The sequence below is a fragment of the Nelumbo nucifera genome, chromosome 1, assembly GCF_055504915.1.
Source record: "Nelumbo nucifera cultivar China Antique chromosome 1, China Antique-T2T, whole genome shotgun sequence".
NCBI lineage: Eukaryota > Viridiplantae > Streptophyta > Magnoliopsida > Proteales > Nelumbonaceae > Nelumbo > Nelumbo nucifera.
Window position 1 is genome coordinate 2,905,713 of NC_142649.1, and position 144,179 is coordinate 3,049,891.

The following is a 144,179-nucleotide window of genomic DNA, read 5'->3' on the forward strand; positions in this document are numbered from 1 at the left end:
TTTTGTTTTGGGTTTTATTTAATTATACTTCATATCTTAGTTTATTTCATTTGTACTTCAATCAAATAAAAAAATAAAAAATAAGTCAGAATTTACACTCAAAATCATTCGCATTGCCATAATTTTGCATCAGTGCAAATTTATTTACATAACAACCAAACACATCCCACGTTGTGATAAAAAACTCAACTATGTCTTATCACATTTCAGGTCCACATGCAGTGCGTGGGACTGCTATAGTCCCATATCATACCTATACCTACCCACTTTATATAATTAAGAAAGAAGATATATATCGAATTTTGCATCAAAATTTGCACTGATAAGAAGAACAAATGAGACAAAAATATAATTTTTCCATTTGCATTGAGAAGAATAATATATATATATATATATATTATTTGCACTGATAAGCAGAACAAATGAGATAAAAAATATAAGATTTTTCAACTGATTTGGATTTATATGGCAAACAAATGGAACCTTGATGACAGATGTAGTTGTAGTCTGGTACAAGTATTCTGATTATTGGCATTGCTTTAAGAGTAGATCAGAGCAACAAACAATTCTAGGTCAAATGGATAAAGAGCAATATAAATGGATCGATGGCCCTTAAATTAAACAAGTGACGATATGCTTGCTTTTTACTTTATTTTACACCAATTAATGCTATTGCTAGTAACCACCCTCATTGACACAACTTCTCGCGAGAAATTAAAATCTTCTGTTGAATAAAAACAATGATAAAGTTTTGAGTCTGAACAGGCTGCATTTTGGAATCATCTTTTTGCTTTTTAGCTTTTTAAAGAGTCAAACACTCGTTAGTCAAAAAATAAAAGTATAAACACTCAAACTCTAAATTGAATATCTTGAAGAAGTATTCTTTTATTAATTAAACCAACTCAAATCAACCAAGGCTTCCCTTTTATTGCATGTCCACCAATTAAAGATCAAAAGGGGGAGAGAGAGAGAGAGTTTAAAATAAAAACAAGTGAATGGAAAAATTTAGGCTGTATTTGGTTTGAAGGAAAAAATAGGGAAAAGGTAGGAAAATCTATACAAACCAAACAAATTCTTATTAAAAATAATTGAGTCATGACAAGTATTCGTTTTTAAAATCAAATTTTCCGCCTCTTAGAGTATTTTCATTGGTCTAGAAGGTTTCCAGCGATCGACTTCTAAGCTAAGATACAATAACTCCGAGCCTTGGCATTGTATACACTCATAGCCAAAAACAGTAAACAAACTAGTATGTTATTTATGCCCAAAATGATTCGACAGAGAGAAAATCAATGTAAAAACTAGAAGAGCAGCAAGAACAAGCTACATAAGTTATAGCTCCTTGGCAATTGAAAAGTTTTGCTAAAAGTAAAACAATCTCCCTTGGCATAGATTATAGCTCCCTAACGCCACGTGCATAGCACAACATGTCAACTGCATGCGTGCGATGGTCAAATTGAAGTTGAAGTGCACTCTTTTCATAATACCCATAGACATAAGCAGAGTGCACAAAATAAAAGATAAACCCAAGACGAGTTTTCTTCCTAGTCTATGTGGGACTTAAGTAGTGTACATTTAATTTGAACCACACAAAAATACGTACCAATAGGAACAAAAACAATTTATTATATGATTAGACCGCAAAATCATGATCAATATCATATTAGCTAACTGGTAGAAGCCTTATGGCACCATTCAACCTAGCCGATCGACCAAACAAAACTATTAAAAAATGTAAGCTGCCTAAACTTCTATTTTATTAAAAAATTAGTTGAGAGCTGAGCCATGCAATGCACTGGCTTTGTGAAGAAACTTTGAAATTGAAGAAGCTTTATGATTTAAACTTTTTAATTAATGATTTTAACAGTTAATATGGGCATTTCGGAAATTTTATTACAAATATAAGGGGGTTTTGTAGATGTCAAACTATAGGTGAGGTTTAAGTAATTTAAGAAGAACTTACTTAACTAAAAGACCTAGCTAGTGGTGCAATTTATATAACGAAACAAAACACATTAAAATTAATATATTAGTAACTTAATTGAGTTACTTAAATTAATTATGTTAGTTTAAAGAAGGTATTTCCATAGATCAATAAGTAAAGGGAGAGGTTGGTCAAGCTACAATGCAGATTTAAGTGATTAACACATTAATCTATAAGTCTATTTAAGTTAAGTAAAAGTAATTAACTTAGTTTAGACTCCATTTGGAAGAAGTACAAATACAAATATGTAGAGCGCAAAACATTATATTTTATATATATTATTTTGCATGTATTTGTACTGTATATATTTGTATTTGTATTCCTTCCAAACTGAGCCTTAGGAAAGACAAAGGATTAGGTTTGGAGAGGGAAACATACTCCCCATCCTCGACCCCAATTTCTAAGTAACTTTGAGTCGATCCCTAACTATGATGCCCATCGGAAGAAAAATGAACCCCATCCTTGACGAGTTCTGCACCAGCGACCCAATTCCCCAAATTCCTTTTCCATTTTAATTAAAAGTTTGCTTTGAAAAAGATATTTATTTAAAAAGAAGGAAAACAATTCATTAATCTAAATTTGTTTAATACATAACTAATATCTGTTTGAGTTGAAATGAATTTAAATCTATTTAAAAATATATAAACAAATAATGTTTTAAAATATTAAACATATATATTCAAATTTTATAATATAAATAATATTTTAAAAATATTTAAAATATCACAACCAAGGTCGAGTGGGGCAGAGACTGCGCTCCCCATCCCCGTTGCCATTGGGTATCTAAATTGAATTAAGTTACTTAACTAATTTTTGAGTAAGTTAATAAAACTAAGTATTTCATTCATTTTAACTAATAAGTTAATCGTGTAAAGTTTGTTGATTTTTAACTTAGTCCCTTATTTTTATTTTTTGTTACTTTTTATTTTCATTATAAATATTACTTTTAAAAAATTAAAAATTTATGTTAATTTTAGTGAAGTTTTCTCTTATTTTATTAATTAATTAATTAAAAAATATGTTTCTAATTTTTTGTTTTTTTTTATTTTTAATTTTCCCTCATTTTATCATTTTTTGTCTACAAACAAAATTGTTAATGATTTTTTCTATTATAATTCCCTATTTTTATAATTGTTTTGTGATTTTATAATTAACAAAATTATTTTTCCCTTATTTTCTCTTTTTGTTTTCAAAATCGCATAACCGGGCCTAACTGATCAAACCGTATACGACATTCAATTCAATATGATGAGCTGGTAATTAAAGCTAGTGGGTAGATGGTTTTTGGGTATTCGAACAACTTTACTATGCTCTTTTTGTTTTCAAAATTGCACAATTGGGTCCAAGTGATCAAACCAGATTGGTCCAGTTCGGTATGAATCAATAATTGAAGGTAGCGAATTGAATGGTGGTGTTCAAATAGCCCGACCCATGAACTTCATTTTCTTGATGCATAGAGATTTTAGGCCATTGGTTCATTTCTTCTTATGCTTTCTTCTTCTCCTAGAGGCTAAGAAAGTTGGGGAAACAACCTAATCCATTTGATCTACCACATAATGTTTAAAGCAGAAAAATGTTTTAGTGAAATTTTAATTAATAGCAATTAATATTTTAACAAAAATATGTTAATTAATAGTGTCTCTAATATTTATTTTCAAGATATATTTTCTAAAAAACATATAAATAGATTTGGCGGACCAAAATGGGTCAATCAAAATTTATTCGAATTGGTAACTAAATAAATTGGGGTGATCACTTTTTTGCAATCCACTAGAGGCATCTTCTTGACCCATATTTTTGCTATAGTGTTTTCTTGGTGAACATAATAGTGTTTCAAAGTCAATACAAATAATGATGTGTGGGGCCCAAAGCATCCCCATGTAGAGATAAATATATATTTTCTAATTACTATATTAAAATATTATTTATATTTGTAATTAATTATTAAACTTTATTATTTTGTTTTTATTATTTTTCTTATTGTATTATTTATTTCTTCTCTTATTTTAGATATTTTTACTCGCCTTATTTCAATATTTAAGTTTTAACTTGAACATTAATATTTTAATACATTGATGAAAAATTAAAAGCACGTTCTATGTAAGGTGGAGAGAGATAGAGAGGAATAGAGAGAGAAAGAAAGAGAGATTTTTAAGGAAAGAGACGTTAGATTTAGTTGGTTCATTGGGCATGTGAGATAGATATAAAGGTGTTTTAGGAGGAAGTTTTAGGTTGGGGAGATGGTTTAAGTGATTAGGAGAGAGAGAGAGAGAGAGAGAGAGAGAGGAAAGAGGGCTGCTAACATGGCAACATGAGAGAGCTAGGAAGGATATAAGGAGGAAAGAGGCACAATAAAGGAGAAGCCTTGATTGGGGAAGGGGAGAAAGAGGGGCCTATTGAGGGATTTTATCAAATATAAGAGTTATGACCTTAAAAGAGAAGGAGGAGGTAGAGATGGTAATGGGGGCAATTTTGGAGAGGGTTTTTTAAATTCTAGACCCTACTTGTACCCTCTCTAAAACCCATAGTGGGTTGGATTTTCAGAATTCAAACCCTCCCCACACATGAAAATTCAAAACCTTCCTAACCTTATCCTTCCCACATTTGAGGGTGGGTGGGTTGGATTGACGGATTGGGTCTAGAACCCGCATCTAATTCCCTATTATTTACTATTATATATTAGTAATAAACAAGTAAAATAGTGTGAACAAACGTCAAAATTATCATTTACATAAAATTCAAAATATTATTACATTTAACACATAATACATAAGTTCACATGCCTTCTAACAATATGTTGGTTGGGGAGGGTTAGGTTTAGCCTAATACCATATCCCGCCCATACTCATATGGGTTGTGAAATCCCAAAACCCATCCCTACATTTTTCAAGGGAAAAACCCCTCCCCGTTGGGGTGAATAGGGTCGATGGTAGGATTCATCGTATAGACGCCAAAAAGGTTGCGGAATGGGTGGGCGAATTTCAAAAATTTCCTACCTTCTTTCAACTGGGAATCATATTCCCTAAATTTAGGATACAATGTTCAATGATCCTTCTTGAACCATAACCGAACCAGATCTGAACCAAAAGACAAGGGAGGAATTATACTTGATCCAAAGAAGCAGTATCTCTCAAAGTTGGTGTTCACGCCCAAAGAAGACACCAAGATCCGCTCCTGCTGAAGATGACATAGTAATCTGTGGAACGGAACCAGCAGAGTGCGTCCTACACACTGAATCCTTTGCAAGAATCCTCTGGAAACACTAGGCACCGAATCTTTTCAGTTCCTTCTGCAAAACTGATATCAAAAACTGATTTCTTGATTTCTTTTCTCAAAGATCGAATCTTTTCAGAGAATGGCGGCAGCAGGAGGAGAACTCCTGAGATGAAGATGGTGAATGCTGCTTCTCTTCTCTCTGGAGTGTATGAGATCCTATCTCAATTCGTAGGAAGATTTTCTTCCTCAAAACCCTAGGTTCAAATTCTGTTAATTCTCTCTTAGGATTTCTCCTCTTTCTTCTTGATTAAGAAATCTCCTAATCCTATTAGGAGTTATCCCAATCCAAATCAGCATCTGAATAGGGGATGATCTTAATCCTATCTAAAGATTAGGTTAGCTTATTCCTAATCTTATTAGGAGATTACCAGATTCAAATCTGATTTGAATTTGGTCTCCTATAGTGGATTAGGTTAAAGGCCCAATCATTTTGCTAACCTTAATCTCAGATCCGCCCCATAAGTGGGTGATCATATCAGCCCAGTTCGAAATGGGCTTTTGGCCCACTAAGTAATCAGTGCTCAATTAGTTTCCAATCTACTGCCCAGTTGGGCTTCTTTTTATGGCATGGGACCCAAGCATTGATCTACACACCAACCACATGGGTTCGGCCCAGCCTTTATTACAAAGCCTAGCCGAATTCACTAGAAAGCCCAGTGAACCCCTGAGCCCATCACATGGACCCTATGAGCCCAACACTTATACTAAGTGGTCCCTGGGCCAAGCCATCTTAGAAAAACCCAGGGACTGCGGGCAGGTGCAAGATTAGCCCATCAGGTATTATCCTAAATGGCCTTACACTTAACCTCTCAGCCCATAATGATCAAGCACTGCCCGACAAGAGAGGACCCCTCCCTCGGCTGCAAAGAACAGTGCTGCACTCTCTTCTCACATGGATCCCGGGAATTAAAACCATTTGCAAACGTTTTTGAAACCGTACACACATATATATATATATATATATATATATATATATATATATATATCATATATATATTTTGCAAAACAAAATTCCAACGATTGAAATCAATTGTCAGTAGTTTGGTTTCCATCAGAGAGAGTGCAATCCTGATCATTACCTTTGTCCGACAAAGGGCTGATCCTGTCACTATGATCACCCACTCAGATGAATTCTCAAACTGTCCCAACATGCCCAGGTTTTGACCCCCACTAAGGATCTCACTGATTGGCATATTAAAGACAGCCCAATCCGACACCTAGTGAAGTATCATAATCGAGTCTAGGGGTCAAGTGTAACTTTCCAGTTTTGCCCATCTGTCTCTAAGGTCCAGGGCAATACCGGAAATCTGGTCCGATTCAAGGATTCGAGTAATCCCATACTGTATGTGCCTTGGGTCTTACCCTGGTGGCTGAGACAAGCCATCCCAACACTTGGCGGCACACCAGTATCAGCTTTGGCAGGATAAATCTCCCCAGACTTATCCAATGGCTGTGAACATTTAAAACTGACACGAGTCTCAATAAGTGTCTAGTTTTAGGGTCTTACACAGAATCATACCATACAACATGAATCAAACATGCATTTTATTTATTTACACTAAATGTCAAAAGTACATCAATCAGATTGAAGCTAAGGGCATACAAAACTGTCTAATAGAGTATCCACTGGATAGGGTAGAAATTATCGTCCATACGAGGAGGCAAGGTTCTAAATATCAACACAAGTTGATACGCCTACCACGTATCAGTGTTTTTTTTTTATGTTTTACTTATTTTTTTCAAAATCGGTTCAGAGGGGCCGGTTTAAGGCCCAACTACCCTCTAAACAGTGGTTGACCCAATAGAACCCCTGTAGGGGCATATCGGGAAGCCATCAGCACAATACGTTTCGGTCGGTACAGGCCGATGCGTGTCGATACTTTGAACCTTGGGAGGAGATATCACCTTAATGAGGTTGCATATATCAATTACATAAAATAAATATAATAATTGATTTCCTTACAAAATCTATATCTATATCTATCTCTATACTTTTATTAAAAGTGTGAATGAGAGTATGGAATTTTTGTTTGACTAGAATATCTCAAAGTTTGAATTTGGTCAATCTCTAATTGTAAGGATAGAAATGCAATTCCAACAACCACTTTTCTCCTCATTCAAATCCCTTTCATTAAGTTTTATATTTAAAGTATTAAATCCCATTAACATTTATTGAATCGTATTCTTGACTAGAATACCCCTATATTTTAATTTGATCCCTTTGGTACAAAATGTAATTTAAACTACTACACTCCTCATTCAATTCCCTCTCGTTAAGTGCTATATTTAGTGTATTAATTCATATTCTTTCACTGAATCATATATTAATTAACCATATTAAATAAAAATAATGTGACAAAGACTAATTGTTTTTATTGATGATAAAAATAAAATATAATTTTAAAACTAGCTTAAAAATGGAGTTATTTTCCTATTTGGTGGCAAGTCATCAATTCAACCTTTTGGGTCATATGTATCGATCCTTGACATCATAATTAAATGATAATAAAAATAAAAAAAATGAAAATACACAAAAGTATAACAAATACAAAAAAATGCAGAAAACATTTGGGCACATCTCTAATATCAAATATTCATCATACTAAACAAAAATAAGTATAATAAATAAGAATAATTATTGTAGACATAAAAATATAAAAAAAATGTAGAACATTTTGAAAGTATATAATTTACTATTATCATTGTGAAAAATTGCAATGTGCAAAGCACATAAACACTTACTAGTGATATTAAATGGAAAAAACAGTTTATGTGGCTCAAGCGACAATCCCTCCCATTCAGACATGTGGAACTCTAATTTTTTAGAAAAGAGGATCTCAAAAGTGGTTAACTCAACTTTCAAATAGAATGCCTACCTTAGAAGTTGTTTATGCAAACACATTCAACTTTCCAATAAATGTGGCTATTTATAAAAAAACACATAAAAAACTCAAGATAAATTTATTGAATAAATAGTAAATATTGATTAAAGTGGGTTACTGTTTACAAATAAAACATCATTTAATCTCTTAAATCATAATAAAAACAACATAAATTAATAGTGATTTTCAAACAAAATAGGTCATAATAGATTGTGAATTACAAAGACCCATATTAATTTTTCTAATTTACTTTTTTTTATAGTTGAATAATAAATTTCAAACTAAATGATATTGTAGTTGCTCCATACTTATTACGGGATCGTTGTATTGTGTTTATTAAAACTTATCATATAGTTTGCATGTTACTAAAACACTTGCTATAATTTGCAACCACTTTATTTAATTTACCTTCTGTCACGATTTTTTTTTTCTTTTTCATTTTGAAGTGATCAAGTAACCTCTTAAAACGAGTAAAAACATGTGAAAGGGGCCATCCCAACGTATTTTATTTTGAAAGGGGTGAAGTATAAAATCCTCCCTTGAGGTTTTTGACAATCATAAAAAGCTCCCTTAAGGTTCCAATTTCGCTTTAACAAAAACATCCCTTAAGCTTAATTTAGAAAGAGTACAAATGCAAATATGTACGGTGCAAATAAATACAAAACAATACAAAATATAAGGTTTTTGCACTCTACATATTTGCATTTGTACTCCTTCCAAACCAAGCCTTATAGTTTTGAAAACCTGCAATTACTTCCATTCCATCTAGGAATGACAACAGGGCGGGGTGGGGACGGGTAGCCTCTCCCCATCCCCGTCCCCGCCGAAATCCCCATCCCCATCCCCATTAACAAGGATAAGGTTATCCCCATCCCCGTCCCACAGGGATTCCCATCCCCGTAGGGATCCCTACTTCCTGTGATTTTTTATAATGTCAATCATTTTGTTTTATTTTTTATTTTATTTAAAAACAATAAAAATAAAATAATTAAAAATTACAATCATATTAGAAAAGATTCAAACATATTCAACCATATTATTTTTTAAAATATTAATATATAGACACATGTATAGATATTTACATATATAAATGTATGTGTACATATATACATATATTAGCGGGAATCCCACATGCCGGGAATCGAGGTCCCCGAGCATTCCTCGCCCCCACCCCATCCCCGCCAATGGGGAAGAAAATTTCCCCATCCCCATCCCCACAAGGGGAAATTTGTCCCCATCCCTGACCCATTCAGGGCGGATTCCCACGGGGATCGGGGAAATGGGGAAATTTGCCATCCCTATTCCATCCTTGCCCCATAAGGAAAATGTTGGCCCAATGCATTAATTTTTTAAAAATACCTATTTTACCCTCATATCTATCAATTCATATGGAGATGCATTAAAATATCCCTGAAATAACTTATGGTTAAAAAAAATTTCCAAGTTAGATTGAAAAGAGTAATGCAATTTTACTCTATAAACTTGTCAAGATCGAGTGAAGTTTAGAAGGGCAGATCTGACATTTTGAGTTATGTTGGAAGATGACGGAAATTTCGTAACTTCAAAGTATTCGTTACTGGGGCAAAGGTGGAAGGGAGCTAAATACAGTTTTTTTCAAACCTCAAAGAATATTTTATGCTTATTAGAAGCCTAAATGGAGGTTTTCATATTTTACCTAAAAAAGCTCTAGCAGCTCTTGTATGGACCTTGTAAAATGAAACTTAAGGGTAAAATCAACATTTTGTTTGATTAATTGGTCGAACCGACGTTAGGGTCAAAAACATTGTTTCCTAATTGGTCGAACCGATTTATCTCATAATTTTAGTAACAAAGCAAATCCGATCTGCTTTCCCGAATCAAATAGAAACTCAGTGCAAAGGCTCCCAACTCTTTACATTGGTTTGAATCTCATTCTTTTAGACAAAGGCTATCAATTACATATAAAACCTGCTTTACCCTCTTAAATCATATAAACATTAAACCTAATTACACTAAGTAAACAGTTGATCCTAAACAAAATATTTAAGGGTCTGTTTGGTTTACAGTCGAAATCGAAATTAGATTGGAACAATCTATTCCTATAGTCTATTTGGTTCAAACAAGAATTGAAATAGGTAATAGAACCAGCTGGAATGGAATTTCACTCCTAAAAGAGGGGGAGGGAATGACCATTCTTCCACTAAGAATGAGAATAGATTTCGATTCCGTCCAACCAAATAGTTGAAATTAAAATGAGCCTTTCCGATTCTAAACCTCATTCCCACAAACCAAACAAACCCTAAATATAATTGCCCATTATGGGTTGGGGCGATCATTAACTAGTAAGACCATGAACACAAAACCTCTTGCTGCTGCATCACGCAAGTATATGGGGCGGCAAGAAAAGAAGGTGCTGATGGGATATGCATGTAGGCCCAATGGCCCATTTTAGATTAGACCTGTTCATGGGCCGAGCCGAGCCAGGCTCGGGCCGGGCTTTTACTCTTCATTAATGGAAATATGTTAGGCCCGAGCCTGAGCCCAGCCCGACCAACGGGCCTACAACTTGGGCCCGAGCCTGTCCCTGATAAAAAGCCCGAAGCCCGAGCCCGACCTAATAAAAAAAATTAGAATTTTTCCCTATTCAATAATCAATATGAATTAGAATTTATTTACATTAAAAAAAGAATATAAATTCAAAATTTATTTACATTAAAAAAAGAATATAAAGAAAGGAAAAAGGATGTGGAGAAGAAGGGTTCGGCTGGAAAAATAAGGGAAAGAGGTGAAAAAAAGAGGAGTATTCGACTAGGGTTTTTAGGTTTAATTATAGGTCGGGTCAGGTCAGGCTCGGACCGAGCTATTTTGGCAAATCTTGAGCCCGGCTTGAATTTATTGCGGACCAGGTTTTTTGGCCTGAGGTTAAACCCGCGGACCTATATACCTGTTCAAGCTCGTCCGGGGCTGGGCCGGCCCATCAGGCCACCCGGCCCATGAACAGGTCTGTTTTAGATACATACCACCTCGCCTAGATTGTAAAAGTTGTAGTTTTGTAGTGGTCTAAAATTAAGGCTCTCTTATAATTATTAATTATAATGAACAAGATGTCAAGTCGAAGGATATTGCCTTCTACCAAATATTCAACTTCTGTGAGTCGTTCTTAGTTCTTATCATTTAATGAAGAGAGAAAAAAAAAAAAAAAAAGAGAAACCTTTTGAAGGATATATTGCTTTCTCCAACGTATAATCTTTATCATTCAGTGAACAAAATCCCCTCAAACGATTGCCTTATTAAATGAGTATCTTTGATCTCAAAATTCTCTTTTTCTTCTTTGGAAAAGAAAACAGTCCAGATTGGATGTATGGGAATTAAAACAGAATACGCCTCATTCATTCTCTCTTTATCCATCCCTTTAAGTTCTAACAGTTGGCAGCTGATGCAGAATTGATGTTGTTGTCAACATCACTCTCATCTATGGAATATTAAAGAAAGAATAGAATAAATTATCAATTTTGTTTTATGGGATATTTGAATGAAAAAATTGCTAGGGTGATAAAATGGGGAAAGATAAAAGATGAAAATATCTATAAAAAAGAATAAACAATGAGGCTTTGTGTTTTGGGGCTTAAAAGCAGATTGAATTTTGATTTTAACCGTTTTTAGAAGCAATTCTTACCAAACGTTTAAAACATTTTTAGCTTATTTTTAAAAGCAATTTCCCCATTTTTATTCTCCAACCTAAAGCTCAAAAGCATAAACTTTATCCAAACAGAACATTATATACATAGCATGGCAATCTAGAAATGACATATATCGATCGATGCCTATCCGAATCTGTATATCTCTAATGGGTTGGCATTTCAGCACTAGCATTTGACCAAACCAGATTAGACTCATCCCAAACCCATAGCAGCTTATCCAATTAATTTGCACCATAGGTGTGTTTAAATTACGCCGTGTTTTTTTTTTTTTTTGAATTTTGAAAGGGGAGAAAGTTGATTAATAAGATTTTGGTTCACATTGACCATGAATTTCATGTTCATTTTTCAGATTTATGTGGGGATCAAGGAAAACTTATTTTTTCAGGTATCACTTACATGGGGTAAGTGAAATCCATCTCCTAGGTGGGTAAATAACTTTCCCACCTGGGGGGGATTTTATGGCTAAAATGGTCATTATCTTATTTACTTAGAAAATAAAAGAACATGGATAAAATACACTTACCCAGGTATTTGCATTTACCCGAATAAGTAACTTACTAAAAAACAAATGAGGCCTTAGAGTTAGGCCAACCTGAACTGAACTCAGCCTAAATCAAAATTTCAATTGTATATTCATATATGTTGGGAAGAAGAGGAGAGAGAATGATGATTGAGCTTTTATAATAAAATTATGTGAAACTAGTTAATTTCTTCTGAGTCTATGTTTTAGAACCATAAAAAAACTTATGACCAATCAACTGGTATCATAAAAGAGGTGACCAATAAGGTGGTATTCATCAAATCCGCAGGGTGCTTTTGATTAATCAAATCTCTTCCGGTATCATAGATTTTTCCCAGATTTAATTAAAAGACGATTAACACCTGGGCTGGTCTATAGATTCACACAAATGACCAACGTCCATTAACCAGTCATCAGCTTGATTTACTTTTCTCCATGGATGTGAAAGTAGACAACATTCAGCTCAGACAATCTGCAAATGATGAATCATTCATCAATTTTCCATGGGGACTGGTCTTTCTTTTCAAGCACTCTATGATCATCAGTCTTATCTCTCCAATTTGTATATATTCTTAGTTCCTGAACTCAATAGCTAACTTATGGGCGTGCAGTGGCATATCCTATTTTCTTTGCTTTAATTTGGAAAATATTCCCCTTCCCATCTCTGGCAATAGTTGACTCTTGAGAGGAGTGAGACTGGATTTGATTCTCAAGGATAGCGCCTTACACCAATCTCACTGTGAATCGCAAAAACATCTCCCATACTTAATGTTATCATTCATGGAAAGATGTTCTCAATACACAACTGTGATGCACTGTGAAATTGGTGTGAGACGCATTTTGTGAAGAACAAATCCAAATTCATTTTTGAAGAAGTGGCTATTAAATTAGTAAAGATAATTTTAAGGAAAACCATCTAGTCGATGTTTCAAAATTTTTGCTTACAAATAGGGAATCTGGTTCAAAAGCTTTGCAAAAATGTTCCTCCAATCGCAACCTTTTCCTACCAATTCTGCTTTATAATCCAACTCTACCTACTTCTTCTAAAATGACTTTTAAACATCCAGAAATAACCTTTTCTTATTTATCATTATTATTGTTCAGAAGACCTCCCTCAAAGATGGGGTAGCTTTTCAACTCTTAGTTTTTTCTTTTTTTGTACAACTATTTTTTTATTTCTATATTTATTTAATTAAGCATTTAGCAATATAGGTTTCCAATGACATTAATGTAGAAGGCTAAATTTACGTCATAGAACTAGGAGAAATAATACAAAGGGACAATTTTTATTGATTTTGGCATAATAGATTAAATTGAAAAAAAAAAACATATATGAAATTGATGCTAGCTAGATTTAAAACTCAATGAGTATAAGTAAAAAACGGAAATTTTGAGCAAAGATTTTCTTGCACCACTCTAATTTGTGCAAATAAGGAACATTATTTATTTGATTTGGTAAAATTAAGTTAATTGACCCAATAAAAAAAGCAATTAAAATCATATATTTTATATATTTTTTTAATTTTAGATAAAATTTGGAGTGGGAAGTGTGCATAAGAGAAGGATTGAGATGAGAGAGACGGAGGGGGGAGGAGGGAGGGAGAGTTAATTTAGGAAAGAGTTTGGGTTGAGCATTGAATACTACTTAGGACCCGTTTGGATGGCTTCTGCTGTCTGCACTGATGAGCACTTCAGAGAAACTACCCAAGGTAGCTTCATTTGGAAAGTTGATTTTTCGGTTCATGTATTTTCAACATTCTGATATGTTACCAAATAAGGCTTCACAGCTTTCCTGTAGGTTTCTCATGTATTTACTCTTATTTGTGCAAAACATTATTTATGTATTTTGGTTAAAAAAATCGAACAAAAAATGAATTAATATCATATATTTTTTTGACAATTTTCCTTAATTTTAAATAGGGAAATTTCCTGATTAGTACTCTGTACTTTGGGCCTAGTGTCACTTTGGTTCTCGAACTTTAAAATGTGATAATTTGATACCCAAACTTTTAAAACGTGACAATCCTGTGCCTGTCGTTAACAAGCTGTTAACCAGTCGTTAAGTGGTATTTGAATAACACACAAATGTCCTTCAAGTGTTATTTAATTTTCTTTATCAACCATCTCAACATTGACAAAAAATTAACAGTCTCAAATCTTTGCCTTTTCCTTTCAAGAAAGTTGGGATCACATTTGAGTGGGCATTCTGCTGATCCCAACTTTCTTGAATAGAAGATGCAAGGATTTGAGACTGTTAATTTTTTTGTCAATGTTTGAATGGTTGATAAAAAAAATTAGATGACACTCGAAGGGTTTTTATATCTTTTTCAAATGCCACTTAACAGCTCGTTAACAGTAGGTACTGGATTGTGATGTTTTGAAAATTCAAATACTGAATTGTCGCATTTTAAAGTTCGGGGACCAAAGTGGCAATAGGCCCAAAGTACAGGGTACTAATAAAAAATTTTCCCATTTTAAACATAATTTGGAGTGTGACTTAAAAGTAAATAAATATATTTTGGAGTGGAAAGTGTGAATGAGATAAGCATTTAGAGAGAGAGAGATTTTAAGAAACAAAGCTGGTTTAAGAAAAGGGGAAGATAGATAATTTAGGAAACAAAAGCTATTTTGAACAATGAATACTTGGGGCTGGGGGAAAGAATTAACATGGGAGGGCTTCTACGCTGATTTAGTATGTATATTTAAGTATATATTTAAGGCTAAAAGGCAAATTGATGGAATGAAGGCCTCGCCGGCGGCAATAACAAAGTAGCATGGAAGTAAAATTGAATGGAATTAGTCCCATAAAGCCACAAACAAGCTCACAATGTTACTTCAGAGTTGCCTCACGAGACCAACCACATTAGCCGAACCTCGCAATGTCATATTAGTTTAGCTCCTTGACTCTTGAGTCACCTCATTGGATCATGTCTCACCTCTCAAGTTTCCTCACGTGAGTGTTGCGAGTAGGGGTGAGAAAAAAACCTTAAAACCGAATTGACCGAAAAAATTCATAGAAATCGAATCGAAAAATCGGTTAACTGACTTGGTCGATTCGATTTTGGTTTGGTGTTTTAAAAAAATTAAAGGTATTGGTTTGGTTTCGGTTAACTAGTATAAAAAACCGGCAGTTAATTGAATTGACCGGTATACATGTTTTCCTATATATTTTATATATATTTATGTATATTATATATATTTTATATATTATAAATTAATAAATATGCATTATATATAAATATATATATTTATAATATATAATATATTATTTATTATTTAAAATATAATATTTTATATATATTTATAATTTTTTATTATACATTTATATATATTATAAAAACTAAAAAACTGAAAAGTCGACTAACCAAACCGATGATTAACCGAACCGGTCAATCGACTGGTTTTGATTCGATTCCAATTACTAGTTTTCCAAAAACTGATACTATCAGTTCGGTTCAAAAAAAGCCCACAGTTGGGTTACCCGAACTTACATGCATCACCCCCTAAAAAAACCGGAGGTCGTGTTCTAGCAACCACACGTGTCCTAAGGGGAGAAGTATACGGGATTTGTCTCTAAACACTATACGATTTAAGAGATATTTTGAAATTTTAGGTTCATGCATGTAGCCTTGATCCCTATGGAGATAAAAGCAACCCCAGCTCTCACACTCACCCACTAAATAAGAGAAACGAGACCCTCTTTATGGTAAGTTTCACCAGTCCACTATACATAACCTGATGGACTATTATGGACTAAGAACGCTATTTGAAGATTTGGCACATTCTAAGGATCGAAGACAAGGACAAGGCAGCAATAGTAGTATGTTAGGTGATCCCCTCCCACCTTACCCACCAACTAGAAGCATAAATGTTATAAGCGTGATAGTGATTACTGATTAGTAGCACAAATAATGATAGGATTGATAGCAAGAGCAAGGAGGATCATAAATTGAGACAAGGAAGTGATGGCATTTGGCCTTGGAAGATATACTAGTTGAAGACCTAGAACACAACAGACCACTGTACATTAAAGCAAGATTAAAAAGCTTTGAGACCAAGCGAATCCAATTAGACCATCTAAACTTGGTCAATATGTTTTAGATAGGGATGGTAATTTCAACCCTACCTGGTGGGTATTTGCTCCTATTCTATCTGATGGGGTGTTTTTTTTTTTTTTACTTGAAGGACGGGTTTTGGGGCGGGGATGAGTTTTAAGATTCTATAACTCATACAGGTACGGATAGGGTTCAGTATTAAGCTAAACCCAATTGACATATTGTTAGAAAACATATAAACTTTATGTACCAACTACCAAGTGTTGGATTTAATAATATTTTTAAATTTTATGTAAAAGATAATTGATAGTTCATGCATTTTCTACATGTTTTAATCAAATAATTGGAAAATTTATTGTTTATTTGTGTTATTTTATTATTTATTGTTTATAGATGACAATAAATAATAAGAAATTAGATACATGTTTTAAATTCAATCCACCCTATCCTTTAATGAGAGAAGGGTTTTGCATTTATATGTATGTATAAGGTTTGGATTCTAAAAATTCAACCACCACTATGAATTTTGGGGCAGATATAGTTTGGAAGGTTTAAGAAGACTAATAGGATCTCAAATTTACAAAACCCTCCCCAAAACCACTCCGTTGTCATCCCTAATTTTCTAGAGCAAATGGGAATCCATCCCTAATGATATAAAAGGAATGCAAGATCAGACTTTCAATGCCAAATTCATGTTTTGAAGCATTTTATTGATAACATTGCCTAGTGCCTACTCCTACCCCTCACGGTGAAATGTGAGATGTGAGATGTGGAGACGGATTACATTGGGACGGATTTTAATGTGGGGAGATCCCATCCCGGGGAGCGTAGGCACTAGGCAGCCAAAGTATTTTATGACGGGAATCTGAATTTAGTAATATCAACTTATAAAGTTATATCCCGAAGCCAAAAAAAAAGGAAGTTATAATTATAAACATATTAATATTATAATAATACCATAAATTAAAAAAAGTCATAAAAAATTCAACGGCTCAAAATAAAATCAAGAAGCAAGAAAAGAAAGTAATAAACATAACAATACTATAAGTTAAAAAAGTCACTGACAAAAATTCAACGGCTCAAAATAATCTATTCCAACTCCTTTGGTGGGCCCATATACTCCTTTATCAGTCTTCTGCAAAGGGTTCGACCGTTCGACTATATATCATTTATAAAATAATAAAAAATGTCGCCGTTTATAGGCTTCCCGCTTCCCTTGTCTTAGTGGAACATCGGGAGCGACGGGAAGTAACAGAATTTGGTTTTTCTTTCGCTGCCTGGATACAGAGTTTAGTTGTGAGTTGTGACTCGGACTTGCGTCTGAACTTTGAACTCCTCCGTGAGAGACTGAGAGTGGTACAGAGAGGAAATGGTGGATTTTAAGAGGTTTTGGACGAGGAAGACGCTGGTAGGTCTTGGGTTGGGGCAGTTTCTCTCGCTCCTGATCACTTCGACTGGTTTTTCCTCTTCTGAGCTCGCCAGAAGAGGTTTGCTTTCTCTGGCTTGAGTTGTGATTCTTTTTCTGATTTCTCATTTCTAATGGTTCCAACTTGTCGTTTCTTGTTACAGTTTATCGTTTGTCTCAATGGGTTTTAGCTTATCTATCAGACTTTTCAATTCTCACTCTCTCTCTAACATTTTTTTTTAAATTGTTTTAGATACAGTAATGCATTTTTCTGTTGTTTTGGAATTCTTTTTCTCCATCCTTTTTTCTTTTTGTTTTTTTTGCTTTCTCCAATTTATTTATTTGCTTGTAAATAAAAATTAGGTGTTGTTAGTACAGTTGATTTCCTTTTGATTTTGCGTATTTGTTCTTTTTCGTTTTTTTCTAGGAATCAATGCACCGACCTCGCAATCTTTTCTGAACTATGTGCTCTTGGCAATATTCTATGGAAGCTTGGTGATCCACCGAAAGAAAGGACTCAAGGTTCTTATTCATCTTTCTATATGTTTTCCAAATCTTTTATAAACTATACATTAATGAAGGTGCATATGGTTTGTGATATTCATTTTTTTTTTGTGGGCTCTCCCTTTTGTTATCTTGCCTTGAACTACAGAATTGTACTGCCATTGGGAATTTGGTTTTTCTATTGTTACTCACCATGGATTGTAGAATTTTGCTATTTCTAATTTCCTCTTTGATTTTGTGTAGGCAAAATGGTATTACTATTTACTGCTTTCTGTAGTTGATGTTGAGGCCAATTTTCTTGGTGAGTTTAACATGGTAATAATTAATAAACATGCTCATATATAACTTATAATTCACCTTATATACATGGGATGGTTTTCCATGACCTGTGCTTTCCATTTTTTTATTTGATTTCAGTACCAGTTGTATTAATATTGAGACTAGTATTTTATCAAACTATTGGTTATATACTAAATTTATTGTATACTATCTACCACATTGTATTAGGGGCCATTGCTTGGTACAATGGTAAAATCTCATGCTGACAAGCATGAGAACATGGGTTGCATTCTCCATGCAGCCACTCTGTGCAAGAAAATGCTCAAGGTTAGGTGCATATCCAGTTCACACCTTCCCAGGGTAATGGCACATATATTGTATGGGTTGGCTTCAACCAATTATCTTTGCAATTTTAATGATGAGCTGTTGTTCATTACTGCCATCATATGTACTAGCTTTTCCAGGAAAGTCACTAAGAAATATTAACTACAGATTATCTTTTGAGCAAAACCATCTTTTAGTTTTGCATCCACATTCAATAAATGTATAATAGAAGTAACTGTGCCTTTCTTCCTACATATTCTTCCATTTTGAGAAGAATTGACCTGTACTTGTTAAAGGAAACTGGTTTTTAGTAAACGAATCCGTTAGTTTGCAGAAAGAATGGACCCATTTGGGTGCTTTCATACCAATATCTTCATTTCTTTCCTAACAAATGAACATTACTGATTACTTTAACTAATCTTTATCTGGTTTTACTTTAGCTTCTATATGTTTTCATGCAAAATAATTTCAGTGTTTTCATTTAAGAAACTTTTAGAAGGAAAGGTTTTCTATTCAGTCTTAATGTTTGGAGGTATTATTGACACCGTTTAAAATTTTCTTCATGCCATTTCAGTTGTGATCCTCCACAAACTAATGAATGGAAAATGCAACTTGGTCCTTTGCTTGATCTGAAAGTTATTCTGTTATTGTTGGGTATAATCAGTGAGCCTGGGATGTGGGGAGAATACAGTAAGTTTTTTTTTTTTTCCAGTACTAGCTGTACTCTTTTCTAAAAGGATGATTGGGTTAGGTCTGTTCATATTTACTGACTTCGGATTTGATACAAACCTGCACCTAACCAAGTTATTAAACAGGCCAAAATTTTGTCAAACTTAACTGGAAAGAAGTGTTCCCTTTCCCAGTTATCTGGCTTGGATTGAGGATCACCTTCTCTGTGGTTGTAAGGGAAAAATTCCTTCTTTTTCTTTACATTTCAGGTGGAACAACCAAACATAGGATTTAGAATTCCTAAAATTGAATATGAACATATTTTTTTTTCTTAAATCTCCAATTAGAATTTCATTTTTCAATTATTAATGAATCATATGAGGGCATTACTTGTATACCATCAATAAGTAATCCAATATTTTTGTTACAAAATAGCCCAAAATATTCTTCATTGAGTTTCTAGTGGAACAAAAGAAAAAGTCAAACAATACTTTTTGAGTTGTTAAGGAAAGCTTAAACCTAAACAATAAGAACTTGTTCATATCATGGTTCATAATTTTGATACCAATGGACATTTTTCCATGTAGAGTTGGAGAAATTTCAGAGATATTTTGCTAATTTTCCAATATTTTTGGAAAATCTAAAAATCAGGAAAGTTTTCTAGAAACATGGAATTAGTTGATAAACCTTAAAGAGATTGTTAGAAGAAATATAATTGCACTGTTTTCACATTTAAGGCTCAAAAACCATAGCAAAGAATTGTACAAATCAAATAGGAAAAAAATTAAGCGACTACCTCCCTCCACTTGATGAGGAAGTGGAGGGGGGTAGCTGATTCTGCTCCTCTCAAGGATGTTGTTAGGCCATCTTGGTCTCCACCCTCGGGTGGGTTTATAAAGCTGAATTTTGGTGGTAGCAATTAAGGAAATCTGGGTCTTTCAGGCATTGGAGGAGTGTTCAGAAACAAGGGAGGAAGACTTATTGCTCTCTACTTAGGTCCAATTGAGGTGGATGACTTGTTGAGGGCTGAAATATTGGCTATAAGGGATTCAAAATGCTAAGGAGCTGAACATCCAAAAGCTGTCAATTGAAGCGGATCCAAAGCTAGTTATAAGTTGGCTACAAAAGGAAGAGGACGCTGGGTGGTTGCACTACATTTATGAGAAAAGGAAAATCATGTGGCTGTTACAAGGAATGGAGGTGATTTTACATTGTGTGAAAAGAGATGCCAATTCTTTTGTTGATACATTGGCTAAACAAGGGGTGGGAAGGAACTAGTTGTTTTGGGCTTTGTTGTAAACATGCTTCTTAGTTAGGGAGAGATAAAGAGTTTGTCTCTCCCTTTCTACATCTTTGTACCTAATTGTTTTTTAAATAATGAATCCATTTTTTTGATAGATAAAGTAGGAATTTATTAATCTCAACAGAATTAATGCATTACAAACATCCCTTGGAATGGTGCAAGCTGTGGCCTCTCCTAAATAGGAAAATAAAACAGACAGAAAAATAAGATTCCCTCAAGTTCAAGAAGTGGCTTTGATTGGGGTTTGGGTTTACGAAGGGGTGTAACAGATTTAGAGTTAAATGATGTCTTGGACTTGCTTTAGATCCTTGAAGGGTTTTTTGTGGATCCTTCTTGCTCTGATGGTTGTATCTGGACTTTCTCCTCTTTTGTTGTTTTTTTTTTTCTTGTGCCTTGTTCTTCTAGGCTCTAAACCAACCTTCTAATAGTTTGGGTTGTCCTTTTCCTGTTAAGGAGGTTTAGTGTAAACCTATTCCTCTAAGGATTGGAGGCTTTTGTTGGGAGAGGTTCTTGGAAAGAGTTAATAGTTGCGATCAATTCCAATTAAAATGACCTAAGTGGTGCTTATCCCCAAATTGGTGTACTCTCTCTAAGGCTAGTGGAGAAACTCGCTTTCACTTATTAATCTCCTACCGCTTTGTTAAAACTATCTGGGAATGGTTTTTCTCACTGTTTGTGATTAGGTGGAATCCCCCACCTAATGTGCAAAACCTGTTTACTTCTACCTTTTTTTTTGATAATTGAAATATGGGATAAAAAGACTGCAATCCACCTCAGAAATCTGAAATTACAACCCCCTCCTAGTCTACTAGTAGCCCCCACCCCCCTATAAACCGCATCCTGCCTGTGAATTTGGCATCGATCCACGGTCAAGATTCATCCCACCTGTACGGTGGAGCTAAGATTTCTAGGGGTGGACTGAGCAATAAAAACCCCTTGAAATATTAATTCATTAATCAAAAGAACTGTTACAAGCATCCGTAAGGGAGGCACAGGGTGCAGCCTCACTCTTGATAGAGGCTAAAACTAGCCAAAAAGGAAAAACAAAATACAGAATTTAGCAATTATAAAACAGCCCAAAATAAGTTATCCCTATTAACCCCTTGTTTTGCAAGAGAATTAATCATTTTGTTTTCCAATCTACGAATCCAATTGCATCTTGCATTTAGGTTTTTTGTTAACCACTTGACTTTCTTTATGAGTTCTTTGAAGCACCATACAACTGAGTCCGGTCCATCAACCAAGCCACAGCCACCTTAGAGTCACCTTCAATTATTAGATTTTACAAACCAAGTTGACTTGCTAGCTGAATCCCTTGTATATCTGCTAGTAATTCAGCTTTGGTAGAATCTCCACTTCCCATTGGACCCGAGAAAAGAGCTATAATATTGCTATCCATGCCTCTCATCACCCCTCCAATACCAGATGGTCTAGGGTTACCTCCACTACTACCATCAAAATTAAGTTTTACAACTCCATCAGGAAGGATGAACCCATTCTATAGTAACACTCTGCTTATGAGGTGAACTGCTAGCCACTACCAACCAACACCTCCATAAGTCATCAAAGGTGAAAGACTGGAACAAGATGGTAGTCTTCAACCAATGTATTACCCTTGTCAAAATGCAATCCTTGACTTCTAGCAAACTCCTTTCCTTATCTTGGAAGATCCCGACATTTCTTTCCTTCTAGGTTGTCCACAAAGAAGCTGTCCTAAAACATTTCCATATTACCTTCCCTCTTTCAGTAGGCCATACAAAAGCTGAGGACTTAAACAATAGTCTTACTTCTGTTGGAAGAACCCACCTGCACCCAAAAAGAGCAGAAGGGAAATTAGCAAGTAATATCAATCCTCACGGACCTCACCATTTGATTTGCAAAGAGTACACCAATACAGGGTTAATCACATAAAAGGTCCCTTCTGCTGTAGATTGTCCAAACTCCAAAATATTAATTTTCCCATGGAAAGCTTCCTAGTAAAACACAGAAATCTTAGGGGAATAGGCTTAGTCCAAAGTTCCTTAATGGGAAAGTCCAAAGAAGTAGAGGTAGAACAAAGTGCCTTGAAGAAAGAAGCAATAGAGAAAGAACCTTTTGGAGAGGGAAACCAAATTCTTTTGTCTCGATTGGTAGGGTCTAGATAGACATTACCAAGAATGAGGATGTTCTAAAACATAATCAAGCTCATTATCCCTCAATCCCCTTTGGAAATCAAAGTCCCAATTTAAAGCGAAGGGATTGATAGGAAAAGACATATACCTGTAGATAATTTCTTTTTTGTACAAGGAAATAGAGTAATGGGAGGGAAAAAGGTCCTTTAGAGCTGAATTACCCACCAAAACATCTTCCCAAAAGCGTATTGAGTTTGTAGAGCAAACATCATACCTTATAAAATTGAGAAACAGAGGAAGGAAACCGGAATTTGCTTTCCAAGGTGAAGTTGAAGTAGTCTAATGTGACACACCAGCATTCCAACCATTATGCAAACAAGCATGAATACTGTCAATTACCTCATGCCATAGTGTGACACACCTTGGAAATTGCTTTCCAAGGTGAAGCAGAAGTAGCCTAATGTGACACACCAGCATCCCAGCCATTATGCAAACAAGCATGAATACTGTCAATTACCTCTCATGCCATAACCTTCCTCTCTCCAATGGCCATCTACACAACCATTTCCCCAACAAGGCCACATTCTGGTAAGATAAATTCCCTAAGCCTAATCCACCTTTCTCTTTAGATTGACAAACTATCTCCCACCTGATTAAAAGATCCTTTTTTCCTCCCTAGACTCCCAAATAAAATTCATCATCAACTTCTCTAACTTCTTAGCCTCCCTAGAAGGAATTCTAAAGGAAGAAAGGAAGCAAACCGCTAAGGTAGCTAGTGTGGCATTAACCAGGGTAACTTTTCCTCCTAAAGAGATGTAATTCCTTTTCCACGTTGCCAATATTTTTCAAAAATTTCCAACACCGGAATCTAGAACCAACTCTCCTTTGGGTTTTCACCTAAAGGGAGACCTAGGTAGGACATAGGCCAAGAAGAAATAGGACATCCTAAGCATTCTGCACTATTGCCAACAATTCTCTCATCCAAGTTGATGCCCACCACATAGCTCTTATCCCAATTGACATTCAGGTCAAAACGTTTGATGACATCTTTAAGGTTTCTTACCATCCTTAGATCACCCCTTCACAAAAGATTATTATATCATCAGCAAGTTGGAGATGGGTAACTGAAATATTATTCCTACCTATTCTCCAACCCCTAAACATCTCCTACCTGTCAGCTTTTGAGAGTAGACGACTAAACACATTACACATCAGCTAGACAGCTACAAGGGTGAAATGGAACAATGATAGAGGGTCACCTTGTCTCAAGCCTCTACAAGCTGGAAAGAAGTCCTTGACCACATCATTGGCCAACATTGAGTAATGGCAGGAGTTTATGCAACCCAAGATCGACTTACAACATATCTTTCCAAAACCACATCTCTGGAGTACCTCTACAAGAAAACTCCAATCCACCAAGTCCTAAGCTTTCTGTAGATCTAACTTGCAGACATGGTCCTAGTGGCTAGACCTTCTCGAATCCTCCACACACTCATTTAATTTAATGATTTTATTAAATTAAATTTTGATGGAAGTAGTGCAGGCAACCCATGCCCTTCCGGTATTGTTGGGGTGTTTAGGAATAAGGAAAGCAGAATTATCGGCTTATTCAGGACCAATTGCTTTAGGAGACTCATTAAGAGCTGTGATTCTGGCTGTGATGGAGGGGGTGCAAAAGGCAAAGGATATGAATGTGAAAAAACTGATTATAGAAGGTGATTCAAAGCTGGTAGTGGATTGGCTACAAAAGTAGGGGAGTGGCTTCTGGATATTCAACAGTGAAAAGAAGAAATTCATGTGGCTAACTGAAGATATGGAGGTCAAGGTTTGTTGGTTTAAAAGAACTGCTAATGCGTTTGCTGATGTTCTTGCAAAACAAGGGGTGGGAAGGAATCAAATGTTTTGGGCACAATTGTATTCTGTATTTTTTTTCAGTGAGGAGAGTTAAGGAAGGTTACCTCTCCTCTCGTGTAATTTTATTTTTAATTAATTAATGAAATTCTGTTATTGATAAAAAAAACAATACCGTCATAATCTTTAAGAATCCCTCCAATTCCAGAGGGCCTGGATTGCCTTGACTGCTCCCATCAAAGTTTAGCTTCAAGTAACCTTCAGGAAGGGGATTCGAAAGTCAAATTTAAACTGTCCTTAGAGGAGCTACTTGCCACCACTGACCAATTCCTCCAAATATCATCAAAGGAGAATTGGTGAAAAGTGTCCAAAGTCTTCAGCTAATGTATTACCCTTGTCAACACAATCCCAAACTTCTTCTTTGTTTCTTTCCTCTTTGAATATTCTTGCATTTCTTTCTTCCCAAAGGGTCCAAATCACCGCTGCTCTTGTACACCTTTTATTGGGCTAAACAAAGGTTTATGAGTCAAATAGCATTTTTACCTTCACTGGCAAATTCCACCTGCATCTAAACAAATAAAAGAACCAATCCCAAATAGCTGCAGCAAAGGGACAAGAAATTAGTAATATTTTGCAAAATACCGTTGCTATTGTGAATCTTGGTTCATATCATTTGTTTTTCCATGTGGGACCACGGTACAGTTTTTTCTATATTTTTTTGGGTAATTGGACCAAAGTATAGTTAACCCTTGAATTTGGGTGCTCTTTTCCTCTAAGAGATAGATTGATGACAAGAAGCTGAAAAGTTCCAAACTTTGCCTCTATAAATTTAGAAGCATGGATTAAATGTTTTGTAGGTGACCCTTTCAAAATGTATTCAATTCACATCATTTACTCTGCACACTAGCAAAATTTAACCTGCCAAAGTTCGGGGGTTGATAAAGAAGAAGAAGAGAAAGAAGAATTAGGCGAATTGAAAATAGGCTAACAAACCTCTATATTTCATCATCATCAAAGCCTTATCCCAACTAAATGGTGTCAATTACACAAATCCTGTTTTGCCATTCCATTTTGTTTAATGCCATTTCCATTTTTATGAACACTTAAATCAATCATTTCTTACTGGTACTACTTTCCCCCTTGTCCTTTTTGCTTTGTCCCTAGTCCTTCTATCGTCTTCCACTTGTAACAGATCACTTCTTCTTACAGGTGCTGTAGGTGGTCCTTTATGTATGTGACAACCAACTTAATCTAATTCCTCTGATTTTATCACATATTGGATTCAAATGACTTCATTTCTCGCCCTGTCCTTACTAGTTTTTCCACTCATCCATTTCAGCATTCACATTTTTCCACACATTGTTTTGGGCATATTGTTTCTTGACTGCCCCACACTTCGCTTTGTACATCATACCTGGCCTTACAATTGTTCTATAGAAGTTTCCTTTTAATTTTAAGTGGTATTCACCTATCATATAGACTCTGGATGCACCCATCCATTTTGTCCATTGTACTGTAATTCTACGGGCGACACCTTCCTCAATCTATTTCTTGTTATGAACTATTGAACTGAGGTACTGGAAAGGGTCACATTGAGTTATCTCTTTCTCTCCATCCGAAGGGTATCTTGATTTGCACTCCTGTTATTATTGAATTATAGCATATATTTTGTTTTAGTCCTACATATTTTAAAACCTCTTGTTTTCAAGGTATTTGTCCATAAATTTAATTTTTCATTTAATCATTAATTTGTTTCATCAATTAAAACATTGTCATCAACAAACAATGAGCACATGGAACCTCCTAAATATATGTTTAGTCAATTCATCTATGGTCAATGTGAATAAATAAGGGCTAAGTGCTGAACCTTGGTGAAGAGTGAAGACCTGTTGTAACTGTAAAATTTGATATCTCTCCTGTAGGTTTCTCTCACATTGGCTGTTGCACCCTCTTACATATCCTTAGTTAGGTCTACATACCATATGAAGATTTCTCTAAACTTCCCTATCAATTGTTTGGAAAGAAAGATAGCTTCGATGGTTTAACTCCCTGGCATAAACCCAAATTGATTCTTTGAGTTATTTGTTTCATGTTGTAATCTTTGCAAAATTATTCTATCCCAGAGTTACATGATGTGGCTCATGAGTTTAATACCATGATGGTCATTACAACTTTGTATACCACCTTTGTTCTTAAATATATCCATACTGCTCTTTTCCCATTCAGTAGGCATATATCTACTCTTTCTCTTATTTCCACACCATGATATGGAGGGGTGGACTGGATATGCAGTTATGCACCTAACCTTTGGCATTTTTTTTTTATTTGCACAAAGTGGTAGCACTCAGACTTGTACCTGTGTTCTCATGCTTGTGAGCCTAAATCATTAAACCAAGCAATGGCCCCTATAAACCATGATTTACAATGTGGTAATTTGGACCAGAGTCAGACACATGATGGATCTATCCTTAAATTCCTTCCTTACTCTTATATCACATGTAAATCACATGTACATGTTTAAGTTGCATAGCTACATATGCAAGGGGATAATACAATTGCATTATCTTTTAGAATGCTTATACTGGTAAATAGAGGTGGAAGACGAGCTTTTAGTTGTGTTTTGGGGTCTTGACAATGTGGCACTTTCCTGGCTCTCTATGGAATTATAAGAAGAATTTCTGTGTGCATCATCCTAGGCTTAGCATATTGATGAGATTCTCCTTCACCTAACTATTTTGTACTTCCAGAAGTTGATTAGATCTTCCACTTTTATGCAGTGGTGAAGGCTTATCAGTACACATCACTAACGAGTGTCATGCTACTGGATTGTTGGACAATCCCATGTGTCATTTTCCTTACCTGGTTTTTCTTGAAGACAAAATACAGATTCAGGAAATTTGTAGGTGTAGCAGTTTGTGTTGCTGGTCTTGTGTTGGTTATTTTTTCAGATGTCCATGCAAGTGACCGGGCAGGTAAATTTCTTATTTTGTTCTAGTACCATCACTTCATTATTTGGGCTTGTTTCTTGTGTGCTTGTATGTTTATATGCTCTTTCCTTTTTCTCACTTCACCATTGTCTTGGCTAACATATTTTGTTTTTGGATATTTATCATAATGTGGTTGCAAGTTATTAAATTGTATTATTTCTCAATTTGATTGTGGTTACAAAAGTGTTATGTTTTTCTATTACTTGTGGTTTAAGTTAATTGCCCTTCAAGTGGTTGGATCTGTTTTTCAGTTCATATATTTTATTTCATTTGTGGAGTGGTTTCTTTCAGGGTGGCTAATAGCTAAATGTTACCCTTATTGTGGTTTTATTTACGTTATTGGGAATATGTCTAATGAAAAATAATGGGGCAAACAGAGAGATAAAGAGAGTGAAAGAGAAAAGAGAGAAAAAAGTGGAGAGTTTTTGAGAGAACAGAATAAGTTGGTTGAGTCTGCCCAACTCTATTTTATTATATATGTGAGGTTATAATTAGTAAAAAGACAAGAATACCCTTATACCAAGGATTAGAATATCGATACACACAATACACAAACTGGGTATTGGTGCGTATTGATATGGATGATACACAGTTTTTTTTTTTTTAAATTCTTTTTACTTTTTAATTATATAGTTATTAGAGGGTCCCACCTTATGTTTTAAAGTTTTCAAGAACTTTTTGTATCAGTGTACCCACCTGTATTTGGGTGCATCGGTATGGGTATGGTACACCTCGATATGGGTGTATTGTATTGATATTTTAGTCCTTGCCTTACACATCCACTGTATTTCCACACACTCCCTCAAGTGGAACATATATGTCTATCACATTCAACTTGCCAAGTATGTTGACCACCTTTACCTTTTTCTGTTTTGATGAATGAAAATGATTTATTAATTCAGAAATTAAGGCAATACAGGAAACCCATGAAGAGGTACGAACTGTTACCTCTTCTAACAAAGTATTTCATCAAATTAAAAACAGGAATAAACAGAAATAAAATTACATAGCAGCCGAAAATAAATGATCCCTTGAAGCCCCTTGCTTAGCTAGCCCATCCGCTAAGGTATTTGCTGATCTTTCCACCCAAAGAGAGGTAACTGTCATATTTCTTGTGAGCCAGTTAACTTTCCTCAATAAGTCTCTATATCACCACAGAGCTGATGCTAGCTCTGTCAGCCATCCCACAACAATTTTGGAGTTTCCTTCAACTACCAAGTATTGAACTCTTAATTGTTCTGCAATCTGAATACCTTGTACAGCCGCTAAAATCTCTGCTCTATTTGAGTGTCCTGTTCCCACAGGGCCTGAAAACAAAGCTAAAATGTTGCTCTCCTTATCTCTCAGCACCCCTCCTATCCCAGAAGGGCCTGGGTTTCCTTGGCTGCTACCATCAAAGTTCAGCTTTGCCCAACCTTCAGGCGGAGGCTTCCACACTGCAGATTCCTTGTCCTTCCTCATATGACTAATTGATTTTTTTGAAAAGGAAGACAAATTTCTTAAGCACCAACTTTCTTATTTTTTTTCGATAAGGAACAGTTACTTTCATTGATTAGATTAAATAAAGAGTACAACTGTCACCACCCTCAAAAATAAGTAGTCTTACAAACAAGCCCAAAATAAGGCCTCATTATTGATTCTTTGCTTAGCTAAAGCTTCAACCATTCAATTTGCTAGTCTTCTAGTCCATCTAAACTGCACCCTAAGCTCCCTTGCTAAGCATATAATTTCTCTTAGAGGTTGTTTGAAGGACTGCATAGGTTTCTTGTTTAGAGTCTCCTTCCACTTCTAACTATTGCAGTCCCCATTGTTTTGCCGGTCTGAGACCTTGGACTAGGGCATTCACTTCTGTCCTTAAGAATCTCTTACCCCAATTGGGCTGGAGTAGTAGAAACTGCAAAGCTCCAATCTGATTTGTAACCTGTTAAAGAAAAGTAAGAGAAAAGAGAATTCTGCAGAGATAGTAGAGGAGAGAAATAGAAAGGAATGGGAGAAAGCCAAAAAAACTAATTTGGCTGCCCCTTTCATTAACTTGTATATTCGTCCAAAAAAAAAAAGACTACAATGACACGTATATCCTTAGTAAGTCGGTTACTACTAAAAGCACATAAAAGACACTTTTTTTTTTGATCAGTGCACATAAAAGACACTCTTAATAAAACATAAACTAATGGGCCTTGGGCCCAATAACTCTAACTAAGCATTAGAATAAAAACAAGTGTTATCAGCCCAATCTCAACACTCCTCCTCAAGTTGGTAATAGATGTTACACATTCCCAACTTGCATAAATCATGTTCAAGCTTGTTTATTGTAACACCTTTTGTGAGAACATCAGTTAGCTGTAGGTCAAATGCAACATATGGTAGGCACACTTCTCCGGATGTCACCCTTTCCCTTATAAAGTGTCTATCCACTTATATATGCTTCGACCTATCATGCTGAACTGGGTTAAGGGCAATGTTAATTGCTGCTTGATTATCACAATGCAACATCATAGGTTCTTTTGCCTCTATTCCAATCTCTCCTAACATGGATTGGACCTAAAGGAGCTCTGAAACACCATGTGCCATAGTTTTGTATTTAGCTTTTGCACTTGACCTTGCTACAATTGATTGTTTCTTACTCTTCCATGAAACTAGACTACCTTCAACAAGAGTGCAAACTCTTGATGTAGTTATCTTGTCGTATAGGCATCTTGCTCAATTAGCATCTGTGTAAGCTTCTAACTTCAAATGTCCTTGGCCAACAAACAATATGCCTCTGCTTGGGTGTCCTTTCAAATAGGCAAGTATCCTGTCAATAGTCTCCTAGTGTTGAACCCGTGGGGCATGCGTGTATTGACTTACCACACTAACTACATAGGAGATATCTGGTCATGTCATTCACAAGTATAGCAATTAGCTCACCAATCTCTGATATCTTCCAACATCCTTTATTAGCTCACCATCTGAAGCATTCATTCTGTGATTCTGATCAATAGGTGTATCTGTTAGTTTTGCTCCAATTTTTCTTGTCTCCTATAGTAGGTCCAAAACATACTTCCTCTGTGAAATGAAGATTCCATGACTTGGACCTCGCCACTACAATGCCCAAAAAATACTTCAGCTCCCCAAGGACCTTAATCTCAAACTCATTGTGTAGGTTCTTTTTCAAAGCATCAATTTCTTTCAGATCATTTCTTGTGACTACAATATCATCCACATACACTATCATCACAAGCACCAGTGATCTCCTTCTCTTCATAAACAAACTATGATCAGATTGAGTTTGAGTAGAGCCAAATACAGTCAATGCTTTCCTAAACCTGTCAAATTGATCTAGGTGATTGCTTCAAACCACATAAAGACTTCTTTAACCTACATACCTTTCCTTTGGTCACATCACTATAAAATCCAGCTGAAGGTCCATGTACACCTCCTACAAATCTCCATTAAGAAAGGCATTCTTCACATCAAGTTGGAAGAGGGGCCAACAGTAGGTAGCTACCAAAGATAAGAGGATCTGAACTGAATTCATCTTGGCCACCGGTACAAAGGTCTCCAAGTAGTCTATCCCATAAGTCTGAGTGTACCCTTTTGCAACTAACCCTGCCTTGTACCTTTCTATACTTTGATCAGCCCTATACTTCACTGTATAAACCCATCTACACCCAACCTCCTTGCCATCAGGTAAATCCACTAACTCCCATCTCTAATTTTTAATCAATGCTTCCATTTCCTCCAATGTTGTCTTTCACTCAAGTTTGGAGAGAACCTCACTAACACTCCTGGGTATACACACAAATTCAAGAGAGGACCCCCTATTTGCTAATGTTGTTCATTCATTCATTGCAACAAAACATCTTCTTAAAAGGCAATGAAAGTTAAAAAATCATTATTTTTTATGTGAGAAATAAGAATTCAGACCCTAACATAGACTTGTTTGGGCTTGCCTCGAGGGGTGTGGAACAAAGGCGACTCATAGAATCAAGAATGCAATATGTTTTACATCACAATAGCTACTTTAAGCAATGCAATTAAGGAAAAAAAGAGATTGTGGGTTTTACATGCTTGAAAATGCTTTATATGTTTGCTTTTATTTTTAAATTTTCATTTGAATATGCTTTACATGTTATGTTTATGTATTTTAATTTTAATAGGTTTTTTGAAACATTTATTCCAAAATTTAAGTATATTTTTTTATTAACATTATGCTTAATGTTTTTTTATTTTTTTCGCATTTTTTTTTAAATTTTTGGCATTTTTTTTAAATTTTCTGATTTTTTTTTATTTTTTAGTTTTTTTTTTGTAACTTTGTGCCTTTCTTAAAAAGGTGTGCGCATTTCCTTGCGCCTCAAGCACAAATTGGCCCTTGTGCTTTTTTTGCGCCTTGCGCTTTTAATACACTGTGTAACATCAAGAAACATATGTTGTGGTTCTAAACTCTGTTTTCTAGAATATGCTTCCCTCCAAATAGGAAGCTTGTGAAAATTCATTTAAATTTCTGGAAAATGATTCACTGTAGCAACCTTTCCCAACTATATTGATTATATGCAAAAATCTTGTTTTTCTGTTCCTCTAACTAGGGCCCTATCTTCAACTAGTTGTAAATTTGTAAATATAGGTAGAATTCCAAATGATCAGTTGCAATTCTCAATATTCATGATGGAATGCCATGCTTCCGTAAATTTGATGTTTCATATTTGATTAATCTGATTTTGATCCCTATTTGACAAGTTTTCCTCATACTAATTTGTGTACAATAAATTATTTACCTACTGATCTTAAAGCTATGTTGAATATATTCTAGGTGGGAGCAATCCTGTTAAAGGAGATTTGCTTGTGATTGCTGGATCCATGCTTTATGCAGTCAGTAATGTTAGCGAGGTTTGCTACTTTACTACTATTTCATTTATGTTGGAAAATAACATAGTTCATAGAGGTTTATGGAGCCATTGTTTAGTCTGATGGTAAAATCTTGAGCTGAGGACGAAAATATGGGTTCATGGCCACTTCATGCTAAAAATTCTGAAGGTTAGATCCGAATCCATTCCACCCGTGTGAAGACACTGGATACCCAGCACCAACATTGAGAAGTGGCCTTCTTTAAAAAATGATACCTGATTTTCTTGTGATATGCTAATTTTAAGGACTAAAATGTGATACCCTTTTTATTTCAAGTCACCTAGATAATTTTTTTGTGGTGAATCATATTAAGGTCTCTGAATTTAATTTATATTTATATCAGTTATGTCAGAACTGGTAAATGATGTGGTCCAAAATTACATTGGTTAATGTAGTAGAATACTAGAATATATGGTGCTCTTTACATCTGCATTTAAGTTTGCTTCAGAATTGGTTTGAAGAACAGTGAAAGGAGGGTTCTGTCAGTTTGGCAGCCAGCATAAGAAACCTTTAGCCTATCCAATATGAATACAAATCCTGAATCATTCTACATGGTTCTTTGGCAGGAAACTATTTGTGTAGCCATCCTAAAATAGCTGGATTTAAGGCTGAATTGAGTTGAGTTGACCATCAGGCATCAGCACTGATTTGAAAATGGATGAGGAAAAGCCTGTTAAATTGGTCAATCCACTGAATCATATGATGGAATTTTGTGTAGATAAAGCAGGATTTTTTTTTTTGCTTAAAAAATTAAATGCGTAATTACATACACGTATAAAGAAAACTAATTAAAAAATAAGATAAAAGAAGGGGTATAATCTCAGGTGTCAAGGCATCACCACTTCCCACAAAGCAACATTCCCACTCCAAATACATACCTATCTATCATTAGAATACAACCAATCAAGCAGCCTCCCACTCTTTGCATTCATAGCACTGAATTCGGGAGAAATCCTTCCCTTTTGATTTAGTTGCCAGGAAAACAGCATCAATGTTGGAGTCTTTCCTCCCATCAAGTGTGGTCTGTGTAGCAAATCTGGTTTCAGCTCTCAAATTTCCCTAAGAATAGTATCTAAATCAGAAAGTGTTCCTCAGCTCAGGATATTAGATTTGACAACTTCAAATTCAGGTCTAAGAGGCATTAGCAAATGCATAACCTTCCTTCTATCAAAGTGTTCCTTCATATACTTCACGCAACAATCCGACAGATCCTTTCCCATGTGTAATAACTCATATTCTGTCTAGAGGTTAATAAACCCTGCATAGTGTTCATGGACTTTTCTCTCTTCCTGATAGTATGAGAAGATATCAACCTCTATTTGGTATTGTCTAGAGGTGTTTGATTGCTGATATACCTTCTCGAGATACTCATACATCTCGTAAGCTGTTCTATAACCTCTCATAGGAGTGGCAATGTCAACCTCAACCGATCCAAGAATCCATGATGCAATCTTTGTATTATCAATTTTCAACTGATTTAAAGCCTTAATGCTTGAGTCATCAGGTTTAGGTGTAGTTCCACCCAAGGTTAAAAGTATCGATACGATACGAGTTTTGGTCGTATCATATCGGCACTTAGAAACGGCCGAAACTCTATTTTTTTTGTTTTTTTTTTCAAATTTTGGTTTTTTGGGAAGCTTTTAGCTTGCTTTTTATTATTAAAAATAATTGGGGTCTGAAACTCCTGGAAACAGGCATTTCGGACCGTATCTTTTTCAAAAGATACGATACGATACGCCCCGTATCGGGCGTATCGTATCGATACTTTGAACCATGGTTCCATCTAAATAGCCCCAAAGACCCTTTGCCTCAACATGAAATTGGAAGTTAAACTTCCACAATGCATAACTCAATCCATTAAATTTAACAGGAAGGACATCCATTCTTTCCGAAGCCATTAGCATAAAAAAATTACTGATTTCCAAGACTGATATCAGAAATCGAATAAGAGATGATGATGGGAAAGTACCTTTCACTCAGATGTCCAAAAAAGGAAATTGTCACAGTATGCTGAACTAAGTGAAGAATAAAACCCTTCTTAAACCAAACCGATTTCAACCAGGCTGAAGAGGATCACAAGAACTCCTCTGGGCAACACTAGATCTTGAGTTTCAAGCAGATCTGATATCTCCAAGTGCAGATCGAAGAAAAGAAGTAAATCTGGTGGTACAGACTTCCAGATTTCAGATCTGTCAAGGTCTGATCGAAACAGCCTTGGGAGAGAATATTCTAGGGCACTAAAGGGTTCCCAAGTATTGTTAGGAAGACCCCTAGATGCCAAAAGATTCAAAGGACAAAGAAGTAAACTCAGTAGATCAGATTATGACCTGCTCTGATACCATGTCAGAGTCTGATCTTAGTCTGTAAACCCAGGAAAAAGGAGAGACAGCAGCAGATTTGTGGGTGTGTCCAATTGAGAGATTGACACCCTAAGAAAGATATTTATATTAAACTGTAAAAGGACCAAATTGTCCTTAGTGTACAAGAGAACAAATAGTGTACAAGATAAAATAAAATAAAGCAAGAGGTAAAAATACAAAAATAGCCTCCTCGGCTGACTCTATCTCTACACTGCCTTCTTGTGGGGAGTACTCTCTGTGTGTCTTTTGATTGTTTTTTCATAAAATCTCCATTACTTATCAAAACAATATCCATATTTGAATATTACCATGATTAAATCATTTCCTTTGACCAAATGGATTCTTATAGATGATGTTTTTTTTTTCAATGAGTTAAAAATTCCTTTTTGTGCAGGAATTTCTAGTGACAAATGCTGATAGAATAGAGCTTATGGCAATGTTAGGACTTTTTGGAGCTGTTGTCAGTGCTTGCCAAATGTATCCTAAACTTAACATCAAATTAGTGATATCATCATATGGTCTTTTTGAATCATCATAAACTAAACGACATGGCATTCAATATTCGCGAAGTTGCACCTTTTGATGTTGTACTCCAATAAGATATGTAATCACAGGGTGTGCCCTTAATAAGTTTATTTTAGAAGCATTCTTGAGCGTCAGGAGCTCCGTTCTATCCACTGGTCTACTGGGGCGGTATGCTCTCTCTCTCTCTCTCATACATGAACAATAGATGATGACATAGACACACAAGCATGGTGCACAACAGATGATGTAATTCTTGTCAATTTAACAATTCCTAATTTTCTACAATGTAATAAAATACAAAAAAAAAAACAGAAAATTGCAGAGCAACAAACATATGCCCTGGATTCAATACCTGTCACTTGCAAAGTAATTTCATGGTGATAACCATGCATGCAACTTTTCCATGTCAAGAGTGGGAAAGATATCTAGGCAGATCAAGATTTTGACTTAACGATTCTTCTCTTGTATATTTGGTTCAGGTGCTTCCTTTTATTGGGTATGCCATTGCAATGTTTCTTTTTTACTCATCAGTGCCAATCTTATTGAAGGTATGTGCAATAGCTGATTTTCTATAATGTATATGTGTTATAGTTAATTTTTGCATAAAATACTTGGTTTTATGGCTTATCCAATGATTTTAAGTCAATATTGCATGGACTTGGACATGGGAGTCATAATCCAGTGCATGTTCAAGAGTCCAAGCCAGCAAGACGAGAAAACATGGACTCACAGACACATCTATACCATTAAAATAATGCATACTTTTTGAAATCAAACATTCTAAACATTCCAAACGTTACGAAAAATATCATTTTCTCGTACATTAGCCGTTCATTTACATCAAACAAACTAGGTGATAAAAAAGATAGGTTATGTTCCCAACATGGATAACAAGACCATTACCCAATGTTTGTCCCAACTATCTGGTATCTTGGGAGGGGTGGACTGGATACGGTCCTAACCTTTGGAATATTTTTTGCACAAAGTGGTCACTCTCAGACTTGAACCTGTGTTCTCATACTTGCCAGCCCAAGGTTTTACCATTACACCAAGCAATGATCCTTTTTCTCACAGAATGCTTAGATATAATGAAAGATGATTGCATCAGCTATGATACTAGGCATCACCGCATCAAGATAGAATGGGATTTGGAACTTTTAAGTTGGAGAGTGAAACTAAAAAATATAAAATCAATTTGCAAAAAATTAAATATTTTGAAATAATGTAAAAAAGTACATATTTTCACTTTGCCAAAAATTGCAAGATAGAATTACGAAATTTACTATTACTAAGTGGATTTCTTTTAGCATGTTCCTTGTCTTTGAACTCCATCTCTTATGCTGAAGGAAATTAATCCCTTCAAACTATTGTGTTCTTGGTAATATAAAAGGTTTCTTATTTGTCTTTAATTAATCGAGCCTCCTTAACATGGTAATACTGTTTACAGGAATGTAGCAGTAGTATATAAATTAGCAATATAATCTTATGACCTGCCTTATTTTCTGCAATTACTAGAATCATTAGTTCCTAAGCTCTCTTTCACTCCTTGCAGCTCAGTGGTTCCACTATGCTGAACCTCTCTCTGCTTACCTCAGATATGTGGGCTGTCCTTATCCGCATCTTTGCATACCATGAGAAGGTTTGACTGTTAAAACATACAATATTAGTCCTCTTATCATCAGATTTAAGTAAATGCTGAAGGCTTACTGAAATGGGTTTCTAAGTGATGGTTTTGCGTCTTCAGGTCGACTGGATGTACTTCATAGCCTTTGCTGCTGTTGCTGTTGGACTTGTTATTTATTCTGGGTATCTTCTACCGGGGCATCACATCTTTATTTACTTTTGTTTGTTAATTTATTGTGATCAAAGCTTGGCTACCATGTTGATCCATTAAACTATTTTTTGTGGCCTTTGAAACATGTCTCACCAAATTATTTCTACTCCTTGATATCGAATCTCATGTCTCTCAGTACTACTGTCTTCCTTGTCTAGAAAACTATTGTAGTTTGTATTGTCATAATTAAATGGTTAGACTTTTGGAGTCAAGTACAAAGAACGAAATAGGATACTGAGAATCTCCCTAGGCCTTTAGCAATGGTCTATGTTATTTGATTTTCATTAACATAATCGTGACCTTGGTTCTGGTGGTTTTCTTCAGTGGTGTAAAAGAGGATGGTACTGGAGCTGAGGCGACTGAGGATCCCGCAAATCAAAGAACGGAGAGGGATGAGGAGGCCGGTATAGAACATTGTCATGGGTCTACAGTAGAGAGCTCCAAATCAGATGGTAAACAAGATTATGCACCCACTGCTCCTGCAGAAGTGGTTGGCAACAGATAGCAGCAACAAGAACTTCAGAAAGGATGAATAAGTAAAGAGACATTGACAATTTATTTTTTTTTGTGGCAGTAGGGAAACGTCCTTACTACAAGCCCATTGGCAGCGAGTATGAAGCACTGTTGCTGTCACGAGTGGAGGTGCAGGTTTAGTCCATATTTATGGCATGGGTGATGATATACACCACACAAACGTTTCTTCTAAGCAAGAAATGTAGTTATTTTCATTGGTAAAATATATGTTCATACTCTAGGCTATTTTGTTTTCCTCCACCAAGTCAGAATGCTGGTTCTACTTTTTTTTATTCATTAATTGAAATAAAATATTAGACGTTACTCCATGTGTGATCATGATGTATATATTTGCAGTAAAAATTGAGCACTTGTTGCTCGTCTCATTAAGTGCATGGTGGTGAGATACAAGACAGTTTACTTCATGAAAGCTAATATTAAAACGGGTATGAATTCAGGGCAACGAAATTCCCGTTTATGATGTATATATTTGCAGAGAAACAACTTAGCATTGTACAACATACAAGAGAAAAGGAGAAAGCGAAGAATATCGACTTCCTTGGCCTTGTGGTAAGCATGACTTTGAAGGAGTTTAGAAGGTTGTGTAATCTGCCATGGCCTCAAACCGGTTAGTGGAAAGGAACACACCAGCGCCTTGGCCACTTGAAAGTCCCAAACGCCGTCCCCAACTATGACTCACCACTGGAGGGTGAAGATCTGCCAGTCATGGAAGACTTCTTCCTGTGTTCCTTTGGTCGTATTGCTCCCCTGATCACGAATCACGATGACTCGGTCATCATCAGAGATAAAACGACCTTGTCCTCAGGTCGTCACTTAGGTCTCAACGATGCCGATGTCATGTCCGCTGCTCGGGCCTCTAAAGTATTGCCAGACCACGAAACCTTCATCTTCATGATTGATGAAAGGCTGACCCTGTCTTATGAAGCCATTTGATTATCTGCACCAGCAAAGTTGAGCCAAAGTTAGTACAACCATAAAGAAAAAAAAATCAAAACAAAGTCTGGACAGAACGGTTCAGACTTCAGATCCTTACTAGGCATTGCTTAGGTTGGCCCCGGCCAACTTGGCCTCGGTTTAGATATGCTCTGGTCTAAGCCTTAACTAGGCCTTGTTCTTCTTTTGGAGATAACCAGTTTTCTTTAGGAACTGTTCTGATCAGTCCTTTTGCTGCTGTTTGCTGCGAAGGACTTGTACCAAAACTGTATTTCAAAAATCACTCCTATTCTTTCAGACTGTTGTTGAACCCTAGATCTGGTGTCGATCTCTTCTCTCTCTACACTTTTGGTGTTTGGATCATTCCTGATAGGGTTTTTGACTTCTTCCAGGTTTCGATCCTGGACTTAGATTTTTTTGGACTCATACTCGATCTGCGGTATATTTTGGGTGCTTTTCTGGACTGTTACTAATTTCTAAGTTGCTGGTATATTATCTTTGGTTACTCCACTTATATCAGATTGATATTGAGCGGATTAAGGAGGGAAATTGGTTACTCCACTTATATCTTTGGTTACTTCATTCTTCAGGTCTAACAACGCATACAAGGAGGGAAATTGGTCCATCAGAGATGAGTTCCCAACCCAAGGCTGCTCCCAGAATTTTACGAGATTATCAGAGTTTAGGTTATACCTTATCCAAAGGGAAAAAACCAGAAGCAAATCATGAATGGTTTTTTAAGGAGAAACAGCTGTAATCTTTGCCAAGATTCCTGGATCCCAGTCATTGTCTTCTAGCCCATGTATACTAGCCACAATCTTCGTTCAGAGTTTTATCCCTTTCCATTGGAAACCTCCATAACCATTTTCCCAACAATACAATGTTTCTTTTCTTGATATTCCCAATCCCAACCTCTCCTAACTACTTGCTTCTAGTTACCACCTCCCAATTCACTCTATGGTCTTTCTTTCCTCTCCTGGTTTCCACAAAAAATCCCTCGTTAACATAGTAGCATACATTGCTAGGAACCATTTTGGTAGGGTCTTGAATGTGAAAGTGTATTCAATTGGCAAAACTTCTATTAGCTTTGCCAAAGCTTGAGTTACTTGGAAAGCCCAATGCTGATCTCATGATTCGTGAATCGTAATATGCTTGTTATAATTGAGGGTGATTCCAAACTTATCATCGATTGTCTACTTCAAAAGGTGTACCCTCCATAGAGATTAAGGAACATTATTGAGAAGTGACATCCTGATTCATAATATCAAGTACCATCATATCTATTGCAAAACTAATTAGATTGATTAAGTATATGGTTGGCACCGATGCTATAGATACAATATGGTTTTCTCAAAAAAGTATCATTTTTTTTGTTTGAAAACGTTGCTGTCAGGTAGAACGTTTCTTGGAGCAACAAGTCAACAACACTTTTTGTTTGGTACTACTGCTCCATATCTATTTTCAGCACTGGTACCCATTATAGGAAATCCACGTCACTACCACATCATGTCCTCATTGGCAGCAATGAGATGCAATTTGCGAATACATCAAATTCAGCGGTGCTTCAAACCACACCTTCTCGATTTCTAAGGCATGGCTTGGAGAACCGTTTTCTATAAAAAAACGGTTCCAAACATATTGGCATTTTCTGGAGCACCATTTTTTCTGACGTGACACTGATGTGCCACCGTTATCTGGAGCAATGGCATCAATGCCAAACAGATACCTAACTCACCAGATAGTGATTGATCTTTATCTGTTAATGAGCTTCCATGGGACTTGTATTTCATTTGTTTTTGTGATGTTTTGGGATGTGCTACCTCTGTCTTGTGTAACCCCTTCCGTTTTATCAAAAAAAAAAAAAAAAAAAAAGAAACATCAATCAGAAAATAATTATTCATTGCTTTTGATTTCATAAATTACAATGCTCAGACGAGCTCTCACTTGATGTCAATGACTCTCCCAGGAACTCCGATCTTAGTTGCATCAGCAGCCGACCCAAGTAATTTAATCCTTCTCCTTCTCGGCCTCCACCCCAGAAGAGATCATATGGTGAGGCTTCAACAAGGACTGATCCAGCCGTTGACAGTAGCAGAGAATTCAAATGAGGGTAGATGGAAAACTTGCACTTCAGAGCTTTATACATAACATCAATCTTTGCAGTTTCCCAATCAGGTCTTACCTATATGTTGGTAAAGATAAAAAAATCACAAAATCAAAGGAAATTAATAACTAATAAACAATTAATAGCAAGATAATACCAACAATCTACGTTACATAGGCACATATAATACGGGTCTCAAGTCTTTAACAACTACCTACCGTGCAAAATTTACAGTTATTCATGTCATGAAAATCTTTAAGTACGTTGGCTGAAGTGCAAAATAGACAAGAACTTAATTGGGTAAGAAGGTAGAAATGAAAATGAACGCCATAACCTAATGTTGGTTCCAGCTATCTGGGGTCTTGGGAGTCCTAGCTATTTGCATTTTTTGCACAAAGTGACTGCTTTTTTACTCAAATCCACTTGCCAGCCCAAAATTTGAGAATATGTGACTAAGAGTTAATAAATATATCTAACATTTGAGAAACTAAGTTTAAGCTTAATAATGGTTTAGAATGTTGTCACCAGGATAAAACTACGAGTATCCAAGTTTTAGGTGATAGTTTCCTTGATACTATCTGATAGTGGAAATGGTATGTTTTTTACTCATTTTTTTTTCTCACAAAATGGATACTGTTATGATCTAAATATTTTTTGATGAATCCGTTATGACCTAAAATTAAATACTGTTGTGTAATTTTTTCAAAACATTTCACATTTTCAAGCCAAAAGGGAAATTCCAACTCTGAAATTTGAATGTTTACCCACTTACCCATATAGAAAATGGAGAGCATTTGAGAAGCAAAGAAATCCTACACGCAAAAATAAATTTTGTGAATGAGATTTAAGGTTTTCAGGAGACATCTTAGAGCTGCAGACCACAGTCAAAAAAGCTCCGCCAATCCCTAGGGACATCTCTAATAAACCATGTGCCAGACTTGTATTCCCTGCTACATTCATGAACTAGGAATATGCTGCAAAACAGCCTATAATGAATGTAAAAGACTATTAGACATGACCCCGGGGATTGGAGACTCCTTGATAATTGAATCATGGATGCCCTCCAGTTCTCCTCTCACAAGGGATATGCTGCAAGGAAAGCCAATAATATCAACACTCAAGATATGCTATCTGGTAAAATCAAACTCATGATTTAAGCCTACCAAAAATTCAGACACCCAGCTCTTCTCAATAAACTTTCTATACTGATTTGCATCCAGTGGATCCCTCCATTCAAATGGCCCTAGGTGGTTGTTCTCCTAGAAAACAGCCTGTAATGAGAAGTACATTGCAACCAACCTCTCCCCGTCTCATATTGCTGGCCTCATTTCTAAGATGATAGATCTAAGTAGTATTCCAGGCTAGAGTATAAGTGGCATTAACTCTATCTCAAATCTCTTCCTGCATTTTCTCAATTGAGTTTGCCACTGAAGAATGAATTTTAAGCAAAGATAAGTAATACATTGGCAAATTGGATAATACACTTTTAATTAAAGAATTTCTTCCCCCAAGTACTTCTCTTTCCAGCCCACCAACATTTGATCAATTCTGTCCAGAACAAGCTGCCAAGTTGAAAAGACTGAAGCCTTTGCACCTATAGGTAATCCCAGATATGTGAATGGGAATTCCCCTACCATACAACCAAAATTTGATGCACACTCCTCAAAATAAGTTTGAGAAATGTTGCCCACTCCAATCATCACACTTTTCTTCAAATTAATCTTTTGCCCATATAACACCTCAAAGCTACTTAAACCCTCAACTTCAGCATCTGATCAACTGAACCTCCCAAGAAACACTCAATGTATCACTTGCAAACTGAAGATGCATAATGGAGACTCCATCCCCACCCACTTTGGGACCTTCAATCATACCCAATTCTGCTACCAAGAAAATCATACGCTTGGGGAGGATGATGGTGGTGTTATTCTAGATCTTATCAAGTTACAATACCAGATTGGAAGGTTGTATTTATATATGATCCAGCGTCCCAGCCTAACATTGCTTTTGTAGTTGAGGTTTTCAATTAGTTCATGAATTCTCCCACCTAGCTTTTGCTGAAATATCCTTGGATACTTGAAGAAATGTCCTGGAAACTCATTCGTTCATGTGCCACTCGCTGTCCTATTGCTAAATTTGTCTTATTCTAATTTGTCCCCTAGCTACCATTCCTTTGTTTCTACTCTTTCTTCTATCCATATTCTTTCCAGGTACTTTGAAGCTGGAACAGATCCTATACGAAGGGAGGCAATGAATGAGGAGATGAGGGCTTTGTTGAAAACCAAAACGTGGGAGCTAATGGATCTACTAGAGGGGAAGAGTACACTGGACGTAAGTGGGTGTTTACTGTAAAGCATAGGACAAATGATTTAGTGGAAAGGTACAAGGCACGACTTGTAAGTTGTAACAAAAGGGTTTATTTAAAGGGAAGGGATAGATTACAAGGAGACATTTTCCCCAGTTTCCAAGATCAACACAATTCATGTTTTACTACCCTTAGTAGCTAATTATTCATGGGAACTACACCAGTTAGATGTAAAGAATGCTTTTCTAAACGGGGACTTGCATGAAGAGGTGTTTATCAATCCTCCTCCTGATTAAAGAAGGCTTTGTATGGTCTGAAGCAATCTCCTTGTGTATCGCTTGAGAGGCTATGTGGAGTCATGAAGAATGTTGGGTACACTTAGAGTGGTGCTGACCATACTCTATTCATAAGAAGACAAAGTGAAAAGCTTACAGGTCTCATAGTATTTATTGATGATATGTTATCATTGGGAATGACTCAAAAGAGAAAATGAGACTGGAAAAATTTTTAGCTTCTGAATTTGAAGTCAAGGATTTGGGACACCTTAGGTACTTTCTAGGGATTGAGGTTGTAAGGTCAAAAGTAGGAATATACATTTGTCAAAGAAAGTATATCCTAGACCTATTAAAGGAGATAGGTATGACAGGGAGTAGACCTACTGGTACACCAATGGAGATAAACCATGGGTTGCAAGAGTTGGATGGTGAAGACTACCTAGACAAGGAAAGGTATCCAAGGCTTGTGGGAAATTTGATATACTTATCTCTTGCCAATCCGGATATTACCTATGTAGTACATGTTGTGAGTTAGTTCATGCATGCTCCCAAGGTGCCTAATATGAAAGCTATTACGAGGATCCTCAAATATTTGAAGACATGTCCTAGAAGGGAATTGATGAGGGGCATTTTGGTCAAACCACTTGATGGTGAACACGTGGATGCTGTCAGCAACATAGTGTCCAACTCAGTAAGACAGCTCGCCAGCTCAACACGTGGCAGTTTATAACAGGTGTGTGGCCGAGCTTGGCCCACCGACAACAAACAGCTCGCCCAAAACCGTCCCGCGCGCCATATCCGATCTAGTACCATTACCGAGACTACATGAACAGCTCGCCAAACCATGCACCACAAGACCCACGGGCGACCTGTAACCACCGCACGAGTTTAGCAACTAACGGACCACCATTCCCTCAAACTACGGAAACAGCTCCGTAGACGTTGATCAATGACACCTGAATTCCTAGTAACTATAAAAAGAACCTAGGGATTCTCTGAAAGGTACGCACACTGAAGCTCTTGAACTCTCTCAAAGATTCTCACTAAATCTCCTTACTGACTTAAGCATCGGAGTGTTCTCCTGGGTAAAACCTACCCAGGCACTCTAACCCTTGTTCCTTCACAGCATCTCTCAGCTCGAACGTACAGATTCACAGCTCGGCATCGCCAAGTTGGAACCCAAGTCAAGCCACATCATTGAGACACAAGGGAGTGAGTGGATTTGTGCCTCATCAAGAATTATTCAAGAAGCATGGTAGACTTGAGACTAAGGCATTTACCAATGTTGATTGGGCAGGTTCTATAGGAGACAGAAAGTCTATATCAGGGTATTGTACCTTTGTGGGAGGAAACTTAGTTACATGGAGAAGAAAGAAACAAACTGTTGTTGCAAGACCAGTGCAAAAGCAAAATATAGGGCAATGGCTCATTGTGCTGTAGAGTTGTTGTGGCTCAAAAGACTCCTAATTGAATTGGACATAAAAATAACTGAGCCTCTCAAATTAAATTGTGACAACAAGGTTGCAATCAATATTGCAAATAATCCAGTACATGACAGAACTAAACAAATAGAGGTGGACAAACACTCCATACAAGAGAGGACTGTCTCTAGTGAACTTCGTATTCCCTACATGCCATAAAAAATGCAACTAGTTGATGCACTTACCAAAGGATTACCTTCAATGAAGTTCCATGGTCTTCTTGGCAAGTTGGGCATGATGGATATCTATGCTTAGCTTGAGGGGGAGTGTTGTGATAGGTGATCACACGTGTGGTCCCATTGGGATATTTATGTTTTAAGTTAAGGGTGTTAGTGGGCCTTAAGTTATTGGACCTTATTTAGTCATGTTATTGGCTTTCTTTGGTCATTATTAATCAGGGGCATTTCGGTACAATCATGTATTATCATACACCTTTTCTGACAAAAGAATATTTTGGCATTAGGTGAGATTTGCAAGAAAAATGCCTATAAAATGGTTGCAGGATACCCAACCAATAACAATATGGACAAATTTCTTAAAGTACCCCTAAGTTTTGGGAAATTGACCAACTCTACCTCTACTGTTTACATATTGTATTAAAGTACCCTTAAGTTTGTTGACAATTGACTAAACCTTCCCTGCCATTAGAGCTCATTAGCATTCTATCACAATCCGTTCACATGTGAGACAACATGACGTATAAATTTTTTTTAAAACCCAATACTACCCTTTTGTGGTCGATTTTGCCCTCCAATATTTTTCAAATTTTCAAAATAAAACTCAACATCCACCTTGCAAACAAGAATACAACCTTCAACCTTTACTCAGCTAAAGGTCAAGAACATAGAAGGGAGATCTGTGACGGAAATGAGTGGTGTCTTACTACCCATTTCATTGTACTCTTCTACTTTACCTCTTAGAAAAGGGTTATTTGCAGCTGGGAGTTTTATGCAATCAAAGAAATTGATAGATGTTTAATTCCTTCTTTTCCACTTGGATGGTTTTAGATTTGATCATTGAAATTCCTCAGCATCTAGGTTTCTTCTATATTTTTTCAGTTTCTAGAGTTGCAGGTTGAGGTAAATAAAATGCCCTTAGAAGATGCATATCTTACTTTGGGTGTTTATTCGTATTGCCATTTGGATTTGATTCATCAGTTATTTCCTCCTTGAAAATCATTCTTGATTTTCTTTCTTGTTTCCCCAGTTACAAATCATTATAGAGTGATTTATGAATGAAGTTCCCTTTGATTACCAAGAGGAGGATATGAGAACTTGTAGATCTTACTCTGTTAACAATCCTATGTAGGAGAAAACAGAGCTTTTGGATCTTCCACCTATAAGAAACTTGTGTAAAGAAAAGAGAAACAACAAAGACCTATCAAGGTATTCTCTAAGAATTAGTGGACCTTCCACCCTTACCAAATAGACTTCCAAGAAAGCTTTTGGAGAACCAATAAAGATGGAAAGAACCAAAATGTCATGTTTTCTGGACTCCATGCTTGAGTGCCATTGCTGTTCTTGCCTCCGTGCTTCAGCACTGAAGCTCAACAGTCTCTCTCCACTTTCAAAAGAGATATTATTTAGGTATTTTTAGGCTCGGATATATTTTGGGATTTTTTCAAGAAAAATGAGGGAGGGTGACATGGAAAACGAATTGGATGCTATGTCATCATATAATGAAGATTCTCTTACCTGGTGTAGGAATCTGTCCAAACATTTCAAATGTTATATATTATGGTCCTTGCGATTTCTGCTTCGGCTGGGTTGGAGAAAACCAGCAAGGTAAGGTCCTTTCGGTTTCTGTTTCAGCTGGGTTGGAGAAGACCAACAAGGTGTTTGTGTTATTCAGATGTTTCACTTTGAAAATTTAAAGAAGATGGGTAAAATAGTCTTTTCCATCTTAGCATAGTGTAACACATACAAAACTGACTTAGCAATAGTATCTGATCATCAGCTCTCCAAAAACTCCATCTCTAGCTCTCCAGAGCATTCCTTCTTCTTGGAGGATTTCATTCTTCTTCACTTTTCTTAATAATCACTTATTGTTGAAGATTTACAAGTGATCTACAGACTTATTTCCAGATGGATATTTCACTGAAAATTTCAATGTGGTGAACAAGAATTAGAGATAGTTTAGCTAAGTTTGCATTTGAGGAAACAAAGAAAATGGTCGTCATAGTAACATTATTATGATTACCATCACCTATCATCACTAAATTTCATACATTATAATGATAAAATGCATTTCCGTAAGCCAAAAAACTGCTGAGCTCAATTAGGAGAATCCATGGGGATATATTAAACCCCAGGGGAGAAGATTTTGCATTTGTCTGGAACCTGAAGCATATTTCTAGAATTGAACTTCTGTTTTCAGTACTTTAGAAGAAAAAGATAAGATATTAGATTGGGCATTATCATTGTAACATGATCATATCAATACTTTTTATCTTTGCACCAATTGTTTAGCTGATAGAGCCATACCAGATCAGGGCATTGCTTCTGTATTTTCCTTCCTTCACGTGCTGCTTCCTCTGGGCTCTTTGATGATTTTATTTTCTCAATACAATCTCTTGCTAGAGGATCATTGACCCCAATAAACTTGTGTGCCTGAAAACGGAAGGATTCTTACAACACTTCCCAACATAAGTTGCAAAAGAAAACTAAATCACATATAAGAAATTAGCAGCAAATTAACCTGATAATAGTGTTCCACACTTGGCCATGTAAGATAAACTCCATTTTCATCGGTCATATGCAATGGATATGGAGAGAAGTTTGAGAAAGCACCATAAGGATCCCATGCTTTATAAAAGAATAAGATTCTTGCATCATCAGGAGTAACAGTTGGATCAATTGCTGAAGTTTCATTTACTGATGGAATTATAGGTGTTAAGTCTGGAATGGGCTGAAGAAATCCACTAATAAGTATGTCAGGTCCAACCTGTAAAACATGAACCACAGGTAAGGCAATCACACAGAAACAATCAATGTAAACATAAAATATCACATTAGTGTCAACAGAATTCTTCAATGATGTTTAATTGTTGTTTATTCAGTAGTTGTGTATTGTACTATGTACGGGTTAGTGTCAAGGGCATTATTGTCCTTTTACATTATTTTATTGTTGTCCTAATATAAATAAGAAGAGGGGCTGCCACCCACTCACATTTTCTACTCCAATCATTCTCCTCTTTTCTAAGAATTTCAAGGCTGACAAGATGGTAAGAACAATACATATGAACAAGACAACTTTCCTATACATTTCTTTTCCTGTTTTTGACTTTCTTTCACTAGTGGAACTGAGGGAAGAAGACAGCACTAATCAATCGAAACTACCTTCTTTTCTCCTTTTCTTCTTCTTTGTTTTTGGTTGTAAAATCAAGGTTGGTTTTTTCTCAGACCTGTATTGTGGTAGATGATGTGAACAGATTCCTTTTTTGGAATTAGTCACAGACTCACAGTTTCATGTGCCACAAGTGGTGTACATCTCATTGGTGAAGTTCTGAAGGCTGTGGAGTGTCCTGTAATGCCTGCTGTTGGTTGGGTGTAAGGTTTACCCATCAATTTGCTTATGTAGATTAGAATTTTTTTTATCAATAACAGAATCAAGTTCATTAAAAAGAGGAAGTTTAGTACAATAATAAAGGGAAGGGATAAACACTCTCAACCCTACCCAACAGAAAAATTACAATGCAGCCCAAAATAAATTATTCCTTCCCACCTGTAGTTTAGCAAGTGTATCAGAAAAAGCATTTGCATCTCTTCTGACTCAATTACAAGTCACGTCTACCCTTTGTAGCAATTTAACAGCTTTCCTCTTCTCATAAATGTAGCACCACCATCCATCTTCCTCCTCTCTTGGGAGAGTTAATTACCAACTTTGAATCACCTTCAATTAACAACTTCCTAATATTCAGTTCTTTAGCCTGTTGAATCTTCCATAACAGCCATAATTTCAGCTCTTAATGATTCCCCAACTCCAATTGGACTTGAGCAGAGTGCAATGATATTCCCTTATTATTGAAAATTCCTCCTATGCCAGATGGACCTGGATTGCCTTCACTACTACCATCAAAGTTGAGTCTAATGAAGCCACTAGAGGATAGGGACCAAACAGGCCTAACCACCTCCTTATTGAGAGCAGAATCAGCTACCTCTCTCCACTTTCTCATCACCTCAATGTCAGGTAAATCTTTAAAGATATCCAATGACTTAATCCAGTGAACCACCTTGAATAGCTTCGATGACAGCTTCTTTGCTTCTTGCTTTGTCAAGGAATAGTCTTTGGTTCCTCTCCTCCCAAATTGTCCAACACACCGCTGCCCTTGTGCATCTCCATAGTAGTCTTCCCCTCTTCTTTGACCAGCTTAGGAAAGTAAAAGCAAATAGGATGTGTACATTAGGGGGAGGGTTCCACCTGAACCCAAACAAAGAAAAGAACCATTGCCAAATTGAAGAAGAAAAAGGGCAGGAGATTAATAAGTGATAGCAATTCTCACCATTAACTTTGCAGAGGGAGCACCAATGAGGGGAAAGGCACCAACTAGGTCATTTTATTTGCAATAGATCACAAGTATTAATTCTTTATACAGTTCTCAGCACAACCCACCCACCATGAGCGGAATAGGATTACTCCAAATCTCTTTAGAAGGAAGGAAGACCCTTGGCTTTCAGTCGATTGAATAAGGGTTGAAAAAAGGGAGCCACAAGAAAAGATACCTGAGGGTGACGAGGTCCATATTCTCCTATTCCTCTTACCAAGTTCTAGACACAACCCTTCCAAATTTCTTAAAAAGAAGGCCGAATTTACTCCAAACCTTCAAGGGCCACTTAGAAATAAAAACTTGTTACATTTTTACAAAAAGGGCATTCCCAATAGCCTCTTGAAAATAAAAACTTGTGACATTTTACAAAAAAAAAAAGGAGGCCAAATTGTTGTTTATCACCTCACATTTGTATTCTATGTGAAGCAAGTGAGGAATCTGCACATCTATTAACCTCCTACACTATGCTGTTAGTCTATGGAATAAACTTTTTTCTCTATTTGGTAACAGGTGGAGTGCCCCAAGGAATGTAGAGACCTTATTTAAAAAGGAGTTCTTTGATCCTAAGACAAGAAAAGGAAAAAATATGTGGAGATGTATAAGGGCAGCTACTTTATGGTCTGTTTACGAGGAGAGGAATGATAGGATCTTTAATGAAAAGAGAAGATCCAAAGAGTGGAAGAAGAAGAAAATGTGTTGAATACAGCATTTTTTATTGAAAACGGTAACTTTCATTAAGAATATTAAATAAACATCTTACACTGTCAACCACTCAGACAAAGAGTGTTGACCCCAAAATAACATTAAGAATTACAGTACAGCCCAAAATAAGTTTTCCCTGAAGATCCCCTGTTTTGCCAAGCTATCTGCCATAGAGTTTGCCGATCTCCTTACCCATTTGAATGTTACTCCAACTTCCCTTGCCAAGCAGATTATTTCCCTAATTTGCTGTCTAAACTTCCGTACACCCAACTTCTTTGTTTGCAGCCACCTTATTAACAATTTAGAGTCTCCTTCCACCTCCAAGTTCTGAAACTCCCATTGCTTGGCAAATCTCAGGCCTTGTAGGAGAGCCAAAATTTCAGCTCTCAAAGAGTCTCCCACTCCTATGGGACCAGACTATAGTGCCACCATTCTGCCCTCCCCATCCCTAAAAACTCCCCCAGCTCTTGAGGGTCCTAGATTACCCATGGAGCTTCCATCAAAATTCAATTTTACCCTTTGTTGTGCTGCTGGTGTCCAAGAGGGCTGAAAGACAGATTGTCTGGTTGAGGAGTTTGCCACTGCTAACAAGCCCCTTTGTATATCATCCATTGAAAAATCTTTAAATAAATCACTTATTTTCAGCCAATGTATGACTTTAATGGCTACACAGTCAATGATTTGTTCTGTTGATCTTTGTTCCCCTTGGAATATTCTGTTGTTCCTTTCTTCCCATAAAGACCAAAGAATGACTGCTCTTGTTGCCCTCCACATCACTCTTCCCCTTTTCTTTGAAAGTCGGAAGAAACTTGAGTTGAAAAGACTTGTCACATCCGGGGGAGTAGTCCACCTGCAGCCAAATAAGGAAGAAAACCAATCCCATACACAAGAAGCCAAGGGACAAGAAAGTAAAAGATGTGTTACTGTCACCATTTCCCATACAAAGGCAACAAACATGAAGGGAGAGGCACTGATTCGGCCTTCTTTTTTGTAAATTATCTAGAGTATTAATCTTCTGAAGCACCACCTCCCAATAAAAGGCTCTTACTTTTGGGGGTACAAGATTACACCAGACTTCCTTTGTGGGAAAGGAACCTCCTAGGTGTGAAGAATGGAGGGCAGAGAAGGAGGCACAAGTATAGGAGCCAGAGGGGGACTTTAACCAGATCCTGTTGTCATGACAAGATAGGTCCAGGAAAACAATATTAAGAAGTGAGATTAGTTCATCTACTAAGTCCATTTCATGATCCCTCAACCCTCTTCTTAAACCTAGATCCCAAGAATTTTCATTAACAAGCACTGAAGAAATCACTTTCCCTTTGTTGAGGGACAAAGAATAAATAGGTGGAAATCTGTCTTTGAGAGGAATGTCCCCAAGCCAGATATCCTCCCAGAAACGAATTTTATTACCCAAACAAGCATCATACCTGACCAGCGGAAGGAAAGAAGGTAGTAAACTGTGAATTTCTTTCCATGGAGAAGCCCTTGTTGCCCTAGGATCAAGACCAGTGTCCCATCCGTTGTCTGCCATGCCATGAATTCTTACAATTACATTATGCCATAGGTTCTCTTGTTCCAAAGGAAACCTCCACAGCCATTTACCCAGTAAAGCCATGTTTCTAAGCTTGATGTTTCCTTACCCTAGACCTCCACTATCCCTACTCCTTGAAACCACCTCCCACTTTACCAAATGATTCTTTTTTGTATCCCCTGGCTCTCACAAAAAGTCTCTCATCAATTTCTCCAGCTTATTGGCCACTTTTATGGGGATCTTAAAGGTTGAGAGGTAATTGTTAGACAGTGTATGCCCTTAGCTCCAATCAGGTTGATGTACTTTTTGGCATTTATTGTAAATGAATAAAGTACATAATTGATTCATGTTATTATGGTGTGTTTCTGTGTAATACCCATAAACTGGACACTTATGAGACTTGTGTTAGTTTAGAATCTTCACAGCCGTTGGATAAACCTCCCTAGGTTTATCCTGCCAAGGCTGATACTAATGTGCTACCAAGTCGGTTGGGGTGGCTTGTCTCAGCTACCAGGGTGAGACCTGAAGCACATGTAGTGTGGGTTTGTTTGAAACTCTGAACAAGACCATTTTCCAGTTATGCCCTGGACCTTGGAAACATATGGGCAAAACTGAAAAGTTACACCTAACCCCTAGACTCGATTATGGTACTGCACAAGGTGTTGGATTGGGCTGTCTTTGACATGCCAATCAGTGAGATCCTTAGCAGGGGTCAAAACCTGGGTATGTTGGGGCAGTCTGAGAATTCACCTGAGTGAGTGATCATAGTGACAGAATCAGCCCCTTTGTCGGACAAAGTGAATGATCGGAGAATGCACCCTCTCTAATGGAAACCTAAACTGTCGGCAGTTGATTTCAAACTTGTTGAGATTTGTTTTGCAAAATATATTTATATAGAGATATACATATATATTATGGTTTCACAAAATGTTTGCAAAAGGTTTTAATTCCCGGGATCCATGTGAGCAGAGAGTGCAACACTGCACCTTGCAGCTGAGGGAGAGGTCCTCTCTTGTCGAGTAGTGTTTGATCATTATGAGCTGAGAGGTTAAGTGTAAGACCATTTAGGGCTTATAGACCTTATGGGCTAATCTCACTTAAGTCCAGAGTCCTTGGGCCTTCATAAGGTGGCTGAACCCGGGACCATTTAGTGTAAATGTTGGGCCTGTTAAGAGCCCATACTGATGGGCTCAGGGCTTCACTGCCTTCAGCAGTGAATTCGGCCAGGCCTTGTAACAGAGGCTAAGCTGAACCCATATGGCTTTTGTGGAGATCAATGTTAGGGTCCCATGCCATACAAAGAAAGCCAAGCTAGCCAGCAAATTAAAGGGGAAGTGAACCTGATAATTTAATGGGCCTAAAGCCCAATTCGAAGTGGGTTAATTAGATTAATTAATAATGGGCGATTTGATTTAGATCTGCTTCTAGATCAGCAAGAGGATAAGATGTCTTATCCACTTAAGAGTTTAGATCCAAATAAAGATTTGGATGAAAGAACCCTTTCCTGATAGGATTAGGAAGATAATCCAAAAGGATTATAAATAGAGGGAGAAATCCTTCAGTTAAACACTTTTGCTGAATTCAAATCTTCTCTCTGTTCTTGCCGCCCTACCCAGTTCGATCTCCACATTCTTGGACTGGTCAAGAATAGTTCTTGATTCTAATTCTTGCTTGAAGAATCAGATCTGAAGTTGTGTTCACATCCCTTGCGTGATCCTTGCTGAAGGATTGCAATTCTTGCTGAAGAATTGCTTTACTAATCCTGCCTCATCCTCAGCTGTGTCATCTTCAGTGGAGGTGGGATTTGGTGACCTCTTTGGGCATGAACACCTACGTTGGGAGCTACTTGCGTGGATTCTGTATCAGGTATAACCCTCCCTTAGTCTTGGTTTCAGATTTGGTTCGGTTTGTTTCAAGAACGAACCTTGAAAAATGCAGTTTTTCTAAATCAGGGAATAGGATTCCCAGAAGAGAAAGAAAATTTTGAAATTTCGCCCAACCACCCTGCATGGTTCGGCCATCCATATGATGGATCTCCCTTCCCTTCGGAAATAGATTGGCAGATTAATCAAAGTTGACTTTATTAGGGTTATTCTACCCCCTAGAGATATGTAGTTTCTCTTCCATCCAGCAAGCCTTTTTGTGAATCTTTCCACTACCAGATCCCAAAAGCTAACTGAAGTCGGGTTCCCCCCCAAGGGTAGTCCAAGGTACTGTAGAGGCCAGTCACCTACCTCACATCTCAACAAACTAGCTAGGCTTTTAACCTCTCTTCTCTCCCTATTTAATCCTGCTACACAATGTTGAGTGGGGCCACCGATTTGTGTTGTTGAGTGGGCCGATTTGTGTTTAGTTTATTTTCTTTTAAATTAAGAAGTTGTTGGGCCTTGGGCCCATTAGTTTTTATTTTTAAAAGGGTTGTAACTATTTAGTTTGAGTTGCCACCCTACTAAGGGCATCTTTGTAATATCTCATATTTAAGTTAAATATAAATAGAATGAGGGGCTGGCGACTAGGGTAATCATACACAATCCTAGTTGACCTTCTTCTCCTTCCTTCCCTTTTCTCTTTCTATTGCTGAAATCTACAACTTTCTCCTCTTCCTTTCACAAGAAGCTTGACCGAATCAGCAGATAGTGGTTTTTACTTGGTATCAGAGCAGGTTGAAGGTTCTGGAAGTGATTCTCTCATGCAGCCCTAGATCGGTCGACTGCATAGAGATTTAAGAGGCTAATCGAAGCTCTCAGGTAAGCCCAGTTTTTGGATTTTCTTGATGGATCTATATGCCCTGTAGCTGGTCTAGGGTTTCTCATCAGAATCAGGAAAAACTGGAGAAAGGGGAAGAGTCCTGCTTTGGTTGGACTCTTCAATTTTGACCTAGGTAGTGGTGCCCTAATTTTTTAGGGTTCCTTGGAGTTTTTTATAAGGAGCGATTCAAGTCCCACGTGGTTTGGAGGCTTCTAGAGAGGGCGGTTGCTTTTTCTCTCTCTTCTCCCATCCCACAGAAAAAGAATCTTTCATGGGAAGAAAGTCCAAGACACCAAAGGAGTGTCGTTGGTTCCAGAAGGTGTTTTGTTTGTTCTTGCTGCATTTTTTTATTTGTTTTCTATACCCTTTTGAGAAGCATGGAGGGACACTGAGTTGAATATAAGCCCGGGAATGAAATGAGACCTGTGGGAGGAGGTGTTGGAGACCCCTTCGGAGCTGGGACCATTACTACAGTTAGGTTGGATGGTACAAACTACTTGGAACGGTCCCAATCTGCAAAGATGGCCATTGGGGCTCGTGGAAAATTGGGGTATATTACTGGTGAAGAGGTGAAACCTGAAACTGGCAACTCCCGGTGGGTGCAGGAAAATTATATGGTAATGACATGGTTGTGTAATTCCATGTTGCCACATATAAGTAAAATTTTTTTATGGGCAAATACTGCTAAGGAGATATGGGATGGGGTTGCAGAAACCTATTCACAAAGGGAGAATGTTGCTAGGGCTTATCAACTGAGAAGTCAGATTATTGCTACAAGGCAGGGAGATAGATCTGTTGCAGCCTATTTTTCAGTCCTTAAGACCCTGTGGCAGGAAATCGACCATCTAGCGACTTTTGCTTGGGAAACCACCAAGGATGCAGCTACCTATCAAAGACACTTAGAGAAGTATAGGGTGTTCGAATTCCTTGCTGGCTTTCCTTGAGTATGACATTGCACGACAGCATCTTCTTTCCAAGGACAGTGTCACTCTCTCCCAAGCATGCCTTTGTGTCAGGAGAGGAGTGCAGGAGGGATGCAATGATGAAGAATCTCATTTCTGATCAGTCCGCTATGGTAAGTGTTGTGAAATCTAAACAGAATGGCAATGAAAACAAGAAGGAAGACAAAAGGGACTTAGTCTGTGACTACTGTAAGAAGCCTAAGCATATAAGAGATACTTGTTGGAAGCTTCACCCACATCTTGTGCCGACCAGATTGAAGAATAAGAAAGGAAATGTGTGCATGGCAATTACTGGTGACACTCCGGCCCCCCATACTACAGCTACTTTGGAGTCCGTTGCAGCTGCTGTAGTAAGGGCCGAGCTTGAAAGGTTTGGGTTACTTCTGAATCAAAAGGATACAGCTAGTTCCAGTTCAGCTGCAAGCAGACAACAAGGTACAGGTAGCACAGGTGGAGCTCACTCTACCTCCTTTGCCCACACAGGTAGTTCACATGTCACTGCAAACTATGTTTCTGCTTTAGGTAAGGAGAGATCTCCTTGGATTATAGACTCTGGAGCCTTAGAGCACATGACCCATTGCTCCACTATTTTCTCCTCTTACCAGTTCTGTTCTGACAGAGATAGGGTCTCCACAGCTGATGGATCCCATGTTCCTATTGCTGGGAAGGGATCTGTCAAGATTAATGATTCCATTTGTTTACCCTCTGTCCTCCATGTGCCTAGATTGAGCACCAATTTATTATCTGTTAGTAGTTTGACTAAGAATCTGAACTGCTCGGTAATTTTTTCTCATGGACGCTGTATTTTGTAGGATCTGGATTCAAAGAGGATGATTGGGAGTGGTCGTGAAGTGAATGGAATCTACCTCCTAGATGCTCTTCCTCTTCACCAAAGTCATCATGTTTGTAGGGACAGTGAGTCAAAATCTGTGGATCAGATTATACTTTGGCATAATCGTCTAGGTCATTTGTCTTTTTCTTCTTTGAGTTCTTTGTTTCCAAAACTGTTCGAGTCTGCGAGTCTGTCAAGTTTGAAGTGTGAAGGTTGTGAACTTGGAAAGCATTATAGACACTCTTTTAAACCTAGTAATAAAAGATGTTCTTCTCCTTTTGATGTTATTCATTTAGATGTGTGGGGCCCTTATCATGTTCCCTCTATGGGTGGCTATCGCTATTTTCTCCTGTTTGTGGATGATTTCTCTCGATATTCCTGGATTTACCTGATGAAATCCCGCGATGAAGTACCATCCTTAGTGAGGCAATTCCACCAGATGGTACTAACACAGTTTGGAACGAGAATAAAGATGTTTAGATTTGACAATGCTAGGGAATATTTTGAGAGACATCTTGCCTCATATCTGTTGGAGTATAGTGTTGTCCATCAGAGTAGTTGCTCCTATAGTCCACAGCAGAATGGTGTTGCAGAGAGGAAGAATAGACACATTGTTGAGACGGCAAGAAGCATGATGATCACAGCTACAGATCCGGTTCGTTTTTGGGGTGATGCAGTTCTCACGGCAGTATATCTGATTAACAGGGTGCCTTCTCGTATACTTGGATTCAACACTCCATTCAGCCTTCTTTTTCCTCAGGGGGAGATGTTTCATATTCCTCTAAGGGTGTTTGGGTGTGTTTGCTTTGCGCATATCCTTGGTCCTTAACGTTCGAAGCTTAATCCCAAGGCAAAGAAATGTGTCTTCCTTGGATATGCAGAGAATCAGAAAGGGTACCGCTGCTATGATCCAGTCTCTGGGAACCAGTTTGTTACTATGGACATTACCTTTTTTGAATCTACGTACTTCTCAAGGAATCCTTCTCAGGGGGAGTGTTTTGGGGAAGTAAGTCAGCGGTCTATCCCTCTCCCAGTTCCAGTCCCTGTGTCTACTCCTGTGCTTGACCACCACCCGATGTCGCCTACCTTGCCACCTCCTTTGCGTTCCGTCTCACAGCATTAATCACGGCAGAAACTTCATAAGGCGGTTGATTCCACTACAGTAGAACTCACACCACTTCCTGTCGATCCCTTGGAGACTCCAGATTCGGCTTATATGGATTCAGGTATTCCTCTTGATCCCACTACTATTTTAGTTCCCATTGGTCCTACTAACACTGTTACAGATAACCTTGATCTCCCTATTGCTCTTAGAAAATGGAAGAGAAAGTGCACTGCTCATTGTATTTCATAGTACTTATCCTACAGTGGACTTTCTCCTTCCTACCGTGCTTTTGTCTCTTCTCTTGATTCAGTGTCTATACCCAAGGGTGTTAGTGAGGCTCTCTCCAAACCTGAGTGGAAGACAGCTATGCAGGAAGAGATTGAGGCTTTGATTAAGAATCAGACATGGGAGATTGAGGACCTACCAGAAGGCAAGGAGATAGTTGGATGCAGATGGGTTTACACAGTAAAGTATAAGGCAGATGGAAGTATAGAGAGGTACAAGGCAAGACTTGTTGCAAAAGGGTACACACAGACCTATGGCATTGATTATTTAGACATTTGCGCCAATTGCAAAGATGACCTCTGTTCGGATACTCCTTTCTCTTGCTGCCTCATACTCTTGGTCCTTGTTTCAACTGGATGTGAAGAATGCTTTCCTAAATGGGGATCTGCAAGAAAAGGTGTATATGGATCTTCCAGCTGGTTTTTATGATAATGCTGAAAAGGGAAAGGTATGCAAGCTGAAGAAGTCACTATATGGCTTGAAACAATCTCCCAGAGCATGGTTTGATAGATTCAGAAAGGCCCTGATTGTTTTTGGCTACACTCAAACTCAATCTGATCACACCTTGTTTGTGAAGTGCAGGGGATCTTTGGTGTCAATCCTAATTGTTTATGTGGATGATATTGTTGTCACTGGGAATGATCTGAGTGAGATTGATAGTCTGACGAGGAACTTGTATAAGGAATTTGAGATTAAGGATCTTGGAGAACTAAGATACTTCTTAGGCATCGAAGTTGCAAGATCGAAACATGGAATTTTTATCTCTCAAAGGAAGTATGTTTTGGACCTTTTCCAAGAGACAGGGAAGCTTGGAACAAAGGCAACTAGCACCCCCATTGATCAGAACCATAGAATCAGTGCATCAGAAGGTGAACCGGTAAAGGACCTTGGGAGATACCAAAGACTTGTGGGTCGGCTACTATACTAGTGTATGACAAGACCAGGCATCTCCTATGCAGTAAGTGTAGTGAGTCAATACATGCATGCTCCACGAGACCAGCATTGGAAGGCAGTTGACAGGATCCTTGCTTATTTGAAGGGACATCCAGGCAGAGGCATATTGTTTACTGATCATGGACAGTTGAAGCTAGAGGCTTATACAGATGTGGATTGGGCAGGATGCCTTGATGACAGAAGATCAACTTCAGGAGTGTGCACCCTAGTTGGGGGTAACCTAGTCTCATGGAAGAGTAAAAAACAAACAGTTGTGGCAAGATCAAGTGCAGAAGCCGAATATAGGGCCATGACACATGGAGTTTCAGAACTTCTCTGGATCTATTCTCTGTTAGAAGAAATCGGTGTACAGGCAGAAGAACCTATGATGCTATACTGCGATAACCAGGCAGCAATTAATATTGCCCATAATCCAGTCCAGCATGACCGAACTAAGCACATTGAAGTAGATAGACATTTTATCAGAGAAAGGGAAACTTCTGGAGAAGTTTGCCTTCCATACATTTCTTCTGGTCTGCAACTTGCTGATGTTCTCACAAAAGGCGTTGCAAAGAATAAGCTGGAGCATGATCTACGCAAGTTGGGAATGTGTGACATCTACTCCCAACTTGAGGGGGAGTGTTGAGTGGGGCCACTGATTTGTGTTGTTGAGTGGGCCGATTTGTGTTTAGTTATTTTCTTTTAAATTAAGAAGTTGTTGGGCCTTGGGCCCATTAGTTTTTATTTTTAAAAGGGTTGTAACTATTTAGTTTGAGTTGCCGCCCTACTAAGGGCATCTTTGTAATATCTCATATTTAAGTTAAATATAAATAGAATGAGGGGCTGGCGGCTAGGGTAATCATACACAATCCTAGTTGACCTTCTTCTCCTTCCTTCCCTTTTCTCTTTCTATTGCTGAAATCTACAACTTTCTCCTCTTCCTTTCACAAGAAGCTTGACCGAATCAGCAGATAGTGGTTTCTACTCACAACTTTTGCTCCGGTTTACTTTGAGATTGGAAATCCTTTCAAAATGGGTTACCATCCTTTGCAAATTTGTCATTTCCTCCCTTTCTCCTTCGCAAAAGATTAGAATATCATCTGCAAATTGTAAATGGGTAACCACCACATTATTCCCCCCAATTCTCCAGCCTCGTATCAGATTATTGGTATCAACCCTTGAAATCAAATCGCTAAACACATTTGCTATTAGAGTGAAGAGGAAGGGGGAAAGGGGGTCACCTTGTCGAAGACCCCTTTTAGTTGGAAAGAAATCTCTGGCAACCCCATTAACCAAAATGGAATACAGCATTTAGCAATGTCTGTGTTGATTGATTAAACCATAACAAATAAGAAAATAATAAAAAGAGATTAGTAAATAAACAAAAAATGAATATTTTAGTTTAATAATTGTAATCTTTTTTTTTATCAATAAAACTTTCATTAAATCATCAGTAGAAAATTTACAAGTGGAAGACAAACACACTTATCTTCCAAGAGCCACAAAGAGCCTCAAGAAAGGAAAAAATAAAAAAAAAAAGACACTAAAGTTACAGCTTAGACCAAAACAGTGAATCCCTTTCTGCCCCTTGTTTAGCTAAACCGTCAGCTAGGGAATTAGCCAATCTTTTAATCCAACATGTCTTAACTTCCATCTCCCGCACCAGCCACTTGAATTTCCTCCTCTCATTATTGTACTTCCATAAACCATTTTGATCTTTAGTTAGCCACCTCTAAATCTCCTTCAATTATGAGTTTCTTGATGTTCAACTCCTTAGTTTTCCGGACTCCTTCCATAACTGCAAATATCTCAGCTCTAAGGGAGTCACCCACTCCAATTGGGCCTGAGAACATGGCAGAGATGACCCCATTTTCATCCCTAAAAACACCCCCAATCCCCGATTGTCCCGGATTTCCCCTACTACACCCATCAAAATTTAATTTCAAGAATCCACTAGGTGGGGGGGTCCAAGCCACACTCAGTACTGACTTGGTCTGTGTGCAATTTGCAATTTCACCCCACTTCCTCAACATGTCATCCACAGTATAATCTATGAATAGTTCCAAAGATTTCATCCACTGTACCGCCCTAATATGTATGATAGCCCTCAGATCTGCTGCTCCTCTCTAAGTTTCTGAGAATATCCTGGAGTTTCTTTCTTCCCACAATGTCCAACATACTGCAGCCCTTAGTCCTCTCCACATTGTCCTTCCCCTTTTTATCCGCCACCTGAAAAAGGAAGGGGAGAAAAGGCCATGCAAGTCTGATGGGGGATTCCAACTGCATCCAAATAAGGAAAAAGCCCAATCCCAAATTGACCTCGCAAAGTGGCAAGACACCGGTAGGTGAAAACCAGTCTCCCCATCCGCTTTACACAGAACACACCACTGAGGTGACAAGCAAGTATTGGGTCTCTTCTTTAGGAGTAAATCACTAGTGTTGATTCTTTTCAGATAGGCTTCCCAACAAAAACTACCAACCCTAGGAGGTCTTGCTCTGCACCAAACCTCACCAACAGGGAAAGGGGGGAAGGTAGGACTGGTGGACCGACTTAAGACTTTGAAGAACGAAGCACAAGAGAAAATGCCATTGGGGGTAGGTGTCCAAATTCTAGAATCCGCCCTAGTGGGGTCTAAGACAACGTTATCAAGAAGTGCAATAAGGCTCGAAATACTGTCGAAGTCTAAGTCCCTCAAATCCCTTCTTAGACCCAAGTTCCACCCAATCCCAGAAGTGGAAGAGGACGGGGTGGTGAAAGACGAGATCGGCTCATTTTTCAAATCAGAAAGAGCATACAAAGACAGAAACTGATCCTTTAGAGGGGCGCTCCCCACCCAGGTTTGTTCCCAAAATTTTATGGAGTTACCGGAATTCAAGTCATACCTGATATTAGAGGAAAAAACTGGTAGCAAGTCATGAATGGCTTTCCAAAGAGAATTGCTTGTGGTCCTAGCTCTGATTCCAGTGTCCCATCCATTGTGCTCCAGCCCATGTATACTTGCCACTATTCTAGCCCATAGCTTCTCCTTCTTCATAGGGAACCTCCACAACCACTTCCCCAACAGAGTCATATTCCTTCTCCTAATACTCCCAAGCCCCAAACCACCACAAGACTTACTCCTACACACTATCTCCCAGCTAACTCTATGATCCGTCTTCTCCTCTCCCGGCTCCCACAGGAAATCTCTCATTAGCTTCTCTAATCTGTTAGCAATCTTCACTGGGATTTTAAACACCGACAGGAAAAAGATGGGTAAGTTAGCAAGCTGCTTGGCGATTAGGCAAGAAGAGCCTCCAAGGGTGCCTTGTCACCTAGGCGTTGCCTTGACAGCGTAATAAACAAAAAGAAACTTTATTAAAGAGGTGATAAGTTTTCACCCAGACAAAAAAAAAGCTCAAGTGCTCAACACCATCCTACGAACATTTGAAATATAATTCCAAGCTCCAAACTAAACCTTCAACAAAGACAAAAAGCCTCCCACAAACCCCTCAAAAAACCCAATTACCTCACACCTAACACCCTTAAACTGACTCAATTTGCCCAACAAACAACAGAACCCAATGTTGTCAAAATCTTACGATTTATGATACGATTCACGATTTGAATCATGAATCCCAATGCTTTCGACTCGAATCTTATGTCTGAATCCTTTTCTGCAAAAATCTTACAATTTTTGTTTGAATCCCACGATTTGATTCATAAATCTTATGACTTCTACAATTCACTATGATTCAAATAAATTCAACTACGAATTAGTTCTCTAATTTGTTAATTTTTGTTTATATTTAGTTTTTCCAAGGGAGACTTTTTTATAGCCCTTACTAGAAAATGGTTTATATACATTATTTATGACTAGAAATTGAGTTTATTTTCCATCATATGTAGGCTAAAGAGCCATTTTATGTAAATTTGTTTGATTTTCAAGTCAAACTTGATTTATCATCTTAGGCATCTATTGTATAAGTGGTAAATTATATTGTTTGAAGTACATATATGGTACATATATGGAGTTACCGGAATTCAAGTCAACCAACCTTCTCATAAGAAACATCTATCAACTTTAGTGCCTGTGACATCTCAACCATTCCAAGTTCGCCAACTGGCGATGGAGCTCCCTCACCCCCAATAATTTTAGGAGCAACAAATGCATAAACCTGCATAAAAAAAATCAATTTTCAAATGTATAACCATAACTAGGTTTTCAAAAGTTACAAATAATACATGTTTTAGGGCACTGAACTCTTGGTAAGACACCTATAGCAAATTTCACTTGACAAATTTATAAAATTTTCAAAATCAGGTTAGTGGCATGTTCAGTATTATTTTTGTTGGAACACCTTAATTCCATGTCTCCATCAAGAATTGTAACCAATACGATTCTAGTCTCAAGTTGAGAACTTTGTAAAGTACATCGCGTCATTATGAGACATACAAATAAGAACAAGGAAAGAAAGGGGGATAGCAGAATAAGACAAGGAGTGAATAGAAAAGGGGGATAGCGGAATAAGACAAGGAGATCCGCTATCCCCCTTTCTATTCACTCTGATTGCAGATGCCTTGGGGAGACTAATCCATAGAGCTAACTCGAAAAGCCTAAGATGGAGAGTTGGAAGGGGGGAAGTACCACTTACACACTTGCAGTTTGTAGATGACACAATCCTGTTCTATGAAGGTGGGGACCTAAATTGGATCGAGAATTTAAAATTGACAATACAACTCTTTGAGCAGATGTCTAATCTTAAAGTGAACTTTGATAAGAGTTTCTTGGTGGGAGTGAATTTGGAGGAGAGGGAAGTAAGTGAAAGTGCAGGTTTGTTAGGTTGTGTAATCTCGGATTGGCCTATCACTTACTTGGGCCTCCCCCTAGGAGATAACCCCAGGAATGAAAGCTTTTGGAACCTGATATTAGAGAGATTTGAGAAAAGGCTTGCTTCTTGGAGGAAAAATCATCTCTCTTTAGGGGGAGAATCACTTTGATTAGGTCTACCCTAGCTAATCTTCTCGTTTACTTCAATGTTTAAGACTTTCACAAAGGTCTCTAACAAGGTGGAAAAATTAATGAGGGATTTTTTATGGGAACCAAGAGTGGAGAAGAAAGACCATAGGATGAGTTGGGAGGTGGTAACTAGGAGCAAGAAGTCAGGGGGCTTGGGATTGGGAATGTTAGGAAAAGAAACATGGCGTTATTGGGGAAATGGTTGTGGAGGTTTCCACTAGAAAGGGACAAATTGTGGACGAAGATAGTGGCTAACATACATGGGCTGGATGAGAACGACTGGGATCCAGGAATTTTGACAAGGGCTACAGCTGCTTCCCCTTGGAAATCCATTCTTGATTTGCTTCCAATTTTCTCCCCTTGGATCGGGTATGGTTTGAACTCTAGTAATCGAATAAAATTTTAGGAGCAACTTTGGGTTGGGGACATACCCCTGAGAGACCAATTTCCCTCTTTGTATGCTTTGTCAGGTTTGAAAAATGAACCCATCTCCTCTTTCTTAGTTCCTTCTGATTCTTCTTCTGGTTTTGGGTGGAACCCGGGCCCAAGAAGGGCAATTAGGGATGCATATTTGGGATGTATTTCATCTCTGCTAGCCATCCTTGAAAATGTTTTCTTGAATCCTAGTAAGGGAGACACCAGAGTCTAACCTGAAACACAGAATTCAACCCTTATTAGAAAAGGTTGATCCAATAAACATCAAACAAACATTACAACACTGCCCAAAAAAACTCTCCCTTACAGTCCCTTGTTTTGCTAGGGCATCAGCAAAACCATTTGCTGATCTCCTTACCCACTTGAACCAAACACCCACCTCCCTTGTTATGCTAAGAATTTCCCTTATCAGCTGTCCATATTGCCAAACTCCCAACTGCCCTGATTGCATCCACCCAATTACCAACTTGAAGTCTTCCTCTATCTCAATCTACTATAGCCCTAACTGTTTGGCCAGTTTTACACCTTGATGTAGTGCTAAGATTTCCGCTCTTAAGGAATCTCCAACTCCTATTGGACCTGAAAACAAAGCCATTATCTTGCCTTCATTATCACTGAAAACACCTCCTATACCAGATGGGCCTGGATTACCTATAGAGCTTCCATCAAAGTTCAGTTTCACCCTTTGTTGTGCCGGTGGGGACCAAACTTCCTGTATCATAGCTTTGGAAGTAGTAGTAGATGCCACAATACCCCAACTTCTATAAATGTCTTCAACTGAGAAATCCTTAAAAAGATCACGGGATTTCAACCAATGGATAACCTTAGTAGTTATTTCTTCCACAACCTCTTCCTTGGATCTACATCTTCCTTTAAAGATCCTATTGTTTCTTTCCTCCCACACTGACCACAATACAACAGCTCTAGTGGCTCTCCACATAATCCTTCCAAGAACCGTTGGTTGCCTGTAAAAAGTTGGATCAAAGAGGTTCACCACGCTTGAGGAGGGGGTCCACCTGCAGCCAAAGAGAGAAGAGAACCAAGACCAAAAAAAGAACACAAAGGGACATGAGATTAGTAAATGTGAAATTGTCTCACCAGAACCCAAACAGAGGCAACAAACATGAGGGGAGAGGCACATATTTGGCCTCTTTTTCTACAATAAATCCAAGGTGTTGATTTTTTGGAATACCACTTCCCAACAAAAGGCCTGAATTTTAGGGGGTACAGGGCTACCCACACCTCCTTTGAAGGAAAGTTCCCTACAAGGTTGGAGTACCACTTCGTTTTTTGAGACTTTAGTTCAGCCTACTATTCCTCTTGGGTTGTCCTTCCCTGTTATAGAGATTTGGAACAAACCCATTCCTCTTTAGGCTGGTAGTTTTTGTTGGGAAATTTTCCTAGAAAGAATTAACACAAATGACTTGCTTCAGAGAAAGAGGCCCAATTATTGTTAAATTCCCAATAGGTGTAATCTTTGCAAAGCTGATGGGGAAACGAGTTACCACATTATGGTTACTTGTCCGGTTACTAAAACTGTTTGGGAGTGGGTGTTCTCCCTTTTTGGGTGTACTTGGAATCCCCCTGTGAGTGTGTAAAGCTTGTTCTCTCCTTTGTTCTTTAGATGGCCTAAGAAAAGAGGGAAGGTTGTGTGGAGAAGCATTAGGGCGGCAATGTGCTAGTCAATATGGGAAGAGAGAAACTCGCGAATATTTTCAGACAAGGAAAGAACCACAGAAAACTTACTAGAACTGATACACTTAAGGGTAGCTCACTGGCTGAATTCTATGGAGCTATTCTCTGAATTTAACATGGCTGATTTATTGAGAAAGTAGAAAGAGGTAGCTACCTCTGCCCATTGTAAGAGGACCTCTAGGCCCTCTTGGTCCCCCCCCTCCCACTGGATTCATAAAATTGAATTTTGATGGAAGTAGCTTAAGGAATCCAGGGCCTTCTGGGATTGGGGGTGTGTTCAGGAATGAGGATGGGATTATTATTGCCATGTTCTCAGGCCCAATTGGAGAGGGTGACTCTCTTAGGGCTGAGATTCTAGCAGTTGAAGGAATCCAAAGAGCAAGAGAATTAAACATCATATGCTTAGTTATTATAGGGGATTCGGAGGTGGTGATTAGGTGGCTGAAAGGAGACAACAGTGATTTGTGGAGCTACAACAATGAAAAGAAAAAATTTAAATGGCTGAGTAAGGATGTGGAGGTGAAATACAGCTGGGTGAAGAAAAGTGCCAACTCAATGGCTGATGGGTTAGCTAAGCAAGGGGTGGTTAAGGAATCTCTGTTTTTGGCTAATTTTTAGATTTTTTCTTTGTCCTTTTGTTGTTGGGGAGTTAAGATGGTTTACTCCCACTTTTTGTAAATAAAGTTTCACAAATCTTATTCATTAATAAAGCTTATTGTTATTGATCGGAAAAAAAAAAAGAACAAGGAAAGAAACCCAACTATAGGGGTAGGCTACATGAATCCTCTTTCGTCATTCCACTGTTAGATGCCATATCCATTGTTCAATTATGGACCATCAAATAATTCCTAACAACTTCAACTCATTTCATTTTTTCCCTTCTCCTATCTCCTTTAGACCCCTCACATCCTAATAGTCAAAGAGGATTACAAAATACCAAATGCATAAAGAAGAAAAGCCAGTGAAAAGTACCTTGTGTATGACACCAGATGATATAGCAGGTGCTGCTAAGGATCCACCACATTCCCACAAAATTGAAAGATACCCTCGATCATAACAATGTTCCATGACATCTCTAGGGTTTAATATGTCAAATTCCACTACTTCAACACCTTTAGATGCAAGCAATTTCTGAAAGCTCTTCTTTGCACCTCTTTGTGTTGCAACTATGGTGTGTACATCAGATGTGTCCCAAAGGTTTGCTACTTCAGGAAGATTAAGAGTTTGTGACATAACAATCCGTATAGGCAAATGCCCACCCCCATGCCTTGCAGTTAGTCGTGGATCTAAAATATGAATAGTAAATGAGAATCACATGAGATCTCACAAACAACGTAGTAAGTATACATCCAATTGATGAAAAAGAAGTGCATCTGTTGGAAAATACACATACTATCACGGCGCACAGTATTCCCTCCTACAATGATAGCATTACTTCTACCACGCAATTCAAATACTCGACTCCTAGATTCTTTGCTGCTAATCCATGATGCATGCCCACTACTTGCTGCAATTTTTCCTGAAAGCAACCAAGTAAAACAGACATCAATAATAAAATATCTCATGGTTGAGGAAATGGTCTGAATTTGACACCCTATCCAAATTTATGGATATTTCCAAAATATGAACTTTTACCAAAAATACATTAAAAAAATATATTCCCAGCTAAGTAGTAAAATTGGAAATAAATATTGAAGTTATCAGATTCATATAGCTCACCATCAAGAGTCATAGCATACTTGAGAACAGAGAACGGAACTTGACAAGCAGCTCGGTAGATCAAAGGAGCATTTACCAGGAGACACGATTTCAAAGCTTCCTATAACAACAATCTTTTCAAGTGTAAGGGAAATGTGAAAAGGAAGAATATAGCCGACATAGAATACTCTAAAATGAAGCTAGGTTAGCATATGTAGCATAAGAAAGAATTTAAATCCTCTCCAAAAGAATCAAATATGCATAAATAGAAAAAGGAGAAAAGGGATGTAAATATTTGTTGGAAAAAAAGGAAAGAAAGTAATTGTGATATAGTGGTTTGGTTTAAGTGAACATTAAGCTTTTGCTGTTTTTTAATTGGTTAAGTAGATTATAGAACTCAATGATGAACCCTGATATTATTTTTAACTCATTTCATCACCTTCCCCTTTTGTTGCATGTGGTAAATTAACCAATCAAGATACAGTCTTGGGCGGTAGTTGGGCCCAAAAGGATGAAATTTTGACATATTCTCCTTTTCCATTTTTTGGCTTTCAATATAATTGAAAGAGATGATACAAATTTCCCAAGCCCCAGCACACATTTAGCACCATATAACTTACTCAAGTTGCATAAGAATAACTTGTTAATATTATCAGATTATTATATCATAATTTCCGGAAAATAATTTTAAGCAGGAAATTTTCCGAACAAAGAGAGAGTAGTTCGATGCACTTTGGCTATACCCGACTTGCACGACATCTTTGAAATTTTCAAACCAAGCTTGAGGGGGTTGCTTGAGCCCATAGAGGGAGGGACTTCTTTAGTCGATAGACGAGAGAGGGATCACTACAGTACCCTGGAGGAGGTTTCATATATATTGTTTCCTTTAGATGCCCATGTAAAAAGGCATTTTTCACATCCAGTTGAAAGATCGTCCAAGAGTGAACAACAGAGAGGGCTAAAAGAACACGAACTGTAATAATCTTGGCTACTGGAGCAAAAGTCTCTTCATAGTCAATGCCATACTCCTGCTTATATCCTTGTGCCACAAGCCTGGCTTTGTAACGGTTCAGAGACCCATCAGATTTCATTTTGATGGAATAAACCCATTTGCTTCCAATAATAGAGCCATCTGAAGGTGTTGGGACAAGGTCCTAGGTGTCATTCTCATCAAAGCATGAATCTTTGCATCCACGACTTCTTGCCACTAAGGGATGCTACTAACCTGCTGGTAAGAACAGGGAATATCTGTAGAGGTCGAAACAGAAGAGAATGAACTATGGTTTGAAGGAAGACCATAGCGATCAGGTGGTCTAGAGATACGAGCAAAACGACATAAAGGAACAGGAGGAATAATTGAGGAATCTAAAACCGGGGCATCACTTACAGGATTGTCTATGATGGGCGAGGGATCCAGACTAGGAGGAAGAGGGGTCGTAGGTGTAGGAGCTGGACCATGAACCCACTTGCGAGAGAAGATGGGTCGTAGGCAGTGGATGATGGAGTATCTTGTGGTTCAAAATCATGCAAAATTGAAACAGAGGGTGCAGATAATTTGGCAATTCCTGAAAAAATGAGATATACTCAAGAAAAATCACATTTCGAGAAATACGAATACAACGTGTTGAGGGATCATAACAAATTAATCCCTTATGGTTCAGGCTATACCCCACAAAAGTGCACATGACAGACTAAGCTGAAAGCTTTGAACGTTCACGAGGAGGAAGATGAACAAAGCATAAACACCCAAAGACATGAAGATGGGAAAGATCTGGGGGGGATCCAAACATCTTTTGATGAGGAGAAATGTTAGTAGGCACAGAAGATGGGATACAATTGATCAGATATACTACAATGCTAGCGGCCTTAACCCAGAATGTGGGAGGCGCATGTGATTCTTGTAGGAGAGTCCTTAAAACACTGAGAATGCAGCCATTCTTTTTTTCTGCCACACCATTTTGTTGAGGAGTGTCTGAGCAGCATCGTTGGACTTGTATGCCATGATGTTTCAAGTAAGCCAAAAATTCTTCGTCATTGTATTCTCCCCCTAAGTCTGAGCGTAAGGTTTGCACATTCACTTGGAAACGAACTCGAACCATGTTATGAAACAACCTAAAGGTTGGAAAAACTTCTGATTTGTGTTTGGGAAAGTAGATTCAAGTGTACCTGGTACAATCATCAATGAATAGCACAAAATACTTGTATCCCATCCGAGAAACAACAGAAGAAGTCCAAACATCACTATGAATAATTTCAAAAGGCGAAGTAGCATGTTCAGCTCGGTGAGTGAACGATAAAATATAACTCTTATTCAAACAATAAGAAACATAAGATGTATCAATGGATTTCATGGAAGGAATTTTGGTTTTAATAAAACCAGACTCAAATAAGTATTTAAGTTTTTTAGAATTTGGGTGGCCCAAGCATTTATGCCACAAATCCCAAACATAGTTTCTCTGACTCAAAACAGGACTCAATGTAGAAGAGCTCAAAAAAGCAGAGGATGATGCTGATGGAGATTTCTCAAACTCCAACGCAAACAAGTGGCCCATCCTACGCCCCTTCCCTTTTACCTTCCCAGTGCACTGGTCTTGGATCAAACAACCATCAAAGGAAAATGTTAGAATATGACCTTCATCAACTAATTGACCAACTGAAATAAGGTTGGCAGTAAGTTTAGGAACAAGGAAGGTTTTAGCAAGGGACAAGGAATTTTGAGGGGGAAAGTTTGATACACAAGTCATCACTCCCAATTATGTCAAGTTTCTCACCATTAGCAATGACAATGTGTCTATGGTTGGTCTCAGACAATCTGTTTGAAGGTTCAAGATAGGCCCCAGTCATATGATTTGTAGCACCAGAATCAATTATTCAAACGTGAGAGAGAGAAGAGCAATAATTGGAAAACTCACTAGATAGGCCAATAACAGAAAAGGCAGATGAGATGGCAAAGGATACCAGTTGTTGTATCTCTTCCTTATTCATGGAAGTAGAGGATTCTCCCTTGGCAATAGGGGTATCAAACACTCGTCCCTCAGATGCCTGATAAGCTCATAGTTGATTCTTCTTCATGGGTCCCTTGGGTGGAGGAATTGGGCATTCTGGAATGATATGCCCATGTTGTTTGCAATATGTGCAAACATTCTTCTTTTTGCAATGAGAAGCTATATGTCCATATCCTTTACATTCATAGCATTGAGTTTTAGAAAGGTCTTTTCCACCAGATTTCTTATTCCCTCGTGCAAGAAAAACAGTATCAATCCCTGAATTAGGATGTTTCCCTTCTATGTTTGCAACAGTTAGGAGTCTAGTTTCTTCCCTCAACAACTCTCCCATCACAGAGTCTAAGTTTAGAAGAATTCCTCTACTCAAAATATTTGACTTGATTATTTCATACTCAGGTCTCAGCCTCATGAGAAATTGGTTAACTTTCCTATTTTCAAAATGTTTTTGCAAATACTTGACACATTCAACAGGATCAGAAGGTTTAGTATGAACCAGTTCATATTCAGCCCAAAGATCAATAAAGCCTGAATACTATTCTTGTATCTTTTTGTTCCCCTAGCAATAAGCAAAGATTTTAGATTCAATCCGGTATTGTCGTGATATATTGGACTGATGATAAACCTTTTTCAAATAGACATACATCTCATAGGCAGTCCTCAATCTTCTCATAGGAACACTAATGTGAGGCACAATGGAGCTCAAAATCCAGGAGACTAACTTTCCGTTGTCAAGCTTCCGTTGTGTATAGGCTTTACTATTAGCCTCAGCCTCATCAGGTTTACATACAATCCCATCCAAGTAACCATCAAGTTCCTTTCTCTCAACATAGAAATCAAAATGGAACTTCCACATATTGTAGTTAGTTCCATCAAATTTTACAGGGAGAAAATCAAGCTTTTCAACCATCATAAATGAGCAAAAAGAACAACCCGGAATAGCAGTACTAATGTTGGAAAAGTGCTCAAATCAGCAATGAACAAGGCAGAAAATTACTTCAGCTAAACACAATATTCTTCAAAAAAGTAAAATGAGGGCTGAAGCATGAAATACAAACAAATCCAAGGCAACTTCAACAGGAAACTTTAAGAGAAGAAAAAAATCCTCCAATAAACACCACAAAATTAGGGCAGCACAAACTAGGGTTCCAAGGACTGATAAAAGTCGATTATGGCAATAGTATGATGCACCAACTTGAAATGAGAAGTTTTCCAGATCAACTAGAAGAGAGGACCTGATGTCTGTTGAAATTCCTCAATCAGAAAAAGAAACTAGGTTCGAAAGTGCTGCTGTTGAGGGTTCAAAACTGAACCACAAGGAGAAAAGCTGCTGCAGCCTTGGAGAAATTAGTACACTTTCGGAGGAAGAAAACAAATCTGCAGCCACCCAGGAGAGAAGACCAGAACTCCTCCAAGACTTGTCAGTTTCTACTGATTTTCTGAGAGAAAGAAGAAGGTTCTAGGTGACATAGCCGGTCAGAAATCCTTCCAAATAGAAGCTTTCAAGAGGAATAAGGGTTAGGATTAAAGAGAACAGCCCTAACACCAGCCAAAAACACCCTGAGAACAAAAACCCTAATATGCCCAACGAGTGAACAAGGAAAGAGTAGAGATTATAGAGCTGCCTACTCTAATACCATGTCAACAGACCCAGAGCAAAATACAGAATTTTGGGGATGAAGAAATGGATGATTCGACCCTACCCCAAGGGTCCTTTATATAGAAAGTGAAATTACAGAAATTACAGAGAGGCCCTTGTAGGACAACACAATTTAGAGTATTTACAAAGAGGCCCTTGCAAGGTTGAAGTGAAAATAATAATAAATAAGAAAACAATACAATAAGGACTACAATAAAATGGTACATCAAGGAGCTTCTTCACACAATACAGCATTTAGCAATGTTTGTGTTGACTAAACCCTAACAAATAAGAAAATAATAAAAGAAATTAGTATATAAACACACAAAATGAGTATTTTAGTTTAAAAATGTCTTTTATAATTATAACCTCGAAAAATTAAGAATATAAAAGTTTGTTATAACAGACTAGAGAAAACTGCTTGGCGATTAGGCGAGGCAAGACTCCAAGGGCGCCTTGTCACCCAGGCGTCGCCTTGACAACTATGGCAGGCACCTTTTATAATGTCATTTATATTGCTATATCTTATTAATGTATGTCTTAATACATTTTATTATATGCTATATATATCAATTATACTTTGTTTTAATGTTTTACTATTGAAATTTAAAAGACCAAAGGATTTTGAGAAGAGAAAAAGAAAGAAAGAAAGAAAGAAAGAAAGAAAGAAAGAAAGAAAGAGGAAAGAAAGAATAGAATAATAAAATTCTTTTCTAATTAAATAAAACAAAAGCTCCATCCTTGTTTTTTTTTTCTATTTTACTTTGCATCTTGAATATTTATCATATAAAACTAATAACCTTCTTTAGCTGCTAATTAATATGAATTTGCTCTATTAAATACTTATTATAGTAGTATTATTTTTGAAAATAATGAAATTAATATATGTAAAAGATTTTTATCTTTTAGATGTGATGATTTGCCACATTTTTAGAGGAAATTTAATGTTCTTAATAAAGAGAATTGCTATTTTTTCAATTAACATACATGCCGAATGGTATATAAAACTAGGAAACTAGCCAAAAGTCAATTTTTTATATTATAAAATTTTTATCGCCTAGGCAACTAGGCGCCCTAGTGTTGCCTAGAATCGCCTAGACGCATTGAAAACTATGAAAGATACCTCAACAAATGATATAATGAGGAAATGGAAGGAAGTGGCACAAATGGGAACACAAAGAAATTACTAAGATGGATTGGAAACCTCCAGAACCAAATAAGTTGAAGCTGAATTTTGATGGTAGCTCCTCTGGAAACCCTGGGAGAGCAGGAATAGGGGGAGTATTTTGAACTCATAATGGGGAAGTTGTGGCTTTGTTCCAGGACCAATTGGGTATGGAGACTCGGTTCAGGCAAAGACAATGGCACTCTTACAAGGCCTGAAGTTAGCAGAACAATTGGAAGCTAGAGAATTGGAAGTGGACTCACTTTTGGTCATTTCTTGGGCTAAGCAAGTAAACTCGGCACCATGGAAGTACAGATTTGCATTCAGGGAAATTGACATTCTTGCTAAGAGATTTAACTCTACTTTTGGATGGGTTAAAAGAACAGCAAATGGATTGGAAAATACTCTAGCAAAAAAGGGAGTTGATAGACTTAGTCTATTTTGGGCTAAACAGTAGCTGGCTGTATTACAACAGTGGGATGCTGATTTATGTAATCTGGGTCTCTTTGTATAATGTAATACTCTGGAGTGCAGAGCAGATAAAGAAACTGTAACCTGTTATTCAGCTTAATAAATAAATTATTCTCCTCTGCTGATAAAAAACTAATAGGAAAAAGCATTTATCATGTGCACTAGTTGTTCATTAATGTCTAATAAACAAGCATATGAAGCAAAATGTTATGTAGAAGCGGCCCTCAAAATCCATGGAGTGCTGGAATCTAACATGGACACTTCATGCACATAGAGTTAATGAAATGTTGATTAATGAACAAGGCCTTTTAAGCTGTCAAAGCCAACCAAAGTTTTTTTTTTTTTTTTTTGTGGTAATAAGGTTTCATATTCTATATCATATGTTTTATAACACTCTTTTAGCTTTTATATGTGTGTTTGTGTGTGATTTCATCGCTATCTTTCACCATCTTTAAATTTAGCAGAACTAGTCATTGCTCAGGCACCACTTGTTCAATTCCCTAGGGAGGTAAAAAGTAGTCACTACCTAACCATCTAACTACAGTGCTTTTACTGCTATTTAATCAATGCAGGATATTTTAGTAAATCTACAAAATGAAGTGCAGAAAAAAGAAGAACAGGTAGAAGAAGGAAGAAAAGGGAGAAAGAGTGGAGAGGGAATTTGTCAATCGCAGGAGTTTTAGTGAACCCTACTTCATATAAAGCGACCAACGAATTTAGAGATAAGGTTTCCCCTTTTTAAGTGGCAGTAAAATAAAAGAAAAATAAAGGCCTGCATCAAGCCCATAACCCACTAACTTAACAATATAACTAAAAAAGGGAGCCCAGTGCACAAGAGTCCTGCCAATGCAGGGTCTGGGGAGGGACAGATATACGCAGCCTTACCCCCACACATTCAGAGAAGCCATTTAGGAGATTTGGACCCTGGTCGCCCAGGAGTTTTAGTGACCCCTACTTCATATAAAGCGACCCCTACCTCTTCATATAGAGGTAGAATAGGGAAGAAAAAAGAGAGAGTGGAGAGAAAATTTGTCAATTGCAAGAGTTTTAGTGACCCCTACTTCATATAAAGCGACCAACAAATTTAGAGATAAGATTTTCCCCTTTTTAAGTGGCAGTAAAATAAAAGAAAAATAAAGGCCTGTATCAAGACCATAACCCACTAACTTAACAATATAACTAAAAAAAGGAGTCCAGTGCACAAGAGTCCCACCAATGCAGGGTCTAGGGAGGGACAGATGTATGCAGCCTTACCCCCACATATACAGAGAGGCCATTTAGAAGATTTGGACCCTGATCACCCAAGTTACAATGGAGCAACCCAACCGTTGCGCCAAGGCCCACCCTCAAAGGGCAGCCTACTGCACAAGGCTCCTGCCAATGTGGGGTTTGGGGAGGGATAGATGTACGCAACCTCACCCCTACAGATACACAGAGAGGCTGTTTCCAAATAACTTAACAGTATAACTAAAGCCCAATAAACACAACTTAAAATAAGAAAAGAAAAGGCCCAATAAGGGATGGCCAACCTGTCAGCACTCACCCTCAAGCTGAGCATATAGATTAATTATGCCAAACTTGCTTATACAATGATTCAGCTTCAATCGGTTAACACCTTTGGTGAAGATATCTGCAAGTCATTCATTAGTGCTCACATAAGGAACATATTCCTCCTCAAGTCACCCTTTCTCTAATGAAGTGTCTGTCCACCTCAATAGTCTTGGTTCTATCACGTTGAACTGGATTATGAGCAATGGTAATAGCCACCTATTATCATAGTATTAGATAGTGTATGCCCTTAGGATCCAATGCATGTTGTAAACTGCAAGTTGTTATGAAAAAGAATTCAGTTTTGGTTCAGTTACACGTGTTGGTTGGGTATGTTTGTATGAAATTTACCCAGATAAATATTTTAGAATTATGATATTGCAATGACTATCATGATCAATAAACTATGTAAGCTAATCTTAGCCAGTGAATAAATTGGGGGCAGTTTATTCTGATAAGGCTAACACATTCTATATTGCCTTAGTGTAAGGGGTGGCTAGTCTCTGGTACCATGCTTTAGTGGTTCAGACAAGTTCTTTTCTGAGAGAGAGAGAGAGAGAGAGAGAGAGAGAGAAGAAGAAGAAGAAGAAGCTGTCGAACTAGAGAGATTAACCCTCCTAGTGACCATAACCTCTATTATATTATAATTAGGGTACAAGGTCAAATATACCCCTACTTAAGTATGGGACAGGTGAACTAAAAAGAATAAAACAGAATTGCCACATCATCACATAACTTAAAAAGAATGTCTCTGCCTAGATGATACTTCAAGCAAGCAAGAACTCTTTTTGGCAGCTGCTAAATGAATAGATGAGTACATGTACTAGCTAATGACACTAACTGCATAGGAGATACTTGGGTGGATCATACATAATTATAGCAATCTACCAACAAGGCGCTAAAACATTAAACTAATTCTCAACAGGTTTCCCATCTGTAACTGATAATCTGTGACTGGGATCAATAGGGGTATAACCAGGTTAACTCCCAACTTCACAATCTCCTTCAAAAGATCTAAAATGCACTTCCTCTAACGATTAAAAGTGTCATGCCTTGACCTGGCCACAGCCACTTCTATGCCCAAGAAATATCTCAACTTTCTTAGGTCATTAACTTCAAACTCCTTGCTAAGAAATAGTCATCTTAAAGGATCAAAATAGTTTAATAAACAAAGTTTCAATAGTCATATCATAGAATTTTTTTATAACTTGTAGTTGAAGATTCACCCCTTTTCTTGCAGCCCAAGTTTAATGGGTCAAAACTTTTTCAACTGAATCAATTTTCCTCAGTTACCTAGATCTTATTGAATCCAATATGTACAGGAAAGTTATGGCTGTTTATTTATAGAGTTTGAGCTTGTGAAGGTATTGAGTCTGTCTATTTTTGCGTCTATCTTAGAATTGTCTTTGGAATGTTTAATTTTAGTACAACCAGTGCTCGATATTCGGAATTATTTTGAGTGTCCTTATGAGTTATATATAAGCTTGCATTAGTTCTAAATTTCTAATGCAAAATTAGGAGTCATCTCTACATAGTTGTCAAGTATATATTGGAGTTTGTAAAGGATGACCCAAGCCCCTTATACTGAGTTTATAGATGGTCAGTAGAGAAGACCATCTACAGCACCTGTAAGAAGTAATCTCCTACAAGTTAAATGGATTACAAGAGCTAGGGGCAGAGCAAAAAGGACACAGGTTGAAGTAGTATGTAATGATTTAAGCGCCCATAATTTAACAGTGGAAAAGGTATTGAACAGAATGGAACGGCAAAACAGGATTTATGTAGCCAACTACATATAGTTGGAACAAGACTTAGATGAAGATGATGATAAGTGACTCAATATAATTGGATTTTAAAGAGAAATAATAGAAAAAGTTTGTTTGAAGCTTACTTGCAGGTAAGAGTGTATTCTTTCTTCTTCTTGACTCTTCTATGTCTCTTATTTCTCTTATTCATGTGTCTAAAACTTGTTCCTTTTCTTATTTTTATCTCTATTCTCAGATCTAAATCATTTCACACCCTAAATCCCTTCTTCAACCACCACTCAACCTTTCTTGCATCTGAAGTCAATTTCCTTTTTCACTTATTTCAGATCTAAGCCCTGCTCAGCCCACCGTTTCTGAAAGCTGTAGGCCCTTGTTGGACTTGCCTGCTTTTGATGTGTGATGCCCTATCTAGGGTTGATACCTAAGTATGTTGCAGCAGATCAAAATGAGATTAGGTTAAGTGATCATTGTGATAGGATCTTTCACTCTACCAGACTGAGAGAATACATACCCTGGTAATGTCTTCTCTAATGGATTCCTAAAACTATCAACAGTGGATTTCAAAATGGTTTTGGAATTAGTTTTTACAAATTAATATTATATTAAATAAATAGTTTGTTTTCAGAATGGGTTTGCAAAATGTATTTCCCAGGGTTCCATCATGGCAGAGGATATGACATCGGTGTTGTCTCTAAGAGGTATAAGTCTTTCCCAAATTCCATTGAAAGTATATGTTTAGGCCCAATAAACTGATGGATACATTTCAAGTTGGACCAACTGGAAAAGTTTAGGGTGGCAAAGGTCAATAACTTAAAGCCATTTGGGTTGGGCTTATTGTAGGCCCAACTACTAGGCTGGATTCTCCTTGAGAAGGAGCCCAATTCAAATTAGCAGTTTCCTACCTCCACTAGGACAGTGATCCAAGAGAAAGCAGGCCCCACTTATTGGTTCAATCTGGATTTCAATGGATCCCACACCTTACATACTCCTATTCTCAGTTCTTTGATATAATTAGGAATTCATTGCTGGTTCGAATTACATTAGGAGGGTCCTAGTTCAAGTAGGACTCTTCTGCATGCAGAAGAATCCTAGATGAACTAGGACGGGGTTGCCTCCAGCCCTCTCCCACTTATATTAGGACTGAATTAGAGTTGAAAGACTACTAGAAGTAGCCCTAATTCAACCCTAATCACGATGGTTCGGACATGACATCATACCCACAACAGTTGAGCCATAAAGTGTTTCAATTAGATTGAATTGAATTCAGTGCTCCATTATTCACTGCTCAAATTGTTTGAAGCTTTCTTGAACCAGCCTATTTCCTGCATTGAGGAGATTTGATCTTCAGTAAAAGTTTCCAGAATCCTTGTTGGAGAGTTGCTCAACTGACCCAAAAATTTAGAGAACTAAAACCAAATAAGGATACAAGGTTGCACCACTTGCTGGGTTCATGAGAGAAGTGGAAGTTTGGGTGTGAACATTGTAATGACCTACTATGATTGTGATGGGATTCTCCATCATGTAAGACACTTATCTTACTAAGTTTTGGGTCTGAAACACATTGGTCCAATCTCCATGTAAATCTGTACACTGAGAAAATGTTTCTCCGCATCCACATGAACTATTTCAGCATAGTAACAGAATTTTCAGTTTGGCATTGTATGAAAACCAGTTATTATCTGGATCTGGTTCACCACTTCCACTGCCTTTCCGCTTTCATCCCCTTCCTTTCCTACATCACCATGCTCATCAACCTCCTCAGCACCAAATCCTCTTGGTTCAAAACTAGATTGAAAGTACAGTTGCTTCTTCCAATCCATATTAATTAGTATCAATTTTGGACCATGTTTCAATTTGGTTCAAAACCAAAATTTGTCCTAATTATTCATTTCAAGTTCAATATCTTACCAAAATGTTCAATGACTTATAAAATAATCTTTCCCAAGTTTAGATATCTCAGTCCTCAAAGAATCGTGACAAATGAAATATCACAACTTTGAATATCCAGCCTATGGCTGATCACTTATCACTGTTCCAAATTGAGAAGATTAATATAAATTCCAGTACAATAATTGAAAGATATAATATGGTGCATAACAAAGTAATCCTCTTCACTATCATATGGTGCCCTTTTCTGTGATCATTAAATGTGTCATATGGTGCCAACTTGAGTTATAAAATTGAAACTTACAGTGAAAAAGAGACCAAAAAGGAGAGAGAGAGAGATTCAAAAATGAATCATGCAAAAAGATACAAATAACCTGGCAGAATTATAAGAGTGTTTAAGATATGCAACATAGAAATTCTACCACCTCAATTAATTTACTTTGCAAATCCTCTCCAAGAACATCAACTTGCACCCTTTCACTTCTTAATGAACGTACTGCTCTGCCCCGAAAATGTTGCAAAGGATGTTTGATACCGACAACAACTCTTGATATTCCTGCCTAATTTACAGAACATAAGTGGTCTATGATATCTGAAACCGTAACATAAGAATATAAACCTTACTGAAAATTAGTTATGACCCATCTTGTTACCTACAACCAAAACAATAAAGAGATTAAAGGAGCTTAGAGAAAGAAAAGGGGGAGAGAGAGAGAGAGAGAGAGAGAGAAGAATGTGGAGGAATATGCAAACTGAACAAAATGTCCCATAATTACTGCAATTCTGTTGACAAGCCCAAATTCCTTTAATTCCTTTTATCAGAAGGATCATATAAGATGCAAACTGATCAAGTTTACTAAAAATATGGAGGAAGATTAGGAACAACAACTAAAATTTCCTGCAGTCCAATCCAGAAAATCACAGCTCAAAATGAAACTGAAAGTTGAGAAACTATAGAAAAGAAGCTTTGAAATCCAACAGCAATTAGCATGATTAAAAGATGTAGTGGAAGAAGGAACAGGTTAACACATCTTTTTAGAACGATAGGAACAGACTAATACATTCAAAGCCTGGAAAAATTCTTCCAGAAGAGGAGAAAAAAAAAAACTCAAAGACATTTTTCAGACCAATAAAGTTCACAGTTTAATCCTGTAAGGAGAAGAGTAATCATTGTTGTTTTTCAATAATAACTTGCTGCAGATTTAAAGAAACCAAAACAGCAGCATTGGCCTACTGTCTACATACTTAGAAAGGCTTAACATAGAGCATAAGGAAACATATGAAGATACAATATGGTCTAAAAACACCTGATTCAAAAACAAGACTTAAAAAAAAAAAAAAAAAAAAAAAAAGAAGAAAGAAAGAAATGGTTTGTTGGGTTTGCCTGCTTAGTGCAAAGGGAATACAAACTAGAGTGCAATTCCAATTTCCCGAGTCTGTGGACCCTTGGGATTTTGGAGACTACACTTGCACACAGTGGTCAGCCAATCCACTGGTCACATTTCCAAATTTTTCCGATACATTCTTCTGCTTGTGCAGATCTCAAGCACATTAGTGTCATCCTAAGTTGATGTTCAAGCTAAGATTGTTACTTCCTGAAAATAGGCGTAAAGCAACAATGATAACCAGCTCAAGAAAACACATTCACAGCATGAAAATGTCAAAAGCCTGGGAATCCTGGCCTGGTAAAGGAGCGAGCTTGGAACTCCAGAAAGAAAATAACGACAATAGAAGCAAAAAATAAAATAAAATAAACTTCCAGTTGTCAATTAAAAGCATCAAATTGACATATTTGCAGTCAATTCAAAGAAAGTTCTATCTTTGGAAAAATCCATGCTGCCGGAAAGGCATGATACCGGAAGGACTTTATGTTTTTGTCAATACATTTCAATATCCCCATCTCACAAATTCGACTGAAAATGAACTATTAATAACAACAAGAACAAGAAAGAAATGGAAATGGCGTCGAAGAGAACCTGAATTAGAGAAGAAACCGAAGTGTGGTCACCGTGGCAGTCCCCAGGCTCCATATTGAGATAAGCAGTGGCACCTCTACACAGTTCCCCAGCCGACTCCACCGCCTGCAACTCAGCACACTTAGTCCCTTGCGCGTACAGAAAACCCTCGCCCACGACCTTGCTGCCAACGGCAATCACGCACCCGAAGTTCGGATGCGGCGACGTGAACCCAGCAGATTTATCGGCGATCTCTGCCGCCCGACGGATGTGCCCGGCTTCAAGTGAGTAATTGCTCTTGCAGACGATTGTAGCCGAGAACGCTCCCAAGGAGAACGCCATGTTGAATTTTGACTCTACTACTGTCAGTCCCAAGACTTCAGCTCTCTTGTGCACAGTCAGTTTACTGTTGATGAGTTGTTGCGGTTGAAGATAGGGATTGTTCTTGGAAAAATTCTAAAACAGTACCCTGTATTTTATAATTAGAATCATTTTGGTCCCCGAACTTTAAAATATATTAATTTAGTACCTAAACTTCTAAAACGTACTAATTTAATACCAACAGTTGAATGAAATGTGAAAAAACATAAATGTAATTTTGGTAGTTGAAAACTTGAAATATTATTCAATGAAGCTTTGAAAACCTGTGCTTCTCTCAACATCATAAACTAGGCCTACAACTCACTTATCCTTAATATTCTGGCGACACTTGGTAATTTTGATCAGATTGGGTTTGTAGGATTGCCTTCAAATACAGGGTTTGGAGGTAAAATTCCTAGATTGGGTAATCTCTCTAGCTTGAGGTATCTTGACATCTCTTCTGATTTTCATCCTCTTTATTATCAAGTTACTCAATTATGGATAGCTGATATTGAATGGATAGGTGATCCTAGTTCAATGAGACACCTGGCGTCAAACAGAGATATGTAGTTTTTTATCTATGAATTCCCATGGTCTGATCAGAAAATCAGGAAATGTGCAGAAATGAGAGTGCAGGAAATAGGAAACAGAAACATCAAACGTTTCGAAGTAAGCAGCATAGTAGCATGGGACAAAGGCCCGAACCCGAAGTAGTGTAGCCTGATCAATCGGCAGCAAGCCTGTAACTCATCGGCGTCAAACATCACTAGAAGATCTGGAGGCGGCGCTGCGCATGGGTGAGAAGTTGGCCGCTAGGAATTGGGATGGAGGGGTTTATGCTGATATACATCGTTTCCAGAACTTTGCGCAGTGCTTAGGCTAGAGAGTAAGACCAGCGTCACAGCATGGCTTCGAAGAGTAATAAATTAAAAATAGAAATCTCGATTGTGGTCACCACGGTGGTTTGGCATTTGCAGGGATATCCCTAATATTATTTCATGTCCGTCACAAAATGATTTCTTCCGGCGAGCTTATTCCACCGTTACGCTTGCAATTACAACACTCGCTTGACAACTCTTTTAATAGTTTACCAGAAATCAAGAAAACCAATTAATTGTACCTCACATTGCATGGAACAAACAGTAAAGCAAAGGCGTGAAAAAAAGCTCATTTATCCTCGGCTCCTCTCTATCTCTAAGCGAGCCAGCTAGCTCTCCTTTCTTCTCTTTCCTGTCTACCTCCCTGTGCAACTTTGTTTCTATCTGTATCCCTCTCTCCGTAGCCACTGTCATCTGCTATCATCTGTGGGATTCTCAGCAGGAAGAACTACGATTCCTCCGGCAGCACCGACGACCGCACTACAATCCCATGGTATCCTCCATCGATTCTATTTTGACATATTAAAGTTTTAAGTCGCTCATGCCATCAACGATTGAAATATCGATAGCCCATGATCCCAAGTTGATCAAGCCCAGACACGCATATACATTAACCACAAATACATTAACCAGAAAGCCATTTATATACAAATAATTTTTATTAAACTTAATATTTATATACAAATAAAAATAATATAGATTTATTTTCAAAAACCTTAACGATAAATTAAAAAGAATAATATTCAAAATTAGTATTTTATAAATCAATGAAATAAATAATTTATAAAATCTACATATATATATCAAAAATGAATTTTAATTTCAAAAAACTATATAAATAAAATATTCATAATAGAATAATTATTTTAATACTTAAATTTTATAAATTTGCATATGGTATATATCTTAAATTTTTATAAATTATTAATTAATATTTTAATTTACATTAAATAACAATGTACTTATTATTTACAAAAATAAAAGTATTAATTATAGAGTATTTGAAAATATAATATAAATTGAATCTATCAAATCCATTAATCTACATTTTACATAAAAATAATTTTTTAATTCAAACTTTTATAAAATAAAATATTAATAATGGAATAATTATTTTAGTAATTAAAATTTATGAATTTTCATATGGTATGCATTTTCAAAATTTTATTAGATTTGATATATTTAAGTTAAGATTATATATTTTTATAAGTTATTAATTGATATTTTAATTTACATTTTATAATAACATATTTATTGTTTACAAAAATATAAATATTACTTAGCAAACATTTAAAATTTAATTTTTTAGATGATTTTTTTTTGTTAATATTAAAAATAAAAAAAATAGAAAAATAGAAAAAATGATATAATGATTCAAATACAAAAGTTGCATATGCTTTATGTTTTACACTTTAATAGATAATAAAATAATATTGGCTTTTTACATATATTAATTTCTAAAAATCTATATAATATTTGCCTTGGACTCTTGATTGATGCATTATTAATAAAATTGTATAATATCTACATGTCCTGCTATATTAATTATAATATATTTCTTCATATGTATATATATAATTTAAATATGCAATTCCTATGTATTTATATATTATTTATAGTTGTTTTGACATTAAACTTAATATTATTAATATATTTATGAAATTTGTGTGCATTTTCTCAATGTATCCATGCGCTTTCTAAATATATCTGTATCTGTATCCGTATCTAAATATCCGATACCAATATTTTAATCCTTACATGGCACCGAATATCAAAAAAAAAAAAGTGTAAAACATGTTATCTTGGCTACCAACGATGATTTGTGCCAACTACCAAATCCCATATTTGCTTTTAAGGACTAGAGGCCATTGTTGCTCAAAGACTATTTGTCAATAATCAATATTTACTTTGAAAGATCGATTTGTCATTACGTTTGTTAAAATCAGATGTTTGGGCATTTAAATCAATTTTTGGATTGGAAACATGCGCAATTTAGCAGTTTATTCCTAATCCTCGGGAAATTTATTAAGACAAATTTTGTTTAATCTCAATCTAGATGTCATTCTCTAGAGTGCCAAAAAAATAACACTAAGACCCCATCTGATTCACGGGAATAAGGGTCTAAAATCAGAATGGGCTATTCTGATTCCAACTGTTTGGTTGAGTAGAATCGGAATCTCATTCTTATTCCTGTTAGTATGGCATTCCCCCATTTGAGAGAATAGTCATTTCCTGCCCCTAGCTTGGGAATAAAATCCCATTCCTACTGATTCCAAGTCCCATTCTTGTCTGAACCAACAATGTTTTTGAACAGCCATTGATCCCAATGGTCGGACCATTCAGCCAGAGAACCGTCTAGGCAACCAGTTCTGCTTTACCCAAAACCCGGTCCCTAGCAAAAAAATCCCGTTGAATTGGTCAACGACCTGCTGACCTAGGCAGTCAAACTGTCGACCCATTCGACTCGTTCAACAGTTTTGGCCGTCTTTATTTTAATTTTTTATTTTTCATTAGATTAGGCCATTCAAACCAGATGGTTGAACCATCAACCCAAAAACCAATGGCCAGAAAGGTTCTGGTTCCAAGCTGATTTTTAAAACCTTATGAACCAAACAGACTATGAGAATATAGCATTCCAATTGTGAAGGATTTCAATTCCGATTCCAATTCTAACCACGAACCAAACGGACCATATATCTGCAACTAGATGTTATTTCCGGCTGTATTAATTTTAAAACTTGTTGCCAATTTGTACCATGCCTTGAGTTTAGTCAACGATACCAACAATCACAACACAACTGTAGCACCGTGTTTATGTTTGGTGTTGATGACTTGATGGTGCCAATTCTTGTGGTTATTTTACCATACGGGAACAAGGTGGGCTTTCTAACCCATTGGTAGTCAAAACGAGGGTAAACCCGACCCATTACAATTTAACTCCATTATAATAGATTTTGTACTAACACCTAACTTTACAACATAAATAATGGGTGTCACAAAATTTATCAAAATATTGGCACCATCCTTAGTACCGGGTGGTCATTGTCTAGTGTGTGTGGTTACTTCTGACTACAGGGCCTCTCCTTTAGACAAATGGCATCTTTTTTTTTCAAAGAAAAGAGTATCACGAGAGTGGGTTTTTTCCACTCTCAAGTCTCAAATAAAATCTGATTTAAATAAAATAAAAAGAAAAAGAAAAAGAAAAAAACATTTCAAATGATGTATCTTCTATAGTGGGTTATTGTACACAAATAAAATCTGATTTAATCTCTTAAATTAATAGCAAATCCATAAATCAAGAAAATATCAAATAAAAAACTAACCTAAATTGATGGATGTCAAACAAAATTGAACGAAATACTGGCACCATAATTAGTATGGGGTGGTCATTCTGTAGTTACCTATGATAATAAAAATTTAAAACTTTATCTTTGATAATATAAACTTAATAAAAATGAAAGTTACCCTTTTTGAACAAATAATAATAAAACTTACAATAAAACCAGAGGCCTTTGCATATGATTAACTATATAATTGGTTCAGGTCAGAATCGCAACAACAAGAACCAGTCCCAACCCAATTACTAATTGGGACAAAACCTCAGAGCCAAAACCAACATAACATGCCAAGCAGACCTGACCCATTGACAGCCCTAATCATTGGCCAAGGGCAATTTGCTTGAAAATATGAGGATATTAAGATGTTATACCTCCCCCCCACCCCCCTCCAGTCCGCCAGAATCCACAAGACAAGTGATTTTCAAGTCCTTGAAAATATTCCACATCTCACCTTCTTTAAACTTGTAAACGGATGTAAAATCCAGTCAAAGGATCACTTGGTTCAGTTAAAAAGTCAAAATCCGATCAAAATGGAAAACAATCAGTTCATGAGGTTTCATTTACAATATGGATTTTCCCAAGAATCAGCACTATACAGTTGAAAAACTACTATCTTCATTATCGGAACCTCCTTGTTTTGATCTGATAAAATATTCTTCATTATAAACTGAACCTCCAGTTTATTTGTTTGTAAACTGAACATACCTGCATGAAACTGAATTCATCTATTTAGCCTAAAGGATTGTTTGAATGGTAAATCTCCACCACTAATGAACTCGATTAATTTGATGACCATTTTCCATCACCACTGAGAAAATATACAACTCGGCCTCTTATTCTTATTTCCACCACCTGAAAAATAGAAAAGCAATCAAAGGGAAGGGTAAATAAACTTGCATACATACAAGTTCTCTTTTTTCTTTTTGACAAGTACATACATGCAAGTACCTTCTTATGTATGTATAGAATAAAGTTGAGATTGGCCTCCAAGCTTCAATTCTTTGCAGGGTAACACAATTCTAAGAGAGGTATCAGGATATGCTTTGAATATGCTAGAGAAACTCAAATGAATCCTAAACGCTAAATCTGTGTCTTACATGACTACAAATAAGGTATATAAACATAAGAAAACATACTCCGATAATTGATGTTGCCTGAACCACCAGAACACTCAGGAATCATTGAAAAAATGATGAACCAAAACACACTTCAACAGTTTGTCTTGATGCTCTGCACCACCACCCCAACCAAGACCCTAGATGCCTGGGACTAACATTTAGTAATGGCCTTATTTTGTTAATAAATTTGCTTTGTCTTTTTTTGGGCGATTTAATTTGTCTAATTTTCTCTTTCCTAATGATGATGATGATGATGGTATGCTTGTTGATAAAATGAAGTTGGATAGCAAAAATAGCAAATTTGCATTTTCTAATTTTCTTAATCAGTTTAACCTGATTGAAATTGATATGGTTAGGTGGTAATTTTACTTGGTCAAATGGTATGAATTTTCAATTTCTAATTTTTTTAATCAGTTTAACTTGTTTGAAAATGATATGGTTAGTGGTAATTTTACTTGGTCAAATGGTATGAAAGATTTTAACTTTGTGTGTAAAAAAATTAAATAGAGTTTCTGATTTTATGGAAATTTTGGAGATATTTCCAAACATGGTTGATTTTGCCTGTCCTAAATGGGGATTGGATCATAAGCTTGTTTTATTAAATTTATATCCTAGGACAGTTTTTCACCCAAAACCATTTAGTTCTTTTTTTTTTATGTGGCATGAGGAGTGTATTAAAATCTCTTTCTTTTTTTTTTAATTATTTTTATGGATGAGGAGCATATTAACATCATCAAACAAGGATGGAAGTTGAATATTAGTGGGTATGTAGAGTATAGAATTGAAGTTAAATTAGACTCTTATAAAATGCTTAAATTGGGGAATTACTCAGTTTGGGGATATTAGGAAATTGGATAGGATTAACCAAATGATTGTTGAGATGGAAAGGTATTCATGGCAAGAGTGGAATGATCAACAGCAAGAACAACTCTGGAGACAAATCTAAGCAGCTATGGTTGCAACAAGGAAACATGAATACTAAGTATTTTACTTAATCTACATAGATCAGAAGGAAAAGGAACAATATTGTTTGGATAAATAATTTGGATGGCAATTAGATCATGAACATGACAATGTTGACAATAATCATGTTAATTATTTTGACCTATTTAGTTCTGAAAGAAATGGTAGGTTTGATCCTACTTCTCATTTGTTTGAACCTGCAGTAATTGAGGACAAGAAATCAGTGTTGAATTCGATGGGTAGACTTAAAGCTCCAAGATCTGATATATTTTTAGTTTTTGTATATTTTGGGATGAAATGGGGGGGAGCATTTTTGGAATGTCTAAAATTTTTAGAAATAAGAAAACTTTGGAGAGAATTAATTACACCTTCCTCCTGTATGCCAACAGGGATAAGGATGGACTTAAAACTTTGGAAGCGGGGAAGGAAGATGTTCTGGGAGATAGGACTCAAATGGGCTAGGATCCAAATCCCCTTCACAGATTAGGGTTTCCCTATTTATAGAAATGAGGGAACAAGGTTATGAGCATGGAGCATGGAGCATGAATTCCAGAATATTCATTAGTCTAGGTAATTTTGGAAAATGTGTCTTTGAGGGCCACAAGGTAGTTAGAGCACAATTAAGGGTCTTCTTAGAGAGCAACACGTGTCGGTATGATACTCAGATACAGCCACTCCTGGTTCCCCTGAGGCACCAATCATGCGTTTGACACTCTGAGTAACATTTCATTGGGTATTAACCAATGTGTACAAACCCATTATTTTATAGAGAGAGGAATAAGATGTGGGAGGAATTGTTTGAAATAAGAGGTTTGTGGTATGGTGCTTGACAGTTGGGAGGAGACTTGATGTGATTAGGTTTTCTGATTAAACTAGTAACTCCCACCAATAGAATTCAACTAGCATGAGGAAGTTTAATGATGTTATAAATTCATATGAGTTGAAGACCTACCGCAAGCTGGGTTTACATAGTCCAATTTTCAAGAAAACCCATTGTGCTCAAAATTGGATAAATTCCTCTTTAATGTGGACTAGGAAAAACCTTGGGAGGCTATGGTTGTAAGAGCTTTTTTTTTTGATAAATTATGGTTGTAAGAGCATTACCTAGAGTGAAAGGTGAACTTAATGTCTAGGATTGAAGAATTGGATGAAATAGGGATCATTTTGAATGAATAGAAGAAAGGTGAACTTAATGTCTAGGATTCAAGAACTGGAGGAAATAGGGATCAATTTGGATGAAATATGGATCAGGCGCTGGTAGAATAATTAGGGATGAGAAAGGAATTATACTCTCATTCTACTCAGGTCCAATTGAATTGGGCAAGGTGATATACTCAGATGAGAATTTTTTGGCAACAATCTATGGGGTGGAGAAAGCAAAAGAATTGGGTATTAAAAGACTAATTATAGAAGGGGACTCGAGAACAATTGTGAGTTGGCTGAAGAATGGAGGAGTAACTTGGAATTTATGGGACGATTATAGAAGGTATCTAACGAAATGATGATTCAAGTCAATTGGATCAGAAGATCTACAAACCATTTTGCAGATGGGCTAGCTAAGCAAGGGGTTTAGAGACAGTCTATGTAGTGGGCTCATTTGTAGTTTTCTGGGTTAAATTTGTCCTCTTGAGTCTGTTATATCTTGTCACAACTTCTTGTTATACCTCTTTTATCTAATTTTAATGAAATCTTTTCCATGTTGCTGATAAAAATGATAGCATTATAAAATAAGTTGGTGACAATATTGTAGATATGTGGAGTAACAATGTTATTGCCTGCCTAACTTACATGATTACTACCTCGAGCTAGCTCAATATTTAGTTCAAACATGAAGTTAAATATTACTTTTTTGTGTAATAGATTATTTGGGAGATCAATTACAACCATTTACATTTTCTGAGTTTAAATTAATGTTTTAAAACACAGAGGCATGATGCAAGGTGTTCCACTACTTAGAGGCGTGAGGCATAGTTCAGAACATAAGAGGTGTAAGCCTCCCAAACACAAGGAGGTGCCTCCTTAAGAAGAGGGGGGATGAGGAGGAAGAAGGTGTTCCCTTCCCTTCCCTTCCCTTCCCTTCCCTTTTCTTTATTTTTCTTCTCTTTCTTTCTTTTCCTTTCCTTTTTTTTCTTTTTTTTTCTTTCTTTTTTCTTTTTTTCTATCTTTTTACATGAGGTGTGCATGAGGCGCACGAGGCAGACACCTAGCACGCCTCATGAAAAAAGTGTATGAGGTGTACGCTTCAGAGCTGTCAGTGCCTCTGGCATATGCCTCAGTGTCACAAGGGTAGCTCTGTAGCGGAAGAAACCCATGCGGCGTCCAAGCCAAAGTAGGCCAGGACAAGCCTTATGTGTGCTTGGGGCTAGGAGTTGCTCGATAAGATGGCTCCACCAAGGTCAGTAGCACTGGATCATGACCTCAAGGCTCATGGCCAGGGCACTCTGCTAACTCTTGCCGGTCCATGGGAGGCACCACTTACGTGCTAAAGGGGGATGGGCATGATGAGAAGCGACTTGGCGCCGATCTGAAGGTACTCCTGTATGCCGATGATGTGGGCACCCAATGTACTGTTGATGATAGGCAACCACTGAGCCGGAACACACCCGTGCGCTAGGGTAAACAGGATAGCTCATTTAGCTTAGGCAAGGGGCTGGCGTGGTGAAGGGTCATGCTTAGGCCAGGCCCGCATACCAAGCCTCCCTTAAGTGTCAGTGGCGCAATGCCGGTCCATGCACTGTCCCCATGAGCATGTGTGCGCCCATGAGGAACCCTAGTAGCCATGCTAGCCATTAACCAAGGCCGCCCCGCAAGGGATGTTGGTCTAGGAGTGCCAAGGTTAGGCACCCAAAGAGGTCGACCACCCAAGGTTAAGCTTTTGGTGATCTGCCTGAAGATGACGTCAATTCTCCCAAATCAGCTTCTTCTTCTTCTTCTTCTTCTTCTTTTACTAATATTATGTTTAATATTTTATCATTTTTGGCCTTTCTTTGAATTTTCTGACTTTTTTTTTGTATTTTTGTGCCTTGCTTCAAAAAGGCGTGCACCTTGCCTTGCGCCTCGGGTGCAAATTGACCTCAGCGCCTTGCACCTCGAGTGCAAATTGGCCTCAGCGCCTTGCGCTTTTAAAACACTGGGGAAACCAAGAATTCTATGCAAAGTGGATCTTGAAAAAGCCAATGATCACATTAATTGTAGATGCCTAAACTACATTCTTGAAAAAATGAACTTCAGCTAGAAATGGAGAAACTGGATGAAGATATGTTTTTCTTCACCAAAATTTTCTGTTTTAATTAATGGAAATTCATTTGGTTTCTTCAAAAGTTTAAAAGGCATTTGCCAAGGAGACCCCTTGTCACCTCTTCTTTCCCTTTGTGTGATGGAAGTCCTGACCCAATTCATCAATCGGGCAGGACAGGCTGGTCTTTGGGAGGGCTTTGAAATTAAGCCAGGGGTGAAAGGGTCGATGTGCTCCACTTTGCTGATGACACTGTGTTTCATTGACGCTTCTTTTGCTCAATTAGAAACACTAGTGGGAATTTTTTCTGGGTTGTAAAGTAATCAAGCTCCCAACTACCTATCTTGGCCTTCCGTTGGGTGCAAAGTGTTCTTCTACAGCAATATGGGAGCCAGTGTTGGAAAGACTTGAGAGGAAACTCACTTCCTGGAAGGCAAAATACCTTTCAAAAGGGGAAGAGTTACCCTGATTAAAAGCACTCTTGCAAACCTGCCAACTTATTTTCTATCTCCCTTCCCCATCCCTAGCACAATAGCAAAGAGAATTGAAAAATTACAAGGAGGCTTTTAATGGAAAGGGTGGGAAGATGAAAAAAAGATACACATGATTGCATCGGATCAGATCTATACTCCACAGAATTCAGGCGGTTTGGGACTGAGAAGAATCAAAACATTGAATACAGCCTTATTCGGTAAGTGGATCGGGAGATTTGGCGTGAAAGAAAACAGCTGGTGGAAGAATCTCATTGCATCCAAATATGGTCTTCAACTGGGGGGATGGATAACTGCTATCAACTTGCCTTCATATGGATGCTCAATATGGAAAGCTATTTTGAAAACTCTTCCTAGTGTCCTAAAAGGGTGAGCTTCAAGTTAGGAGATGGGGGAAGAATCCGCTTCTGGAAGGACAAATGGCTTGATGATGTACCTGTGGAAGAGATTTCCTATGCTCTTCTCAGTGGCTGAGGATAAAGAGGCAATGGTTGCTGACTCTTTCGAGTTAGTCTGAGGTAAAGTGGTGTAAAGCCTAAATTCCGAAGAGGTTTCCAAGACTGAGGTGGATGAAGTTGTGAACTTGCTAAGTAGCTTAGATACATTTTCTTTTCAGCCCCATTCAGAAGACCAATGGATCTGGAATTGGACTACTGATGGAAAGAGGTTTCAGCCTAGATGACCTTAGCTGTGGGATCTGTGGTCTTGAAGAGGAATCCATTGAACATCTCTATATTCATTGCAAGCTTGCCTGGACTATCTGGTCTCATTTCTTTGATGCTGTAGGTGTTTGTTGGATAATGCTAGGTACAGTGAAGGATCTGTTTCATAGCTGGTACCTTCCGGGCCTCTCAAATAAAGGCAAATACATTTGGAGAGCCATACCGGCAGCAGTAATCAATACTATATGCTCTGAGAGGAATGACAGTTTTCAGAAAAGAGAAGAAAGAACCTGAGGTGTTAATCCAGTGTATTGTGGCCAGACTTGCTTCTTGGCTTTCTATCATCCCTGAGTTTTGTAATCAGAACTTGTTTGTGATGCTTAGCTCAGTTAGTTTGTGGGAGCTATGATCATATCCTTTGGGGGTGAACTGGCTTGTGGTTCCCCCCATTCTTGTATGATTATCTTTTTTTTCATAAATAGATTTTACCTTACCTCTTTTCAAAAAAAACAAAAGAGGGACTACCAAGTTAGCTGGGAGGTGGTTAGTACAGGTGAGAATTTCAGTGGCTTAGGGATATGAAACGTTCAAATGAGGAGTTTGGCATTATCGGGAAAGTGGCTGTTAAGTCTTCCAATAGGTAGAGACAAGATGTGGGTAAAGGTGATTTTGAGTATGCATGCATGAGCTAGAAACTAATGGAAGGGATGTGGGAGTATTGGCTAGGGCTACATAAGCTTCACCTTGTAAATCCATACATGGCATTCTTCCATCCTACCTTTTATCAGGTATAACTTGTGCTCTAGCAATCTTGTTAAATTTTGGGAACAGATTTGGGTGGGGGACTTGGCATTGCAAGAACAATTTCCTTCCTTGTTTGCTATCTCAAATATTAAAGTTGAACCTATGTCCAATTTTGTGGTTCCTTCTAACTTGAGGACTAGCTTTGATTGGGATTTGGGTTTAAGGAGGGGAGTCAAAGACTTTGTATTAAACAATGTATTGGCCCTACTACAAGTCTTGGAAGGGGTATTCTTGGATCAAGTGAAACTGGATAGTCGTCTTTGGGCCTTGTCTTTCTCGAGCTCCTTTACTTGTGTTTTGTTTTTTAAGAGTCTGGTTCAACCCTCTGACATACTTAGGCAACCTTTTCCTGCTAAGGAAGCTTGGGGTGAACCTATATTGCCTAGGATTATAGCTTTTTGTTGGGAAGCCTTCCTAGAAAGGTTCAACACTTTTTTTTTTTGATGAACCTTCCTAGAAAGGTTCAACACTTGCCAACTACTTTAAAGAAAAAGACCTAATTAGTGTTTATCTCCACACTAGTGCGTTCTATGTATGGCTAATGGTGAAACTTGCTATCATTTATTCATCTTCTAGCCCTTTGTTTTGTCTATTTGGGATTGATTTCTCTCTTTGTTTGGTTGTAGGTGGACTTGCCCGCCAGATATACAAAACTTGTTTGCTTCCTCTTCTGTCAGGTGGCCAAAGAGGAGGGGTGAATACTATGGAGATGCAGTAGAGTGATTGTCTACTGGACAATCTAGGAAGAAAGAAATCTAAAGATATTCTCTAAAAAAGAGAGAAGCAAGGAAGCTTTAATTGAAGTCATTACCATCAGAGTAGTGCAGTGTGTAAAATCTTTAGAGATTTTTCAAGGATATTTCTAATTTTCTACATATGCTTTGCTTAGAAATTGGAAGGAAGTGGCTCATTCAGCTCCATCTAAGGTTGCAATCAGGCCTCTTTGATCTCCTCCAGTTGAAGGGTTCATAATCTGAACTTCGATGGGAGTAATGAAAGTAACCCGAGTCCTTCAAGTATTGGAGGTGTTTTGGAGGATGAAGGAAAGTTGTTGCATTCAGGGTCAAAAGGTACAGGTGACTCGCTTAGAGCTGAGATTATGGCTATACTAGAAGGAGTTCAAAGGAAAAAGGAGCTATTATATTAGAAGATTGGTTGTTGAAGGAGATTCAAAATTGGTGATTAATTGGATACAAAAAGAGGAAACTGGTTTCTAGAATTATGCAAATGAAAAAAGGAGGTTTAGATGGCTGCCCCAAAATAATGGACGTGAGATCTCAACAGGTAAAGATAAGTGCTAACTCATTTGATGCTGTACTTGCTAAACAAGGGGTGGAAAGGAGAAACTTGTTTTGGGACTTGTTGTTACTTGTAAGTTTGTGTAATTCTGATGGGGAGGATTAAGAGAGATTATGCCTCCCCTCTTATCTTGTATCTTCCTATTTATTTAATCTTTTAACAAAATGATCCTGTTATTGGTCAAAAATAAAGGATTCTAGGTAACAGTAGAGCTCTTGGCTATAGAAGTTGAAAAGGGAAAAAAATTCAATTCTAGGTTGATTCCCTAGATTTATATATTAAACAGCATCCACATAAACTGAATTTCATCTCAAAATAGTGGCAAATCATCATATCTAAAAGAAAATAACATTTTTTTACAGAACTGAAAACACCTATTACAATATAGCCCAAAAGAAATTAGATCTTCCCACCCCCTGTTTAGCCAAGGTGTCAGCCATGGAATTAGTGCTTCTCTTGGCCCATTGAACCCTTACAATCATATTCTGAGTTAGCTGCTTGATTTTCTTTCTTTCATTTGAGAACTTCCACAGGCTAGACTCTTCCTTCTGCAACCAACTAACAGTCAATTGAGAGTCTCCTTCCACCAGCAGCTTACTAATATTCAACTGCTTAGCTCTTTTAATTCCTTCTAGAACTGCCAGGATTTCAGCTCTCAAAGAATCCCCCCAGCCTATAGATCCTAAGAACAATAGCAATAATTCGGTCCTCTTCATCCCGGAAAATACCACCTATGCCTGAAGGGCCTAGATTACCTTCACTGCTACCATCGAAGTTCAATTTGATGAAACCCAAATCTGGTGGAGTCCAAACAGGTCTAATAGCACCAGACATAGGAGCTGACCGAGCCACTTCCTTCCAGTTTCTAATGATGTCTCATACTGAATAGGCTTCAAAAAGCTTCAAAGACTTGACCCAATGTGCCACCCTAACATAAACAATTTCTATGAGGGCTTCCTTGCTTTTTTCTTTGTCATGAAATAATCTTTGATTTCTTTCTTCCCAAACCGTCCAACAAATAGCAGCTCTAGCACATCTCCACAAAATTTTACCTCTCTTCTTTAAACCCCTCACTGGAGTGGAACTGAACAAGCTTTGCACGTTTGAAGGGGAGGGACACCTGCAACCAAATAAAGAAAATAACCAACACCAAATCTTTGAAACAAAAGGGCAAGAAGCAAGTGATAATAGCTTTCACCATTCTTCTTACATAAGATGCACCAATGCGAAGATAAACACCAATTAGGCCTTTTCTTTTGAAGTATGTCACAAGTGTTACAATTTTCTAGGATTGCTTCCCAGCAAAAAGCACCTACCCTAGGAGGGATAGGGCTACCCTAAACTTCCCGGACTGGAAAAGAAGACCCAGGTACCGGACTAGGTTGTGTCAATGCTTTGAAAAAAGAGGAGCAAGAGAAGATACCCGAAGGGATAAGAGACCAAACCCTAGAGTCCACACGGGAAGGTTCAAGAGCTACCTCATCCAAGATTTTAAGCAAATTCGAAATGGGTTCCAACTCAGAATCTCTGAGAGCCCTTCCAAGACCCAAGTTCCAACCAATAGCAGAATTAGATAGGGTAGCAAAGGTTGCTACTGGTTCATTTTTAAACCTAGACAGAGCATACAAGGAGGGGAACTGCTCTTTCAAAGGAAAATCACCCACCCAAGTGTGTTCCCAAAAACCAGAACCAAGATCATATCTGATGAAGGGAAGAAAAGACTGAAGGATGGCATGAATAGACTTCCAAGGAGAGGCTCTTGAAGCCCTAGATGATAGTCCTGGATCCCAACCAGCTGACTCTTGCCCATGAATACTTAGGATTATTTTAGCCCACAAATTCTCCTTTTCTTTGGACCATCTCCATAACCATTTCCCTAACAGAGCTTCATTCTTCTTCTTCAAGTTCCCCAATCCCAGTCCCCCTTCACTTTTAGCTCTTGTAACTAGCTCCCACCTAACTCTATGGTCCCTTTTCTCCTCCCTGGGGTCCCATAAAAGTCCCTCATTAGTTTTTCCAACTCCCTACAAACTCCTTCAGCGATTCTGAACACTGACAAGTAATAGATTGAAAGGTTTGGCAATGTTGACTTAATCGGGGTTATCCTACCCCCCAAAGACAAGTAATTCTTCTTCCAAGAATCTAGCCTTTTAGTGAACCGGTCAATCACCGGATTCCAAAAACTCCTTTTTCTAGGATTATCCCCTAAAGGAAGCCCTAAATTCTTGCCAATGAGCTATCTCACAACCTATCGCTCGGGCCCTTTCCTCCACCTCTCCTTCACTCATATTAATACCAATCACACAACTCTTATCAAGGTTTACTTTGAGGTTAGTCATTAGTTCAAACACTTTAATCACCATCTTTAGATTGTTCACCCCACTAATCTCCTTGCCATCACAAAATAGAATTGTCATCTGCAAATTGTAGGTGAGTAACCGGATCCCTATCCCTCCCCACTCTCCAACCACTAATCAGATTTATGGAGTTTGCCCTCTCAATAAGCCTCCCTAACACTTCAGCAAATAGGGTAAAGAGGAATGAGGAGAGAGGGTCCCCTTGCCTAATATCCCTGACAGCTGGAAGGTGATCCACCACTTTGTCGTTTACTAACATAGAATAATGGCAAGTTCTAATGCACCCTTTTATCCACTTGCACCACCTTTGCCCAAACCCAAAAGACTCTAAAACTTCCATCAACAGAGACCAATCAACCAGATCATATGCCTTCTCCAAATCCAACTTACAGACCAACCATTTCTCCCCTCTACTTCTGTAATCCTCCACACTCTCATTTGCAATTAAGATTTGTTCCACAATTTGCCTACTCATCATAAAAGCACCTTGATTATGGGTGATAATTGAGGGGAGCACCACTTTAATTCTTCTGGATAACACCTTAGCAATGATCTTGTAGAGACTGTTAACCAGATTGATGGGTATGAACTCTTTAGGGTGACAAGCCCCAACCTTCTGAGGAATTAAAGCAATAAAAGTAGAATTCAGGCCTAGATTTATCACATCTCTTCCAAAGAATTCTGAGAACACTACTTGAATATCAGCCTTAATTATCTCCCAGCAATCTTGATAGAAGGCCATCTAAAACCATCAGGGCCCGGGGCTTTAGATCTATCCATGGAGAAAATGGCATCCCTGATTTCTTCTAAGTCAAACTCTCTTTCCAGCCACAACCTCAACTCATCAGGGAGCTTAGGCCAATCTAAGAAAATAACATTTTAAATATATTAGTTTCAATACTCCAAACAGAACACTATAATATACTTGTTAATAAAAGAATTAGAAGACTAAGAAATTATGAGAAACTAAAGAATGACATAATTTTGTATTGTAAAAGATTTAAGACGGAAACGAAAGGAGGAAATCACAGGCCAGAGCTCCAGTTCTATTTATTGTGAAAAGAGAGAGATAGAAAGTACAGCAAAAACAAAAGAAGAAACTTCTTTTATCCTTCTTTTTTCTATCTTTTCAAAAGCCTTAGATCTTTTATGTCACCAACAGAATTAGTGCAAGATGAGCAAAACAGAGAGGTGCATCTGGAGCCTTATGCGATAGGAGAATACTGCTTAGGCTAAAAGGAAATTTTAAAAATGGTTATAAGGCAAGATAATTTTGTATGGAACAAAGTGTTGGGCAATAAAGAAATGACATGTCCAAAAAATGAATATAGGTGAAGCTTATTCAAAGGACCATAACTGAGATTATTCTAATAGGTGAAAAAAATGAGGGAAAGTAGACTAAGTTGGTATAGGAATGTACAGAGACCAACTACAGCAGCAGTATTTAGAAGTGATCTTATTACAAAGTTGGATGGATGACAAGGGCTCGGGGTAAACCAAAAAGGACATGGGTTGAAGTAGCAACTAATGATTTAAGAGCCTGTGGTTTAACAATGAATATGGCACTGAATAAAACAAAATTGAAAAATAAGATTCATATAACCAACCTCATATGATTAGGACAAGGTTTAGATGATAATAAGGAGGACACTAAAATGAAGAACCTCTTATGTCAAAAGGCATCTGATATTCCTTACATGATTAGAGGGACTTACATTAAGTAATACTGCAACATGGCTTTACAGATACATCACACATCTCAGCATGCCATGCAGGCTAGTTGATTAAGTTATTTACATAGTAAACTGTTATGATATGCTTTCTCCTTTTGATGTTAAAAAACCTTATTGCAACCATATGAGATTGGCTAGACCTGTTTCACCATTCCATTCTATCAGGATATCCATTGTTAAAGCATAACCATCCAAGTTTGCATCATCAACTTTCTATTTCTATTACAGATACCGGTATGTTAATCCTCATCACATGATAATTTTAATAACAGGCTGAGCATTAAAACAGAAATACTAGACTTTTAATGGAGATAATAGGCATGCAGAAAATTACCTTTGGCAAAAAGGTTTGCCCCCTAATGCACATATCCCCATCCAATTCAAGATTTCATCCTGCTCCAATTGTTAAAGATATTTCACCTGTGTAGTTTTGTCTTAATGTACTTCACTAACTCAAATAGGGAAAAGATCAAGTACATTGGCATAGGGGGCTCAACCAGCATTTGACTCCTTAACCACACGGTTATCTAAAGTTGCCCTTCGTGCTGCTCTTCTTTTAGTCTGGATCTGGTGCACAGCTTCTGCAACAATGACATGGAACTTGGGAGCCAGCTTAGTTGATGAAGAAATATTAAGACCTGCCTTCTTAAGTGCCCGTGTAACATGTTTCTGAGCCTTTTGGAAGTGGACCATACATAGAGAAGGAACAGTAGATCTCAGTATTGGCTTCCCACAAAGAATAGGTCCAGTCTGTGCACTGTTAAGACAAATGCATCTAATTAACCAAGTAATCAAGAATCAGAAAAAACAAATCAACTTAATAGATACTGACCCAACATGTGCAACAGTCTGACCTCAGGAAAATTAATCTAATCACTCCTAACCGAGGATCAAACTCCTAAGTCTCATATGCCAAAAAATTGCAATCATTTGACCTAGCTGTCAATGGCTTTATTGGCTTTAATACAATGTATTCCCCATTGTATAGCCTCTGGTTGTACATGGGTCTTTTTACCTTTTTCTTGATGAACCAATACTTAACCTCTCCTTAAAGAAAAAAGGCTTTATTGGTTTTTAATGATTTTTGAGGCTAAAAGCCTCATTGCCCACAATATCAGTCATTTAAATGATTACTATCATCTGTTCCCCATGATAGTGAGAATAAATGTTATCCTAACAGCGGATATTTCAAATTGTTGCTCCCAACAGGAGAAAGAGGAAGCATTACCACAACTGATTGGCAAAAAAAAGTGTACTGTATACAACTGAATCCAGATACTACCATTTTCTTAAATTAAAGAATCTAAGATATGCAACTTTTTAATGAATTCTGGGTTGGGCACAATCCATCAATGCACATGAATCCAGACAAGGACTCGGCCGTTGGGCTCCCAACTTCCTACTCAGTTAATGATGTTATAGAACTCTAGTTTAAGCATGTAGCAGCCACTACTTGTACCATGGTAGAGAAACCCAGAGAGTTGACTCAGGAATTGTCTTGAGCAAACCCACCATATGACCAAATCCTACAAGATTTCTGGACATGGATGATTTCTATTAGATCTCCGAGAATAATGGAATGAGAAATCACAGAATATGAATAATTATTTCTACATAATTCTAATAATTTGGTTACTATGACTACAAAATATGAACTCACAATATTAATGAACAACCTACCCTAAAATAAAGATTTCTTGTAATAGAGAGATCTAAAACATGAAATCCTAGATTCCTCCTAGCACCTCCATCTTAGACATTGATGATGCAAGTATGCAACTGACTAGGTGTTAAGAGAGAGAACAAATTAGCTGAACTTGATAGCTATTTGTTGGGCTGTGGGACCAATCATAATGCTGAACACCAGCCATAAAGTGCATATGACCTGTTTTCATTCAAAAAATGATCGAACAGTGAAAGGAAGAAGCAAAGAAGAGAAAGGGAAGAGAGAAGAAGAGATTTGGGTGCCAAAAACCTGGGCTGGCAGTGCCTGAATCTTTATTTATACTATGATGTAAAAAATTTAAGAACTGTAATTACAGATTTGATCCGGTGGCCCACACTATTAAAAGGACATAAAAACCTTAAGAGAGGAACACTCTAACAGCACTTTTACTCTAATAACAGGCTGACAACACTCCCCCTCAAGTTGGGCTGTATATGTCAATCATGCCCAACTTCTCACACAGTTCATTGTACTGCAAAAGAAATCCTTTTGTGAGAACACCACCCAGTTGCTCTTTAGAGTTAACATAGGAAACACAGATTCCACCCTTGGCAAGCTTCTCTCTTATGAAATGCTTATCTACCTCAATGTGCTTTGTCCTATCGCGAAGGACAGGATTAGATGTAATGTTTATGGCTGCTCTGTTATCACAATAAAGAGGCATGGGACTGTCAACATTAAACCCAGGTTCTCGTACCAGATTCTTCAACCAAAGCACCTCAAACACCCTATGTGCCATAGCTCTATACTCAACTTCAGCACTTGACCTTGCAACCACACTTTGCTATTTACCTCTCCATGTCACCAAAATTCCTCCCACAAAAGTACAATACCCACTTATGGATTTTATGCCATCCACAGCACCTGCCCAATCGGCAACTGTATAAACTTCCACCTTTAAATGGTTGTGTTTTCTAAATAGCAAACCAGTTCCAAGATACTTCTTTAAATACCTAAGGATCCTCTTAGCACCCTCCAAGTGTGGTACCTTAGTTGCATGCATGAACTGGCTTAAAACCCCAACAAAATAAGCAATGTCAGGGTGTGTCATAGACAAATGAAGTAATCTTCCCACTAATCTTTGAAACTGTTTCACATCCTTTAGAGGCTCACCATCACAATCACCCACACCCAGTTTATGATTAACATCTATAGGGGTATCAATTGGCTTTGCACCTAGTTTGCCTAAGTCTTGTAAAAGATCCAAGATGTATTTACTCTGAGAAATGAAGACACCCATTTGTGAGCGGGCAACCATAATCCTAAGAAAATACTTTAGGGGTCCTAGATCTTTCACTTCAAATTGGGAAGCTAAGAACTCCTTCAACTTTTGTAACTTAAAGCCCCAATTCCCTGTAATGATGATGTCATCCACATATACTATCAACACTACAATTTACCCCTAACATCTCTTAACAAAAGAGAGTGTGATCAGACTGACATTGTTTGAGACCTACTTGTTGAATTGTCGTATGAAACCTATCAAACCATGCTCTAGGAGATTGTTTAAGCCATAGAAAGACTTTCTCAACTTGCACACCTTATTTTCACTTTCTTTAGCACAAAAACTCAGTTTTTGAACCATGTGCACCTCATTTCTCAAATCACCATTTAGGTAGGCATTTTTTTACATCAAGTTGGTGCAACACTCAATCAAAATTTTAGCCAATGATAGAAGCTCAAATTGAATTCATCTTTGCCACTAGAGCAAATGTCTCGTCATAATCAGCACCATAGACCTGAGTATACCCTTATACCAGCCTTGTTTTGTACCTTTCTAATGTTCCATCTACCTTGTGTTTCACTGTGAACACCCATTTACACCCCCCCAATGGGTCTTTCCCTTTTGGAAGATCCACCAAGTCTCAAGTATGAATCTAATGAAGGGCATTAATTTCCACCATAGCACCTTTCCATTCAGGGCAAGTCAAAGCCTTTGTCACACTTTTGAGTATAGGAATACAATCAACGGTAGATAAGAAGGCACTATATGAGGGAGAAATATGACCGTAGGACATAATGGGTAATGGGGTGTTTGGTAGTGCATGACCTGACCCCTTTTCTTTGGGCAATAAGAATGTCAAGATCATCCACAACTGAAATGAGAGTAAGGGAATCAATAAGAACAAAGGTATATGGCTCAGTTGGACTTACCTCCCAATAGTCTGGCAGTGTCGGTTGTTCGGTATCCAGCAGCTCCACATCTTGAGAACACTATTGATTTCTAAAACTCTTACGCAGGAAGACACGAAAAAGACTAGGATCCAAAATAGAAGGAAGATAGACCTGATGAGCATGCTTCTCTTCCTCCATACTACTCTCAGACTCTCCCCCTAAGGAGAAACAGGGTAGAATGGTTTAGACTCAAAAAAGGAAACATCCATAGAGACAAAGTACTTACAAGCAATGGGATCAAAGCACCAGTAACCCTTTTGAGAAGAGGGGTACCCAAGGAACAAAAATGGAATAGACTGAGGGTTCAAATCCGCCTTACTACAGGAAAGAGACAAATCATGAACAAAGGCACAACAACCAAGCACTCTCATAAGAATGGAAAATAAAGGGGATTGAGGGAGCAATAACTAATGAGGAACATACAATTGATGACATAAGCAATAGTAAATACAGCATCTATCCAAAACCATTTAGGTACATTCATATGTAACATCATCTCTCATGCTACTTCAAGAAGGTGGTTGTTCTTTCTTTCTGCAACATTGTTTTGTTTTGGTGTTTCTATACATTAACTCTGATGAAGTGATTCTTGGGAAGCAAAAAATTCATTTAGATCACCATGGAAATATTATTTTGCATTATCTAATTGAAACATCTAGATTTCAACATGAAACTACGTGAACACCATCCATTGGAAGTCCCTTATAATTTTTAGAACATCATCTCTAGTACAATGTTTTAAAAGCGCAACGTGCAAAAAGAGTGCAAGGGCCAATTAGCGCCTGAGGCGCTAGGCACAAGGCGAGGCGCGTGCCTTTTTAAGAAAGGTGCAAAATTACAAAAAAAAAGCTAAAAATCAAAAAAAAAAAGTCAGAAAATTCCAAAAAATATTAAACATAATAAAAATATAAACTTAAATTTTAAAATAAATTATTTAAAAAACCTATTATCTAAAATTAAAATACATAAACATAACATGTAAAGTGTATTCAAATGAAAATTTAAAAATAAAAGCAAGCATATAAAGCATTTTCAAGCATGTAAAACTCACAATCTCTTTTTTCCTTAATTGCATTACTTCAAGTAGTTAATGTGATGTAAAACATATTGCATTCTTGATTCTATGAGTCGCCTTTGTAGCACACCCCTCGAGGCAAGCCCAAACAAGTCTATGTTAGGGTCTGAAATTCTTATTTGTCACATAAAAAACAATGATTTTACAACTTTCATTGCCTTTTAAGAAGATATTTTATTGCAATGAATGAATAAACAACAAGAGCCCCCGACCCAGCCGTTAGAATCAAAAAAAGCAAAAAGCGCAAAATTTTAAAAAGGCGCACGCCTGGGCTAAGGCGCAAGGCGCACCAAGCACGTGCCTTTTGAAAGAAGTGCGCCTAGGACCTGAGCGAGGCGCATACCCCAAAATGCGCTTCACCTGTGCACCTAGGCACACCTTTTAAATCACTACTCTAGTATGCATGGGAAATACCCATATATAGCGGAAAAAGTCATCAATCAATGTGATACAATATTTATAACCACCCTATAATGTTATGGTGGTAGGTCACAAATCCCCAAACATTATAATACACAATATGAAAAGGAAAATTTGATCTTTTATTGCTTGAGTGAAACGTTGTTCTATATTGTTTGCTTAACCGACACGTTTGACACTAGAAATCTAACACTAAACATGACTTAAAAGAAAAAGGAAACAAAGACTTCAATATTTAAAACCAATTATGCCATAAAAGTACTTGACTCTTATTTGTTGACTCGACTAACTATGTGACTTTGGAGTTGACACCGAGAAACCAGCCTTGTTGTCAAGAGTGTAGAAACCATCTACTAAGCTTCCTCTACCAATCGTACTCCCAGAAGTTAGATCCTAAAAAACACATAAACCAGGAAAAAGGGTTACAGTTACACTACAGTTTAAGGAGTTTGTGATACTACTAATGGAAAGTAAATTAGCAAGGAGTTTAGGTACATGCACTACATTATTAAGGTTAAGGCCATGGGAAAGGGACATTAACCCCTGGCTTGCAATGGAGAAGAATGATCCATCTGCAAGCCCTTTACTTTTTCTAGACAAATGGTTATAAGACTGGAAAAGATTAGGCTTACCAATGGTGTGGTCGAAGGCCCCTGAGTCAATGATCTATGGGGAATCAAGGGCAATAGAGACATAGAAGGCAAAGGCAACATCACCTGATGCAAAACACAAATGAAATACGAGTACCAATAGCTGTGTTGTCCATTTGATGAAAAGCCTTACCATAAGATTCTAGATGATCGTGAATGGAATTAATGATATCCTCCTTGGGGTCAAAACAAGTGTAATGATTTTTAGTAGCAATAAACACACTACCACACTGAGTATATTTTTTTTTTTGATAAATACCACACGAAGTATATTGAGTTGCCACATTAGCTATACTATACTTCTTTTGGCCCTTGTCTTGGTTTTTTTTCCCAATTTGGCTTCCCTATAAGATCCCAACAAGTCTCGCATGTATATCTAGAGTGTTAGCAGTGGGTACGCCATAACTTGTCCTTATCATCATTCTTCTTAAACTCACTCTTCTATATCACGTTACTACTGCCTTTTACAGCCAAAGCCATCTATTGCTCCTCCTTAGTGATAACCATCACACTTCATCTACTTTCCTTGAACTGGATCAAGGCATACACCTCTTGGATTGAAAGCAATTCACTACTACCTAAATCTGAACTCTAAAGGGTTCATACACAGGATCCTAACAAGAAGGGAAAGACCCACTACTGAGAGACTAGCTTCTTATAAGCCTTGGCATCATCATCATGCTTCCACTCTATACTCTGATAATAATCTAATTCCTTCCATACTGAGGTGAGAGCAGCATAGTATGTTGACAAACTACAATCACCTTGTTTACAAGTCGTGGATTTAGCTTGTAACTAATAAATCTTTGCATAATGCCTTTGCTCAAAATATGTTGTTCTAGCTTGTTCCCAAATTTCACCAGCAGTTCCTGCCCAAATAAAGTTCTTCCTTACATCCGGTTCCAAGGCTACAAAAAGCCAAGACATCACCAAACTAATCTCTTGGTCCCACCTATCATGTTTAGCAGTCCCATTCTTAGGCTCTTCTATCTTCCCATTGATATAACCTGTTTTCCCTCTTAAAGTTACATAGAGTTTCACACCCTTAGACCAGTCCAGATAATTTAGACCATTCAAGGGAGTAATTGGCATAGGAAACATAATATTATTAGCCCCTACACTGGTTGTTCCCTATGATATGGTGACCCCAAAAGAAGTAGAATCCTCAGAAGCCAATAAGGATACCACATTCTCAACACCCACAACCTTAAAGAAGGCAGAGACACTGATTTAACTGTCCAGAAATCAATACGGAGTGCTGAAAATTACCAACTACAGCTCCACAACACTAGGGTTTCAGATTTCACAGGGTTTCAGTCCACATACAATCCACCTACACCATGCAGAAGTGAAAAATAATCTGGATACACCTACAGCAGCAGTTACAGGACCCCTGCACATAGGCATGCAGAAAACATATCAACCATGTCACCTTTACTGCATCAGGTTGTTACTACCTATTCTCCATGGTGTTATGAAGGGAGAACACAAAAGAATAGGAAGAGACACATATCTGATCAACCAATTAGGGTTCTCTACTCCACAGTCCAAAAAATAATAGAGTTCTGGAAGAAAAACACAGATCTGAATGCTCTTAGTGCCCCACGATCAGCTCTGATACCATGTTTTCATTCAAAAACTGATTGAACAGTGATAGGAAGATGAAGAGAAAAGAAAGGGAAGACGGAAGAAAGTTCTTTGGGTGCCAAAACCTGGGCTGGCAGTGCCCCAATCTTTATTTATACTAAGCTGTTAAAAAATAAGAACTGTAATTACAGAATTGACACTAGCTGCCCACACTATTGAAAGAACATAAAAACCTCAAGAAAAGAACATTCTTACAGCACCGTTACTCTGATAACAGGCTGACAACAAGACCCACAACTTATGGCTGGCATGGGGCGTTATGATTTTTTTTTTTATCAATCATAGGGCATTATGATTGGTCCCATAGCCTGAAACACAGCTACCAAGTTCAGTTAATCTGCTCTTGTTTAGAGACCTATCAACCAAGTGAAATGATAACATTCAAGGCAGACAGTACAGATACAAACATTTTAATGCAAATATATATATATATATATATGTGTGTGTGTGTGTGTGTGTGTGTGTGTGTAGCTTATGCCCCTTCTTTAAATTGAAATAAATTTGTTGTGGCCCAGTATACAATGGAAAAAGGTCAAACCTTTTGTTTTTGTTTTTATGTTATCAACTGTCCTTGCAAAAACACAAAAACAAAATCCCAATAGTTTTTCAGAACCACAAAGACAGGTTTCAGCTAATGTTCACTCAATTTGAAAACAGAGGCCACGTTCAGCAATGTGCATTAATGATCAACACTGAGATTAATATATTCGGAAAATTGAAGCAATCAGGGGAAAACAACGGAAGAAGGACATGAATATTCCATACAAGCCAAAATTATCTTAATTTAAAAACACTAAACTCACCAATTAATGCAAGCAATTATGCCAACAATAAGTTATATTAATATAGAATGATATATTAATATAACTTATTGTTGTATTAATATATCATTCTATATAGAATGATATAATAAGTATGCCAACAATAAGAGGATAAGGCTGAGGGATGGAGAACTTCGTGGAGGCCAATCGATAGAGAAAGTACCTCAAGGTGGAGGTGAAGAACTTTCTGCTGGAAGAACTAAGAATCAGAGGGCAGATAAGCTTGAAAATCAGGGAGGATAAGCTGGCTACAGTGCTGTTGGTAGGATTGAATGTGATAGAATGGTTCATAGATTTTGCAGTTGCAGCGAGTGCAAAAGGAAAGGACAGATGTTGGAAAGAACTTCTAACAGTGATGGGAAGGAGGTATGTGGTGGAAAGCAGGAAGAACCACAAAGGTTTCTTCATAGCACTTTCAGAGCAGTATGATAATGCTAGAAAGCAGATGGTATGCTTTCCAGAAGGAAGGAAGAGCCAAGGGTGGATAGAAATAGTCAAGGCTCTGAGAGACTTTATGTCTAGAATGAAGATGAAACAGGAAAAAGGTTCGGAAAAGAAGGTAAGAGAGGCTCCCCTGAAGACAGTAGTGAACTTTGAGCTTCCCAACAAAACGGCCCCTACCTTAGTGCAAGATGGTAATAGAGCAGCATTATTAACATCGGCGGCAACAGGAGAGTGGTCCAATAAACATATTGTTGAAGTCAATAAACCAGGTAGAAACTGGGAGGAGGTTGCTGATCTGGTGACAAAACAGTTAAGGATGATGACCACATATGTATTAACTCCTTTTGAGGGGTGCAAAGCTCTGCTAGATCCTCTGGATAATAAGCCAGAAGTTGAGGCAATATGTGTGCAAGATAAACTGGGGCCGGTGAACATTTTCAGGTGGTCTCCATCAAACTCGAAGGAATCCTCGGTAATGGATGGAGTAAAAGTGCGTGTGGTGGGTATACCTTTCCATCTGTGGAAGAATGAAGTAGCAGAAGCCATCACAACATTGTGTGGAGCAAGACTGGCTGGTGTCTTTTGGGGAGATCTAAGATCTGCAGCAATTTTACTAAATGGTGTCAAGCCTGAGGAGATTCCCAGGAAAGTGAACCTGAGAGTTGAAGGAGCTTTCATGGCGGTCTGGCTGCCTTCCTCCATTGAAGCTGAAATGTGGAAGGAAGCTCGTAGGGAGGAAGATGGTCAGGTTGAAGAAGAAACCTTACGTGGCAGTAAGGGGTTGGTCAAGCAACAAGGAAAATACAGATACACAAAAGAGGGCAAGCAAGCTTTTGAAAATTTGAAAGCTTGGCTGAAGATTGAAAGTCACAAACGTGATTAACAAGGCATTAGATGGATACCTGACAGGTCATATGCATTAGCAGTAACAGATGGCATACAAGCTACTTCATTAAATGCACCTGTTCGGTTGAGAAAAGGTGAGAAGGGGGTAGAGAGTGGGAGAGCTAAAAATGCTGGGTCCATTTAAAATAAATAAGGCCCACTCGCTACCCAATCCGGGCCAAAAAATTGTAAATGGGCCTTCCCCAAGAGATGGGCCCCAGGTTTTAAAAGCTGGGCCACTTAATAATAGAAGGGACAAAATGAATAGTGGGCCAACCTCTGTGGGCCTATCTAAGGCGGGACAGAGGGGACAATTTGTTAAAACACTATATAGGCCGAATACTATCAGCCCATCGAAAGGGACCACATGGGTTTTAAAAGGTCACGTGACCAGGGGGTTGGAGTTGATAGATGGTAAACACCATCTATCTTCTCCTTCGTTGAGCTCAACCAACCGAAAACCATGAACAACGAAGAGTGCCTATTCTGGGAACTCCTTACAGTGGGTTGTGTCAGGAAAACTAAACAGACTGTCACCAGAAAAACGCAACCCGAGGAGCGCCACACGAAGTGATCTTGAAGAGCAGAAGCAACATGAGTGCTCTGAGGAGGAAGAGTGCAGCGATACTGATTCAGACTATACAGTGAGCTTAGGGAGAATTGATCTGAGCAGCTCAAGGAACGTTTTTGATGAAGATAACTTGGGTACAGAGGTACTTTTTCAAGAGAACAAGGAAGAAGATGATTCACAAAGAGTTGAAGAAGACGATGTGAATGTATTGGATCGTCCGACAAAAGATGAGGTTCAAGTGCTGCCTGCACTCAGAAAGGAAGTCAATCCAGTAGCTCAGGAAAAACAGGATGTGAGGTCGGTAAGGAAAAACTTAATACTTTGATCTGTAACGTAATACCAGAAGAAGGGAAGCACGGGAAGAATAGTTCAACTGTTAAAACCGACAGGGTATTGACTCCTACTATAAACTCTCTAAGACAAAATCAATCTCAGGGAACAGACTTAGGCCTTTCTCCTTATGCACACCCCCCTCCCTTGAATGATGGCCCATTGATCCCCAACAACACAGGTATGAATGTCCTTTCGGTTTTGGTTACTAATGTGCCTTCTGTGCTTGTAACAGATACTCCAGCATCCCGAGCGGAAGTTCCAGTTGCGGGGAAGAGAAGAGAGAATGGCAGTTATGAGAGTGAACTGAGAAAGGAAGAAGTGGCCCCTAGAAAGAGACAGGAGGAGGAATTAGAGAGAATATGGGAGATGATCTGTGAGTTGTTGGAGGAGTACAAAGAAAAGGAGGAGAAACTAGATCAAAGGGAGAGAAGAAATTTCTCAAGAGAAGGACTACCACAGAAGTCCCAAGTTGGGGGGAGGGGAGGCAAAAGCTAATGCATCATCTAGGAAGGCTGAGGGTAATAATAAAAGGAAAAAGAAAAAGAGATCAGAAGTGGAGAGATTGATTTCAGATATTGAGGGTGACATTGAATTTAGTGGGAGGGGGGAAAGAAGAAAGATTCCGCTGTAAGGTGGAATCTTTTGGGAAGGGATTTTTTGAAAAGAAGTGTTCAATGAAAATCATCAGCTGGAATGTGAGAGGACTGGGAAGTAAAAGAAAGAGAAGGGCTATCAAAAACTTACTAAGAAGAGAGAAACCGGACATAGTGTTGATACAAGAGACCAAGTTGGCAGAAATGGATAAAAGGTAGGTTAGAAGTGTATGGAGATCAAGAGGAGTTTGTTGGACATTGGCCCCTTCCTGGGGAGCCTCTGGAGGTCTAGTAACATTATGGAGGGAGGATTTTGTAGAATCAGTGGAGGAGCTAATAGGGAGATTCTCTGTGTCTGTAAAGGTCAGGAATGTGGGGGATGGATTTACTTGGGTTCTAACCAATGTCTATGGGCCAAACACTTATAGAGAGAGGAATGAGATGTGGTAAGAATTGTATGGAATACGGGGCTTATGGGAGGGTCCTTGGTGCCTTGGGGGGGATTTCAATGGAATTAGGTTCTGTAATGAAACTAATAACCCCCAAAGAACAGTTACTACCAGCATGAGAAAGTTCAATGAATTTATTAGTAATTGTGGCTTAAAGGATTTACCACTCTTACAAGCCAACTTTACTTGGTCCAATTTCCAAGAAAACCCTCTTTGTTCGAAATTAGATAGATTCCTCTTTAATGAAGATTGGAAGAGTCATTGGAGAAACTTGATGGCTAGAGCATTACCCAAAGTCACTTCTGATCACTGCCCTATCCAGATAAGTCCTGAAACAAAAACCTCTGGTCCACGGCCTTTTAGATTTGAAAATATGTGGCTGACTCACCCGAATTTTGTGCATCTGATTGGGGAGTGGTGGAGAGAAGAGTTAAGAGGGGTGAAATGGAAGGGAGTGAGATTCCACAAAAAGCTAAAGAGGTTGAAATCCAAAATTAAGGAGTAGAACAGGGAACAAATTGGAAGAATAGAGGAGAAAAAAATTAGTTTGTTGTCTAGGATCGAGGAATTAGATTCCAAAGAAGCCCAAAGGATGATGAGTGAGCAAGAAAGGGTTTTGAGAAGAAACCTAAAGAAGGATTTGGAAGAGGTCCTTTTAAGAGAGGAAATTTCGTGAAGACAAAAGTCAAGACATAAATGGATTAAGGAAGGGGATGGGAACACAAAATTTTTCCATGCGCTGGCTAATGGGAGGAGAAGAAAAAATTTCATGGCCAAGTTAGAGGTGAATGGGGAGAAAGTAACAAATCAAGATGAGATAGCAAGGTTGTTTGTGGATCATTTCAAATCAATCTATAGGAAACCTTTGAATAATAGGCCAACATTGGAAGACTTGGATTGGACTAGGATAGCTAAAGAACAAGTAAATTGGTTAGAAATGGACTTTAGTGAAGAAAAGATCAAACAGACAGTGTTTTCAATAGATAGATCCAAAGCACCTAGTCCAGATGGCTTCACAATGACTTTTTATCAGGATTGTTGGGATGTGGTTAAAGAAGATCTTGTTGGGGTATTTCATGAATTTGCAGATAAAAAAAGGTAATCCCTAGAGTTAATGCGACCTTCTTAGCCCTTATCCCAAAGAAAATAGATGCAAAGAACCCAAAGGATTATAGGCTGATTAGTTTGGTGACAAGCATCTATAAAATCTTGGCTAAAGTGTTGTCCATGAGAATCCGAGCAGTACTACCATCCATCATTAGTCAAGCACAAGGTGCATTCGTGCAAGGAAGGCAAATAACAGATCATATCCTAATAGCAAACGAGTGTGTGGAGGACATGAGAAAGTTGGGAAATCAAGGTTTTGCGTGTAAGCTAGACTTAGAGAAGGCTTATGATCTTGTGGATTGGAGTTTTTTACTGGAGATCCTTGGGTGTTGTGGCTTTGGAGATAGATGGTGCAACTGGGTAAAGGGTTGTATTAGTTCCTACCATTACTCAATCTTGGTCAATGGGATGGTCAAAGACTTCTTCCCAGCTTGTAGAGGCCTTAGACAAGGTGACCCACTCTACCCGTTTCTTTTCACCTTAATTGCAGATGTTTTCAGTAGATTAATCTCTAAGGCAGATAGAGAAGAGGAAGTGAGTGGTTGGAGGATAAAAAGGAACAATGTTCGGGTAACCCATCTACAGTTTGTTGATGATATCATAATATTTTGTGAAGGGGGTGACAGGCAAAAAGTGAGGAACCTTAGAACATTGTTACAACAGTTTGAGAAGGCCTCCAATTTGAAGATAAACATGGATAAGAGTTGTGTGGTAGGAGTCAATATGAATGAGGAGATTATTCAGTCTGTGGCAGATTGTCTAGGTTGTCCTGTCTCTTCGTGGCCCTTGCAGTACCTAGGTCTCCCTCTAGGGGCTAACCCAAAAGAGAGTAGTTTTTGTAACCCAGTTTTGGAAAAATTTGAGAAAAGATTTATTCATCAAAAAAAAATGAGAAAAGATTACCTGCTTGGAAAAGAAACTACATCTCTATAGGGGGTAGAGTGACTTTATTGAGAGCCACCCTAGCGAACCTATCGATCTATCTGTTTTTAGGATTCCTAATAGGGAGGCTAAGAAGTTGGAGAGATTAATGAGAAATTTTCTTTGGGAGCCAAGGGAGGAAAAGAAAGATCATTTAATTAATTGGGAAATAGAACGTAGAAGCAAAGAGAAAGGTGGATTGGGGTTAGGAAGGTTAACTCTCAAGAATAAAGCCCTCTTAGGAAAATGGTTGTGGAGATGGCCTAGAGAAAGAGAGAGGTTGTGGCATGAAGTGATAGCGAGTATACATGGCAGATTGGAAAATGGATGGGATGCGGGTGTATCACGGCAAGCAACATTGGCATCTCCTTGGAAAGCAATCCAGAGTATCCTCCCTCAATTTCTCAACCTTGTCAGGTATGATGTCAACTCTAGTAACTCTATTTTATTATGGGAAGACACTTGGGTGGGTTTTGATGCTCTAAAAGACCAATTCCCGTCCTTTATTCGATTTCCCTTTACAAGGAAAAAACTATCTCTCATATTCTCCCTTCTCCTTTTTCACCCTCGTCCTTAAGTTGGGACTTTGGCTTTCGGAGAGGGTTAAGGGATGATGAACTTAATAGTGTTTCAGATCTGTTGTCTCTGCTTGGCAATGTCTTCTTGGACCCTCTTAGTGTGGATGTGAGATTATGGTCCCCTCATCCAAAAGGTTACTTCTCTTGTGCTTCTTTTTTTAAGGCTCTTTGCTCTTCCTTGAGTCAATGGGTTTTCCAACTAAGGAGATTTGGTCTAAACCAGTTCCACCTAAAATTGTTATTTTCTGCTGGGAGGTGTTTTATAGAAAGATTAATACCTTGGATTGCTTGCAGAGGAAAAATCCTTTCATGTGTTTATCCCCTAACTGGTGTGTAGTTTGCACGGCTAGTGGTGAGGATTGCTCCCATCTACTTGTATCTTGTTCCTTTTCTAAAGCTATTTGGAATTGGATTCTTTCTTTGTTTGGGTGTAGGTGGAATCTGTTCACAGACTTGAGCTAACTGTTCGATCCTTCCTTTTTTGTGTGGCCTACAAAAAAAAGGAAAATTGATGTGGAGATGTATTAGAGCAGCCGCATTGTGGATAATTTGGAAAGAAAGGAATGCAAGGATATTCAAGAAAAATGAAAGAAGCATTTAGGCTGTTGAGGATTGTATCTTAACTAGGGCCATCCACTAGTTGAGAACTTTGGACTTCTTTCATACCTTTTCCTTTGATGATATTTGGAGAAACTGGATAGCGGTGGCTAACAACCATACAAGGAAGGATAGGGAATCTATAGTGTGGACCCCTCTGCCTGAAGGATGGGAAAGCTGAACTTTGATGGCAGCATCCAAGGAAACCCAGGCCCATCAGGGATAGGAGGGGTGCTGAGAGACACAGAGAGCAACATATTAAGCCTTGTTTTCAGGCCCCATGGGAATAGGAGACTCTAATAGAGCTGAGATTTTAGTGGCGGTACAAGGTATTCAGATTGCAGAACAATTAGGAGTTCAGCACTTGGTAGTTGAAGGAGAGACTCAAATTGTTGTGGGATGGTTGAAAGACCCAGATTCAGCCATGTGGCAACACAGAGATTTATTAAGGAAAGTCAACTGGCTTACAAGAAATATGACAGTTACCTCGATCAGCAAACACCTTAGCGGATGGGTTAGCTAAGCAGGGGGCTACAAGGGAGCAGTTATTTTGGGCTGCTTTGTAATTATATTTATGGTTAATTCTGTTTTACTTTGATGTAATACTTTTCTGAAGAGGTAACAGCTCGTGCCTCTTCAGTGTTTCCTGTACTGTTTTTTCTGAATTAATAAATTTCTTCATTCATCAAAAAAAAGTTATGCCAACAATAAGTTATATTAATATAGGGAGAAAGTTGAAGCAATTTCTACTAGGATGAAGGAACTCAAACAGTTTGAATCCTAAAGGAATAGAAAATAATAGAAAACACAAATCTAATCGATATATACACTATATTCTAAAACGCAATTGTCCATGTCAGAGTCCTAATATTGCTTCCCATCCCCTTTAGAATTTTGTGGTTTTTTTTTTAATTTTAAAACTTAAAAATTAAACATGGGACTATTTAAGATCACCCACAACCACTTCAGTTAAGAAACTGAATATAAATGGGCATCTTTTTAACACCAACCCCTGTATCACAAAGTTCTTTTCTTCTAGTATATATTAAAACAAAGCCCTCACACCAGAGAGCTTCTCCTTACAACAAGTGGCATTTTATTTTTTTCAAGAAAGAACATGTAAGAAGTGGATTACTCCCACTCTCAAGTTGAAGCTTTCTTAGACGCTCTTTCTTGAAACAAAAGTCTACCCACTCTCAAATTGAAGCTGCCTTAGATGCTCTTTCTTGAAACAAAAGTCTACCCACTCTCAAAGCGTTAACTTCCTGGTACATGTGTCTACCTATCAGAAAATTACCCACTTCAAAAGATGTGGGACTTATTATTCTAGATTAAATAAGTTTCCGATTACAAATTAAACCTAATTTAATAAGGAACTGAAATTAAATATATCATATAAATTCAAAATCTCAAACACAAAATGATATATAGGTGTAGTTGTCCAGTATTTAGTACGGGGTCATTCTCTAGTAATCAACCAAAACCCAAGGGAAAATAAGAAAAGCAAAGCCAATGTATCAAAAGACCAAATAAAACAATAAACCCTTAATTGACTAATAAAGGAAGATCCTAACGTAAGAAATTGATAAAAAATAAGCAGAAAAAAATAGGGAAAAGGAGAAAATGAACCTCTTGATGACATAGGTACAAGCTTTATAGAGCTTCTGCTTGCTATCCGAGAGAATATGTGGTTGGCAATAGTTCGTCAGTGCCATCGCCTTTGCCTTACATCCTGGAAAAGCACACCGGTTGTTCTTTCCATCAATATTGTTCTCCCCAGGCCCTAATCCCAACCCTGCCCTGTTATTCTCCCCGCTTCCTTTTACACCATTTATCCCCATTCCTCCATTATCATTTTCGTCCTCCTCCTTAAAAGGACTCTTTCCATACTTCCAATAGTACTCCCTGTACTTAACCTTCAATTCCTCCATTAACGCCCAATAATGGTCCTTGTAGCACTTGGCAAGTTGCTTCACTCGACGAGAACGACGTCGAATCACTTCTTGACGAGTCAGGAAGTTGGAGTTACAGAGAAAAGCATCTGCGCCGCTATCGTCGGCGAGAGGACGCTTCTCCATATCAGAATCTCTAAATGCAAGAGTATTAGGGTTAGGGTTTCTCTCCTCAGTGTCGCTGCTCGTAGTGGGTTGCCCAAAACTGTCGAGCTGTTGATAACGAGGGAGGTGAGAAACTTTGTTCTGATCTTTTACGGTTATGGCGGTGGAAGAAGGTTGTGGGCGATGATGGTGTTTGTTTGCAGAACCCATGGGATTGAAGAACAAATGATTGGGTAAATTAGAAATACTTACGGCTTCGGCTTTTCCAAATAATAAGGGTTTAATACTCAACGGCTTTTTGCAAGGTGCCAACCGGGGTTAATACCCCTAGGGTTTATTTAAAATGAGCCCCTGTATAGTTTATTAAAGGGTAAATTTCTTAAACTACCAAAATTGATTAACACTATCCTTTGTGACAATTCATTAACTTTACCCTCTCGTTCACAATTTGTACACATGTGACCCTACGTCAAAATTTTTTCAAAATTCAATATTACCCTTGTCTCCTAACGCTAAAGTCCACTCTCTCCATTTTTAGACCTCCCCCTCTGTCTTTCTCTCGGGTTTTTCTCCCCTTTTTTATGGAGATGGATGCCCGAGTCGTCGATGAGTATATGCATGAGAACGAAAAGAGCGGTCATTCTCATTCCAATGGAGGGGTAGGGAATGGTCATTCTCTCAAATGAGGGAATGCCATTCCAACAATAATGAGAATGGGATTTTGATTCCACCTAACTAATCATTTGGATTTAGAATAGCCCATTCTCATTCCAATTCCAAATCCCTATTCCAACGACCCAAATGGGGCCTCAATGTGATGGAAATGTGGGTTGCGTATGGGTGCTTACACTTCAGTTAATCGAACCGTGGCCTATTTTTCAAATCAAATCAATAGTATTAGTTTCAAATAGATCGGTTAACTGATTCATTGGTTCAATTAAATATCAGTTCGCTTTGTTTGTTTTTTGGTTTTCTAATTTTTATAATAGATAGATGTTATAGATAAATATATAATAAAAACTAGAAATATATATATAATACTATATTATAAATAATAACTAATATATTATATATTATAAATATATATATATATATCGGTTGATTCAGTTAACTGCCAATTTTTATATTACTTAACCAAAATCAAACCAATACCTTTATTTTTTGAAAATACTAAATCGGGCCAATTCAGTTAACCAGAATTTTTGGTTTGGTCTCACTAGTTGAGTTCGTTTCTTCAGTTTTTCATAATCACACCTAACTGCCTATGAAGCTTACAAGCTTGCCATGCAAATGAAATGCTCTCCATCATCATTGAAGGTGACTCGCTAATGGTAATAAATATTCTGCAAGGGTTAGCAAGGTTTCATGATCATGTCTTTATCTCCTAGAAGATTGCAAGCTAATTCCTCAAAGCATAGCAGCTAGGATTACGTACAAATGCTTCCTCCATCATGGGACGTAGGATCTTCAGTACCTTATACTCCTCGTTGCCATTGGAATAGCTTATTCTCGTGGGTCGTAGTGCTTAGCTGGTTTCAAGGTGTTTCTCTTGTCTTTTTCTTTTTCCTTTCTTTCTTCTTGTGTTTCTTCTCTTGCGGTGTATACAAAAATACATTGCATTAAAATCTATAATATTTTGCCTACATTAGTATAATGTGCATGTATAAATAAAAGGTAAAGTATAAATTTTTATCAAACACAAGGTAAAGAATAAGCTTAACAACATAAAATCAAATTTAACGAGACCAAGGCAAATATCCACTTCGTAATAATACCAAGTGTAAAGGATAAGGGTAAAGATATAAGTTGTATAAAAGTTACTAAATTTCAATTTTATGGCTTGCACCAAAACCAAGACAAGGATATGCTTTATGATAATGTAAATAGATGTTACATTTTCAAAATAACTTGCCCTAAAAACATCAAAATTCCCTTTGTATCCTCATTTTAACCCTTTAAAGGGAATCCAACATTTAGAAATCTTAAAATTTCCTCTCCTTTTTTTACAAACTTGACAAATTCACAAAACTCATTGTATCTCCATGCAAAAGGAATGAAATTTCAACTAATTGGTTTCAACTATGGGTTCCGCTAATCACAAAAAGTGGCAATTAATCAGGTGATTATTTATCAAATTTATGCAGGGAGTATTTATTAAAGCCATTTTGGTATCACATCTTTTTGGCAGCATAGATTTTTTTTTTTTTTTCTTCTTCAACTATGCTTTCAATGGAATTATGTTGGAAGATGCATGCTATCTCCAATCTTTGCAAACCCTTTGTGTTTTCTTTGATTGTTAAAGAGATTTGCCAAGATGTATACAAGAAGACGTTCATAGCAAGCAAGATCAAATAAGTCATCCACTTTATCTCTATTACCCAAAACCAACCCAAATGGCTAATCCTAAACCATCAAGATGTGGAGTTTTTTCACCAGTAAGGACCCATGCATTGACTAGGCTATGGAATGATAATTTACCTAAGTTCAATTCAATGGTGAGATCTATATTTCATCAGATATAGATAAGTGTATACAAACTATTGACATGGCTTAACATTTTGACCAACGAAGCATTGTGGATTGAATGTTGATGTACGAAGAAGTCATTTATAATTATGTTACTACTTATTCTTGGTCCATTTGGACCCTGAATGAATATTGATATATACTTAAAACTATAGATTAAGGAATTAAATGAATTATAATTGGAAGGGGTAGACTTCTATTTGGGTTTAAAGTGTTGAATCAGATACATGATTACATGGTCATGGAGTAGAGCAAAAATATGGAGGATAATAATGATGAGGCATAAAAGAAAAACAAAACAACAAATTGGAGGAAGAAAAACATATTCTTTGATTTTCCATATTGAGAATCCTTAGAATTGCGTCATAATTTAGGTATCATGCACATTAAGAAAAATGTATGTGAAGGTATTATAAGCATTCTTTCACACATAAAAAAAAGACAAAAAAATCATTTACAAACTCGTTGTGCATTGCAAGAAATGGACATTAGGCCATCACTTCACCCACAAGAAATTGTAATTCATAAGTTTTATTTTGAGCAGCTTGTTTCACAATGAATAAAAAAGAGAAGGAAATTTTTTGCAAAATGTTGAAGGATATTAAGGTTCCTAATAGGTATGTATTTAATATTTCACGACATATCAATCTTCAAACATGTAAAATTTTTTAACTAAAGAGCCATGATTATCACATCTTAATGCAACAACTATTTCCATTAGTTGTGCTTCGGGCTTTGTCTCATTAAGTTAATTCAATTATAATTGATTTTTTGCAATTTCTTTAGAGATTTATCTATACTATTTATAAAAGTGCGAATGAGGAGGTATTGGCTTATGGAATTTTTCTTTACTGAAATACCCTTCCTCTTGAATTTAGTTAATCTCCATTGAAAGGGCATAAATGTAATTAAAAGAATACCATTAAGTACATTCAATTACCTCTCATTAAACCTCACATTTAAGTCATTAAATAAATCACATTATCTATCATTGAATCCAACATTTATACTTTTGTTTATCATCATTAAATTCCATTAATAAATCCATACACAATAATTATTAATAGAATGGAATTTTATATTTTTAAAATAAGCATAGAAATGAAATCATATTTTCATCTAGGTGGTGGGTAAGTAGTTCAACCATTTGGGTCAAATGGATAATTTCATGATGTCATAAATAAATAATACAAATTTATAAATATAAAAATACTTTTGCTTATCATCATTAAATTCCACAAATAAATCCATACACAATAATTATTAGGGTAAAATACAAAAACCTCCCATGAAGTTTCTGACAATCATAAAAACCTCCCCTATAGTTTAACTTTAGCAAAAACCTTCCATCTATTTTTGAAAAAATCAACAAATACCTCCCTTTCGTTAATGACCAAGACGGAAATCGTGTAGAAATACATTTTTACCCTTAGACGTCATTACCGTACCTGATCATCTCTCGTCTCGTCTTTCCCATCCCTTCTGACGCCTCCTCTGCCCCATCTCACTTTGTTGCCTTGGCTACTATCTCATCACTTCTCTCTTTCTCTCTCATGTCTCAACCCTCTTGATTTAACTCCAAAGTTTAAAGCTCATACTTCCAATTCTACATTAGATAAAAGGAAATGAAAAAAAAAAGAAAAAAATGTGGGTAAAATAGGTATTTTGAAAAAAAAGATGATTGGTTAAATGTTTTCTGTCATGGTCATTGACGGAAGGGAGGTATTTGTTGATTTTTTCGAAAATAGAGGGGAGGTTTTTGCTAAAGTGAAACTATAGGAGAGGATTTTATGATTGTTAGAAACTTCAAGGGAGTTTTTGTATTTTACCCTAACTATTAATAGAATGAAATTTTATATTTTTAAAATAAACCCAGAAATGAAATTAGATTTTCCATCTAGGTCATGGGTAAGTACTTCAACCATTGGGGTCAAATGAATAATTTCATGATGTCATAAATAAATAATAGAAATTTATAAATATAAAAAAGAAAAGAAATTTTGAAAAAATTGGACACGTTTCTATTATTATATATTTTTATATTAAAAAATAACTATGATAAAATAGACATAATTTTATTAATGATGGGCATCAACTATACAACTTAAAACCGATGGAAAATTAAAGCATCTTCCTATATAGGGCGTGGATTAGTGGTTCAACCTTTCAGGTCAAATAGGTTAACCTATGATGTATAATTAAAAATATTTTTTTAAAATATAATAGTACAAAAGAATCTGAAATAATTTGAAGCACATTTATAATATTATATACTAACAATATAAACAAAAATAAGTATGATAAATAATAATTATTTTATCAATATAAATGAAATGCAAAATTTAAAACCGCTTTGAAAATGAAACCATTTCCATATCTAGATGGTAGGTGGGTTAATGGTCTAACATTTGGGGTCAAATGGGTCAATCTATAATGTCATAACTAAGTAACTAATATTAAATACATACATACATACATACATACATACATACATATGTAAACTCAAAAAAAAAATATATATATATATATAAGCTTTGTATAAAGCATTTTGATACAATTCTATTGTTATATATTCACCATATTAAACAAAAATAAATGTGAAAATAGGAATTACTTTTATCGATGATGAAAATAGAATACATGATTTAAAACCAACCGAAAAAGCAAAATGGCTTTTCAATCCAAGTGGTGGGTTAGTGGTTAAACTATCCATGCTAAATGGATGTTATTAATAAATAAGAAAATACATAAAATTGTATAAAATGTAGAAATTTGTCAATAATTTAGGATACATGTATAATATTATATATTCATCATATAAAAAAGTGTGATTAATGAGAATTATTTTCATTAGTGATAGAAATGGGATAAAAATTATGACAAAAAATAAAGAGCATTAATGTAACACATGACCCAGCTAACCATGTCAAATGGTTCAATAATTTAATTAACAAGGCCATCGTAAGCAAGTGGTTTGGAAGGGATGCAAACATATCAGATCAAATTTGAATTAGGGTATATTCAAATCTGATATGATCCAAAGATTCGACCGAATCTTATAAATATTGATTTGAATATAAATCCGATCAAGATGTCAAGTATTCGAATTTCATATGATCCGAAAAAGTAATAAATTATTAAAAGAAATAGAAAAATATAGCAGTTGAAACAAATAAAAACAAAAAATATAAGTATTTTTTCAACTATTTCTATCACATAAAAAGTTAAAAAATGCAATATAAATAACATATTTATAAATAAATAATAAATAACATATATATATATTAAATAAATAATATATACTATATATATAAATAATTGATTTGACCATAATATTAAAAACCAATGTTCAAACTATATAATGGAATTGCATTTCCTCTTGGTAAATAAGTAATTTTTATTATCTCATAAATTAAATAACAAAAAATAAAAAATATAGAATTTTTTTATAAATTTTATAAAAAAATTGAACATACATTAGTCTTATATAGTCTTCATATTAAACAAAAATATGTTTGAAAAAATGAGAACTATTATTAGTAAAGATAGAAATGACTAAAATATAAAGAAAAGGTGAATTAATGTCTTAATAACAGTCAATTTTCATGGTTAAATAGGTTAACGATTCAACCAATAAGGTCCTTTGGTTACTAATTATTATCATCACCATCATTTGATACTGTCACGTGTAAAAATAATATTTACTTTTATTGATGATGAAAATGTAATGCATGATTTAAAATCAACCGAAAAATAAAAAATAGTTTTTCCATCCAAGTGGTAGGTTAGTGGTTCAACTATCCATGTCAAATGGATTAACACATGATGTTATTATTAAATAATAAAATACATAAAATTCTAAAAAATGTAGAAATTTGTAGATAATTTTGGATACATTCTATAATATAATATAATCATCATATAAAAAGTGTGATTAATGAGAATTATTTTCATTAATGATAGAAATGGGATAAACCATGTCAAATGGTTTAATGATTTAATTAGCCATGTCACTGTAGGCAAGTGGTTTGGTAGCGATGCAAACTGATCAAATCATATTTAAATTAGGGTATATTCGACATTCGAATTTGAATCTAATTAAGATGTTGGATATTTGAATCTGATATGATCTGATTTAGGCTCTGTTTGATGATTAAGTACTTGTTTCATAAGTACTTCTTAAAAGTACTTATTTTAACAACCACTTAAGGTTGTTTGGTAACTCACTTTTCAAATCACTTATTATGTTTTTAAGCACTTATTGGGGTGGGAATGTTTGGTAAGCTACTTTCCCCATAAGTGCTTATATTGACACAAATGACAATTTTAGCCCTCACTTCACTTATACATATATACAATGCTTTTCACATGTTATACTATACATTTCAACTGAGAGCCCACGTGGACTGCCATGTGGATCCAATTAATAATAATAACAATAATAATAATAATAATAATAATAATAATAATCATCATCATAATTATTATAATTATTATAGTTATAATTAAAAGGAAACAAAAAGCTTTCTCCCTTCCAGCCGTTAACATGGATCCGACAACCCTGCAACACATTCAACGATGTGTATTATCAGAGTTTTCTTTGGCGTTGGTAGTTGAAATGAGTAGCGTATTCTTCTTATAAAGCATCAATGGCTGGGTTCTTGGTGGGAGAAACAACGACATAGGAAGATAATGATTAGAGCTCGTCAGCTCCACCTTTGGGAGCCTCCCATCAAGCGTGAAAGGTGTCCGCTTTTCTCTACAACTCCCTTATTCGCCGTTGGAAGAATATATCAAAGGGGGGAGGTTGTCGTTGTTGCAACTCCCCTATTCTCGTCAAGAAGACGATGAATAGGGGTGAAAATCTCCTTTTACCTCATTAGGATAGAGAGGGGGGTTATTAGGATGGGTAAGAGAGAATGAGAGATGATGAATGAAAGTAAATGCTGTGTTGATGTCGAGGGGAAGAAGATGATGAACAATGCTTTTTGGGTGCGGGGGTTTTTTAGGCATTATAAAAATTTATCAGGGACTGGTTCATCCTATTTTTTTGGAGAAGTACTTCTTAAAAAGTACTTAAAAAGGCCAACTTGAAGTCACATTTTCAAATAAGTACTTCTTCTCCACTTTTTTACCAAACACCCATAAGTACTTAAAAACCACTTAATGTGTGGTCCCATGTCTTAAAAGAACAACTTGTTAAAAGAAGTATTTCTTTTAAGTGTTTTCAAACAAGGCCTTAATTTTAAAAATAATAATAAATTATTAAAAGAAAAAGAAAATAATATAGTTGAAATAAGGAAAAACAAAAATATAAGTATTTTTTAAACTATTTTCATCATATAAGAAGTTTACAAAAATGCAATATAAATAGCATATTTATAAATAAATAATAAATAACATATATATTATATATAAATGATATATATATATAAATAATTGATTTGACCACAATATTAAAAACCAATATTCAAACAATATATTAGAATTGCATTTCCTCTTGGTAATTAGTAATTTTTATTATCTCATAAATTAAATAATAATAAATAAAAATATATAATTTTTATAAATTTTATAGAAAAAAATTGAACGTGTATTAATATTATATATTCTTCATATTAAACAAAAATATATTTGAAAAAATAAGAATTATTGTTAGTAAAGATAAAAATGGATAAAATACAAGAAAAAAAATGAATTAATGTCTTAATCATAGTCCATTTTCTTGGTTAAATAGGTTAATGGTTCAACTAGTACGTTCATTTGGTTGCTGACAATTATCATCATCATCATTTGATATTGCCACGTGCAATGCACATACACTTTTACTAGTACTCTAAAAGGGATAAATGAGGGGATTTTTTGCATATAGAAATGAGAATTGTTGTGATAATGTCCCAATTGGAAACAATTTTTCCTCCTTCATTATTTGATATTATAATAAATTTGCAACACATTTGGCAATTGAGGTTAGGATAGCAGGACTAGTACAATATACTTTGATGAATCCCATTGAAAAGAATTTATATACAAATGCAAGTAGTTTTAACATTAATTTTAATAAAAATTCAACTAATTGACAACAAATTATTTAACTTAAGGCTTTTTTAAAAGTTATATATACCTAGTTACACTCAAAAGGAACATGCGTAATATAACATTTCCTAATGGTGTATTGCAGAAATGTATGTTGTAAATGAATGTCTAAAGGTTTGCTCGATGTACATGAATGGGATTGAGACACTTTTCATACTTAGGTCATGCCTTTGGGAATAGTGGTACAATTCCCTTAAACTATAAACTTTGTTCAATTGTCAAGTAGTTGAACTATACATTTACTAATGAAATATCCCTAAAATATAATTGTAAACAACAAAGGCATTATACACATGACACTATATAAGCCTATAAAGAGAAAAAATGGGGGTCACTCAATAAAAAGGGCTTCTTGCCTCCTTTGTTGGGTTATAGGCTCAATAAGGAAAGTTGATATTTGGCGAAGTCCACGAGTTCTAGGTTTAAAGGGTCGTAGCATATATGGACTAAAACTTACTTAGCTAAGATTTAATGAAGCCAGTGACTTGATTTTAGAGATTACAAGAAATGGAATACTAGAATAATTAATAAGAATTTTTTTCCAATGTAGTATCAAAGATTCTTGAGATAATCCTAACAAACTTTAGCTTGGAGGGTAAGTTATTTTGGAACACTCACCCCAAGGTATTTTTATAGTTTGATAGCTACATATGCATAATTGTAATCAACAATACTAAACTTCACCTCAAGTTTGATCTTAGTCCTTGCACATTTGATTTGTTTAACATTAGGCTTGGAATGAAATAGGCAAGTCTATATTTCATAATTAATAATTAGATTTCTATACATGTCTTTATATTTATGAAAATGTAAATTTTAACTTATTTTTTATTATTTTCTTATAGGTTGAACCTATTAAAGGAGATTACACTTGCAAATGAAGACATATTTGATCAACCTTCACATGTCAATTTTTTTTATTGAGTTTATTTTAAGAAAAATTCCCGATTAGTACCCTATACTTTAGACCTAGTGCCACTTTAATCCCCGAACTTTAAAATGCAACAATTTAGTACCTGAACTTTCAAAACATGCTAGTTTAATGCCTATCGTTAACCAATCGTTAAATGGCACTTAAAAAGACATAAATGCTCTTCGAATGTCATCTAATTTTCTTTATCCACCATCTAAACGTTGGCAAAAGATGAATAGTCCAAAATCCTTGCCTCTTCTATTCAAGAAAGTTGGGATCACTAGAATGCCCATAGAAACGTGACCCCAACTTTCTTAAGAGAAAAGGATTTGGGACTATGCATTTTTTGTCAACGTTTGGATGGTTGATAAAGAAAATTAGATGAAAATTAAAGGGTATTTGTGCCTTTTTTAAATGCCACTAGGTATTGGATTGGCATGTTTTGAAAGTTCGAGTATTGAATTGCCACATTTTAAAGTTAGGGGACCATATTAATTGGGAATTTTTGCTCATTTTATTTTATTCAAGAGCGTTGAATTTGTAGTAGACTTTAAACACGTAAGTGTATTAAAGCACTTAGAGATGCAATTCATTTTTTCATTATATAATCATTTATTGGAATCTTGTGTTCAAGTTCCATCTTATATTATAAATGAAATAAGTTGTGCTAAAATTTGATATAGGAAAAAAAGCTTCAAAAAAGTAATGAAAAAATTATAGGACCTAGCCATCAACCATACATTAATAATTTTAGTTACAAATAGTTAAAAACTATTTTGCTATAAATTGCTTAAATTGTAGTTATAGGTTTCCATTTTTAGATACAAACAACCTAAATTCATAGCTATAGATTTATATTTTTTAGCTATGGTGAAATTAAACCATAGCTATACATTCATATTTTTAGTTACGTGCAATAAAAAACATAGGTATAGATCCCCATTTTGTATTTATAGAGTGATAATGAGATATGGTTGTGAAACAAATCATAGCTATAAAGTCAATTTTTTTTAGCTACAGATAACTTAAAAACCGTAGTTAAAAAATGCACACATCATTATTAGTTCAAGATTTCGTTATAGGCATAGACTATAGCTATAGGTTAATTTTAGCTATGAATTCTATCATCTGTAATTATTGCCTATAGCCATCGCGACAACAACTACTATTTTTTATCATAGATAGTTTGAAATTATAGACCTATAGCTACATTTTTTAAGTTATTTATATCTATGGTTTTGTCTATAGCTATAGGTTTATTTTCTTGTAGTGTAAACAAGATAAGTGCAATGATTGCAAGATCAAAGAGGTTAATTGGACTGTGTCAATCCACTTATATTGACAAGATTGTCAAAAGATTCAACATACAAGATTTCAAAAAGGGATTCATTCATTTCTGACATGGAGTCACTCTCTCCAAAGGAATGTCACCTGAGACCCCTGAGATATAAAGGATATGAGAAATGTTCTCTATGCCTCTATCGTATGGAGCATCATGTATGCGCTATGTTATGAACTCGATCTAACATTGCTCAAGTTGTTTGTGTTGTGAGTAGATATCCATCCAATCCGGGACAAGAACACTGGACAACTATGAAAACAAACAAAAATACCTACAAAGAACTAAAGACAATTGTCTTGTTTTTTATGGTAGTTCACTACAGATGATTGGTTATACAAATATTGACTTCCAATTTGACCTAGATGATAGAAAGTCTACATTGGGATACAATAGTTTACTATAGCCACGTATATTGTCATAAGTAAGGTTGTCAAGGAAACATTATGGATAAAAAAATTCATATAGGAATTAGGAGTCATACCATCCAGCACATCACCCATTTCATAGTTATGTGACAACTCTAGAGCCATCATTCAAGCCAAAGAGCCAAAAGTCCACTCAGAGTCAAAGCACACTAAGAGAAAATATAACATTCTATGGGAGATTGTTAGTAGAGGAAACGTGTAGATTTAGAATGTAGTATCAGTGGAAAATGCGACACTCATTAAATAAGCTACTAACACAGGAAATGCTCGAAGAATACATGGATAGTTTGGGACTAAGGATAATACCCGATTAGACCTAAGTAAAAGTGGGAATTGATAGATAGTGTATGCCCTTAGTTCCAATTAAATTGATGTACATAAACAATTATTAGTGAATGAATAAAGTACATTATTGTTTCATGTTCTTATTGGTATGTTATGCCATATAAAAGTTAGAAATGTTGGAAATATTGTTTTAATGGGATGACCTTTACCCAATTGAAAAAGTAATTTGTTAGAACAAGTACCCAATAGTACCTCCTAGAAGGTGATATGATTTCACTAATGAGATCCATACCCTAATGCCCTGTTTGCTTTTCAAGAAGTTACTTACCTATGTTCTTTAATTTCTCATGTAAATAAAACAATGACAATTTTAGACATAAAAATCCATTATTACAAGTGGTAGCTTTGTCCCATCTAAGTAAGTGATACTTAAGAAAATAAATTTTCCATAGACCTCACATAAATATGAAAAAACAACACGAGTATCTTGATCAATGGGAACCAAAATCCCATTGACAAACTTTTCTCCTTCTCAAAATCCAAAAAACAAACAGGCCCCAAGTGTGAAAGGGCTAAGGGCTAATTATAAAAAAAGTTCTTAGGTTGGGTTGTAGATAAGTGGTTCATGTACTTAGCATTGGTGATTTACAGTGTCCTAATGTAGCAGTTGGCATGCGAGTGTGGGGCCACAACAGAGTTTGAGGGGAGGAGGAGTTACCGCCTAATTTTTGTATGAAAAATTAGGAAAAAAACGACGAGGAAAGTAAGAAGTAGGGGAATTTTGAAAAACCTTTTAGTTTAAGGAAAATGAAGAAATTTTAGTTTGAAAAATCCCCTAAATGACTCACAAATAATAGTGTAACTAATCTAGGTAAGGGATTAATGTACGAATGTAACTAACCTATATTTCATTTCCTCATGCCTGAAAATAGTCATTATGTAAATAAACTATAAACTATAAACTTGTGAAATAAAGTAAGGGATATCTTAATCAATGCTCAAAACCCTAATCTAAGGAAATAGAGCATCATGTTCCTCATTGGTTGCTAAAAAAGACTAAATCCATAGGCTATATTCCTAAATGCAGTACTACATATCATGTTATAATGTAAGTAATGAGAACAATTAAGAAACAAACTAATAACCTAAGTGATGAATGAGCATGTTATTTAGAATATTGCAAAGGTAAGCAACTAACAACCTAACATTATGCGTAAGCAAGAAAGTAAAGCAAGTGGTTAAACCAATGGAGCAACAAGACTATGAGCCTATCCTTTTCTTGGATTCATGTTGTTGCCTAGTTTGTCAAACCCAAGAGGGGCGGAATTGGGTTCTCATGTTGTTCCTATGCCAATTTCACTCATTTTGAAACATTAGATACAAACTTGATGTTGTAGAGAAGTGTAGAGGTAGAGAACTAAATGACTTAGGTTGCTAGTGTTTAGAAAAATAAAAATAAAAAAAAATAAAAATAAAAATAAAACACACAAGATTTTTATAGAGGGTTGGCCAAACCCGACCTACATCCTCTCCCTAGGTGCACTGTCTAAGCATTCCACTAAACACTTATAGACTTCCCAAGAGCCAGCTAGGGCTGTCAATTGGATTGGATTTGGTCCAATCCGATCCGATATTGGTCCATTTACAAATGGATTGGACCTAATCCAGTCCAAACCCAAACAAACCAAGTCCAGTCCAATCCAATTAAAATGCAAATGGATCGAATTGGGTCCAATCCAAATTGAATTAAACTCCAAAATAACATGAGAAGTCTAGAAAAATATATAAAAAACTACAACACCTCTCACAATTCAATTTAGTCCAATTAAAATGCAAATGGACCATATTGGGTTTAATCCAATCCAAATTGAATCAAACATCAAAATAACATGAAAAATCCAAAAAAAATATATAAAAAACTACAACACCTATTGCAATCCAATCCAATCCAATCCAATTAATATGCAAATGGACCAGGTTGTGTCTAATCCACTCCAAAGTGAATGATTCACCAAAATTACTTGAGAAATCCAGAAAAATATATAAAAACTACAACACATACTGCAATTTAATCCAATCCAAAGTGAATGAATCACCAAAATTACATGAGAAATCCAAAAAAAAATATAAAAAAAACTACAACACCTACTACAATCCAATCCAATCCAATTATAATACAAATGGATTTGATTGGATCCAATCTGATCCAATTAAAATGTAAATGGACCAGATTGGGTCCAATCCAATCCAAAGTGAATGAATCTCCAAAATTACTTGTGAAATCCAGAAAAATATATATAAAAAAAATACATCACCTATTACATTCCAATCCAATCCAATTAAAATTCAAATGGACTATATTAGGTCCAATCCAATCCATAATGAATGAAAAAACAAAATTACATGAAAAAACCCTAAAAATATTAAAAAAAATACAAAAACATCTGCTAAATCCAATCCAATCCAATTAAAATGCAAATGGACTGGATTGGGTCCAATCGAATCCAATCCAAAGTGAATGAAACACTAAAATTAATTACATGAAAAACCCAAAAGGTATAAAAAGAATACAAAAACATCTACTGCAATCCAATCCAATCCAAAGTGAATGAAACACCAAAGTTACATGAAAAAACCCAAAGAAATATTAAAAGAATACAAAAACATCTGCTGCAATCCAATCCAATAATTGAGAATTTAGGTTCTATATATCTGATGATGTAGAGAATACACACACCCAAGCAAATCTACAAGACACCCACAATGTTCTAATTTAGGTTCAATGCATTATATCTTTCTCATGGAATCAAAGTGTCTACGCCCTTCATCCACCAATCATCCATTACTACAAGCACTCAAAACACCAATGAAAGTGATGCCATCTGGCTTAGCACCAACCAAGTTCGTCTTTGAAAAGAGTTTTAGTTGTCTGGCCAGTCATAACAAACCCACAAACAATAGCAATTCATGAAGCCATGTCATTTTCCCCAATTATCCTAAAAATATCTATGGACTTTCTATGCACACACATTTGGCATACATGTCTATGAGAGAAGTACCAATAATGACATCCATTCGAATCGTATTTTCATCAATGTATCCATGGATCCATTTCTCATTCTCTAGAGCTCCCAACTTAGCACAACATGAAAGGAGTACAACAAGACTGAACTTATCCGATTTTACTCTTTTCGTTTACATCTCCTAAAATAGAGACAAGGCTCCATCAAATTGGTTATACTACACATAGCCATTAACCGTAGCCGTCCAAAGAACAACATCCCTTGCAAGAGTCCAATCAAAGAGTTCTGTAGCCTCATGGCTAGAAGCTAGCCATGCTTGTCCAAGAAATTACATTTTTACCTGGCATGCTTAGCACACACATTTTGAATACATACCTAACGAGGCATTACCGATTACAATGGTGAATTCAAGCTCATTTTTAATATATTGGTGAATCTCCTTACCCAGTTCCAAGTTTCCTAAGGCAACACAAGGTAAAAGAGTGCTGAATACTATTGCTTTATCAAGCCTCACATAACTCTTTTGTTTCATTTAATGGAAAACAACATATGCATCATCAAATCTCCATTCTTAACATATCTATAAATCAAAACATTCCAAGAAGTCACATCGCTTTATGACATTTCTTTAAACAATTGTCGCAAAGTCTCAACATTACCCATTTTTGCATACATGTCCATAAGTGAGTTCCTCACATAAGAATCAAATTCAAACCCACATTTCACAAAAAATCCATGGACTTTTCTCCCTTGAGAAACTGCCTACAAACACCCAACTACATTGAGAACAAAGGGATAAGTGAAATCGTCAGGGGATAAATCACTTTCCCTCAACCTATTGAAACAAAAGAACTTATCTAAAGCTACCCTTCTTTGCAAATGTCTTGATCATTAAATTGAAGATGATGAGGCATGGCTATTGAAAGTAACAGAAGATTCTCTTTGCATACACAAAATTTCTAGAATTCAGAGTTGTACAGAAATGCCATGAGCTTATTGAATGCATCCCTGAAACCCTTGCTTTTTCTTCAAGCATTCAAACAAGGATTTCAGCCATCAAGGTTTGATTCCACAAATAGGGTTTTAAGACTTCTAGGGTTTTGGCTTCAAGTTTCAAACCGGACAACAAGGTTTCGATCTTATTTTTAATCGGATTATTAGGAGTTTGGCTTTGGTCCAATTGAAACTATTATGAATATAGACCAATTTATTATGGATTGGCCTGACCCAATAATTATTACGGACTATCCAAATCCAATTTAATAAGTTTTGGATCAGATCGGATCCAATCCAAAACTAGTCCACTTCTCAAGTGCCTATAGGACCTTAGATAGACTTCTAAGTGCTATCTTAACTTGACATAACTTATAGATACCTACCCAACCTAAATTGGTAGGACTTCTCACTCTTGAACACGCTAATATTACAATAATAGCTTAGATACAAATCAAACACCTCTCAAATAGGTAGATACAACAAATACAACCAAAACTACCCAAAGTACAAGATAACGCTATAAGCACTCTAGGCTCAAATGGGGCTTTCTTCTACCTTGACGTACAAGGGTTTTCTCTCTTTTATATCACGGAGAAACCAATACATGAACTCTTTTAATAGTGTTAGCCAACAGGGATAAGAATGGACTTAGAGTTTTAGAAGCGGGATCACTGAAGGGAAAAAAGGAATAGGGTTTAGTTCTCAGTGGATTAAAAATGTGATCCCCTTTAAAGAGTGTGGTCTCCCTATTTATAGAACTGGAGAGACAAACTACATTGTGTGAAGCCAAAAGTCTTGAATATTCCACAGCTTAGATAGTTATTGGCTGCAGATCCTGTCTATTTCTCATGAGGGACTTGTGTCCCACATGACCAAAAGGTTCTTAGAGCACAATCTTAAGCCTTGTTAGGGAATGATGTGTGCCAATTTAATTTTAGGGAACGAGCAACCATGGTTTTCCTGAGGTATTAGCCACACGTTTGACACCTCTGACTCTCATCATGCTTGATCATTCGGTACTTAACTTGAATGTCCCATGGGGCCAGCTTGATGTGGTTCCATGAGATGAAGTAGTTCACTCTCACGAGGCAGGATTAATGTAGCCTTGCGGGGCAATAGTTAGTTTAGCCTTGCGTTGTGAACTTATCTTGCAAGGTTACATTAATGTGGCCTCGCAAGGTTAAAATAACAAGAGCTCATGAGGCGATTAGTGAAGTACACTTGATAGACCTCGCGAGGCAAAATTAACTCAATTTCGCGGGCTCGGTTCTTGTTGCATCTTTGCTTGCTTTGTAAATAAGCTTAGGGCTCATAGTATAGGATCTATTTCTATGATGTCTCTGGGTCTCTATAGATTTCTTCACATTGTGAGACCTCCGACTGCATAGGGTTCCAAGTATAGGATCTGGCACAATGGTGTCTCTGGGTCACTATAGATTTCTGTACCATGTGTGACCTCTGACCGCATAGGGCTCATACAACCAGGGGTAAGCTCGGAGGCGATGCCCAATACTAGTTTCCTAAGCATGTGGTGGATGAGCTATTCTTGTGACTAGAGATTTTATTGCTCGGTTGCATTGCCATAAGTTATTTAATGCGCTTAATAATGAAGTTGGTGTTGTAATATATTGTAATTGCACAAAGATGGTAAATATACATTGGACATGAGCGTGTAAAAGGAATCGCACAATAAGATTATGTATTTTGAAGAGTACAAGAAGTATACATTTCATTAATAAGAAATAGTTGTTACAAGCAAACTATTTGGTAGAATGTTTATTCATAATATTGTTTTAGCTAGTGGCCATTGATGGTCTTGCCATCACCATTAGCTTCAGGGTTCCATAAAACATAAGAGCCTGATGAGTGTGCTTTCTTTATAACTAAGGGGCCAACCCAGTTTGGAGTAAACTTCATAGTAAACTTGCCTTGTCTTACGAGCAACACCATCTTGAGTAGTTTATCTCCCTCCTTAAGTATTAGTGGTCTCACCATTTTGTTGAAGTTGGAGGTCGTTATTTTTCTATACTTTACTTGGCATTATAAGCTCCTCTCTCTTATATCATCTAGGGTGTCTAGTCTACTACAATCCTTTTGATCCTTGCTACAATACTTTCCCATTTCATATGCTATCAAAACTATTTGATAGATGCCTATACATGTATCGTACTATCCTGGGATGTCCCTAACTTCTTGGCTTTCGATAGATAGTCAACTATCTTTCGGGATTCTAATGGATACCCTAAATTTATGGGTAATATAATGGAATAAAAAGTTGGCTATATGTTTGTTGTTGCTGTTCTTTTCTAGGAGATCACTTGGACCGCTTTGTGAAATAGTCAATGCCAACTATAATGAAGCAGCAACCTCTAAAGTGTGGGTTTATTTTGCCAATTAGATCTACTCCCTAAGTATGGAAAGGCCAAGGTGCGATCACTTGTTGGAGTTCATGGGCTAGTTGATGAATTCTCCGTCCATGTAATTAACAAATGTGGCACTTTCTCACAGGTTTGGCTGTGTCATCCAACATTGCTGGCCAGTAGAGCCCTAGATGTAGTATGTGGCCGTACAAGGCATTTTGATCTTGGTTTGTTGTTGGCTCTCTACTGTAGGTTACTTCTAAGATTTGTGGATTTGATCCCCTTCTATGCAACTCAATTCGTCTTGCATGTAAAACCTTCCCATTATGAACAAGAGCCTTTTCCTAGCTAATATTGTCTGCTGGTAGGGCACTTGTTGTTAAGTATGCAATGTTGGGGCCCCTCCAGTCAGCCTCCCCAACTACCAAGCACCCATATTTGTTAATCTCCACTATACATTTCCTACAGTCATTTTGTACTTTCACTGCATCCATTTTCATATTTGGTCAGTAATATCCCATGTGTTATAATTTCCTTATATTCCCGCAACATACTTTGTGAGTTTCTCTCAATACCTTATTGTCTTGTGGTGAGGAGGTAAGGTTTTTGAGCTTCAAAATTATGGGATATCTCCAATCCTCTACCCTAATCCTATCTTGTATCTCTACCTAGTGGAATAGTTTTTCTATAGATGGTTTCCCTTGCATCTGGACACAAATCATAGTCTTCTCTTCTCATGGTTAAATCTTGGAGATTGAGATGGCTAAGGCATCTATGTAGCGATTCTTGGTGTGATTTCAATGTTGGTTGGGTGATGGTTAGGCCTTGGGTTAGATTTCTAGATGAGGGTTTTCTAAGGTAAAAGGGGAATTTCTTTTACTATGCTTGTCCCAACCATCTGTCCGATGACTAGCTATGAATTGCCTATTACTAGAATTTTGTTCGAGCTTTGTTCTTTAATTAGGGTTAACCTTAGGATAAATGCTTCATTTTCTACAATGTTATGTGAACAACGGAACTGGAGTTTGGAGGAACATGTTATAGTTGCTACAGAGGGTGAGGTTAGGGCAGCCTGCAAATTTCTAGTTATGGGCCCAGTTTTTTGTGTGCAAGCTCGGCCCAGCTCTGGCCGCAACAAGCCTGAAAAATTTTGGGTTGAGCTTGGGCGTAACACTTCAAGCCTGGCCTATCCCACAATGTAATATAATATATATGTTTTTACATATATATAGAAGTAGATTTTATTTTATACTAAACGTCTAATATTTTATATAAGATATACAAATGTTAAGTTTTAACATATAAATAAATATTAATTAGTTGACCCATGTCAATACATGTATGAACACTTGAGCTAATTCAAGTATGTAATTATAAATTGTCCTCCTAGACAAGGAGGCCTTATATAAATGAAGGAAAGACCTTCATTTTCATTTACTCAATATTTAGTGTTATTCCAAGTCCCACATTGCTCAAGAATGAGAATAGAGGCCTTACCTTCATCTATAAAAGGATAGGTAAGTCAAGCCAAACCAACTCTAAGAATTAAATGAGGCTCATGCATTTTTTTTCTTTTTTGTGAATAAGTCCAAATCTTAGCCAAGACCAATTTACCTTGGGCTTTTGCCAATTTTTTTGTATATATTACATGTAATTTAAATGAGAAAATTTTTATTATTGGATGTAATAGACCCGGAAAGCCTGTAAGCCTGGCTGGGCTTGCAAATTAGGCCTGGGGTGCGGGTTGGGTTGGGCCTGGACCTAGATTAAAACACTTACCATTAGTGATAAACTCAGCCCGGGCCCGACCTAGCTTGACCCATGATTTCTCCTGATCTCCTCTGAAATTTCTAAGGAGTCTTCGGTTGGGAAGGCTATGAGGAGGTTTGCTATTGCTTGGCATTTAATGGCTTTAGGGTAGGTGTTTTCAATAGTTGTACTCGATGGGATCACTGTTTGGCCTAGAATTAACTAATTATTGACCAATTTCTCTATCAACTCATTCTAGGAATTGATTCCCCGTAGTGTTAGGCTTACAAACTAGGTGTAGGCTAAACCTATCAATGATTTAAAGAACTCTCTAACTTTAAGGTCACCATCTAACGCAAAAGCCTCCATGGAATCTTCAAATTTATTGATGTTTTCATAGGGCTTGCCACGTTGCCCATCGTATAGGGTCCATTGTTGGTGAGGGGTATAGCTAACCGGGTAGGTTTTATTCAAGATACGGTTGGAGTAAGGCTTTTAGAGAAGGACAAAGGTCTTGGCTCGGGTTTGATTAACTTTGATAAGGCTTTTTAATGCACTCTTGAATCTTGGCTTGGCTAACTAGAGATTTAGAGGGGTCTCCTACTTTCTCGGCCATGTAGGATGGTTGTACATGGTGGCTCTTTAACAAACAGAGGTTCATGGGGAATTGGAGTTTGATAAGCTAGATCCAAGAAGGAGGTTGTAACACCATGTGGCACTGGCTTTTATTGGTGCGCCATGGGAGAGGGATCTGGGTAGAAAACTAAGTCAATGGTGGAGAAATGGAAGAGGTGGATTTTGGGGATGGTCGAGGGCCTCCATTAGCATCTCTTTGGTGTTGAGAGTATTGATACAATCTACCTTCTGGAGGCTGGCTTACAAATGTCCATCCTGTTTTCAATTCTGACAACGCGGTCGATGTGACTGTGGACCTTATGGATACGGTTTCTAGATTGCTACCACTTCCATATCCTTCCCAAGTTCCATTTTTGTCAGGTTGGAATTTCTCTTCATTTTCTATGGAGTTTTCAGGAATGAAGGGTGAGGTTGATTCTTTGGGGTGCCATCTCCATGATTTGCAATACAACTAGAGATTTAGGAAGGAGGTAAGAGGGTAGTGTTGTTGGGAGTTTTGGGGGAGCTTTACTAAAGGTTGAAAAAGAGTTGATAGCACAAATGGGTAAGGATCTCTCATGGGGTTGGTATTGAATGTGTGTCTAATAGAGATGTTCATAGGTTGGGTTGGGTCGATTTCAGGTATTTTGTTCAACCGACCTAACTTGGTCTGTTGGTTGTTTATTCAGCAAATCGAAACAGACCAACACTGAAACCTAAGAGATTTTAAATGTGCCAAGTGGCTCAAACCCAAACAAGAGGCTGTGTACAGACCAATTCAAGGACCTAGCACATCAAGCCTGACCTTTTACGGGTTGGGTTCGAGCTATCTCAAATAATCCTAACCTAAGATTGAGCCTGACTTGATAATGCATTATATAACAAAAATATATTTTATATATTATATATATAATACTTTTTCTTTATTATTCTTCTCTTTTTTCAGGTAATAGTGAGATTTTTTCATTATTTTTAGGTTTTGAGGTCATTTAATATAAATAAAATAGTTTTCTATTGAATAAAAAAGGAAAAAAATACTTTTTTAGTTTTCAGGCTAGGCTTAGGCCTGAGCATGAGTATATTTATAGTTTTCCGGTAGGGTGTAACGGCATGTGTTGGTGCTTTTTTATGTTTTGATTTAAGTCTCAGCTGCCCTCTGAACCATGGTCTGACCTGATGCCACCCCTGTAGGGGCGTATCGGGAATCTCCTAGCACGATACGTATATCGATACTTTGAACCTTGATAAGAATGTCATATGTTATAGAGTATAAAAAGGTTGTGGTTGTGGGATAAACATATGCTGCTAACAAGGACACTTAGTCTAATGCCAATTCCTTTCCATGCTTTGATAAGAAACTTTCTCGTGTCAAAATTTGACATACTCGCCCGGTGACATCCTAAAGAAGAGGAATATCTATAAAAATTCATAAAAACTCTTTTTGTATAGATTTTTAGGACATTAGTAACCTAATCTTAGAATTCAAAAGCCTTATTACTTTGAAACTTCAACCCCTTTAGTAATCTAGAATCTTAGAATTCAAAAGCACTAATACTTTGGAACTCTAACCCCTTAACCTAGAATCTTATAATCCCTTGTTGGTGGGGTCTTCTAATTGACCTTAGTGTATTTGCAATGTAATTGCCAATTGTAGGAGTTCTATGAAGCAGTTGCTCAATTTTGTAGATGGAACTATAACAAAGCAACTCATTGCAATCAACCTGCTATTTCCTATTCTCAAGTTGTAACTTGGTCATACCATACCTCGTTCATTAAGAATGTCATTAGGAGGGTTTTGAGTGACAAGATTTTATTGATGAATGGAATTGATTTTAGGGTCCTTTGAGAAAAGGCTCAACTCTATTGCTCCTAAGATTGCATTAGACTTATGACCTCCAATAAAATAGAACACAATGTTGTCTGTTTTAAATTTCAAACACTAAGAGAATCTACTATTGGTTATATCATTTGAGGGTCCATGTTATGGGTGGTAGCAAGATTGGTCTACAGCCATTGATGATTCCTGAAAAAGTGATTTATTGATCATAGTATTTGCATGCTCCTACACAAGAAGAAATAGGACCATGGAATTGTTTACAGAAAATTCTTTTTATTACCAATAATTTAGTGCATGAAGCACAAGAAGCTCAAAACCGATGCATATAGAGCTTAAACAAATACAACTGTGATCTTTACAAACAACAAATGGTGATGAAAAATACCCTAATGAAGATCAAACAACAACACCTAGAAACCACTCTCAATACTTCTTTCCACTCCATTCTCTCTTCATGGTACTTCTTGGGAAGGCCACTCCTAATCTTATAATAGCCACCAAAGTAGAAGCAACAATTTGGCCTGAATTGTAAAAGTTATAGTCCTTGTTAGCATTCTTCAGACCTTTATTAGGTAAACTAGCGATAGAAGCTTGAGAGGTGAATATCCTTGTCATAGTGCCTTCCCTTATTTTACTTGTAGAATGAACTGCAAATTAACAATGTCAAAAAAGTTAAAAGATATGATAGAAATTGTGGTGAAGTAATATAAATTATCATAAATAAAATTGAATTTGGATAGAAACTTACATGATTGAGGAGAGAAATGTGTGCCTAATAGTGAATTGGTGGTGGTGGAGATGCATAAATATATGTTGGAGGTGGTGGAGACTTCACTGGCGGAGGAGGTGAGATGTAGTGGTATGGGGGTGGAGGAGAAGGTGATGGTGGAGGTGGGGACTTGTAGTAGTATGGTGGGGGAGGAGATGGTGATGGTGGTGGTGGTGACTTGTAGTAGTAAGGAGGTGGTGGAGAAGGCGATGGTGGTGGAGGAGACTTGTAGTAGTATGGTGGAGGGGGAGATGGCGATGGGGGTGGTGGGGATTTGTAGTAGTAGGGAGGAGGAGGAGATGGCGATGGTGGTGGGGGTGATTTGTAGTAGTAGGGAGGAGGAGGAGATGGCGATGGTGGTGGGGGTGATTTGTAGTAGTATGGTGGAGGAGGAGATGGCGATGGTGGTGGGGGTGATTTGTAGTAGTATGGTGGAGGGGGAGATGGTGATGGGGGTGGTGGGGATTTGTAGTAGTAGGGATGAGGAGGAGATGGTGATGGTGGTGGGGGTGACTTGTAGTAGTATGGTGGAGGGGGAGATGGTGAAGGGGGTGGGGGGGATTTGTAGTAGTAGGGATGAGGAGGAGATGGTGATGGTGGTGGGGGTGACTTGTAGTAGTATGGTGGAGGGGGAGATGGTGAAGGGGGTGGTGGGGATTTGTAGTAGTAGGGAGGAGGAGGAGATGGGGATGGTGGTGGAGGTGACTTGTAGTGATATGGTGGATGGGGAGATGGTGATGGGGGTGGTGGGGATTTGTAGTAGTAGGGAGGAGGAGGAGATGGCGATGGTGGTGGAGGTGATTTGTAGTAGTATGGTGGAGGGGGAGATGGTGATGGGGGTGGCGGGGATTTGTAGTAGTAGGGAGGAGGAGGAGATGGGGATGGTGGTGGGGGTGATTTGTAGTAATATGGTGGAGGGGGAGATGGTGATGGGGGTGGTGGGGATTTGTAGTAGTAGGGAGGAGGAGGAGATGGTGATGGTGGTGGGGGTGATTTGTAATAGTATGGAGGGGGAGGAGATGGCGATGGTGGTGGGGGTGATTTGTAGTAATATGGGGGTGGAGGAGATGGTGATGGGGGTGGCGGGGATTTGTAGTAATAGGGTGGTGGAGGTGGGGATTTGTAATAGTAGACCGGTGATGGTGGAGGAGGTGATTTGTATAAATAAGGTGGTGGTGGAGGTGGTGATTTGTAATAATAGACTGGTGGGGGTGGAGGAGGTGATTTGTACAAATATGGTGGTGGAGGAGGTGGTGACTTGTAATAGTACACTGGTGGTGGTGGTGGAGGAGACTTGTACAAATAAGTGGGTGGCGGAGGAGGTGGTGATTTGTAGTAATAAGTGGGTGTTGGTGGTGGTGGGGAGTGGTAGTAATAAGGAGGTGGCTTGGGCTTGGGCTTCTCACATTCCTTATAGGGTTTCTTGGGAGCATAAGCAAACGGCTTGGCTTTCAGCACAACCTCGTAATGTGTCTTGGACTTGACCTCGAGACCAGCGCCCTTCTTTCCATCATGCCAATTAGTTGGAATGTTGCAGGGTGAACCCTTGGGAGCCACGTGGAGTTTGGCCTTGCAAGCCTCGGCTCCATATTTCCCATAATCAAAACCTTCAACAGAAATGCTGTATTTGCCATTGATCTTGGTCTTCCCGTAGGCAACAATTTCCTTGTCACCAGCCTTGCAAGTCACTTCCACGACCGCACCTGCTTCGCATACATGTAATAAAATAAGATTTCCAATCATGTCTGATATGTTTAATTAGAGTTGGGATGGATCTCCTCACAATAAGGCATGTTCCAACACCCTACCAATTTGATTTGACATCATACATCTCATTAAGTCAGATCATAAAAGTGGAACTCGTCATATATGAGATATATGTTCAATTTCCGTTTAAACAGCCTTAACAGCCTTGTATGGAAAAAATCTCTTTACTTATATATTTTATTTTGTAGGGAGATATTCCCAAAAGGTGGTTGAAACAGTAAAGGGACAAATTTACCCTGTCAAAGCCGATCTCAATTCTAACACCCTACTAACTTGAGATGTAGAGTATCAGATGACGTTGATAGGGTGTTGAAACATATTTTATTGGCAGGTGATCCGGCCTCGTTTAATTGAATAGCCAAAAGAGTCATAGCCATCCAAATAAATAATTTTGTCTTTATCATTATTAAACAAGAATGGCTATGGAAGCATTCTTTGGCCTAAATATATGTAATGAGTTCACATGTAATACAAAACAGTTGTATTCTTAGACTTGAATTTGTTATAGACAAAATTGAAAAGTCATCACACCCTTCATATAACGTAAGGACAGACAGCTGTCTATTTATTATTTATAAATCGTAAACAGTTTCAACGGAACACCCGACATGAAGTAAATAATTGAGAGCTGAGAAACAAAGTTGTTGGAATCTTCACTTAAAAAAGAAAATCCTTCAAGACATACTTCAGTGAGATTTAGATTCAAATTTTCTTAACACAATGAAGAAATAGAAAAACATTACTGTCTTCCCTAAAAGTATAAAGAATTCAGTCTAGCAAATTAGAAATTTAACATTGAAATTTGGTAACGATCTGTGTATAAGAATTCTATTTCGTATTCATATAAGAAAAATCTTCTGAAGTTTGAAACGGTGATATTGGGTGATTTTGTTTGGTTGCGTGTGAAATGAGCGAAAACGAACGATTTTCTTGGAAAAAGGATATTCAATAGAAAAAGAGCAACAATATTTCTAATAATTCTTGTATTTTGCTTACTTTAAAACATACCCGAATAATTGGAAAATGGGTACCTTGAAAAATAAGAATCAAGAAGTAGTAGCACTTATTTGAAAAATGTTTACAAAAACAAGTAAAAAAAGTCCTTTTTATAACTGTTTCCATGCAAATAAACACCATATATATAATATAAAAACATTTAGAAAATTATTGGTTTCCTTTTCATTAAGTTTACATGCAACTAAAAGGGAGATATGAATAAAAATTACCTTTGAGATGTTTCTTGTCGTGGGACTTCTTTGGATAAGCCCAATCGTAGCACCTGTAACAGTAGACTTTTCCGACTACCTTAACAACTAATGGGTGGTGGGGGTAAGGATGCGGTTTCGGTGGTGGGGGTGAATTGTAGTAGTAAGGAGGATGGTAGGGAGCTGGTGGAGGTGGAGATTTGTAGTAGTACGGTGCAGGGGGCAACTTGACCGGTGGTGGTGGGGATTTATAGTAGTAAGGAGAAGGTGGATATTTCACGGGTGGTGGTGGAGATTTGTAGTAATATGGTGGTGGAGATGGTGAAGGTGGGGGTGGGGACTTGTAGTAGTATGGTGGTGGTGGGGAGGGAGAAGGTGGTGGGGGAGACTTGTAATAGTAAGGTGGTGGTGGTGACTTTACAGGTGGGGGTGGAGATTTGTAGTAGTAAGGTGGAGGTGGAGATGGAGAAGGTGGAGGTGGAGACTTGTAATAATAAGGTGGTGGAGGTGATTTAACAGGTGGTGGAGGAGATTTGTAATAATAAGGTGGGGGAGGTGAGGGAGAAGGCGGTGGTGGAGACTTATAGTAGTAAGGAGGTGGTGGGGATGGAGAAGGTGGAGGAGGAGACTTGTAGTAATAAGGAGGGGGTGGTGATGGGGATGGTGGTGGTGGGGACTTGTAGTAGTAGGGAGGGGGTGGGGATGGAGAAGGTGGTGGTGGGGACTTGTAGTAATAGGGAGGAGGTGGGGATGGGGATGGAGGTGGTGGTGACTTGTAATAGTAAGGAGGTGGTGGAGATGGAGAAGGTGGTGGTGGGGACTTGTAGTAATAGGGAGGAGGTGGGGATGGGGATGGAGGAGGTGGTGACTTGTAGTAGTAAGGAGGTGGTGGGGATGGAGAAGGTGGTGGTGGAGACTTATAGTAGTAAGGAGGTGGTGGGGATGGTGATGGAGGTGGTGGCGACTTGTAGTAGTAAGGAGGTGGTGGAGATGGAGAAGGTGGTGGTGGGGACTTGTAGTAATAGGGAGGAGGTGGGGATGGTGATGGAGGTGGTGGCGACTTGTAGTGATAAGGTGGTGGGGGAGATGGAGAGGGTGGTGGAGGAGACTTATAATAGTAAGGTGATGGTGGAGGTGGCGATTTGTAGTAGTAGGGTGGTGGTGGAGATGGTGAGGGTGGAGGCGGTGACTCGTACAGATATGGATTACCGGCAACCGATCCTACATTGCAAGATACAAGGAGAACAGCCAAGCCCACAAGAAGTGGTGGCCATGTGCGAACCCATGAAGGGTCGCCGCTGCGTTTCCTCATGGATTTCTGATAATTCTCTTGCCCCCACCCAATGCGTCGGACTTTTATTTTTCCCCCGGAAAGATCCGATGCCGGCCGGTAGGAGGGGAGAGTTTTGGTTGTGGTTGTGATTGGATCATCTGGGCTTGCATGAGCAACTATTTATAGGAAGCCTTCCTCAAGGGCGAGCTGTCCTAATGAGTATTCAATTGTGTTTATTCGATCATGATTGCCGGCGTTTCATGGACTCCTCTTTAAAATGAATTATTAGTATTACTATATTCTTTTATTTTCGTAGACTTTTGGTGCTTTTCTAGAATCGTTTGGATCCCGCCATCCTTTTCAGCTAAGAACGAGTCACTAGTCACCTGCTCCATACAACTGTAGATGGTTCAAATTCATATTTAATGGACATACGTACTATTTTTTTTCCCGCTACATGTACGTACAATAATTTGTTGTTTGAATTTTTTCAATTCCGTCTTCCAGTGGTTCAAGTTGTGCTGGAAAGTGCTTTCTCTCTCACTTACTCAATATATCAAAAAAGTAAAAGTGAAAACTAATAATAATAATAGTAAGCAATTTTTTTTGTTTAAAAAAGAAAGTAATACTTTCTCTTTGATCGAGTATTCTTTTCCTTTCCTTGTTATTTTTTCTGGGTCTGATTTATATGATTACGAAGAGATAGTTTTGGGGATGATGTCTATTTTCATTTTAGTGACATGGCACTATTAGGAGAATGACCCACCAGACCCAATCTTACACTAATTTATAAACGGATTTCTTATTTATTAGTCTCTCTTTCTCTCCTCAAGACAAAATCTGACATTGAAAGTGGAATCCAGGTTGTTCAGTGTCCATGATGAATGGACAACACGGACACAGAGGCTAAGTCGCAAAATAGACCGAGTAAGTCGACTTTTTTTTTTATATAAGTAACCGAGTTAAAACGATTTGGGCCATGAAATTTATTAACTTTTTCAATTGAATATTACTGGTTAAAAATTTGATTTTTTCCATAAACTTTGACTATGAAAGAGTCTCCACTAAATTATTAATCAGATATGGTTCTATTCATCCCTCAACTGGGATTATCATAAACATTTTCATCCATTAGATTCTCATCACCTTGTTTAAATTAATATAAACATACTTTTTTTTTTAATTTTTTTACTTTACGGTCTACACAATGGGATAGTCCATCCTTATTTCCTTAAATGATAGTGGGATTTGATCTCAAGTTTCTATTTGGACGAAGCATAGATCCTACCACCTAAATCGGTAGAATTGCATTTCTTCTGGTTCTCAAGCATGTGAATGCCCCATTTATAAAAGAGAGAGAGAGAGATGTGTGAATAATTCATGTATAGCAGATCCCAACCTATAGGGAGAGAGAGATATAGAGAGAGAAAACAAATTTAATTGATTGGTAGTGATTAGTAACAATCAATTTAGACTTCGGGAAAAAAGGGGTAAGGAGAAGTTATTAATGTACCAACAAAATTTAGACTATTTATGTTGTCTTTTCTTTATATTACCATTTATACTCTTTGCTGTTAATTAAGTTTTCTTGCAAAATTAAGGTAATTTATAATAGGCTGGTACCATTTATACCCTCATATTTATGCTTTATTTCATTTTATTTCTAAGATTCCCATTAGAGCCACTAATAACTTTATATGGATTGAATGGTAGGCTTCTCTATTTCAATATATGTGAAGCTTTC

General features: G+C 37.1%; 4 protein-coding genes and 1 pseudogene across 13 annotated transcripts; 1 reads left to right on the forward strand and 4 right to left on the reverse strand.

The window, feature by feature from the left end:
• The first annotated feature begins 17,560 nt into the window (after nucleotides 1-17,560).
• Nucleotides 17,561-38,275, forward strand: LOC104605287 (uncharacterized). Of its 3 annotated transcripts, XM_088894205.1 has the most exons (13): nucleotides 17,575-17,884; nucleotides 18,230-18,324; nucleotides 18,550-18,607; nucleotides 19,484-19,599; nucleotides 27,621-27,815; nucleotides 32,620-32,696; nucleotides 35,469-35,551; nucleotides 35,716-35,767; nucleotides 36,079-36,147; nucleotides 37,152-37,238; nucleotides 37,344-37,405; nucleotides 37,758-37,885; nucleotides 38,008-38,275. In XM_088894205.1, exons 4-13 carry the CDS (start codon nucleotides 19,515-19,517, stop codon nucleotides 38,085-38,087), a joined length of 918 nt encoding a protein of 305 aa, XP_088750331.1. In that variant the 5' UTR covers nucleotides 17,575-17,884; nucleotides 18,230-18,324; nucleotides 18,550-18,607; nucleotides 19,484-19,514; the 3' UTR covers nucleotides 38,088-38,275. The 3 variants fall into 3 exon arrangements, with proteins under 3 accessions (XP_010268297.1, XP_010268299.1, XP_088750331.1); XM_010269995.3 differs by lacking the exon at nucleotides 19,484-19,599 and having other exon boundaries at nucleotides 17,561-17,884; XM_010269997.3 differs by lacking the exon at nucleotides 19,484-19,599 and having other exon boundaries at nucleotides 17,561-17,884; nucleotides 38,011-38,275.
• A 146-nt stretch (nucleotides 38,276-38,421) lies between these two features.
• LOC104605288 (cytidine/deoxycytidylate deaminase family protein) lies at nucleotides 38,422-82,788 on the reverse strand. Of its 6 annotated transcripts, none has more exons than XM_088894201.1 (11): nucleotides 82,033-82,781; nucleotides 80,989-81,436; nucleotides 79,438-79,572; nucleotides 67,556-67,655; nucleotides 67,224-67,355; nucleotides 66,809-67,122; nucleotides 62,745-62,864; nucleotides 47,763-48,008; nucleotides 47,549-47,674; nucleotides 40,845-41,082; nucleotides 38,422-38,904 (listed from the first exon to the last, which is right to left on the reverse strand). In XM_088894201.1, the coding sequence occupies exons 2-11, from the start codon at nucleotides 81,307-81,309 to the stop codon at nucleotides 38,885-38,887; spliced, it is 1,752 nt and encodes a 583-aa protein (XP_088750327.1). In that variant the 5' UTR covers nucleotides 81,310-81,436; nucleotides 82,033-82,781; the 3' UTR covers nucleotides 38,422-38,884. The 6 variants fall into 6 exon arrangements, with proteins under 6 accessions (XP_088750327.1, XP_088750326.1, XP_088750325.1 ...); XM_088894200.1 differs by lacking the exon at nucleotides 38,422-38,904 and adding an exon at nucleotides 40,165-40,738 and having other exon boundaries at nucleotides 82,448-82,783; XM_088894199.1 differs by lacking the exon at nucleotides 38,422-38,904 and adding an exon at nucleotides 40,165-40,738 and having other exon boundaries at nucleotides 82,033-82,783.
• A 3,173-nt stretch (nucleotides 82,789-85,961) lies between these two features.
• LOC104605286 (INO80 complex subunit D-like protein) lies at nucleotides 85,962-115,564 on the reverse strand. Of its 3 annotated transcripts, XM_088896467.1 has the most exons (4): nucleotides 114,827-115,564; nucleotides 99,665-99,742; nucleotides 98,540-98,962; nucleotides 85,962-86,395 (listed from the first exon to the last, which is right to left on the reverse strand). In XM_088896467.1, exons 1-3 carry the CDS (start codon nucleotides 115,462-115,464, stop codon nucleotides 98,698-98,700), a joined length of 981 nt encoding a protein of 326 aa, XP_088752593.1. In that variant the 5' UTR covers nucleotides 115,465-115,564; the 3' UTR covers nucleotides 85,962-86,395; nucleotides 98,540-98,697. The 3 variants fall into 3 exon arrangements, with proteins under 3 accessions (XP_088752593.1, XP_010268296.1, XP_088752592.1); XM_010269994.3 differs by lacking the exon at nucleotides 99,665-99,742 and having other exon boundaries at nucleotides 114,827-115,555; XM_088896466.1 differs by lacking the exons at nucleotides 99,665-99,742; nucleotides 114,827-115,564 and adding an exon at nucleotides 106,883-108,080.
• Nucleotides 115,565-129,538: 13,974 nt separating this feature from the next.
• On the reverse strand, nucleotides 129,539-132,328 carry LOC148802849 (pentatricopeptide repeat-containing protein At1g31430 pseudogene; annotated as a pseudogene).
• Nucleotides 132,329-137,601: 5,273 nt separating this feature from the next.
• On the reverse strand, nucleotides 137,602-142,680 carry LOC104605284 (uncharacterized). The gene is made up of 3 exons (XM_088891188.1): nucleotides 141,184-142,680; nucleotides 138,170-139,893; nucleotides 137,602-138,068 (listed from the first exon to the last, which is right to left on the reverse strand). Exons 1-2 carry the CDS (start codon nucleotides 142,472-142,474, stop codon nucleotides 138,194-138,196), a joined length of 2,991 nt encoding a protein of 996 aa, XP_088747314.1. The 5' UTR covers nucleotides 142,475-142,680; the 3' UTR covers nucleotides 137,602-138,068; nucleotides 138,170-138,193.
• Between the last annotated feature and the right edge of the window lie 1,499 nt (nucleotides 142,681-144,179).

Coding starts and splice junctions, on each gene's coding strand:
- LOC104605287 (XM_010269995.3), top strand. CDS start 17,767: ATGGTGGATTTTAAGAGGTTTTGGACGAGGAAGACGCTGGTAGGTCTT. Junction 18,608..27,620: donor TGTTGAGGCCAATTTTCTTG/GTGAGTTTAACA, acceptor ACTTTTATGCAG/TGGTGAAGGCTTATCAGTAC. Junction 35,768..36,078: donor TCCACTGGTCTACTGGGGCG/GTATGCTCTCTC, acceptor TATTTGGTTCAG/GTGCTTCCTTTTATTGGGTA.
- LOC104605288 (XM_088894200.1), bottom strand. CDS start 81,309: ATGGCGTTCTCCTTGGGAGCGTTCTCGGCTACAATCGTCTGCAAGAGC. Junction 41,083..47,548: donor AGAAGCAATGCCCTGATCTG/GTATGGCTCTAT, acceptor ACCAACATATAG/GTAAGACCTGATTGGGAAAC. Junction 40,739..40,844: donor GGGAGAGTCATTGACATCAA/GTGAGAGCTCGT, acceptor ATAAAACGGAAG/GGGTTACACAAGACAGAGGT.
- LOC104605286 (XM_088896466.1), bottom strand. CDS start 107,865: ATGGAGGAAGGCAGCCAGACCGCCATGAAAGCTCCTTCAACTCTCAGG. Junction 98,963..106,882: donor TTCTTCACCTCCACCTTGAG/GTACTTTCTCTA, acceptor TTGTCTTAACAG/TGCACAGACTGGACCTATTC.
- LOC104605284 (XM_088891188.1), bottom strand. CDS start 142,474: ATGAGGAAACGCAGCGGCGACCCTTCATGGGTTCGCACATGGCCACCA. Junction 139,894..141,183: donor CGACAAGAAACATCTCAAAG/GTAATTTTTATT, acceptor TATGCGAAGCAG/GTGCGGTCGTGGAAGTGACT.